The sequence below is a fragment of the Sander vitreus genome, chromosome 9, assembly GCF_031162955.1.
Source record: "Sander vitreus isolate 19-12246 chromosome 9, sanVit1, whole genome shotgun sequence".
Classification (NCBI taxonomy): Eukaryota; Metazoa; Chordata; class Actinopteri; order Perciformes; family Percidae; genus Sander; species Sander vitreus.
In genome coordinates, this window is record NC_135863.1 from 5823212 (window position 1) to 5956153 (window position 132942).

The following is a 132942-nucleotide window of genomic DNA, read 5'->3' on the forward strand; positions in this document are numbered from 1 at the left end:
CTTGTTTTATTAAGTTCAACCTTATTCTACTTTGATAACTAAAATAGAAGTCTGTTCTGTCAACAATGTTGCACTGGTAGTGGTGAATCTACAGAGCTTGGTTCAGATGATAAAACCCAACTCCTGTCCTGAAACCAACATCAGCTCTCTGTCCCAGCCCAAACTCTCACATTGAGCTCTTGCACACCTCCACTCTTTAGTCTGAGGCTTCTGATCAGTCTTTTCTTTATTCACAAACCTCTATTCTCTCACAGGTTTCTCCCCAAGTCCCAATGTCATCTTGTGACCTAGTCATACACTCAAACCACTCAGCAGGAACTCATACAGTCCTCACTGCTCACCATATGTTTTTATTTTCCTCTCTCTTTAGCCACAAAACAATCGAGGAGATGGTACAATAAGTGTGTTTTATTTGACCCTGGATTTGAAACTGAAGGGTTTTTTGTTCTTTGTTTTACAAAAGCTATGGTTATCCCCCTATTTTGCTTTGTCTGTACCAAGTTGCCTTTTTCCTCAAAATCTCAAGACCCTACAGAACAGAGATGGGACAACTGAAGGTGATTCAGGCTTCCTGGACATACAATTCTTTATACCTGATGGCAGGGGCGGACTGGGACAAAAAATCAGCCCCGGCAATTCCGTCCCTTACCGGCCCAATTTCGGCCCAAAGCAGCGTGAAACGCCAGTATTGCCTAATTTTTTTCTTTTTTCCAACAGCCCAAATCGGCCCAAGAGTGCATCGGCCCTTCTGGCATTCACCAGAACTGCCAGATTACCAGTCCGCCAGGCCCGTATTAAGACAATGTGGTGCTCCTGGGCACTATACCTGGGTTTGAAAAAATCTGTACTTTTAAGTCTTTATTTTCTCTCGCTCAAAAGAATGTATCCACTGATTTACATGCATGATGAAAATCGCCATGCAAGTCTATGGGAAAAAGCCTTTTTGGGCCCCATGGCATCACATAAAGGACACAGAAGTTGTAATTCCACTGTTTGACCGCTATGTCTTACTAGTTTAGCCAACTGTCCAGGTCCACAGGCAACATCCAAAACCTGAGCTACTTTTATTATTTAAATCATTTTAATTTATATTTCATTATTTTGTCAATGAGTCACTTTGGGCTCTGAGTAATTGTAATAGCATTTTCGACTACTTTCTATAGTTTTACTTACTTTTATACCATCACATATATTGCAGCACTCCCCTCAACATCACTTACAGGTACTTGCCAAAACAAAATCCACTATGGCTGCTATTAATGTTGACTGCTGGGATAATGGGAGGAAAACATGCAGGTAGTAAATAGATGTTTTAATCCTAGATATTCTAATTCTCTGTTTTTTAATTACACGTTTAATTCCATAAACTGTGTGGTATGTTACATGTAGCCACTAAAATGTCAATACTGGCAGTAATATAATCATATAAAACTATGTCAGATGTTGAAGAGAAATCTCATAACTGAACAACAACCCTGTCTCCCTCAAAAAAATGTGCAGAAAATTGTGCAATGCGGATGAAATTAAAACTGATTTGAGCAACCTCTACTCATGTAACAAGTGTGGTTAGTCCCACATATTAAACAGGAATTTTACTAATATTAAATTCACATTTGAGGCTGACCACTTTGTTGGTTAAACATTTGAGATTTCAATTTAACAGCAAGGTGGACCGTGGAGGGTACTTAGGAGATTAGGTGCTTTCCGACCAGATAGTACTTAGTACTTTTTAGAGGAAAAGTACACTTCTAAGCAGTTCTAAGAACTACTCTCCCCCAAAATCTTTTTTTCCGTTTTCATTCCCACTGGCCAAGTGGCCATAGGGACTGGTAGGAGGGGTAAGGGAGTGACGCAAGCACGGCAACGGTCTTTATAGACTCGTCACTAGACCTTAGCGCCACATACAACAACAAATGATGCTAATACTTGTGCACTTTTCCTATATTAAATGCACGTCCATTCTCGTAGTAATTCACGTAATGTTTTGCTCAACATAGACGGGGCTTTATTATACTCGGAACAGACCCCGTGTGTGTGTGTGTGTGTGTGTGTGTGTGTGTGTGTGTGTGTGTGTGTGTGTGTGTGTGGGTGTGTGTGTGGGTGTGTGACGGTCGGCGAGCCGCAGGACATGCTTGTGGAGTTTAACTCCGAAAAGACAGTTAACCACAGGTTCCCGTTAATCTTATGATGGACATGTGTTGTGATATTTAAACAAACGAACCGTCAACGGTGAAATAAAAGCCTCTTATTTACGAGAGCGGTCTGAGAGACCTCCAGCTTACAGCGAGGTGTCTGAGCATGACTGGCCGAGCGACGAGCTAGAAGCCAGGGCAGGCGCTTGCTGGCTGTCGCCTCACTTCATGGAGCTTCTGAACTCCGAAAACTTTGAAGCAAATTTTCAATTCGGCATACATTTTCGCAAGACTGCCTATATTCGAAATCTAAACAGTTAATTTCTCGCCTAAAACATTGTCAGAAGTGAATTTAATGATGAATAAGATGGTGAAAATTGTTAAAAATGTCCCGTTGTTGCTCTGTCTGTAAGTTCCGAGTTGGCAGTGGGCGTGACTTATAAGTTCAACCAATCAAGTACACCTAGGAAAAGGGAAAAGACCCTGCTCTGAAGCAGGAGCTAAAAAAGTACGCTACAGCGGCCAGAGGAACTTAAAAATCCCCAAATTTTTCCTGTTGGAACACGACAAAAAAAGTGTTCTAGGAACGTTTAGTTCTAAGAACTGCAAAAATCCCTCCGGTTGGAAAGCCCCTATTGTAAGTGATGGCTCTGCGTAAAGGTAGCATGGCAGAGGTTCTGCTCACAAATGAAATCTATGAATCTATGAAATAAGACAGAGGGTTAAACTAGACGCAAAGGAAAATGAATGCTTACACTGTACAGTCCTCATGCAAGACATTTTCGTAATCTTATCCTAAACCTGTCACAGGTATAAGATTCCCCAGTTGGATAAAGCAAAATGTTATATAAGCTTTATAAGCTATTGCTAGAAACATGTCCAAACATGTCGGAGGGCAAAAGTGTTTATAACTGTTCCGAACGACCACACGGGGTGAAAAGCCGTCGTAGAGAAGGTGGAGGAGGGATTATCATTTAAATATAGGTATAGTGGTGCACATTTTCAGCTAGTCACTAGTGGAAGGCATTCAGAGTGTTGCACTTTTGTGTACAGCATGAATTTAAGATTGTTGGTTTTTCGGATAAATGTTATATGAACTGTTCGACCATCCAACAAACACTTCTGATGGAGTATACTGGCCCCTTAAAGCAGTACTAAAGCACTTTTCCTGCTTCGGTCCCCCTACAGGTTGGAAGCGGAATTGTCCATTGTTGTAATGTCTCATTATGTCTCATTCAAACTACAGATCCGCTACCCGATCTGGCAAACTTGCATAATGTAATGTAATGGACAATTCCGCTTCCAACCTGTAGCGGGACCAAAGCGGGAAAAGTGCTTTAAGTGTTGCTTTAAAGCTACCTGATCCACTCCATTTGGGGGCAATTAGTTTAATTTACAAGAATGGTACCAAAGACTGGAAAGGATTTCACACAACTGCTGATTTCCAAAAGACTTGAAGCTCCGACAAAAAAATAAATAAAACTTAGCAGTGTCAGTATTCAAATTAGTGCAACCAAAACAATTAGAAAATATTACTATACAGCTGCCAATGACATGTCATCGTAGCAGCGCTGTATAGTGACTTAGAGGGAATCTGACTGTCATAGAAGAGAGAATATTACACATCAGGTGAAGTTAATGTCAGGTGCAATGAAGGACAATACTGGACAGCAACTTGCATTAAGACCCTGCATCTTTCGGAGTAAAACATTTTTTCAACTGAACTATACGTTTATAGAGAAATCATGAATCACTTCATTCAGTTTGGTTCAAAGACTTGTAGTCACTGACTATGTTATAGTTTATTTCTTAAGATAAGCAGTTGCATCACAGTTCAAATGTGCTTTGGTATGTACAACAGCACAGGACGATCCATTTCTCCTCCATACATCCAACCATTTTCTGTAAGAAGAGAAGTAATACAACAAATTATTTTTTAGTGCCCACCATATTTAAGTGCTCAGACATTGAACCATTCAAATTACAGTAGCGACATTGTCAGTTAAAACAAAACAATCATTCCACCTGGAGGGCATTATTGTAGGGGGTGTTATCACTATAGAAAGAATAACACAAATTAAATTCCCCTTTTTTTGGTAACTTTAACCAAATAAATCCAGTAGTCAAAACAAACACACAAACACTTATTTCTTTGCAAAAATTATATTTTAATTTAGTTTTTATTCTTCAGTGATTAGAATGTGTGTGCATGTGTGTGATAAATGGTCCCCAGGAATGAGTCTCCAGAGATTTAGCGACATACATATTTCTCTTACATCGCTGCTCTTTGCAAACCTTTAAGGATTTGACTACAGACTCAGCGTGGAGATTAAGGGGGAGGAATTATAATCCTGCAAAATGAAGTTTAAGTGAGCACTCAGAGGCAGAACACAACCTATGACCCTTCCATCCCTTGTGGGTTCCAAGAGGAAAAGGACCCGAGATGAGGAGACTAGTGAGCAGCAGTCAAGGTGAAAGAGACACTTTTCTCCATCATTCTTTCTACAGGCTGCCTTGAGGGCTTCCCTGATCTCCCTGAATACTTGATATTATAAGCTTCACAAAGATACACTGAGGTGCAAATTGATTTGGTGGTTTAAGATGTGTCTCATGGAGGCTTATGTCTTCTCACCTAAGCTGGTGAGAAACGTGTTATCTTAACAACAGGAATGAAAATTACGAGAAGAAAACCCAGTTTGTAAAAAGCTTTCCTTTAAGGGCCTACACTGTATACTTGACTTAGAAATCTAATGTGTTGGTTGAAGCATTGTCAGTGTTGCATAACGCAGGGATACTTTCTGACACAAGCTAATATTTGCATCTAATTTGGTGACATTATCAAAATATGTGAATAAGCAGGCTTTTCAATGTAACACTTTCTTTTTTCCCAGTAAGGTCATGTGAGCTGTCATTTGCATATCTTCTTTAATGTGTTATTTGATAATGTAAGTGATGTTAACACTTTTTGAGGCTGTAATTGTGACTCATAAATAAACAAATAATTGACAAATATTTGTTTATTCAAACTTTTTTCTTAAAAAGCTCATATTATGCTAATTTTCAGGTTCATAATTGTATTTAGAGGTTGCACCAGAATAGGTTTACATGGTTTAATGTTCAAAAAACACCATATTTTTGTTGTACTGCACATTGCTGCAGCTCCTCTTTTCACCCAAGTGTGTTGAGCTCTCCGTTTTAGCAACCGAGTGAGGCCTCTCACTTCTATTCTGTCTTTGTTCGGAGTCAAACGTGCACGGTACCTAGGTAAGGACTACAAGTCAGTCAGAAGTGGCAGTGGTGGCTTAAAGGTTAGAGATGCGAGCTTGTGACCAGGAGGGCGATGGTTCAATCCCTAGACCGACAGGATAAAATCTGGGTGGGGAACATGAAAGAGCAGTGCTTATCCCCTCCCTCGTTTCCACCACTGAGGTACCCTTGAGCAGGGCCCTTAACCTCCAGTGGTACCCTCTATTGACAAGCCGCCTTTGGTGATGCATATGAATTATGTTCGTTCAAACAACAATGGCGGATGTAATAGACATATGGTTCATCCAATCATCTGCGAGGGAATTTGTTTTTGAAAGTGCCTGCCCTTTTCAAACAGTTTCCATTGACAGCTTCTCAGATGGTTCTGTGCTAGTCTATATCCTTGACGTTACACTTCCGGTATTGCTCCATTGCCGCCAGAAAATTTGCCGGATTTCACTCATTTAGGTTGAATATCCGTTGCCTTGGGCTTCCTTTGTGTTGGCTTTTTAAACACCGGTTGATTTATGAGGACTATGGTTAACCTTTTCTCAGATCTCTGCAGGGTAAATCCAGACAGCTTGCTAGACTATCTGTCCAATCTGAGTTTTCTGTTGCATGACTAAAAAAACTTTTAAACATACACATGTTCCACCAAAAGTTCCTTCCGAGCTTATTTTCGAGGCTTTTCTCTGGTGCTTAGCACCGCTCAAGACGATTGTGATTGGTTTAAAGAAATGCCAATAAACCAGAACACGTTTTCCTCCCATCCCCGAATGCTATGTGGAGTAGCCAGACTCTCCTCCAGCTCGCTTTGGAGTTTGAAGAAGGGTCTGGCCAAAACCATTTGGCACGTCAGGTTACATTCAAGATAGCAATAGACCAAATGCAGATGTATGATTAAAGTATATACAGTACCTCGAAAGCCCTCAGGCTTATGCATCTCCTGACAATATACAAATTCCTATCCAGTTAGATTATACATTTAAGAAGGAAAGAAATACACTTAACTCAGGAAAGTTTGTCCTCCATCCTGTCTATTGAATTCACTAAAACTCATGGCCATGGAACATTCTAGAAACTCCAAAACCCTGTTCATCTGTTCCTACCAATCTCTCCATAGAGCTATAAAAGCCCTTAGGAGCACTGAACTGTGTCAACTCAGGTTAAAACCCTGGAGACTGCAGCTGCAAATGACAAATCTAAACTGTAGCAAGGCCACGAACCACAGAGGGAGATGTTGGAGGCGTGGGGTAACAAGCTCCTTGGTTTTGTATGTGAATTCAACTGAACCGTGGATGAACAAGAAGCCCAAAGCAAAAACAACTTTCCTTTCAAGTTCAAGGTGGATGCCAAGATGCACATCTTTTCAGGCAAAATGAGGTTTAACGGCTTAGTTGTGAGTGAAGAGGAACGCAAACAAGAATTAATCTGGATTTTGAGATGGAACAAGGCGGAATGATTAGGTGTTTAGTTGCAAATGAAAAGAAGTGCAAAGCAGAATCACTCATGTATGAATTTCATCAATGCCTTAAGCTCTCAATCAGCATAACAATGGCATTTGGATGAAAAGTGATAACTAGTTTTACAAATTTTCTTATCAGTAAGTTACACCTGTGAAAACACTAGTTTTAATTCATTTGAACGTAATCACATGGATCCTGAAAAAGTTACAAATCTGAAGTGGATATGTTGCCTCTCACACATACATTTGCCCTGCCTTTTTAACATTAGATATGCGATTTAGCCTTGTGTGGTTGACGAGGGTTCAGATCACGATACAACACTCAGAGAAACACTGAGGCCATCTTTTCACCCCGCTCCTCTCAAGTGTCAGGGAAAAGGAGTCTAAAAAAGGGGGGCTTTCTTGATTTGCTAAAAACGTGTCACTGTCTTAAAGAGTTCAAAGCCTTGGAGACTGTACATTTACACTTTCAGAAATAATTTGCAAATTTTTTAACCTTTAGGGGTCCAATGTCTCGTCACTGGGGCAGTGGTACACCTGTTGTACCCTTGGTGTACACATTTGTGACCTTACAGTTTGTAACTTATGGGGACAAATAGGTACCCCTGGGGACAATAATAGACCTTAACAGGGAAACTACCGTTTTTTTCAAATGTCCCCATGCATTTGTGTCTAAAAGACTGATGTGATAAAAAATCTTTGAAATTGGTCCAGTATTGAGCGAGATCGCAGTGACCAGCCGACGCAAACCGAGCTGCCATGTAACCTAATGGGGCAACTATGCAGCCTCGATTTTTGCTACTGACAGGCTCAGACTGTTACTAAAATGATCAATCTCACGAGGTGACGTCTTGTCCGAGGACAGCGGTGTGGAGAGGGTAATGGGAGTCAAATATAGGCGTTCTGGGAGTCTGTTGTTTCAGGGGATGCTACAGAAATGATAGGCTCCTATTATCTAAAAGATTGTCAGTGCCATGGCTCAATATTTAAATGATTTCGACAATATGGATGAAGTCGTTATACAGTAGCTCGATGACCACCTGTATTCATTTCAGCCAAAGTACAACGTTTAGGACGGAGAGAGAGAGAGAGAGAGAGAGAGAGAGAGAAAGAGAGAGAGAGAGAGAGAGAGAGAGAGAGGCAGCGGGCGGAGGAGGGTGAAGCAACGGCTGGGATATTGGTAGTGCTCCCGTGGGTGCTGTGCCCCTATATATGGAGGATATATTTACTCATAATTCAAATTGAAAGTCCAAAGAGAAAATGAAGCAAGATCAAATTAAAACTATTATTATTTTACTACGCCACTAGCAAAAATCATGCCATAATTGAATTTAAAAAAGAAAAAGGAAACTGAAAAAGCAAAGTTGAAATGTAAAATGATTTATCTTTTTGAATTTTCCAGTTAGATTTAACATTTGGCTTTTCGGTTTAACATTTGGCTTTTCAATTTAACATTGGCTTTTCCCATTTCGATTTAACATTTGGCTTTTCGGTTTAACATTTGGCTTTTCAATTTAACATTGGCTTTTCCCATTTCGATTTAACATTTGGCTTTTCCACTGACAGATGTCAAAAGGGTTGGTGGGAGGGTCTAAACGAAACGGGTGCAGACGAAAATTGTAAAACAAAAAAAACAATCTCGCTCAATACTGGACCAATTTCAAAGATTTTGGTCACATCAGTCTATTAGACACAGTCTAATAGTAACAGTAGTTACCCTTTAAAAGCTAAAATGTGACCTTGGAAATTGTACAAATCTGTACTTTGGAGGGTACTACCCCAGTAACAAGCACTACCTTATGATGGCAAATCTGAACTCAGTACAACATGAGAAACAGTCCAATTCTTATACTGCCAGCCTCTAGCAGCCTTCAGCCAAACATCACATAAAATTGTGCATGACTCAGACATAGTTGTCTGAAAATGGCTATAACGCAAATTTTCTTGACATTACCTTATCAGGCTAGAAAAAGTACATATAAGTACCTTATGGATCAACTACCACCCTTTGAAGATACATCACCAGCAGTTGTACCTTAGAGAACATGGACCTCAACCACACCCTTTATCACAGACCAGGCTCCCTGTCCCCTCTGCTTTGACCTTTGGCCATAAACAGCATTACCAATGTATTACAGGAGCAGAGACTGAATAATTACACGGAGGAGCTGAGGGAATTTGACGCATAGCACGAGAGGCTGGATATTCCAAGCATGGAGGCATATCAACACTGCATGTCATTTGAGTCAAGTTATGCCTACATATCTGATTTTGTATGGTGTAAAATCAAAGTGTGGGTGGTGATCATGATGAGTCTGTTGCAAAAAACTGGACAGTTTAGGATGCAGAGATATCACATTGCAGAGAAAAAAACTGTGTTGGTAAGCCTGGGCACATTATAACAGCGACTATCCAGCAACACTCCAGCTATTGTGTATGGCAGCCTATTGCTTCCATCAAAAAAGTTTACATTTCTTCTTATAATAACATACCAACTTATCATAATGCAAATGTTTCTTGTTTTTGAATAAATAATAGCCTAATAGTAAAGCACAGTCTATGTGCATGTTCATTCGTGCATAAAATTACCGATCCTTTCTGTCTAATGAACACAATGCTGTCTACTGCTGCCGTGGCCATCTGCGCGTAGGGGTGCACTTCAGACATTTTGTGTACCGTACCTTGTCTTTCGAGTGAGCATCTTCTGGCTAATTGCAACATTGAATAATATTTCTGTTGTCCCAGGCTATAATATTCTCTGAATTGAAATATATTGATAGTATATTTTTGCACCTACAGTATATGTAGTCATAAATGTGTAGGACGTCTTCTCAGTTCACTCTGTGATCCCCATTATAAGGTCTGCTGTTTGTACACAAAGGATGGACAGTTAATACACCATTAAATTAGCAAAATACCTTATACTTGGTTCACTCCTCAACATTTTCATCAGCAGCAAAGCAGGTAATTGTGCTGCTGTGCAAGGAAACATTCAATTGCAACATTTTTGCATACGTATTGGTGTGAGCTTCTTCCAGGGTGAAGGAACAGGAGTTGCAGCATCTATTGTAGCTAAGGTTTAATCTGCCTTAAGGGGGAAGTTAAACTGCATTCTTTAGCCCCACCTGGGCCAGCCTGCTTCTACAGCTGTGCCCCATGTCTGAACAAATGAACCAAAGAAACTCATATTGACTTATATATTTATTCATGGATTTATCTGTGCCTCCAGTTCTGCAGATATTTAAGTGTATAGTAATAATACAATATGGAGTTCAGAATTGTGCCACTAAATATCAGTAAAGCAGGTATGATATCAGTTATTTAAAAAAAGTAATGGTCAAGGTATTGCAAAAAACATTACCTTTTTTTAATATGGGTGATGCTATGGCAGATGAAAGTCAAACATTGTTAGTTAATCACCTTATGCCCATTTCTATCTATTTGCACCCAATTTGGGCAAAATTTGATTAACCTACACCTGAATCTGTAGCTCCCCTCTTTCTCCCCGCTTTATAGCCAATGTACTGTTTTAGTTCACGCTCACCCATCTCATAACGTTGTTTTTGGCTGTTTAAGGCAGCTGTTTTCAGCAAAGAAAAGCTCTAAAAACACTCTGTACACTCTCTGCTTAGCACTAAACAGCAGACAGACACAGCAAGAGACTAGCCGGTGAACATGGAGTTGGTAGAGACCAAAAACAGAGCTAAAATAGATGAGTAATGGACTTACTGTAGGTTTGTCAGGTGGACAGAAACACAACTCCAAATAAATGAAGGTTTTGCCCAGTAACTGTCGGAAGTGTAAATGAGCAACTGCTTGCCAAGAAGTTCGCAACATTAACTTAAAATGTGATATTATGTCAGTGTTATGTTCACAAATTATATCCGCTATCCCCAGGTTAGTTACTGCAGGTCTAAGATATAATTCACCATCCAGCCTCAAATTTCAGGTTGCACTTTTAAGACTTTAAGCTAAAACTTTATAGAAACCCTCCAACCTTCCCTCAAAAGTGCAATGATTGTTCACATCAAGCTGTCCTTAGAGCTATGGAAAACTTGAGAAGCACTGAACTGTGCCAACTCAGGTTGAAACCTTGGATGGAGCTGAAAACAACAAATCACACCACAGCAAGGCCACGACCCACAGTCGGGGAGGGTGGAGGCAGAGGTAACAAGGGCTTTTTATTTCGTACAAATTCAGCTATAGATTATGTGTGTATTCAGAATGTGGCTCAATATTTGATTCATTAGTTACAAATATGTATATTGACATGTACAGCAGGAGTACAGTGCCAGAGTACAGGTTCCTTTTACCTCTAACTTTTGTTTTGAAACAGATTCCAACGTAAGCCACCTTGACCTCTTGTATGTATAGTAAGCAAATAACCAAGCAGGTTCCAACATGTACTGTACATGTTACTGCAAAACATCCAGTTTCCATCATCTGTCAAGACACTTGGAGGTTGAACAGGTGATACTGAGGTCCTGCTGACATCCTGTGAGATGAACTGAAGCAGTGAACGATCTGAGGGATGAACGCCGACTGTTTGCGTGCATAATATCAATAAAACATGAGGTGTTTAGAGACTTTGTGTCCGCTAGATCACTTTTATTTATGGAGCTTCTTCTGCATAATGCTGCTGAAGATGTAATCAGCGGTGCCGCAAAGCCCAGTGATCTATGTCTATACTCTTATCTGATCACTGAAGGGTTGAATGCTGGCGGGGCAGGGACGAGATGTAGCAATGTTCTGAATTAATAGTCTATGTGTAGATGTTGTGGTGTCAAAAACCAACCACTGCTTCTAACCTCAGCCCTATACACCTTCTTCTTCACACATATTTGCCCTGGTGATAAGAGACAAAGACGATGTTGAAAAATGTTGAAGATAAATCAATTTATTATCAAACATTGAAGCCCCAAGGTGGCTTGGTAGTGATAATTGATATGTATCAGGAGAATTATTAAGTCTCCAGAGCAGAGACTGTAGAGGTGCTTAGGAAGGTGGGCAATCTTGAACCCCCCCCCCCAATCTCCAGAGTACCATCCACATGTTCCTGACCATTGATATGTCTCCAAATTACGACATTAAATTAGACAACAAAAAGTAGCAAAGCCAAAAACAAACTCTTGCATTGTTCTGGCCGAGCAATCTAATCACGATGACAACGCTTAATGCTGACACTTTTGGAACCATACATACACACTGTGCACAGTGAATGATGCCAATACAAAGTCTGTTTTGTTTTTAGACCTGCTTGCTCAATCTTATTTTTCAACTTGACACAATGTTTTGCCACAGTTAAAGCCACATTGGTATTCCACATACATTTTCCAGTACGGTTATTATAAATACAAACTGACAATAGATGTCCGCGATGTCGTTTATAATCAGGTGGGTGGCGATGCCGTTCCTGCTCGCAGTGCTGTTGTCTCATCAGATCACTAATCAGAGGGAAGGCCGCTGGTAATTATCCAGGCCACCTCTAGAATGCAGCAGGAAACAGCACCAGAGAGTCACCGCAGTCTCAGCCCGCCTCTTCTCTTACCACTGATTGCTGCTGTTTCATCCTCATGGAGAAGCATTAATCAACTCTCTTCATTCAGGTGAGAGCCCATTTATACATAACACTTGACACCAACCTTGAGTGGGCAGTGTGTTAAATTTAATTATCATTCCAGTGAGCCGTGGAATGTTTTTGCCCACACGTTACATTAGAGACAAGCAGAAATCCTAATGGTATTTAGGCAATTTTGAATCATGGACGCCTATAACGATAGTGATACAAAATGATTATTAAAAATTGACAGCAACAGACCAACTTTAATTAACAACACCATCGTGACACACTTTCAGCAAGCGGCTTGCTGCATACAGTAATTAAAACAAGTACAGCAACAAAGTATCTGTTAACATACTGATCTCAAATGAGCATCCAAACATGCATTTAATATGCTTGTAAAAGTGATGTGATGCAGCTGCTGGTGTAAGAGTCTTGACATGATGATATTCTTGTATGTCCTTCATGAGTGTGTTCTGTGTTCATGTACACTGCACTTTTACCGGCATCCTGTGTGCAACAAGATGTTAAGCTCCATAGACAATTCCATCTGCCAGCAAACAACAGAAAAATGCCTAACAGTTGCTATGTGGTAAAATTCACTACTAACAATGTAAAGAACTCATAACTTAATTTTTTGTAAGCTGCCGAACCGCAAAAACTGAGTTTTTCTGAATACAAAAGTGGATACAGACGTGAGGAATTAACAGAGAGAGTGGGGAGACTGTGGGATCCTGTTGGACATAACGTTAGCTTAGTGTCAGGATGGTTCATTGGTTATTTACCCTGTTGGTAGTGAATATCACAACACAGCAGCTTATATGCATTCTGTTGTTTGCTACCAGACAGAATTGACAAGGAGGCACCTTCATGCAATACAAGTCAATGGAGAGCGAAGAGTTGTTTTCCCCTCCGGTAGGCATGGCTTTCAGAGTATGACGCGATTTGGTCAGTGTAGTATATAGGTGGATATACAGGTTGCTACATACACTCAACAACAAAGAGGCACCTAATGAGACTTTTTTAAGTCACACTAAATGTCGTCGAGCCACCATTTTGGTATCTCAGACATACTAGAAGTAAATGAATAGAAAGCATCGAGATGCCCTCTGTTGATGGCTCTGTTGGAACGGACTCTTGAAAAACTGTTGTTGAACTATGCTCTTTGTTGTACGGCATCACTAACCACAACATCAAATATGTCTTAATTTCCAGTTTCTGAATCACTCTTTAACCTCCAACATTTGGAATTCGGAGAAAATTTTGTAGTCATACAAAAACACTGACATTTCCATCTTCTGGATGCTTTAGTCATTTAGTCAGCCGTCTTTATCTCCACTCCACAGACAGATGCATATAAAAACCCATCAATAATGTCATGTAGTGCATAAAGAAAACCCTCTGCTGAAAAGTTTAGGAGGAACAACAATCTGGGATGTAAATTTATGTTAATTTAATTTCGAGAGAGAGAGGGAAAGTGCTGCTGTGTTTCAGCTTCATTTAACAGGGAAACAAAAGACCTCAGCCGCCTCTTAACACCACATTTTCTGCTACTGTTATTAGCCTTTTTCCCCACAACAGGATTTGAATTTGCACGTAATCCATGAAAGTTTACTTTGAGGCCATCAGCGAGGATTATGGGTAAATCCAACATTAAGTCAAAATGTACAGTAACTTATGTTTAGTGGGTGGATATATTGGTACATTTTGAGTAAAACAACTGAACAGGTACACAAAGATGACTCAAAAAGCTCATCTGGCTTCTAAAGACATTCTTCATTAACATCGAGGGCAGCCTCGTCAGTCACAATGGGTGTCACCAGCATAGTAATGCAGATAAAAGGATGCACATCACTTCAATCTGATTAATGATTGAGAGATAGAGAGGGAGCAGGTTAAACCTGTCAGCCATTAACCTTATGCCAGTGAAAAGAAAGGTTTGCACATCTCATATTATCTCATTTCTTCAGTTGGACGAGGACATTTTTTACCCTTTACCCTTCAACTCAGATGTGAAGTATACTGCTAGACTGATGAGGAAAGTGGGAACAGGTGTGCAGGTGGGTGAGGCAGTCAGGTGATGGGGAATGACGGGAACAGGGGTTAGCCTATAGAAGGTGAAAACAAAACAAAGGGTTGATATTAATGATAATGCTTATTCTGTGAATGCTGATTCAGCAGCATTCACAGTATTGCATGTGTAACTTTTGGTCACCTACTACTATTGCATACTTACAGCTAAAAAAAATCATTCAAATATAAAAATGTTCAGCTCTTTAAGGACATTTGTGCTTGTATTCAACTTTTTTCTACCATTTATACTTTTTAAAATATTAAGCTTTTTTCTTTATAATTTAAAAGTTAATGGAGCAATCAATAAATCCTCTTGTTGACATACTATACTATGACTTTTTTGCGACATTCTATACTTGACTTTTTTTAATCACTTTTTTTGACATACTATAATATGACTTTTTTTTCGATATACTATACTATGACTTATCACTTTTTTCGAAATACTATACTATGACTATTTTTAACATACCATACTATGATTTTTTATGACTTTTTTGACATACTATAATATGACCTTTTATGACTTTTTTTGGTAATACTATACTATTACTTTTATATCACTGTCTTCGACTTACTATACTGACAATTTTGACATACTTTTTTGACATAACATAGAATTTTTGCTTTGTACAATTTTTTGTGGCGTTTTAGGTCTTTATTTGATAGGACAGCTGAGACATGAAAGGGAGGGGGGGGGGCTTTTTTCGACATGATATACTATGACTATTTTCGTCATACTATACTATGACTTTTTTGATGTACTATACTATGACTTTTCCATTACTTTTTTTTGACATACTGTAACTATTTTCGTGAACATTTTATGATGTTGTATTTGGTTTTATTGTAATCCTGGATCATCAAAACAAAGGGGTAGACATCACCTATTCTGTGTTACCTGTGTTACTATACTATGACTTTTTAAGAGGCTTTTTAAGGCTCAGCGGTCCAGCTGGCACCAGCAAATAGGCACTGCAGACTCTGACCCTTGGTCGATCCCCAGTCTGGGCTGGGCTCTTTTGTGTGGGGTTTGCATGTTCTTCCAGACTTTCTTTGACATACTATATTATCACTTCTTTCGACATACTATACTATGACTATTTTTGACGTACTATACTGTGACTTATCTATTACTTTTTCAACATACTTATACTATGACTTTTCAAGTTCAAGTTTAAAATTCAAGTTTATTGTCATGTGCATTTAAAAGTACAAAGTATAGAGAGAATCCAATAAAATGTGTTTGCACTGGCCCTCTCTTCTCATAAAAACCATAAATATAATTTGAATAAATATAATAAAATGACTTGAATACTTTTTTACTTTTTTATGACTTTTCTCAACATACTATAGTATGATTTTTTTATTTCCTTTTTTGACAGTCTTTTTTATGACTTTTTTCGGCATAATATACTATGACTTTTTTTTGTGATAACATTTTTTATTTTATTTTAAAGAGACAGTACGTACAGGTATGTATACGCCTCAAAAATAGAGCACAAAACATATATTCACATACCTACCTATACATATACACAGAAAAAAATAAAATAAAAAAAATGAAAATGAAATAATTAACTAAATAAAACCCCAGACATAACCCACCCACCCCCTGGATCCAGAACTCCAAATCTCGGTTACATATTAAACCTGAAGCCCGCGGAGGGTAGTTAAAAGTGAATGCCAAGCCTCTATTGGTGATTCTTTTGCTCCGTGGACTCTAGCTGTCAACAACTCCAAGTAAACAATATCCAAATATGTTAAAACCCAAGCTCGAAAAGAGAGCGAATGTGGAGGTTTCCAATGTGTGGCAACTAGTTTTTTTGCAGTGCAATGCTTTTCTCTTATTCAGTATCAAACCCTGCCTTGACAAATCATTCAAAATAAGTGTAGCAGGCGAGAAGGGCAATCTAATATTAAACAACCTAGAGAGGTTAAAGGCAACCATCTTCCAAAAGTCGGCCACTGGGGTACACTCCCAAAACGAGAAAATAACTGCCTATCACTTTGGAGGAACAGAAAGTGCACGTAGGATTGTCAATAACCTTCATCAAATGACGCTTCCTAGGAGTTAAATATATCCTGTGTATATAATTGTAAAGTAGTTGCTGATGATCAGGGTTTCTGGATGCTAAGCCCACACTGATCCACACTTTATCCCAATCAAATGTAGGTTCCAAATCTGGAACATCTCTCCTCCACACCGTGTCCTACGCCAGAGGTCTATAAGCATACCGCAGCAAGAACCAGTATAGTCTCGACACAAAACCCCTTGTACTCCCAGCAGAGTGGAACAATTTTCGAAATGGGTGTAGTGTAAGAGGGGCCTGTAAACGGGCACCATTGCTTTTTAAAGTCGATCTCAGCTGCAAATAAAAGAAAACTATTTTAATTATGGCTACCCTGCCACCAAGTGAATTTGGCAGGTTAATCCACCTGTCCAGATCCGCCACAACTTTGTTAAGTGTGTTACAAAAATAGTTTTTAATGATTGTCTGTAAGGAGGAAGAGATATCTATCCCCAGATAAGTGAAGCTTTTAGTGACTGGAATAGATGCAGGGATGGGAGCATTACACATCGCCTGATTTAAAGGTAGCAAAGCTGATTTCTGCCAGTTTATTTTAAAACCAGAAGGTTTGCCATAATGTTCAAAGGTTGACAAAACATGTGGGATACATTGCACTGGGTTATTTATATACAATAAAACATAATCAGCATAAAGTGAGATGTGATGGCGTGTTCCCCTAATGGAAATTGGAGAGATTGTGGGTGAGCCACGGATAGCTTGCGCCAGTGGTTCAAGAGAAAGGGCGAATAACAGAGGGCTAAGAGGGCAGCCTTGTCTTGAGCCTCTCGAGACAGCAAAGGGAGAAGAGCTAGTTTTGCCCGTAAGCACTACAGCTGTTGGGTTATTATATAGCACCTTAATCATATTAATGAACTGCAAGCCGACCCCCATGAACTCTAACACCAACCACAGAAATGGCCACTCCAGGCGGTCAAAGGCCTTCATTGCATCAAGTGAAAGGACAGCAGTAGGGGAACTTAAGCCTTGAGCACCATCTATAATGTGTAATAGTCTTCTGACATTATCTGTAGCAAGTCTAGACTTTATAAACCCTGTCTGGTCACTATGAACCAGTTCTGTCATATGGCCTTGAAGCCGCCGGGCCATTAATTTTGCATAAATCTTTAAATCTGCATTTAAAAGCGAAAGGGGCCTATAGCTGGAGCACTCAACTGGATCCTTTCCTTTTTTAAGAAGCAGTGAAATTAATGCTGAATTAACATCCCTAAAAAATGATCCCACTCTGATTGAATAAAGGATCATGTCCAATAATATAAGAATAAGAATTCCATCCGGCCCTGGTGATCTACCTTTACGCATGTCCCTGACAGCTGCCTCACACTCCTGCAATGTGACAGGGCCATCTAGCTTTATGGAGTCAACAGTACTAAGGCGGGGTAGTTTAACGTCATTCAAGAGAATATCGCAGACATGTTTGTCAAAGTTACTTTACGAATTATATAACTCCTGATAAAATGAGGCAAAAGAGGCATTTACTTTCTTTGGGTCACATTGTATAGTGCCGTCTTTAATGCAAAAAATATCAGCAAAGTGCTCATATGTCCGAAGTTTCATTGCTAGTAGACGACTGGGTTTTGAGGAGTTAAAATAGTAAGTTTGCCTTGTTTTGTGCATGAGGAATTCTGAACGGCGCCTCAGAAGAGAGTTAATCTCTTTTTTAATCAGTTCCTTCTGTAGGGCTGTGTAGTCGTTAAAATTATGTTGCAGGGAAGCATCAAGGGTCGCATATTTTAATTCCAAACCTTCCAATTTGGCTGCACGTTCCTTGTTTCGTGTTGAAGCGTATAAAGTGGTGTTACTCCTTATAAAGCCTTTCACTGCCTCCCAAAGTATTCTCGGATCGGAAACAGAGCCGACATTAAATTCCAAAAATCCGCTAAAAATTTGTTTCAAACTGAGTTTTGAATGTTTCATCTCGCAGTAATGAAGAACTGAAACGCCACCTGGGGGCTTTAGTGGAAGACGAGCGAACAGTGACCGAACAATATATTGGTTTATGATCAGACCAAGTAACCGGAATGAAATGCGCGTTTTGAATATTTTGAAGTAGATCTTTTGAGGCAAAGATAAAATCTAATCTCGAGATTCATGTCTCCCTGAGTAAAATGAGAAGTCTTTTAGGGAAGGGTTTAGCAGACCCCAGATGTTGACCATGCCTGTGTCGGATGTGCAGTGGCGCAACGCCTCAGAAGCAAGACGTTGCTCCCTAATCCCACTGCCACCTGTTCTGTCCATGCCGCTGTCCCACACCACATTGAAATCTGCTCCTAGAACTAAATGAATCCCTGTGAGATCAAGCAAGGATTTAGTTAGTAGTTCCAAAAAAGTGCCATCAAATGCATTAGGGGCATAAGCAGAATGTTTTTCCCATCCATGCAAATCTTGGCAATGGCTATCCGACCTGCATCATCCGCCCAGGAGTCAATCACATTAAATTTTAGTTTGCGTTTACACAATACCATTTCTCCTTTACATTTCGTAGCTGCAGATGAAGTTGCAATAGGGTGATACAACTTATTGGCTAATCGACCCACATCTCTGTGCAATAAATGTGATTCCTGAATCATAGCAAAATCTATATTTTTCTTACGGAGAAATTCTAGTACAGTGGTCCTTTTGTGTGGAATGTTAAGACTCCTGGCGTTGACTGAAATGAGATTGAGAGCTGTCATATGCTGGGAAAAATAGTGAAATAAAAAATGGAGTTGTCCCCACAACAGCAAGAGAGAAGTCTGGATCCATTAAAGAAAAACACCCCAAAACAGGAGAAGACAAAGAACATCAAAAACACCAAAAAAGAAAAAGGAAGGTGAGGAAGCAGAGTACTGTCAAACCTCCCTTATAAATCCACAACTGGAAAACTAACTCAAGGAACTAAGAGTTTATGGCCACTCAAATGTGGCAGCGGCACCACCAATTACCAAAAAGCGAAACAGCAGCAGTGTGAACATTTTCTTCAACATTAAAACATCTGCCTTATAACAGTGTGGTACACCTTTAACAGACCACGGCACCCCCGAAGACGCCCCCCCACCTGACAGACATACATGACCTGCAACCCAGGCAAAAATGAAAAATGCCAACCGCGCAGGGCGGGGGACAGTCAAAGGTTTTTGATGCATTTCAAGGCCTTCTTGGGATCTTCAAAATGATGCTTTATCCCACTTGGCGTTGTGAATGAGAGCACTGCAGGATAGCCGATGCCAAACGGGATCTTGGCTGAGTGAAGCAGACGTTTACACTCCAGAAAGGAGTGTCGTCGCTCTTGCGTGGCCTTGGAGAACTCTTGATAGAAGCTTATCTTATGGTTCTGCCAGCGGACGTCCCCGATCTCCCTAGCAAGTTGTCTCACCCGCTTCTTCTGTTGAAACCTCAGGAATCGCACGATGAATGGCCTTGGGGGGGCTCCGGGCTTAGCTGGTAGTAGCGACCGATGAGCACGCTCCAAATCTAAGCCCCCATGGAAGTCATCCTGAAGGATTTCGGGGAGAGTGACCCTCAAAAACGATCATTATTACGGCATCTTTATCCTCAACACGTTCTGGGAACCCGTAAATGTGTAGATTTACTCGCCTTTCCCGATCCTCGTACTCAGTTAGTTTAGCGTTCAGTTTTTCAACCTCAGAAGCCGAGGCGGGCGAGAGGCCGCGCTGCCTCTCCACCTCCTCCAGCATATCAAGACGAGCCTCTGCGCTAGTTATCCTGGTTAGCATGTCGGCTAGCTTACCCTCAATCGCCTCGACAGCTCTTCTCGTTTCTGAGACGTCCTTGCGGATGTCTGTGAAGTGTTTGCCTTGTTCGTCTGATAGTTTCTGCAGAAGCGCGTGTATTTTAGCAGTGGATATGGACTCATCCACGTCTTCACATGTCGGCGATACAGGAGAGGCCTGGGCAGCTTTTGAGCTAGCGGTAGCCCTGATGCTTTGCTGTTGTTGAGACGCATTTTCTTTTTTCCCAGGGATTTGGCATCTCGGTAGTGGGAGAGGCTTATAATGAGCAACTTATGAGGAAAAAGCAATGTGATAAATTGCGAATGCCTATATATTCACACGAAATGTAAACTAGTGGTGCCGCAGCCTCCAGCCTAAGCAGCCATCTTGCTCGGCGCCATCACATGACCCCCATACTATGACTTTTTTATTCCTTTTTTCGACATACTATACTATGACTTTTTGCGACATACTATACTATGACTTTTCAAGTTCAAGTAAATACAAAGTAGAGAGAGAATCCAATGAAATATGTTTTAACCTGGCACTCACTTCTCATAATAACTATGAATATATGAATATAATTTGAATAAGTATAACAAAATTACCTGAAAAACTTTACTTTTTTGACTTTTCTCAACATACTATACTATGACTTTTTTTATCATCTTTTTCGACATACTATACTATGACTTTTTTATTACTTTTTTCAACATACTATACTATGACTTTTTTCGACATATTATACTATGACTTTATTCAACATACTATACAATGACTTGTCAAGTTCAAGTTTCAAGTTCAAGTTTATTGTCATGTGCATTAAAAGTACAAAGAACAGAGAGAATGCAATGAAATATGTTTTGCCCTGGCCCTCTCTTCTCATAAAAACTATGAATATATAGATATAGTTTGAAAAAAATATAATGTAATGACCTGAATACTTTTTTAAACTTTTTTATCAACTTTTTTGACATAGTATACTATGACTTTTTTCGACATACTATACTATGACTTTTTTCTACTTATTTCAACATACTATACTATGACTTCATTACTTTTTTCGACGTACTATACTATGACTATACTATGATAGAACATTACTTAAATGTTTTCTTTAACTTGCTCTCACAACCACAATTCTTACTTCTTATATATTGTGCACAGCTGATTGAGATTTCTTAATTTGACCCACCAATTTCCTATTTTACCAACTCATTCATTACTCTTTCTGTTACTTCTTCACCCACATTAAAGCCGGCATTTCAGTTTTGCATCAGCTTTTACAAAAACTTTCTTACAATATTGGTATTATTCAGCTTTTTTAAGACATTGTTATTGATTAGAACCATTTCCACATTTCCACTTTCCACAAGTAAAATCAAACACATTTCAGCATTTGAAAACATTTTTATTATTATGCAGCAGTTTTCAGTTAACCAAACCATCCTAACAGAGAAAAAGCTAGAAGAAAATCATTAAAAGTCACTCAAATTACATTTATTCACAAAATATGTCACATTATTGTAGTTACGGCTGTTCACTTAAATTAGGCAGGCTCAGCACAAAGTAATTCACTTCCAACCAAGAACATTGGCTGTGATTACATGCACACTAGTTCTGGGATTCTGTGATTGAGGCATGTGTCTCGTGTAAACACCATGATTTGTTTGTTACTTTCGTAATGCTGTCAATAAGACATGTAGAGTCAGATACTAGTCATGTCATCAGAGGATCGTTTGAAAAATGTAAACACCATATTCTTGCAGAAATTCCCCAAAACACAGATTTTGTTTATTTTATTTAGCCAACTTCATGGTTTCTTAAAACATACTTTGAATAAGTTTTTACAGACGAGCAACAAATACTGTATACAAGAAACAACACTCCTAGTGCTGTTTAATACTATTTTTTTTTACACAGTAATTTTCAAAGGAAATGCTGCCAAACAGCAGGTGTTTAGAAGAGCAAATGCTTTCATGAACTGTGTATCATTATTGCGTGGGATTATTCTGTGCTGGAGTATCAAAAGAGACATTTGTTTATATGAAAAACCATTAAAAACATCTTGAAGACAAAGCTGGGTGAGAGAGACAACAATCAAATACTTAGCTATAATGAGGTCAAATCATTGGGCCTGAAGCTATACTAAGATGTTTTCTTAGTTAGTAAGATGTTTTTCTTACTAACATGTTTTCCTAAAAGTAAAGTCCCACCCATGATTCAAAGTATTGCAGAGACAGGGAAGTATAAATATCCAATATTAATATTTGGATGGCTGGTTTTCATTACATAATTTATATTTCATTGTCAGCATCTAATTTCTTTCTATTTCCGTTTCTGATGATTTTAGTCTACCTGTCAGGCAGACACAGTGCTTCAGCAAAAACACATTAAACATCTGCAGAGCGAAGAAAGTGACATCGTCAGTGTTTTAAAGTCCGTGCCCCTTTAAGCATCACTGTTGAAAGATGGCTGTTCACTGTTTGTGGTGCAGGCAATAAGTAAAAGTACAAAAGTCTTGTTGTAAAGTTTTTATTTTTTTCATGATATAAAGAAAATCTCAGCGAGTAACATAAAAGCTTTCTGACTAACTCAAAGACAAGACAGTGTGGACAATACCTTTTTAGAGTGACTTTCATTTTGTATTCCTATATACAGCAGGTGTTCCAATTATGTTCACTTATAACTTCTGAGACTGTGCTTTGGCAGAGCACTTATGAAACACGCATGTCAATCCTCCAGTCATTTCTTTCCTATTTTGACACATACTGTATGGCTCTAAAATCTCAAATTTCACAGAAGGCTCATCATCCTCGTAGAAAAAGTGCTTTTTATAAATTAACACCAAGTCCAAAAGTTTAATTTAACTGGAACAAAGTTGTGGTGTTTTGATCAACACATCACTTCTGCATGTTGTTTTAATAAATTGTTTTCAATATGGCAGAGAAATATTGTTAGAAGCACATAAATTCCCATTTACATTTTTAAATATTTACATTCTTAAAATGACAGCACAAAGGAACTAAAGAAAATCATAAATTGGACTGTTATTGACTTCACTGTTATTGATCCACTGGTAGCAGTGGCACAGGGGCTCTGTGTGTCTAGTTAAGCACTGAGCTCTTGGTGAATCATGCCGCTATGTCCTATCATATCAGTGGGATGTTGGGGCTCCTGCTAAATGAAGTACTCCTTTTGGTTTTCACTGGGAGTGCTCAGACAGTCCGCCTGGCTACTGAAGGGGAACTCGTGGCCGTCTTCAGGCTGTGCTGCTTTGACTTGCTGGTTTCGACACGTCTCTTTCCTGCTGCAGATGAATCTGGCCATTATCGCCAATGCAGACACGGTGACGAAGATCCCAACGGCGATCACCCCTAAAAACACAAAAAAAGACCTTTGATTTAAAATCATGCATGAACATAAGTAACCTGCTTTCAGCAGTAAACTGATTTCTTCAAGGAATAGTTCATCTGGACCAGTCGTTATCTTGCCAACAGCTACATAGATGAGAAGATCGATACCACTCTCATGTGCGTTAAAGGTATCCTGTTTTCATTGTCCAAGGCACACGCACAAAGGTGACGACGTGATACACAGTCAATGGTTTGACACTATTTTACCGATCTACAGGTAATTGGTAATGCCAAGAAACACAACCATGCACAAGCAAAGGAAGGGAAGAAGAAGAAGAAGAAGAAAAATGGCTAAACATGGATGTAAACCATGCAGGATTCAAAATCGTCTTTGCAAATGTTCTATGAGGAAGGACATTCAGCATGTTGGTTTGCATGCTGAATGTCATTTAGGATGCATACTGTGTTTTAGTAAACAATGTAAATATAACTTTTGTTTGTTTAAATGAAGCAAGAAGAAACAGTAAGCCTAGCTCCCCTACAACGTTAAAAAAATTAGCAACACCTCTAAAGCTCAATAATTAACACATTACAGTATATCCCACTTGTTTTATCCGTGTACAAACAAATGTCCAGGTGCCCACATGATCTTGATTTATTCGAGCGCAGTACCTTGTACACTTTCTACAGTATGTTGACATTGGCCCACGTGATGATTTTGATTGTACAACTACTTACACTAACAGACAGCACACAAAAACATTTAGCATGCCTGATAATAATCGGAAATGAGACCATGATTCACGATCACTTGGTTCCTTATAGGTATAGTTGTTTTTAGACATTTTAATGTAGAGATATTACAGATTACATATATTTAAGGCCACAGGAAGAGGCAGAGTTAGGCAATCTTTCAACTTGCTGGAGGGATTTTTTCCTACGAATGTAGTCATGCTGTCTGATCCGCATCCCTATCACAATGTGTTTTGCGTGCCTTGCATCAACGGGTTTTTCCTTGATGTCAGGTGTGTTTCTTGGCTAACAAAAACCCTATTTCCAAACTTTTTCCTGCATTATGTTAACAAGAAATCCAGTGTGCTAGATGTCTTGCTTGGTCATGTATTACCGACCAAACAATTGTATTACTGGGTTTCTGACAAGGTCTTTCACATGCTCACATTTGCATAAGATAGACATCAACGGGAAGTTTCAATGAGGCAGCAGTGCTAGAGGATGAAAACAAGATGGTTACTACTGAGATATCAACATATATATGTATTGTTTTAGGTATAAACAAACCCAAATATATATCACTCAAACTTCTGGTTTTATTTGTAAAGCAAACTTAACTTGAGGCACAAAATACAGCTTGACTGAGTTGAACGCTGCACCAAAAGAGTTTTAAAATGGAAACATATTGTAAATTGGAATTCAGACCCAAACTCTTCTCATTAAATAGCCAACCCATTACTTTTCTTCACTGCCTCTTTTTTCATCCCCAGCAAGATCAAAATTATTCTCCTGACTTGCATCCAGCTCAAAATCCGTCTTTACAACGTCACAGTTTTTAATCAACTGTTACGATATTTTAATGAATTGTTCTTACTCCTGCTGAGATGGATTGCATTACCTCCGATTAGAGCTGAGTCACTCTTGATGGCGTTGACTAAAGGTTGACCTGGATCCACAGGACCAGTTTGGTCTGTCAAGAGAAAGACAAGAGAAAAAATTTAAAATAAAATGATACAAAGATACAAAGAAAATATGTAGTGCAAAGATGAAAGGGGGAGAACAAAAAGTTAAAACACATGAAATAAAAAAGAAGAAAGATGAGGTAAAGGAGTGTATAGGGACAGATAGTCATTGTGAGATAGTCAGAACAGACGGTGCTTGTTGCTTCAGCACAGCCTCAAAGGACTTCACTACAGTTGTCTGACTAACCTCAGGTGTCATAGTGCCATCACTGGTTAATGAGCCCATAAAAAAGTCTAATGAACAGCCTGCAGAATACTATTAAAAAACATACCAGAAAGGGAGATGGTGGGGTGGTTAATGTTTTAAACACCAACTGAACGTGTTAGAACATATAAACGTCAATATAAACTCAACACACCCAAATACATATCTATATATATTTATACCTGTCTACTCACATGTATGAACACACACGTGGATGCATGACTCACAGACTGCAGCTAGTACAATTTACAATATCCAGATGTAATCCTCGATCCAGGGCTCTGTGTATCGATGTAGTCGTATCTGTCATAATACAACTGGATACTAATTTGTATTGGTGAATCTTTACACCCCTACTATATATATATATTGTATATATAGGCCTATTAGTCTGCATCTTGTACCTGATAAGGAGTGGGTGGTTTCTGCCGCGTAGGGATTGGCTGGAGAGGAGGTACCACAGCTCGACTGGACCAATGGACCGCTGACAATAACAGGGCTGTCAGGGTGCAGCAGAGCAGCTTTCAGAGGACTGATGGAGTTAAAGCAAACACCTGACAGACAGCCGGTGAACCCAAGAGAGGCCAAGCCGGCCAGCTCTGCATCTAACTCATCAGACTCTGAACACAGAGAGAGAAACACAGAGACAAGAGAGGCTGAGTGAGAAGACACATTTGTTATCCGCAAGTTCCAATTACACATTTGAAACGCAGGAGTGATAAACATTTATCTTGACGAGGTTTCGGTCGTGATGAATAATACACTCATACTGGATGAAAAACAACACATCATCATCATCATCATCATTGAAACAATTATTCCTATCATTTACATGCATGCTAACTTCAGTATGGTTATGGTATTGGAAGGCAACTAAAACGCTTTGTTAGGTTATATGGTTACATATAAAATATAAACTGTCTTTCAAACACGCTATGTTCTGTATTCGATCCGTTTGTCATGCAGCATTACATAAAGGTTTTGCATCTAGACTAGACATAAATCATGTCCTCCAGAAGAGAAAACTAATTCTGGGGAGACAGGTTGATCCTTCCATAGGCTTAATACTCCTTCCGCCACTGCGAAGGTTTGAGTATTAGGTTAAAATAAAGCAAGGTGCTGTGTTGGTGGGGGCTTGTTGCTTTGGGTACTCGTGGGACAATATACAATACAGAAAATTCAGTTTTCGTAACAGATCCATGAGTTTGAAGGCCTATAAGGTGCCAAAACACAGCACACAGACATTTCTAATATTATGAGGAATGATTGTACAACTCTGTCAAGTTATCACAGTGGCAACTGTTTTATCGCAATGACTATTGCGAGAGAAACAATGGAAATACAATGCCTTGCCAGATAATGTTTGCATTAAAAAAAAATAGAGGGAAGACTCCCATTCAAAATGATTGAGGAGGGATGTTTGTTTTTACTGTATTGTAAAAATATATATATATATATATATATATATATATATATATATATATATATATATATATATATATATATATATATATAAGTACCTGTTTTGTTGAAATACCACACTAGTGGAGACAAAAAATGTTAATTACATTGTTCATTATGAAAGTACCAGGTGAAACAAATTGCACAACAGATGCTTTTCTATTTTTAGAGTCTTACCACTTATGGTGGTGCTAGAGGTGAGGCAATTGGGTCATTAAAATCAAAAGGATTTATTCTGTTTTGTGCAGAAAGATTCATGGTAATCTGCCTTTTACATTATTACAAGTGACCTGGTGCAAGTGTTGTGGGAGGAAAAGGTCTAAGGGGTCACCAACACATTAGGACTCAATCCTCTGGGGACCATGACTATCTTCAAGCTCAATACATGTTTGGCCAAGAGTTTTCAAACCTTCACCTTCATGGACTTAAGAAACTGCCACCTAGTCTTACTTACTTCATGTGCTTAAGTCACTATTTATGACAGCAGGTGTTACATAACATCTTCAGTAGCTATAAATGTCAGTGTAAACTACAATTATTCCTGCAGTGCAATTTGATTGCACAGCACATCATTGCCAGTCATGTAAGTTATTATCAGAAAGGAAATACTTTTCACCACATACTGTAAATGGGACACTGCAGAGTGGCTTGGCTGGAGAGGGCTGTTTATCAGCTGTATATTTGATCAGGCTTGGATTACGTTTTAAATTGAATGTGATCCTCTGAGCAGCAGGGAATTATTTGACTTTGAATTATAAATCTCATGGTGTGTGTGCAAATGATTGAGATGGGAGAAAAAGTTAATAACACAACAGATTTATTTGCATATGTGACATTAGCTTTTCTAGCACTGCAATAGTGTACTATATGTCTATTTATAACAAATTAAAGCACATGCACACAGGGTATTCTACGAGGTATTTTAAGTTAAAAAAAGAAGCATCCAATGTTTAACTAGCTACATATTATTAAGAAGCCAAACATGTCATCTTTGTGATGAAGGAATATTAAAAAATATGGTCAAAACAAAAGTCAAAATTTGGAACTAAGTAACTAAAATTTAGCATGAATGGAAAAATACAGTATGTAAAAGAAAACAATATACTGTTGGATGATGTGGCAACATTTCTAATATACAAATGAATACTGGTAGTATTAGGTCTTAAAAGTGCTGAATAGAGTCTCTGCCTTGTTTGTGCGAGCAGTCCAATCCCACACTGACACAACTGGCCTTGTATCCACCAACTGACGATTACTGTCCACCTTCACCCAGCTGCTGCCCTTCACCTCCACCTCTCTTTGTATCAGTATCTCACCCTCCCTCTCTCTTCATCACCCCCCCTCCCTCCCTCTCTCGGTAAGCAGCTCAGTCTCTCCATTCTTTCCTGTCCATTAGTTAGGCTGATGGATGACAGTGCTGGCAGGGAATGACAATATATCAACTATCTTGCTGCCTCTCTGATACTGATATGACTGCCCGATTCCTCTGGCTCAGCATAGGGAAGGCTGAGTCACACATTAACATGGTCTGGGTCAACAACAACAAAACAATATAAGGAGCGGAATGTAACAATGGCCCCAGCATCAATTTGTACTAAGGTTAATTATTTGAAACTAAGGTTTCCAGATCCAAGAGACTCTCGACATGATAAAAGGGTTAGAAAATGGCTGAAATCATGCATAGATGGATGACAATATATTATGTGATTCTACAATGTCTCCATCATCTATCAACAAAAACAAATCCTACACATAACAAACTGTTTTAATGGCGTCTGTTTCAGTTAAACTTCTGTTAAAACAAACCTGCTGGATTGCCTTCCACATGCCAAAGATTGAATGACTTTTATTGTGAAGCAGTTACAGCTTCCTGTAGCTTTAGTCACCAACGTTAGTGCATGCTAAGTCCTTGGTGTTAGCTCAAGAATTGAATCTACCTAGCGTAATTTCAGGAGCAGGACCACAACTCAACCATGTCATTGCATATTCCCAAAAATACAGTATCTGCCTAAACTACTCCTCCTGTCCCACTCTCGGATTCTGCACCCCTCCCTCCCACTCCGTTCTTCTCTTTTCCTCTCCCCTGCGTAGGGTCCTGAGGGGGTTTGTCTTGCCCGGCTGCTACGGCGTATTGCCTGTCCAAGCTTCCCCACAATGCATTCGGCGTAGCGGAAGGGCTTCAAGCTGTTCAGGCCTTGCACATCAATGATGTTTTTCTTTAATACATCATTAAATACATTTTGTTGATGGTGTGGCTTTGATAGTGAAACAGCCATAATGAGCTGATCAGATGGAAGAGCTGAACTCCAGTTATATAAGTATGTACATAGCCAATTGTTGTAAAGGCAGTCATTGCAGTCAAGCACACTGGGCCTGATCACATATACATTCATGTAGTGCTGTGGTGGCGATATCAACAAAATCAAAACCTACACTGTACGTATCAAGGTTGAGATTGCTGTTAACCCCTATCATCACGTATAAAATCCAGCTTTAAGGTAACGGATAAATCCAGGGGTAAATCCAGAATAGAACCTCTTTCTATACCCAACACTGTTCTCAGCCCCACATTTGTAACAGCACGTGTGTGTCTCAGATGGTGCTATCCAATAGTAAATATTATATATATTAGGGATGCGCCGAATCCAGATTTTTGGGGTTCGGCCGAATACCGAATCCACTGGTTAAGATTCTGCCGAATCCGAAACTGAATACCGAATCCTACTCCCATCCTCTGTCCATTAACACAGTAAACACATTAATGAAGATAACAACGTCCACAGCCTTTAAAATAGTTAAATGTAACAACTTAATGCTGAATTCACACACTCTTTTCACATCGTAGGAAAGCACATCACTATCGCCAGAATTTTCGCTAACCAGTGTATGATGAAGGCATGTTGGGTGTGTGAAATTAGAAAGCTAACGTTAGCTAATGAGCAGCAGCCAGCCGTTTGGTCGCTCCGCTCCCACTGTAGGGAGCTGTCATTTGCCAAGAGAACGGCTGACAGCCCGGGGGAGAGGCACCGTCTGGTTAACACAAGCTTTTAGCTATGACTGTCCTTTCTTTGCCGTACCTGAAGTTGATGCATTTTGGCTGCTGTCTGTGGATTCCTTCATGCACAACTCGTATTGTTTTGGATGTTTCATATACAAATGTCTTAACAGCGGTGATGTTGTGTATTGTTTAGGGTCTTTGCCACCACGAGACAAATCGGCATTGCAAATTGAACACGTAGCTTGACTTGAATCACCTTCTTTTGACTGAAAGTACTGCCAAACAACACTTTTTCTGCTCACGAGTTCCATTTTCACTTTCTCACAGCCTACTGCATTGAGCGGTCCACATACGTAAATACCTTCCCATAATCAATGGCGGCGTCATTACGTCGACCAGCGTAGCGAGCGTATAGTGCAAGCGTAGGGTTCGGTGGAAAAAAATTATACGGTTCGGCAGAAACCGAACCCCATCAAAAAGCCAAATATTCGGTGCATCCCTAATATATATATATATATATGTATATGTATATATATATATCAGAGGAAAACTCAAAGACATCACAACTCTGGTACAAAGTCTTTCCTCTTTAAGAGAAGCTTGGGTCAGACGGATCAGTCCTGTAGAGGACAATAAGAGTGATGTGAAAGTAAAATGATCTGTCAGGCAGAGAGAGGCTGACTTCCTGGTTTAGTTTGACCCCTCCCACAGCAGCTGAGACTTATTGGTTGTTATGCTGTATCACAGGGCACTGACTCCAATCTTCCAAGTAATTTGTTCTTTTCAATCTCTCCTCATTACCATCCAAAGTGAAGGCCCTTTTCTAAAGTTATAACCATTACAGCTGTCTGAAGCCCCGCTCAGCGAGACAGACATAAAGATTGTATTACTCACTGCTTCGATAACAAAGACAAAGCGCACGTATACTGTATTTTCTGAACTTCAGCATTAGTGAAAAAACAATGCCATTTGCACAAATACTTTACGTACCTATTTGGCTCGTAAGCGCATCGAATGCCACAGAACAAGGACTTAAGTGTGTGGCTCCCCCATTTCTAAGGTTCTTGTTCTCCACAGTAAAGTGCTCTCTTTGTGACCATTTGAATATGGATGTCAACTTGTTTATAAAAGTGCCACGGCTGTTGCTCATGCATGCAGCTTTCCCTCTGGTCCACCCAACATGATGAATAGAAAACAGCAGAAAGCTCCAGGACAGTGTTTTGTTGCATATAGCCCAAACATCTCAGTGCTGTTATTCAAATAAGTCTGTCTAAGTGCTGGAGTCTGCTCTTAGAGAGCCTCACTTACCCTGCACTCTGCCCAGAATGAGTGATTTGATGCTGTTAAATTCCACATCAGATGTCAAGTTGAAGTCCTCTCTGGCATTCTGGTCGATCTGAAAGATAAATGTATATCACACCTGTAAAGGTAAAAGCTTAGCAGGTAGAAAGCAAAGACTGATAGCGACAACAAACTGTCAATGACAGCTTTCTATTGTTAAGTGTTTTAACAAAGGCTGCTCTGTGAAGAGACGACAAATGGCTGCAAAGAAGCAAGCAATTAAAGCTAGTCGGAGGTCTGACCCGCATATTTAAATGGGATTCAACCCCAAAAGCTGGAAACCAATAGACCCGTGAGACGCAGTGGTTCACAGTAGCTGAGCAGGGAAGTGGAGCAGGTTCTGAGGTGGTAAATGCCTCAGAGAGACAGACTCTTTTATAATAAAGAGAGTGTTCGGTGGATTACTTTAAATCAGATGTGGGCTTTGGCAAATCATTTTGGGGAATCATTTATCAAAGAGACATCTGCTAATTTTGATCAACCTGAAACTAAAGTAGAGCTACAGAAAACAGGGAAATAATAGCTTGAAAAAAGAGAGGAATTATAACATTTATGAATTCATATTCTATTAGGTTTTCAAAAGCTTTTGGTCAGAGGAATATCTGGAAATGTCGGTGCCCTAGGTAAGTTATCCACTGGCACGCCTCAGGGGACTGAGCTTTTAATATATTAAAATAATTTGAAGATTATTGCTCACTGATGTTCACTGTCATATATCATTATTTGAAAGTGCTGGCTGCTGTTTCAATATTTTGTGGCTGGTCACTCACTCACACGTGTTAAGTGTTTTAACAGAACACAGTGAGAGGTTTTTGACAGCTGTCATTCATGGAGCAAATATTTGGATTCATTAGCCAAAACCTATTAATCAAAATGCCGGGATTTGTACCGATTGTGTTCCTGTGGATCAGCTTAGGACATCCTTACTTTCATTTTAATTTCAGATTATTATAAATCATTTTTATCTAGAGTTTAGGACGCATCTGTGCACACAGTTTCCAGTTTATGAGTATTATCCCACTTTGAATCATATTATATGACAGCAAGGAACATCATAATTAAGGTGTGTGTGTGTGTGTGTGTGTGTGTGTGTGTGTGTGTGTGTACCTGAACAGAGACAGTGTCTGCCTGTCTCCTGATGATCACCGTGTGCAGACGTCCATCAGCCAAGTTTGTGACTCTGCTCCCCAGCACCTCCACGTCACCGCTGCTGTGCAACTTGTACCTCAATTCTAGCTCATCTTTGCAAACACAGAAGAACAATACAGTATTTGACTCGGTCACTAAATAATGAATGTTACTCATGAGATATAAAACAGAGCTAATACAAGCTGCTGCTATAAACTGAGTTACATATACAGTCATGTGAACATATTAGGACACCGATGCTAAAGTTGACTAAAAAGAGGAATAAAAAAATCATCTTTAGGAAATTGATCTTAATGCCTTAATTAGAAAAATGAGGAAAAATCCAATCTTTAAGGACACCAATTTTCTTTGTGAATGAATAATGTATCGTAAATAAATAAATGTTCTTCCTTAAAATACAGGGGGCATAAGTAAGTACACCCCTATGTTAAATTACCATAGAGGCAGGCAGATTATTATTTTTAAAGGCCAGTTATTTCATGGATCCAGGATACTATGCATCCTGATAAAGTTCCCTTGGCCTTTGGAATTAAAATAGCCCCACATCATCACATACCCTTCACCATACCTAGAGATTGGCATGGTTGTATTTCAGTTAGCCTAATAGCTGGTTTGATTTGCATTGAGAGATGATTTTATGGAAAGTACCCCATGCCAATCTCTAGGTATGGTGAAGGGTATGTGATGATGTGGGGCTATTTTAATTCCAAAGGCCAAGGGAACTTTATCAGGATGCATAGTATCCTGAATCCATGAAACAACTGGCCTTTAAAAATAATAATCTGCCTGCCTCTATGGGAATTTAACATAGGGGTGTACTTACTTATGCCCCCTGTATTTTAAGGAAAAACATTTATTTATTTACGATACATTATTCATTCACAAAGAAAATTGGTGTCCTTAAAGATTGGATTTTTCCTCATCTTTTTAATTAAGGCATTAAGATCAATTTCCAAAAGATGATTTTTTTATTCCTCTTTTTAGTCAACTTTAGCATCGGTGTCCTAATATGTTCACATGACTGTATATGTAACTCAGTTTATAGCAGCAGCTTGTATTAGCTCTGTCTAGATGATTTTTTTATTCCTCTTTTTAGTCAACTTTAGCATGGGTGTCCTAATTTTTTCACATGACTGTATACTATGCACCGTTATTGTTGATCACCAACAAGATAATCTGATGTAACCTTTACATTGTTGCTGATTGGTACACAACTTACTTTTAACAGTCTATGGTACAAACATGTCTCAAGTTAAAGACCCAAGACACTTAACTAGTCAGTCATAATTAATTAAGCACTTCAGCTGTTTTACTCATTTCCACATTTTTGGCAGTAAAAATCTAAGAAGACACTCCTTCAAAGAAAGAACATTTCATCCGTATATCTGAATATTCCAAGATACCAGCTGCTGAATTAAGAAGATACAAACCATTTAATACTTTGAGGATTAATATGTTATCTCTATGAACAACACTCCATGATATGAAATCAATTTCCCCCTTTTTTACAGTTACACTCAATAAATTAGACATCACTGAGATAATTTGGATGCTCCAAGATGTCTGCAGGCTTTACAGATACGCAGAAATAATAGGAAATAATCTCTTTTTAAAGAGCCAAACACTTCATATTTAATGCCCTTTTTTCTACCCACTATGTTATTTTTTTCAGAGATCATAAAAGCACATCTTGATAATAACAATCTTGCAGAGGGCAAAGAGTGTTTCAGACTCTCAGCGAATGACTAAGATAGTTAAGTTTCTCTGTGTGCAGCAGCTGAGGCTCCTGTTACTGCAGCAGTAGGAGAGAGGTAGATGAGAAAAGCCTCTGTAGTGCATCCAAAAGAAACCTCTTTCAGGGATTTAATTAGATACTTTGGCAAGAGTGCAGATACCTGATGACGACTTAATCAGCTCTTCAAAACCTGCAATCCCTCAGCTTTCTCTCATTCATTAAAAAGCTGAAAGCAGCTTACTAACAGCAGGGATTTGTCTGCCGTCATGACAAAGTGTTTAAAATTGAAACAAATCTTCAACACCGGAACTCGTGTATATATATATATATATATTTTTTTTTTTATTGTCCTGTCTATACACCACCTGTCTATACTTTGTATATCACGTTGCACTTTTCTGCTTTTTTTGCACTTCTGGTTAGACACAAACTGCATTTCATTGTCTTTGTACTTTGCACTACTCTGCACAATGACAATAAAGTTGAATCTAATCTAATCTAATCTAAAACTGCACGCTAGTAAAAAAACAAACAAACATGTAATTCAGCCATATTTACAAGTTGCAGACACCGGACAATGGCAAATCCTATTATGCTATGCAGGAATACTGGCATTGCTCTCTGCCAACTGGAGGGGAGCAAAGCTCTACAGTGAAATGAGTGAAGAAGATTTGAACAGAATAAATAATGACAATGGCGAGAACAAGGGAAGAAGGACCCCCTGCTGCTTATCATTTAATAGCAACTGCACCAAATGTTTTCTTTCAACCTGACACTGTGCATAGCAATTAACATGGCTGCGTGGAGGAGGAGGCAGCAGAGGATGACAGACTGAATGCAGAGGGATAACGAAAAGTAGAGGAGAGATGAACATTAGCAAATGCAAGAAGAATGAGACAGGGGGTTGTAGAATTGAATCTAGAGAACAAAACGAAAAGACAAAAAATGTCAGTGCCCTCACCATTTTTGTTGATGAGCAGGGCCAGATACTCCCTGTAGAAAGAGTTAACGTAGAGCAGCAGAGCAGGACACTGACTGGTCCTGAAGCTCAGGGAGATGTTTTCTCCTTTCAGTGTCACATCAGAGTAGATGGAGGAAGGCAAGGCGCTGCTGTTCCTGCTGAGTTCATAGGGCTCCTTGAGGTTGTAGGCGATGGATGTTGAAGACTTAAAGCTGGCTGAAACCTCTGAAAGTTAGAACGTTGACTAGTGAACTTCATATGCATCTCTTTTTGCATCTTTAATAAGAAACTGCTTGTCACTGACTGAAATTAAAGGTCAATTTGGAGTGAAAAACAAAAGAAAAAAGTCTGAGTAAAAATACTTTTCTTGTTTGTTTTATATGTTTACTGTTCCGGAAATATAATACAATTTATTTACAGCTGAAATAATATCAGCAGATAAAAGCCAAGTGAACCACATTTATTGGTATCTTTTTTCCTTAACATACATCAAACTACTGTAAAGCTTTCAGCACAAACCAATTTGTACTTTAAGATTTCATGTAACAAATCCCAAATGTTTTTGTTGAATGGCTCTTTTCATTTTGGCTGAAACTGGTAAATTCTGTCTGTAAATTTAAGTTTTTTTTTCGATGAAAATTGATAGCGCTTTTCATATCTGTTTAATATGAAGCATAGACTGGCAGCTGGTTAGCTTAGTTTAGCATAACGACTGGGAACGGGGGGGAAATAACAATCCTGGCTGATTTTGTTACATTTGGACAGAGCCAGGCTAGCTGTTTCCCTCTGTTTCCAGTCTTTATGCTAAGCTAAGTTAACCAGTTGCTAGCTGCAGAACAAAAAAACATGTGAGTGGTATATTCTCTCTATTTCTAGGCAAGAAAGCGAATAAGTGTATACTCCAAAATGTTGAACAACCTTTGACAACTTATTTCTCCAGTAGTGACTGAGTTTGATATTAAGGTACGTTGACTTTCAACACTGTCCAACGAGCCCTTGATGCATCACATGGCGGACATAATGGCATGGTGGCCTAGAAGAGTCCTTTAAGATAATCCTGATGCTTGACCTTCAGGACAGAACAGGCTCATTATGACCCACTCCAAACGAGTGTTGAGAGCCCAAGCTGTGAACGAGAGAGGCAGTCAGGGGCAGTCTAATGTCTGCTGACTGAAGGATCCTCTTCAGAAAGCTGTCTGATCTTTGCTCTCTCACCTCATTACAGCACCAGGGATAGGTCATAGCCTTATAATTGTGTTCCGTAAAGCTGTAAAATAAACCTCTTTGCCAGCTTACAAATTAATCAAAACTTGCTGCATTTCAAGTAACATGTTTATTATTGTTGTTTGCTGAAATTTAAATGTGTGTTGGTAGTAGTCTATATCCATGACGTTCCGCTTCCGGGATTGCTCTCATTCTGCCGGAAATTCTGCCGGATGAGACTCTTTTTGGATGTCCGTTTTCGGATGTCCCGTTACCTTGCGCTTTCTTTGTGTTGCAATTCTAAACTCCGGTGGATTTATGAGGACTATGGTTAGCTGCTCCTCAGATCTCTGCAGGGTAAATCCAGACAGCTAGCTAGACTATCTGTCCCATCTGAGTTTTCTGTTGCACGACTAATACAAGTTTTGAACGTACACATGTCCCACCAAAACAAGTTCCTTCCCGAGGCTATTTTGCAGCGGCACCATGGCTCCACTCGGCGCTTAGCATCGCCCAAGACGATTGTTTGGTTTAAAGAAATGCCAATAAACCAGAGCACGTTTTTCTCCCATCCCGGAATGCTGTGTAGACTAGCCAGACCCTACTCCGCAGCGCTGTGGAGGAAGGTCTGGCAATGCGAGACTAGGTTGGTAGCAATTGACGGTTTGCTAAACCCCTCCCCCGAACAGGGATCGTCCAATCATATAGCAACGGTAACTGGACGTGACAGACCAGACCAAGCTGCAAACGTTTGCATGTCCGGCTAATACGTACGCATATCTTAAGTAGTAACTCAGCATTACCTCCAAGGGCAGGGGCCTTTCATAGTACTGTACATTACTTTATGGGGTTACAGATTACGTGTAAAAAAAAAAAAAAAAATAGTCCTAGCCAAACTTGTTATCCAAGATGTCATTACATTTGCCAACCCCATACGTTAATTGTCATCCATAAAAGCCTTTTCCCGAACAAAGTTTGAAAATGCAAACAATAAAGCAAAATCTAACCTGCTTTTCAAAGTGTGTAAGCTAAGCAGCTAAACAGGGTTATTTCAGTACAAAATTACAGTCTAATCTTTCTTTTCTAATTATACTTATAATAGTAGAAATAACAATGCTGGTTCTTTATTTAAATATTTTCTACATAGATCACCAACAGTTAGGATGCAGATCTTTTCCCTGCCACATGCAGCTTTAGCCTGTAGTCTTTTAGCAGGATATCAGGTGTATATTTAAGGCCCTTTTAGAGGATAATTGTTTTAAAAAGTCAGCTTGAAACATTAAAAAGTCAGCTGAAAACAGTGTTGTTTGCTCGCGGAAATGTACAGAAACAAATGTAGCAAAAATACATTTTATGACTGGACCTTACTGGACCTTCATATACCATTGCAGTGGATGTGGCATTCCTGACATATGCATGTTATTCCTCTGAGTCTGACTAATGCATCACTGCCTGTGACTGCCATATCTAACAAAATGGCAAACAAATCTCTTCATCTTTATTTGGAGAGCCTCTGAATAGCACAGACTGAGCTGGCAAATAAAATGCAATAAAAAGCAGCAGAATAGGCTGCTGTTCAAATCAAGCAGTCAAGACTTTAATATTATACTGATACCATACGAGAGATATATAAACTCACTGTTGAGTAAAAGGTGCAATATGACATAAAAAACAAATTAAGGTACTAGGGTAACAATTCAATACTGGGAGAAAGAAAAACACCACAACATATTTTGAAATCTTTAAATATGTTGTATTACTATTATAGTCACAATCAATACATAATCAGTCCCTTAACATTTTAAGTTGAATGTGTGTGCTGAAAATTAATTTTATTTAAAATACAGTTTTAGCTAAACTTTTATCTTTAAAGTGCTCATATTATGCTCATTTTCAGGTTCATAATTGTATTTAGAGGTTGTACCAGAATAGGTTTATGTGGTTTAATTTTCAAAAAATACCATATTTTTGTTGTACTGCACATTGCCGCAGCTCCTCTTTTCACCCTGTGTGTTGAGCTCTCTGTTTTAGCTACAGGGTGAAGGCCGTATCTAAGAGTATAAATTATAATTTTTTAATAAAAAATACAAATATATCCTACAAATACCTGTATGGAGCTGTATAATCAACTTGGTATTTGGTTTTCGCAGCTCACAACAGTATACTACAGTTCTTCTCAGTTGCTTTGGTGCATTTCTCAGATCAGAGATGACAATAATGTGTAACTTTGTCACATAGGGAATAGTGCTCCCTTTCATGTGCATTGTTCATTAGACTATACTTACAGAGTGAACTGTTAAATATGGACAACAACACAAAGCAGTTTCACTATCTTGGTATAAACAATGGCATAAGGACTTTGGTCAGTTTGATTCATTGGTATAAATACTTGCTTTGGACACAAACAAAAGATTTCCAGCACGATACACGTTTTTTTCAGGTCAGTCACTATGCGGTGCAGTTTACATCATTTGTTTTAAGAAATGCACTCACTGTTGTGCAAATGCAATTATGATTTGACAAATGCACCAAAGTAACTGAGAAAAAATGTAACATAGGATTGTATTTCAGTGGAGACATATATGTTGCTACAATAATCTACACAGCTGGCATGCCTATTATGGTGAAATATGCTTCCACAGCATAGTTTTGTGTCCGAGGTCTCTGTACTACCTCAAACTTGTGTCGTAGTCTATACAGCTCTGGGAGATTGCTGACGGCCAAAATCAACCTCTCGTCCATGTTTCGTTTGTGGATCCACGTGTATTCTGTGTTTTTGTTGTTTTTTTCAGACACTTGAATGCACGTCACAGCGCACTGCGGCCGCTCTTCCGCGTGCCGTGGTCAAAGTTGAACCATGTTGAACTTTGACAGCGGCACGCGCAAGAGTGGCCAGCCGCAAAATGCAAGACCAGTTCTTCGCAAGCCATTGACAATAATGGGTTTCATAGCGCAGCGCTGCCGTTTGCGCGTACAATGTGAAACGGCCCTGAGGCATCTCACTTCTGTTCAATCTTTGTTGGGAGTCGCACATACGCAGCAGCTATGTAAGCACTGCTAGCTAGTCAGTTGCACAGTATGAGGGCGTGCCACGCTAGCAGCTAGGCGAGCATTATAACATGTTTTACAAAGTGACGAGTGTTCACCACGGAAGTAAAGGCTGGACTACAATAGAGCTGTTTGGAGCAGTTTGTGAACAGTGTTTTCTGTTGGAGATGGTAAGTCCCTTTGGGGTGGACTTTGGGCTTTTTCACTTTGTAAACCTATAACATGTTTAGAGCCGTTTGCTGACGTTATCATTATCAGTCCAGTTCAATGGTGGTTGAGTTTTTCAGTCAGCTACCAAACAGAAGTTTGTGTGTATGTGTGTGTGTGTGTGTGTGTGTGTGTGTGTGTGTGTGTGTGTGCGCATCTGTCTCACTCAGTGGGATACACGTCACGCATCACAGCAATATATGAGAGTGCTGCGCCACCTGAAGGAGAGCTTTTAAAACTTTGAGTTTTATACGTGGTTGAATATTTATACCTCTTAACGTTGATGCAGTTTAGAACAGAAACTTGAACAATTTGTTGCTTAATGTGCATCTGACATCACATTATTTTCCTCTGCTGATTTATGCTCTGTGGTTGACAAATCTGGCAGCTTCTTTTACATTTTCGTTTAGACCACTAGTGTGTTGTCTTTGCATATTAGGCTTAGACATGCTCATTTTATTTAATGTAGAAAAATTGAAACCATGGCAGTCTTAAATTACAAATCAAGCACTTTATTTCAATGGCTACTTTTCAGGTTTTCTTAAATTATTTAAATGTGTTGACAAAGGACATTTTGTGATGACCTGATTATATCTGTCTTATAATATGTCAGCAAGCAATGCATCATCAAGGCTGTGTTGTAGATGATGCTGATGTTGCCTTTTACCCTTGCACAGTTAACCATATGCAGTGCACCCATCCATATGATGCACATTGCACAGATAATTTGGGTGATATGAATGTAAGATGATTGCAGAAGTGACACTGATCTGTGTTTTTGTTTATTATTTTTAAAGAAATGGCAGAGCAGATTCCGAAAACAAATCCAGTGTGGCAGGGTTTACATTTTTATGATGTAAATTGAGAGAGCAAAAGCAGTCTCTGCTCCAAATATCGGCTCAAGAAAATCGGCAGCCCGTATCGGTCATCGGCTAAGGCTGATGGAAAAAAAATCGGTATCGGCACTAAAAAATCCATATCGGTCGATCCCTAATTCACAGATCTAAAATCATGTTATCTGTACCTATGATTAAAGGTCATATTAGCAGTAGCTTGAAAGAGAACTAAAATAACAAAAAAAAAACTGGAAACAGAAGCACAACTATCCTTTCTGTGCATTAAAATGTCATTAATTTGACACAGAACGTCAATGATATCAGGGCTCTAGTCTTTGGATCGGTGTATTTACTGGCAGGAAGTCTCCAGTGTGTATTTAAATGTATGTACCTTTATGACAGAAGGCTCCAGTGTAGGCTGACTGGTCACAGTTGCAGGAGAAACCATTGTCCCTCTCCACACAGCGACCCTGGTTCTGGCAGAGTGAGCCGTAGCTGCTGCAGTGGCCTGGGCATCCATGTCGGACCCCTGGGGTGATCTTCGCCCTCTCCTCCAGGTCCAGAGTGACGCCGTTCAGCTGCAGAGAGCGGATGCAGCCCAGAAAGCCTTTTTGTCTGGACGCAGTGCCTCCTGCCAACAAAAACAAGTACATATGATACACTATTACGAGCACATTCACTGTGAGTTGCCTCAGATTTGACTGACACAAAGTAGCCCAATCAGAGCTAAAAACCTGCCCATGTTCAAGAGCATCCCCCTAATTTGTCAGAAAACCGCCCAATCTGGCAACAATGGTCACACCTGTTTCATTCTGTCTCTGTATGATTGTAAATATGTAATTCTTTTGTTTTATCTGCAATAAAGAATATATGAATGATAGGCACATGTTGCGACCCCATGTCTGCTCTGCAGGGCACTGAGACACTGACACTGCCTGTATCACGGTGCTGGCTGTTGATTGGCTAATCGCGTGGCTGATGAGCCATCTGGTGTCTGAGATTCAAGAAGCATGAGGCAAGCAAAATAAACTTTTTTCCTCCTTTCACCTGATAATTAACATTCTAATATAGCAACCGCACACTGTTCACAGAGTTTAGACTTGGCAAAATTACATTTCTCCCGCAGTTTAAAGCTGCCGACGTCTTATTTTATATCCACGCATGAAAGTTGTTATTGTTCTTACAGACTGGAATTGGCAGGATATTACTCTCGCAGTGTGAGTCTGGAAAAGCTTCAAATGTTCAGCCAGAGCAGTTTTTCATACCACTAAATCTCTAACCTCTTTGAGGCTCTATGTCTACTTCTGCAGCAGTTATAAACACATTAAGAGCACACAGAGTGGTAAATGTAATTGTTGACGGCTCAATAAAGAAACATTTAATCACACTGAATGAAACACATGCACAGCAAATGTCTATTAAATGATGATTTAACCAGCAAACTACAATGTTTGTAGAAAATACTGGTTGTGACTGCAAAAAAAATATCACATTTTTGGTGCACTTTGAGTTAAAGACCAATGACAGACTTGTGAGGGCCAGAACCTCTGACAGAGGGATAGAAACAAAGGACAGGAAGTGCCTGCTAAATAAGTCCTGCAGGGGTGAAAAGAAAAACTATTTAACCTATTAATATGTACACTGAGTAAATGTTACTGCGTTACATTTTCAAAAAGGGGGGGTTACATGATGATGGTAATGTTATGGCGGAACTATTAAATTAAACAAAACCTACAAAATTGCACAAAAATGTCAACGTATGGAATAGCATCACACCGTTCCTGAATATGAACCACAGCACAGAGCCCTTATGTCCAAAACATAAATACATTCATTTTCTATTGATGGAACTTTGCAGCCTGAGCACACAATTGATTATCAATTACAAATATATTCACTAGAATTAACCAGAAAAGTGGACAAAACTTAAAACAATGGCCAACAATAAATATAAAAGATGCTTCCATCCCTCCAAATTTTATCTGACCATATGTTTTGTCATGTGACACAAAGAACTAAGCAGGAAGACAAAAACACAGATATCCGGTCACATCAGCCAACACAGACACTATAACAATACAATAATTTATTAATACGAGTATTATTTTAACTATGGCTCATACAAGGATGTGTGTTACAGTGTGTACACAAAATAAATTCCTTCCTATGGCAATAAATGAAGCTGAACCAGAAGAACTTTGTGTTATATAAATTCTGCCAAGGCAATATTACAGCTTATTAATTCAAACTATGGAATGCCCTGACTTATTAAGTTATACAAGGTAATTTTATATATTAGAAATAAGACACACTATTCATAGCAATATAGATGTATTTGCAGTGTTGTGAATTATGATTTCACAGAAGGGAAGCTGCTTACATTATGGATTAATAACAATTTCTGGAGCACATGGCCTTTCCAAAACAAGAGAGTACAGATACCCTAATGCATATTGCTTTTCTGTAAATCAAGTCTTTGTCAAACACAAAACACCCTTTCCCACAGCGGTCTATTTCATAATGCCATCAAATTTCCATTTAAAAAATCCCTCTGCATCGCCAGTATACCAGGACAAGTGCTGCCCATATAAGGAGAACGACTCATGGCCACTTCTGTCTGGCTGTTCAGGGAGGATTATTAGCTCATCATTGCCAGCCAATCAATGCTGTTGGTTGATTTTCTCTTCAGAATGCTTGTTTACGAATGAACGAATGTCCATAATATTTGCTGAAAGCCTCATAATACAAGGTGGCTTTAATCCCCTCAAACACAGACAGAAAAGAGTGCAAGGTTAAACAGAATTATGAATGTCTGTGGAAAAGATGAAATGAAGATAGGAGAGTTTAAATTGATGAAATTCAGAGGAACCGAGAAACATGGAATTGTTGAAAAGTTTATCCAAAATGTGTCCTTCTAGTATCAAATAATCAGCTTGAATTTATGATTTACGGTGTACTCCTGCTACAAGTTGTCACAGCTTAAATTAAAAATGTTTATATTAAGGGACATTAAATGTTTTTCTTATTGTCAACACATCCCATGAAACAAAACTAACAATGAATAGATCTTATGAACAAGTATTGCCTGTCCAGTCACAGCCTGATATGGCTTATCCTTTTGTGCCATAGAGCTCCATTGTTGTCCAAAAGACACATCAGTGAGCCACATTGTTGCACTGAGTGACATTTCCTTTACTACAATGGACATGGCCACTGTACTTTATTTTGAGTCAATCCCACATAGGCTGTCCTGCTGCTAGAAATACTCACTAAAGCACCAAACGTGTATTGGTCATCAAGTGAAAATAGTCCCCAACAAATGCATAATTTAACGTTTGCTAAAAACTTCAGTGCCCAGCTTTTTTAGGAAATTACTGAGACCTTTAAAAAAAGAGATAAACATTTTTCATTTGTTTTTTTAAAGATGTATATCTTCAGTAGGACACATGGACTTGGGGGTGAGTGTCACAAACAGAGAAGACGGAAAGTATTCAGATTCAAAGATAATGTGGCTCAATGGTGTTTTAAGCCCCCAACGTCTTCTTCCAGGCAGCACTGCGACCATTGACTTCAAGACACATAACCCTAACCATAACCCTAACCATAACCATAACCATAACCATAACCATAACCATTGCCTAATCCTAGTGCCTTTCAGCAGCGCTGCCTGGAAGGAGACGTTGGGGCTTAAAACACAGATAAACGTCAATGTGTCATCAGGTAAAATACTTGTACATTCTTAAGATACTTGTCAAAATGAGCTTGATTCGATGTTGCATGGAAAAGGACTTTCCAAGCCTTCTTTTCCATGATCTTTTTAATGAGTATGTATTTTGCATGTTTTTATGCAATTTTACAATCAGCAGGTCAATTGGGTCCCATACAGGTGTAGGTGCAGCTTTCTCCAGCTTTCTCTCTTTTTTTTTTTTCTAGCACAGAAATACTTTTTCCTCCTTGTACTTGTTAACACTACTCTCCACTTTCAAAGCACCACAGGCGAGTTGGGTAATGAAGGACTCAGAGGATGTGGTTTTCCTGTTATTGGATGCATGCAGCTGCCTGGTTTCCTCAACTCCAACAGCTGCCCAGCCTGGTACTTCTGTGGTGCAGAGTACAACTTTTATCCCATAATGCTGTCTAATATGAACGAAATGGCAAAGTTCTGAATTGCAGAATTTACTTTGGAAAATAAAGTCCACCAATTTCTCTGAGTGGCTTCCTACTTTAGGATGAGTTGAGACAAAAAGACTAATCTCCCTCCACTCATAAAATGCAAATGCAATGTGCATGTGTTGCTAGAGTCACAGTCTGAGATAAGAAAGGATAAGATGCAACAGCAATTATTACCAGCACTCAGCTGCTGATGAGTTTAAAAACACCATAAATAACTCTCTCTACCTCACGCCTAATCTTAATCCTCACTTTGACTTTAATCTAAACCTAACTCATTTTAACCCAAACCCAAAACATAACATTACTAAGCCTTTTAAATTAAAAACTTTGAATTGTACTCATATGTATCACATTTGGAAAGCATTTGAAAACACACACAATTCACACGCCTGCTTCTCACCTATGAATAACTGGCTGTTAAGCTGCAGATGAATGTGTCCGTCAACAGGAGCCTCCTGCGTGGCGGCAGGGAACTCGTCGACATGCAGTGATGCTTCCTTCACATTTCGCTCGGCTCGCACGCTGTGCCACCTGTTGTCGTTCAGCGGGATGTTCGTCTCCACTCGCACTTCCAGCTGCCCGTTTCCCACGTCAAAAGAGAAGACAACCTCCGAGGCAGCTGGAAAGGAGGATAATGATCAGAACAGCAGCAGATAAAGTCAGAATATAAAAATACGTTAAAGAGTGAAATTGTTGTACACACAGACTGTGGTACAGAAGAAGATGCATTCGGATGCTTGGGCGACTGCCACAGCAGCAGAGTGAGTTTGACTTGTTCCGGCCGAATTCTAATGAGCTGATTAACAAATCACCCCTGACACTTTGCGATAATTGTGTCCTCTGATGAGTGACACTTTGCAAATCCCTTATGTCGCTTCCAAACACGTTGCAGTGCTTTCTTTGACAGAAACATACTTTAAACAATCCATCATGGCACTGTGTGTAATGATGTTGACACTCTTAAAGCTGTGGCATGATGAGAAGTAGAAGAATTATTTATTCACAATTTTTTACTCTCTTAGTACAGTTGCACACACATTAAACACAGGCCTGAATTACACACATGCTTAGGACCTATACATGCTCTACACACTAATGGAGAGATGGGAGATGGTTGCTCCTTGGAGGAGCGCCCCGAGCAGTTGGGGGTTAAGTGCCCAGGGGGTGAACTGGCACCTCTCCGGCTACCTTATTTATGAATGATTTAAAAATAATTTGTTTACCAAAGACGAGTAAGAAACTAAAAGGTAACTTGGAGAGCGCAGACCTCTGCCAAGGCATGTCCTATCTCACAATGTTAATGCAGTCTGAATTTTCCCAGTTGAGAATTCCGTTTTACAATTACTCTGACATCATATGAATGCAGCACAAAAGTGAAAAATGATTTGTGTATCCGCCCCCTGCTTCGGATCCGCTCCAAAATGTAATGGGTTCTTCTTTTGCCCACGCAACACCGGGCTGACAGACAATCAAACAGAACCAAAAACCAACCTTCTTAGCTGAGGTAAATATGTAAGTTCCAGATCCAGTTGTTATCTCATATTTCTGATGTTCTAAATGAAATGTGTGAAATCCATTGAACCAGACTGTGCCATCTTTCAGTGAACCCATTAGTCAGTCTTGTTCCTCCATCATCATCTGTTGGCAGAAGTGTGAAGTGACTTCCTCCCACCTGTTTATCTGCTAGCACGATGGACTGACAGCTGGACACAGATCTGAGGTGATTCAGAGACGTGCCCAAGGCAGGGATTTCTCTACTGCTGCAGCTACAGACTCACATCTGTTAGTTTCTCTGTGTGTATTTGTGTGTGTGTAAAGTTTTTAAATAAATGTAGTGCAGTAAAAAGTATGATGAATGCCTCTAAAACGTAGTGGAGTAGAAGTAGTAGCATACAATGGAAATACTTAAGTAAAGAACCTCAAAATGCAGCCTACTTAGTTACTTTCCAACACACAGAAAGACGACATTCAACATTTTTAGCAGCAAGCAATTTAAAGACATGAGAATGTACCATGTGTCATCTGGTGGACACAATGGCGTTTCTTGTTTGGATATGTGTCCTCCAAGTGTGTGCCATCCCAGTAGGACTGAAACTCTAAAGCTAATCCAGGTTAGCATGCTGTAGTCATTAATCTTCACAGCATTGTCACAGCTCTATTAGGTTAAAAACGTAACCTATAATAAAGAGAGGTGAGCTGAAGGCCACATGGAGTCCTTTCATCCATCATAACACTGCCAGCATGCCTACATTTAGGGGTGAAGTTAGCCGACTGGTCATCATCCCTCATGGATGATGCTGACAGTGGAGGGAAAACTGTACCGCTGTGGGATTGTAGAACCATTTGATAGAAAAACCCGGAGGCATAAATTCATTTAGAGGCTGCTCTCTGGCCCAGCTCCAGTCATGTTAACAGCGGTAATAATGATACAGAGTCATCTCAACACCAGCTACTGTCATAATAATAGCAGAAATAATGTTGCCGTGAGATAAGAGACACGCTGCGCTGTAACAATGATGGGTAGGATTTGTCCTACGTGAGTGTGTGTGTGTGTGTGTGTGTGTGTTTATTTGTGTGAGTGTGTGTTCATACTGTATGTGTGAGTGTGTGTGTGAGATAGAGAGAAAGCAAGAAAAGGATGTTTTAAAGAGAGATTATGCTTTAGTTCCTACAGATCGCCTAACGCACAATTTGGCCAGTACTGTACCTGGCTCCTTGGACTTCACGCTACAGACTTCTTGTTCTTGTTCTTCTACTTTCTTACCTTTCTGTGCAGCAGAATCATTTATGATTGTGCTAATACAGAACAACACATATAAGCATTTTCAGATCTGATGCACTTATCAGCAGGATATCATTAAGTAGTGCCAAGAAGCAAACAGCACTCTCAAAATAGACATTGATCCATCCTTTCATCCACACCAACACTATTTCCTCCTTTGCTTCAGACGGGCAAGAGCGATGATTCCTTCAGGTGCTAGAGGGCTTTGTCACTTGAACATTAAAGATCTTCTCCAGACACATAGTAGCTTGTGTCTGATTTGGTTAATCCACAAAAACAGTTTAGTAAATTAAAAAATATTATTTACATTGATTCCTTTTCCCTAATTGAAGAATCCAGAATCTATGAATATGGACTTTTTCTTATTTCAAAGGTTTAACTGCCACAACTGCAACAAGTTGTTTTCTGTTTCTACTGAAAGTCCATCTTCAGTGTATGTGCACTGGTGGTTTCAAGTTTCCACATTGCACTTGTGTAAGTGGCACATTGGCTTCTACACAAGTTGTGATGTGCCAAAAACATGCTAATTTGTAGACTTCTTCAACTCAGATTTAAGGTGAGCACAGAGACACTTTCCCCCTTCAGCAGATGGATTTGAAAACAGCCCTCTATGGTTAAACTCTGCAAGTAAAGTAACAACCGGGGGACTTTAACATCATCATATCAGTTTTGATTGATCTGTCCTTTTTTTTGGGAGGACAGTCTCCCACTACCAGGTTTTTAGAACCAGGAAACATTTATATGATAATAAGGCAGAACATTGTTGAGTTCTAACTTACAGCTGAGTTCGATCCGGATGAAGTCCTTGATGCCCAGATTTTCCAGGAAGACCCCAGAGGACGACGTTGTTTTAAACAGGAAGGAGATGTCTGCATTTAGCTCTCCGTGGAAGGTGGGAAAATGAAGGTAAGATGTCTCCTTGTCGAAAAACGCAGCGTTCCAGAAGTTCTCTGAAAGACAAAGTTCTTAAATAATTCATATGCTTCCTTAATTATTTTTTTTAATACAAAGGGATGAAAAATCCTTTTTTCCAAAAAGTGGATATATCACTCTGGAACAAAGCTAATTAAAAGAAATGTCATTATGATGGCTGTATAATGAAAATCGTGTAGTAAACAAATGCACCAACTGTTCAGCTAATTAGCTGAGAACAAAGGCACAACTCCAGCTACGCTATCTCATTTATGTTGATTTATCTTACATGGCATTTAAACTGAAGGCTGAAATTAGAAGCAATTAAAACAAGGTAACATATGTCACTTAGATTAGTTCAGTATATAGCTTTTCATTAGAAGTTGTTAGTAAAGAGCATAAAAAGAGTCATATTTTATCGGCTGGTCTGCTAATTAGCTTGTTTAATTGCCCAAAGGCTATTTTTATGTTAAGAAATAATATGGCAGGGAGAAGATTGGATACAGGGGATCCTTTAGTTCAGTTCACTGTATAGTTGAATAAAACCAATTTATTGCATAATATGAAACACCATCAGAACACTGTTATAAGAATACAGAACAATATGTGTGGAAAAAAAACTGAAGTATCAACATTGATGCCAGCATCATGCAAAGCAATAACCAGCAACTGAAATGTACTTACTGTCTCCATGACAACGGATGGGTCCCACCCTGTAGGCAGCCTCTGACCCCGGCCGCTGGATGTCCCCCAGCACCAGAGACCTGACTGGGAGGGTCTCCTTATGGGTGAGCAAACCTGAGTCATTAGCCCTATAGTAGGTGGAGGAAGAGGAAGAAGGGAAGAAAAAGGGGATGAAGATGGGATTAAAAAAGAGGAAAATGAGGAGGAAAAAGAGAAGCAAAAGAAGGAAGTAGAAAAAGGGTGGGGGAAAAAGAATATGACAGAAGAGAAGGTGGAAGGGAGGATGTGGAGAAGGAAATGATGGAAAGGAAAAAGGAGTGGATAAGAAGAAGGAGGAAGTGGAGGTGGATAAGGAGAAGAAGGATGAGAGGAAGAAGAAAGTAGCACAGAAGTAAATAAAGGCAAAAAAGGAGAAGAAAGAGAGGAAAGAAGAGAAAGAAGAAATGGAACATCAAAGAGGATAATAAGGGGAGGAGGTGGGTTAGAAGATAAAGAGTGGAGGAGGATGAGAAGGAAAAGGACAAGAGGAAAAAAGAAAGTGGTGGTGGGGAAGGAGAAAGACAGGAAGAGGAAGGAGGAGGATGACAAAGAGGCAAAGGTGAAGAAGAAGAGCAGGAGGAAGGAAGAAGATGGCGACAGAGAAGACGAAAGAGGAGGAGATGTAGGAAGGAGCATAAAAGAGGATATAGGAAGGAGTAAAAGATGAAAACGAAGGAGGGGAGAGGGATTATGGATTGGAAGAAGAAGGGGGAGGAAAAGGAAAGCCACAGAGGAGAAGAAGAAGAAGAAGAAGAAGAAGGAGGATGAGAAGATGATGAAGAAGAAGACAAAGAGATTGATTAGAAAAGGAAGAAAGGAGAGCAGGACGTGTGAAAGAAGATAAAGAAAAAGAAGAGAAGGAGGTGGAGAAGATATCAACATAAGAAAGTTGAATGATCATACAGGCAGCAAACTTGTGCCAACCTGAACTCAAACTCAACTGTGTTTCATAAAGGGGGACATACTGTAACACTCAATGTCTTGACTGTGTTCATTTGTTCTCGGATGTTCAAATGAAGACAAGCATTTCAGCTGACACAAGGCTGAGTGATTCGTCTGCACATTCAGCACCACCATTCACTCTCTCTGCTCCATGGTGTTTCAGCAGTCAACGTTGTTTCTATGAATTTTTGTTAAAAAATAAATCTAGGACAGTAGGCACGCACAGCAGTGAATGTGATAAGATACTGACAGCATGAATAAAGTCTATAAGAATAAAGTAGGAGTCGCACAGATTTAGGCAGGGAGATAATAGAAAGAAGGACCCTTTGGCTATGCAGACAGTAGCAGGATTGGTTACAATATGGGGAAAATGGGTCTTACTGCAGAATTGGTCACAGGATTGGGAAAGGTGACCTAAATACAGAATTACTTACAGCATGGATAAAAGGATTTAAATACAGGATTGGATAAAACAAGGAGAGAGATGTTGCCTGTTGTGATGAGAAACATGGAATTCTATCAATGACTTAATTAGATCAGTGAGACAAATTTCACTGAATCACTTAATTGAAGAGTCTCAGAAGCAATAGATGTCTGCAATGTTTTATATCTATACTGAAAAAGAACATTAAAACATTTCTATTCATAGCTGGTCCAACCAAATTATTTACATATGTATTGTTTTTATAGACATTAAAGTTGAGTTATAATGACATTTTTAATCATTTACTAAGGTACAAATGCAGTTTCACCAGTTTGATGGTTAATGCATGCAACATACTGTACAATGTCTACCATGTTCACCATCTTCATTGACCATATTAGCATGCTAAGATTTGCTAAGTAACAACTGCTAAGTATTTGGTAATTAAAGGTATCGGACATATTGGAATTTTGACCCGATGATGGTGCTAGAGGAAAAGTCAGCGTATCACCACCAAGTCAGTAGGATTCGTTCCCTGGGGACCATAAATGTCTCCACCAAATTTGAATGGCAATCGATCAAATAATAATTTCAGTCTGGGCCAAAGTGGTGGACTGACTGACTGACCAACATCGCCATCTCTAGAGCCATGCGCCATACATTGCTGGTCAATGTATATTAAAGTGCAGCTAACCAAACAACACTCTTTATTACCAGTTAACTCTCTGGTAATGCTAACATACTCATCCTAAACTGACAAACACTGCCTCCATTATTTTCCTTTGGTGCAATAGTGCACTCCAAGGTGTCCCAATATGGATATAGGAAAGAACTCGGTGGACCGCACATTGCCTCTTGTGGTGTTATGGTGTTCTTTGCCCCCATCTTAATCTTTTTTCATATTAGGTCACTCAGTTGTAATTATATGAATGAATTAAATGTTTTCTGCATTTCTGTACCGTATGGCAAGACACCTAATCATGCACTATTGCATATTTAATATTAAGAATCAAAAGGTCAGATTCTAAAGACCCATACATTGTGATGAAGAAATACATGAATAGTTTACTGGGTTCATTAATATTTCTGGAGAACTTCCAAACTCTTTCTTGTAAACACTTATATAATGGATTTTAGGACATAGAACCATATTAAAAGGTACAATACCATTGGTCGTGGTCAGCATCACAGTTGCAGTAGTGATTTGAGTCCAGACAGTTGTCCTGCAGGCCACAAGCACACTGCCGGCTGCCCGGCAGAGCCCCGCCCCAGTACGTCTGGACCTGACCTGGACCGGGACCTCCAACCCACCAGCTGAAAGGAGTACCCTCTGAAACACACACACACACACACACACACACACACACACACACACACACACACACACACACACACACACACACTTACATTAATCAATAAAGAGGTAAGATGGTAATGCATCCTACAGTAGCTGAGAGAGAATTGTCATTTATCTATGCTTTCATCACAACACATTTTGAAGATGTATCTGTCTAAGTCGGCACTTGCATATCAAATTGAACATAGAAAGGTCTTCCTGTCTTTTCCCTTCCCCTCTTCTATTTGTGTCTTCCATCTGCCCGTCTAACAGGATTTCAATACAAACCACCACCCTTCTGTCCCTGCTCTTTATTGAACTCTTACAGCCTTGCTGCCCAGCCTTGACCGTGCATCACTGCTGTTCTCTCTGCTAAAATTGGACATAAAATGGGGAGCTATTTTTATGAAGAAAACTTCATGATGATAAGTAGGCTTTGTAGTCATGACCCATGTTAAAACAAGATAGGCTTCTTTCTTCAGTGCAGTTTGAAACTCAAGTATTCTATTTTCCTTTTTATATCAGTAAACATACATTTAGATTATTTTAGCAAGAAGACAAGCATTCATTTTGTGGTAAATGCAGCTTGCATGTTCTTACTTTGAGCCCGTCCACTGTAAACACAATCCATTGAGGCATTTTTTAAATGAAAAAACAACAACAACACTGAAACAAAGCAGCTATTGATTGACTTGAGAAATCAAGTCGTGGTGCAAATAAACCTTTAGCTGCTGCAGTGGAGTGAGGAGGAGAAAATGCACATTTTAAATTTAATTGATGTTTGAATTTGTTTCTAAATGAACTAAATCAGCAATTCACACCTCCCCTCTCTGGCTCCAAATAAAGATCCCTCAGATAAGCTTGCTTTGCATAGAACTTTGTGTCTAGTGCCATTCCCCTTTAAATAACACCGCTCCACCACACCATTCTCCACCATCTCAAACACACACACAACAAAATAACACATACAATAAAACTTACATATCTAACTGTCCTCCAAAATGTTCCATCTCAGTAACTTGGATACAACAGAAAACATCACCGAGCTTACAGTAAGTCTTACCTGGTGTGTTAAGGAGGCGGGACTTCCTGCAGTGGTAGGACAGTTCCTGCTCACAGTGCTCCGATTGGCTGATGATGGATGCTAATTGCTCCTCATCAGAAGCGTAGTCAAAGTGGGTTAAATGTTGGTTTCTCTCAGGGAACGAACGCACTCCGGTCAGTTCTGTGTTATTGTGCTGGATCACCATCCATGACATGTCCTCTGGTGGAGAGACAAAAAGAGGAGAGAGACAGACAGAAAGAGAGAAATAAATACATATGTACTGATATACTGTGTGATCATGTGTAAAGATGTGTGTCTTTGTGTGTTACCTGTCATGTTACAGTAGATGAGCTGGGGTTTGATTGGTCCACTGCCGTCCACATCTATGTGATAATGTCCTGATGTGTTGCCTTTGTGTTTGTACGCCTCACATGACTGTTCATATCTCGCTGTGAAAGAAAATGCAATAAAAGGATATCAACAATAATATGATCTTCTTACTATGTCATTTGTGATGAAGCATTGCCCCTATCAATTCCTAAAAGCAATGTTCAGGACTACTACAATTTCGTCTAAAATGCTGGCTCCATTTCAGTCAGAGACAGTTATGACAAAGAAATTGACAATTTATTGTGTGTAAACTTGAGTTGGCCCTGATCCAGTCTGCCCTTAAGGGGTCACTCTCCTTTTCTGACATGCTCTTTTGCTGTACACCTTCCTCTTGCTCCTATCCTCCCTCTTTCTTTATCTTTCTCTCTGTATGACGTCTTCCAGTCCTCGTTTCTTTTTTTGGTTTCATTTTTCTATCGCTCTACCCTTCTCTGCTTTTCATTTCTATCATTTTTTCTGATAACGCGGATGGAGTTAAATGATTTTACGGTTTGCTCTGAGTATTTCATTCTAGTTCAAATGTTCTGACCTATATAGCAATAATTAGAACTGGTTATATAAAAAAATACATACATTTATTGTATACAAATATTCATACTTTATAGTATAGTTGCTTTCGAGACTAATATAAAAAGGTGTGAGGGAAGTGTTTTAACCCACCCTTTTAAAAACTCTCTCATAGAAATGTTCAATAAGGAACCCCAGGGTTCTTTCCCCAGAATTAAATAACTTTTTGCAAAAAGGTTCATTATTAGATTTGTACAGAAAAACTGTCTTTCATGTTTAAGTTGAGGAAAGGTACAACGCTGTGCAAAGGTTGTCTGCGGTAAACACAATTGTGGCGTTCCCAGTAGTAGCCATTTAATTTAGACATTTCTCTTGCACTTTGACCCTCTCTGTTTCCAAAGAATGAACATATCTACAAACGATAATACATGCATTAAATTATGCCCTAACATGTCAGTAAATGACAGTTAAGGCTATAGCTATTACTGTAGCTAGCCAATTGGTTAACCTTCTAACTACAATAACAGTCAACTAAAAATCAAGCGCTCTGCAACACAATGGCATCTCATAATGGCAACTTAAGTTAATAGTTCTCAAAATAGTTGAACATGTTTTCATGTATTTGCATTTAATTAATCAATAGATTAACTTTATTTATTCATGTGCCTGTATCTACGAGCATGTGTGTGACATTACTGTTGTTTACCAATACTGTGCTTGACGTGATTTGGTGCATTTTATGATAACCTCTTCTAATAACCTGCCTGTAAACTTCGAACCTCTAAACAGCCTTTAAGACTTTAAAATTAAATGGAAAGCTAAATTACTCAGTATAATAAAGTACTAACAATCTGTTTAGTCTATTCCCGATTGAACAGGGCTAATTAAAGTTCTGAAACACAAAAGGAAACTATGTGTTAGGGGACATAGGCAATGAAAACATGTTTAGAATAATGTTTTAATCCTGTTCTCTATTAATCTATGGTTCATTTACAATTTGTTAGATGTTCCTTCATCATTCGGTATTCGATATTTCATTCAAATATCAAATGTTGCACTAAGAGAGACTAAGGAGACTCTTTCTGTGTACATATTAAAAGTTTTGAGAAGTAATTCATTAAGTGTGTCTAACTTTTCATGTCTTTTATTGTAACTACTTTGAAAGCTACTCTAATGATTTTTTTTTATATATATATTAACAATTGGTGAAATAACAATGTGTTTGTGAAAGGTGTTGTGCTTAATGATGAACCCATAGAGAATTTTCAACCAGTTCCTCCTCTTCCTGTTTTGTTTTTAATGCCCACAAAATCTGTACTGTTTTGGTTCACTCTTTCGTCTCACATTGCCAGACCTTCCTCCACAGCGCTGCGGAGGAGGGTCTGGCTAGTCCACACAGCAATCCGTGATGGGAGAAAAACGTGCTCTGGTTTATTGGCATTTCTTTAAACCAATCACAATCGTCTTGGGCGGTGCTAGGCGCCGAGCGAAGCTATCACGGATAGTCTAGCTAGCTGTCTGGATTTACCATGCAGAGATAAACATAGTCCTCATAAATCCACCAGAGTTTAAAATTACAACACAAAGAAAGCAGAAGATAACGGGACATCCGAGAACGAACATCTGAAAAGAGTGACATCGGAATTTCTGGCAGAACGAGAGCAATCGCAACAGTGGAACGTCGGGGATATAGACTAGTTCACTCTTAATGTTACAAACAGAAAAAGCCACTGTACGCTATGCGCCCAGCACCAAACAACAAACAGACAATGTTACTGTAACTACTAATGGGTGAACATAGTTGAGCATTTAGCAACTAAAGAGCCAGATATAGATCTCTCAGGAGTCTCAAAAACAGAGTTATAGAAGAGTGAATATCGTGCAATTTCTGTTCACTTGATGTGTCCAAAAACACGACTTAAAATGAACATTAACATGAATTTAAAGTCTCTTTATCTACTGAAGAGGTAAATAGGCAACTGTTTGGCAACACATTCATCATAACAACTTTATAAGGTGATACTTTGTCTTTAATTTGACTGAAACTGGTCCTTCTTGCTGACAATGACACAAAAAGAAAAAAACACTTTAATAACTAATATTTACATCATTATATTTTAGGCTTCAAGCATTTTAAAGACCTGCAAATGCCCTGTTGCTGGTTGCTTACAGCTGTGGCAGGTGGCTCCTCTGTAGCCGCTGTTGGAGCAGTTACAATGGAAGGTGCTCCATGACTGAGTACATCTACCTCCATGTTTACAGTGACTGGGGGAGCACCTGGGAGAAAGACAGAGACAGTGATAGAGAAAGGGAGAGAGAACCTTAGTTTCTGTCAAAAAGTTGTCAAAAACAAAGTTTCTCAAGGATGTTGGTATGAAAAGGAACAACAGGCCTTCAGCACACCTGCCTGTTCTGGTGCGTAGGAGGGACCTGAATAAAAGCAGTCCTAAAACAAAAAAAAAGTTTCAGTCTTTTAAACAAAAACTTCATAAGTCTTCATTTTCATGTCAAGTGGTGCACATTCTGAGAGGAAGCTGAAGTTGAAACATGACTTTTTTTCGAGGCACGGAATAACATTATTTTCCTTAGTCTCCCGTCTGCTGATATGCTCATAAGATGCACACAGGACATTTTCCTTTTTGTCTTTTTAACAGCTTATAATCAAACTTTTCTTTTTATTTTGCGACCCGACCCCGGATAAGCGGATGAAGATGGATGGATGGAAATCCATGAGATACTGTTTTTAAAATTAATTTCTGCCTTTTTATTCTTTTGCTTAGGCATCAACTTTTTGGCCAATCACTCTCTGCTGTATTGTTTATGACTGTGAATGTTTACACTGAGTCATGTATTTAAACCTTGACATTGGAGTCTCCACAAGATCTGTGATTGTTTGGCTGCACAATGAGTTTGTATAGTGTCCAATCTAAAAGGGTAATCCCATGCTTTTCTGTGGTAGAGATTTCAAAATTCCCCCCAACAAAAGTTACTAATAAACTATCCATCCAGTGAATGATGTCCATAGTGTTTCCCACATTATGTATTTGAGGTTGAAGTGGTGCTTTCAGAGGTGAGGGGATGTAATTTGCTGTTAAGGGCCTATAACATTAAACATGTATTGTATATTTAGCCAGGACCAAGTGCAATTTAATCAACTCTAGTTGAGTGCTAATAAGCCAATTTGTAATTTGCAGTCACATGGTAAGAATCTACAACACACAATAGCACTGCATTACAGTGATTCTAACATCCAATATGAAGAATGTGGTTTTCCAATGTATACAATCTCACATCAATGTACAATTCCAGCAGTGTTTGACTGTTATAAAATAAATACAAAATAAACAAATAAATAAAATATATACAAAATATAATTGGGTGAGCCAACAATACAGTCAATTCCACACCAGTGGAAAAATACTGGTCCATACACTCATAAAGAAATAGAGCATAACTTTTGTTGCTCAGCAAACAGCTTGGGCTCAGATTTATTTCCTGTAACCTTCCATATTAGCAAACACTAATTTTAACACTAATGTGCTGTCACCACACACAATCACATACATGCTGTACAGCACTTCTACACCTGTGAGTATCCTTATTGACTTGTCCTAAATTACCACCATAACTCTATTCCTATCCCCAATCATTACCTTAACCTCACCCAAAATGTACCCACTCTCAAGTTCTATAAATCCCTTCAGTTCTCACAAAGATACAAGTACAAGAGAGCCATATAGATACTCCTCCTGGAGCAAAGCCAAATATCCAAAATGATGAAAGAAAGTAGGTAGTCAGAGGATTTAGGAAATAGGCAGCATGGACGGTGCAGGATGGAAGGGGAGAAAAGGTAAGGAGGAAGAGGTGAGACACAGGGCTGAGGGTGATGGAGTGAAAGAAAGATGAAGTGAGCAGCAGCGAGATGGAGGCAGTGACTGGATATTTGGACAGTGAACCTGAGGAAATGAGGTCAGGGGACTATAGCCAGAGAGAGACTGGACCAAAAAGGCGTAAAAGGCCAAACAATATTAAACCTAATTTCCTCTGTAAATTAATTGGAGGCCAACCACATACACAATTTACCACCAGGCCACTCCTTCTCAGGCTCCAGAATCAACACCCAGAGAAAAGACTTTATCTTCATTGTAAGAGTAGACAAAAAGAGACAAATACTGTATCTGTGCATGCACTTATTTTGCTGGATTTTTCATCATCCACTTTGTCCCTACTCCCACTGCACTCGCCAAAAGTTGGGAAAATGCAACTTGGCTTGGCAAGAACCATCTGCGGTCACAGGAGGCCACTCTTTCCTGCAGCATTGGTGGAGTTTTTTGTCATTGTCTCAACATCCAGTTTGCTGTTGGCAGAGTAGCGGAGCATGCATCCTCAAACAGGAACACAGAGAGAGAAAATTACAGAGGTTCAGAAACACAAGCCTGGGTCAAACGGTGAACTGCATTGTAGCCCGTATTACCAAATCTATTATAAGTCTTTTCAGGGCTAGAAAGTTTCGAGTTTTACAAACACTTTGTCCTCTATAAATCTCTGGAGGGCTCCTAGCTTGACTAACAATTTGCAATGCAATGTGACAGCATACTGCACCACAGCTCAGATCACAGGACTCCTGGATTAACTGGAGTGAAAAGACTTTGTAGTTGACAGTGTCCTAGAACTTAGCTTGGATCACAGGGCTTGCATCCAATCTCCCCTGGTTTCTATTACTGCCTCTGGCTAAACCACAACAGCTCAGCCCCCCATCTACACACTATTACTGGACAGGTAGACTGGGATGTCCTACAAAGACTTCAAATAACTGCTGTCTGCTGAACAGTGTGAGAAGAGAGAGAGAGAGAGAGAGAGAGAGAGAGAGAGAGAGAGAGAGAGAGAGAAAGCGGAAAGATATGTATTTTAATGCTTTCAGTCCGCTCTGCACCTGGTCCTGGGAAAGCTGCCACATCACACACACACACACACACACACACACACACACACACACACACACACACACACACACAGGTGAGTTTGGGGATGACACAGGAGTGTGAAGTGTAATATGTGGGTATGTGTGATTCTCTGGTCACAGGGAGCAACAAACGTCTTGAAGTCGCTGACAGTCAGACAGATACACAGACAGTCAAACAAAACAAGAAGACTGGACCTCTTGGTGACCTGTGTTTCTTTTTATTTATGAATGTGTGTGTGTGTGTGTGTGTGTGTGTGTGTGTGTGTGTGTGTGTGTGTGTTTTGACAAGGTATATTATTAAGTTGTCAGGAACCTGACAGAAGCAAAGAGGTCAGAATTACTGCGTTCAGACAGTTTCATCTATCTCGTTTCATCTATCACACACACACGCACACACACACGCGCGCGCGCGCACACACACACACACACACACACACACACACACACACACACACACACACACACAGTGAGGAGAGAGGTCGGCAGGAGGGAGTAGTAAGTTCAGAGACTTCATAGCCTTGGAAAGCAAGTGTTTCCTAAAGGTGTCAGTATGCTTCAAACAAAGTGCTTGTTCAAACAAAGTCTGAAACCGCCATGTCAGATTTTGGAGCTGTCCAACAATTTTTGTAATTATCCAAAACTGAGAATCTGACAAGCCACTTCTCTCGTTTTTTTATTCTTTACACAACTGCTTCCGCCACTTTTTGTACGTACAGCCAAATGCACACAATTAATGCCATAAGGAAGAGAATATCCAAAGATGTACACCATTATACCCATTCATATGATTTATTGTTTTGTACCCATCTCTAAGGTGGCAAACTTTTAGCCCTGTCTTCAAGCGTGGCAATTTGTAAAACCCATGCCAATGCATGGACGAAAGAAACTAGTTTGTTTAATGCATACTCCGACCTGCGTCACGGTAGGCAGCCACTGCGCCCAGCCCAAGAAATGTAGCTCAGCGTAAATTCTGTCAGGGAGACTTCAATTACGTTATCTCTCTTCTCTTTAACTGATCAGCTGGGTGGTGGGTGTTACGTTTCTGTAAACCAATCAGAATTGGGAACGTATGTTCAAGCCAATCACAGCATGACTACCAGTGTCTAGACTCCATTGGGGGATATGTTTGGTTTTCCTAAACCTTAGAAATGTATAGCTACCCCTTTTACAATGGAGTCTAATCTCCAAAGTTTATGTATGTACTTAATTTGTACTTATAACTTACTAATAAATGTTTGCATATCTGCAACGAAGTCTCGCCTGATTGAAATACTCTGGCACAGAATACCCTGGAAAACCACAATTTGTCATTTTTACACCTCAGTTTCTAAGCTTTAAAGGTGCTGTTTTCCCCTTTTCCAGTCTTTATGCTAAGCTAGGCAAATCCTAGCTTCATATTCAATTGACAGATGATGATGAGAGTGGTATCACTCTTTGTTTATTTATGTACACATTTACATTAATTTAACTAAGATAGAAACTTAAGAAACTTGTGTCCTCCTCCATAATGTTTTTTTTTTTTTTTTACACAATACTCGTGACATCATGACGTATGATTCTTGTTCCTGGAAGCCAGTTCCTAGAACTTCAGTTAGTCACAGCTAGAATTTATGACTTTATAATCTTCTAATCTGACACATTGACCATCGTAACAGAGAACCCAGCATTAATCAGTAGCAGGACCTGAAGCTCGCTGCCAATCCCTAATTGTATAGCTATGCTCTGTTAGGGTATACTTAACCTCTATTCACTCCATGATAACTTAGGAAGAACCTTCTTCCCATTTTGTCTTTGATAATTACTTTAAGTGAACGAGGAGATGAAATACATTTGCCTCTCAGTACTAATTAATCCACTTAGCAGCACTTACAGTAAGTCTTTCCATCTCTCTTCAGGAAGGCAGTTAGGTGTAGCCGGTGTGCTAAGTGGCCAAGAATGTAAGTTTTGGATTAATAAATGGCTACTGATTAATCTTGGGCCTCAGGGAGGGATTTTTTCAACATGATCTTTTTCATTCCGTGTTATAAACAAGTCATTTAGCCACCCCAGAGAGATTGTTCAGATTTGGAAACTAACAAGTGTGTGTGTAGAAGGAGGAGTGTGGAATTACATTTTAAAGTTTTTTTTGCCAGACTTTCCTTCACGGGTGATTTATTTGATTATATCCTCCCCCAGATGTTTTACTTGATTAAAAAGCCCCAGTCAGCAGGCTACCAGATGGTATATTTTGAAATCACGAATGTTCTTTGCATCCCCTTAATTATAATGTAAGGGGACACCTATTAAAAGCAATACTTAATAGTGAATGTGTATTTTATTTCTATCTGAGTACACACTGATAATTGTTAAGAACTTGTATGCTGTACAGAAAAATGCACCCATTATAAAGCACATGTAAATACATCTCTGTTATATGAATGGGTTTACAAGGATACAAATATGTCTGAAAATGCAGTAAACTCTGAAATGAGAGTCTGGATGCTGCTACAGCACTGTCCAAGGTCCTGAATCTGCAGTTAGTCAGCAGCAAGAGAGCTGTCCAAAGCACTACCTTCTGTCCTCACTGACAGCCACTAGGATGCTCCAGCCAATTATTTCATCATTTGGTAGCTTGAATATACTCTGTGCTCATTTTGTTCTGGTTGCTGAGTCTTGAGTATGCCTCCCCAGTTTACTCCCTTGTCTCTCTGTATCTCTCAAACAGCTCAGTTAAAGAAGAAACCTAGCAATATTCTATCATTTTGTTATTATCAACACAGCCTATAAAAAGGCCAAAACCAACAGGGTATTTGTCTATCTGGTTCTCAGCCCATTTGTTACTATTGAAAGTGTATGCAAACGAATGCATCACTAATATATACTTTCATTTTTTTTTTTTTAAGTAAAAGGCATATTTGTTGGGTTCTATTTTCAGCTGCAGGTTTGGTATAATAGTTAGTATTTATGGCAGCAGCACAGTGTATGTGAGACTGACTGAAGATACACCACAATGGCCAAGTTTATAGTATAGGAGTTCAATGGAGTTCAACATAAGCTAAATTAAGCTACGTCAGACTTTTGGATGACACTTGTTAGTAGGATCATAAGATCTGCAGACAATAAGTGCTTCTTTCTGCACGTGGGCTCTCAACTTCCTTTAAAGAGGTCCAAACCAGAAGCAAAATGCAAATAAATTAGTACTTACTGACTTACTATCACTGTTTTAACATATCCCAAATCGACTGTGGAAACCACTTTGAACCAAATCAACACACAAAGCAGAGGGACATCAGCAGAGAAGTTAATGAGAGCAATCGGCCCAACACACAGTATGCATGTAAACTGCAATGTCAATGTCAATTTTATTTGTATGGCACCTTTCATTACACATAACCCCAAAGTACTTTACATTAAAAACAGCCTACACAGTAAGCAGTGAAACAAATCAATTCAGATGGTACTCTACTGGAGACTAACCTGTCAATGATGCCGCACATATCAATCTGCAAGTGGCTGTAGTTTCCCAGCAGCCTTTGTTGCACCTTAATCAGGTCAACAGTTTGGCCATCCAGAGTCAAGAGACGCATACAGCCCTGAAACACTTTGAAGGGGTTCCTACACTCCTGTCTGCTCTCCTGAACATGGCAGCCTGAGGAAAGAAACACATGATGCTCAATCAATGGTTGGGCTACAGCTGTGTACTTGTTTATATGCTGTTTACTTGGTAGGACTACCCATAAACATGGAATTAAATTTATTTATAGTGAGTGCTACAATTACAATACAGAGACATCTATTGTACTTTTTACTCCACTACTTTTATTTGATACGTTTAGTTACTGTACTACTTTGCACATTCAGATTAACAATACAAAATATAATCAACAAATAAAATGTTATCTATTATCGTAGGCTGCAACATTAATGTGATGTACACATTAATGTATAAATCATTATAATCCAATATTACAATATGCATTATATTATGGGCCATTCTGCATAATGAGTCATTATACTTTGTGTACTTATATTTGATGCTAAAATTGTTAAAAAAAATTTTTAATGCATGCCTTTTACTTGTAGAAAAGTATTTCTACTTCTTCCACCGTTGTATCTAGCTGCTGTTGGGTTTCTCTCCAGAGGAAAATATCTGATGAGACTTATTTTTGATTCTCTGTTTACCTTCATCTAAGCCGTTAGCATAGGCAGACCTGAGGTGGCTGTCATATAAAACCCACTCTTCGCCAAAGCATGTAAATGAGCTCCATTTCTTATCCATCAAAGATTCATGCTTGAGGTTGATCCTGGATGGTGGCAATCTGTGGCCAAATACAGAATTACTACTCCGGGCTCTGCGTAGCTCTAATTAAAGTCAGGGAGGGGAGGAAAGATGAGTCACTGTTTACTGTCGCTTTAAATATTAGGAGCTCAAAAGAAGATTTAATTGGAGCAGTTTTCCTCATGGAAGTGACATTGACTCAAGGGGGATGCTTTTGAAATTCTATGTTTCACTTTGAGGATTAAAATCACTTAAAAACTGATCCTTAATCTTAAAGGTGAACTACCATGTGACTTGTGTTGTGTTTGGAAAAGCGGCTGTTAAAGGCCACAATCTTATTAAGAGACAATGAGATGTGTGTAGTGGGTTAATGTTTGCATCTACAGCATACATAGCCCTTTATTTGTGTGAGCTAGAGTATGTGTGGACTAACTGGAGGGAGAGTAAGCACTGCAGAGACAGGAGAGGGGGGATTGAAAGAGAGCTTGAGATAAATTAAAAGGGAAGGAATAAGGAATGCATCGAGGAAGGAAAGAAGAGAAAAAAGGAAACCGGGAAAGAGGTAACTTGAAAAAAGAAGAGAAGAAAGATAATGTGAAGAAAAGGAAACTTCAAAGAAAGAGAAAGGAAAGAGGAGGAGGGAGTGGAGAGGGAGAGACTAAGCAGCTTTATGGCTTTATCCCCTCTCTGGGTGGCACTAAACCTTCAAAGTAGATCTGGAGATGATAATTATTACCCGAGTACCTCCGTGAATTTAGAATTTCATCCTAAATGTCCATGTCAGCAGTTTTCCCATCTTCAGGTCTACTTGAGGTACAATTTAAAATGTAGCAGATAGCTACAATGACAGTGAATCAAGGTTTTTTTTTTTTTTTAACAGCTAACAAAAAACAGATAGAAACAGTACACATAACACTTTTTTTTTATGTCTTCTTACCACCGAAGAAGAGTTGACTATCTGTGGTTAGAGGAAGCGGGATGCTGGTGTGGACGGTGGATCCTTCGTCTTTGTCCACTGTGATGCTCAGATGATCTTGCCTGGAGGTCAGCTCCACAGAATGCCACTGACCATCATTCAGTCCTGAGCCTTTATGGACACACACTTTTTATTTATTTTTTTTACTTACTATTTGACTATATGAGCTATGATTTTATTTTGTTTGCTGTCTGGGTTTGGCTGCAAATCTGAATCATGACTCCTTTTTTTAGTTCATATATCAGTTATGATGAAGGTGATGTAGAGCAGTATAGAGTTGTGATTTAAGTATGGGATAAGTTTCAGTGTTACACTTGAATTACTGCGAGTAGCCTGGAGGAATATGACATTTCGAGACTTTAATGAGCCAGACGCAACATTTTGATTATATCAAAACATCTTAAATCAAGGTCCACTTCTTAACTTTTACTGGAGCTTTTTACTTCCAACCACATCTCACAGTCTTCCACTGCAGGCAGAGTTTGGCTTTCCACCATATATGACCACCTCTTATCATGTGACCGAAGCTCCGTACTTAGGTAACATGATGACAACTGAGCAAACTGTCCACTGAGGAAGACTCTGACATGCGGTTTAAGGTAAGTAAAGTAAAGCTAGTAAGTGGACCTTGATAATACTGTTTAAAAGCCCAATAAACAACTTTCACACTAAAAAATTTTGATTGAAATGTAGTGTTAATTTTTTTTACTGCGGTTTCATACGCCTCACAAGAGCGAATAATTTGCAAAATGTAGAGCGCAAAATAAGGTGCATACAAAACGGCTAACTAGGATGCTATGGAATACATCTGGTTCTAATTTTTTTTTTGTGCTTAGATAGAACAAATTTGGGGAGGCTCTTTAAAATACTGTCAGAAACTTAAAGCCTAATTCTTCCCAATTTAGAATATGTTGTTGTTTCAGTAGGTTATACTGTAACCCAGATTAATAGAATAGGTACACATTAAATAAAACACCTATAGCATAAATTTAAAATGTTTCCAGATGTTTCCCTCAATACTGTATTGGTACACCGTAAGTGCAAGTAATTAATTCATTAAATAACATCGTAAATTAGGAAGAATTATGCTGCACGTTGTGGGCCATAATTTGCTGGCATTTTATGTTTATGTTTAAATCTGAGCTATGAGAACATGTTATGACATCTCTGTTACACAACGGAAAAACGCCGTCAACAGATTCAGACCTGCTAAATCACGATTGGACCAACCTGCGCTGAGCTCCAGCTGGGCCCTGCCAGCTTTAGTGATCTGCAGGCGGAGTCTGGCCTCACTCAGGTACAGCCAAACTGAACCATCTTCCTGAGGGAGGTCAAAGGTCAAGAGGAGCCCCGCCTTGTTCCACGTGCGAAACTGCAGCGCCACTGAAACAACCCCTGATGACCACGATGTCAGTCCTGGCAACCGCAGGAAGCTCTTGGAGTCGGTGAACGTCACAGCGACTGAAACTTGCTCAGCACAAGAAAAGGTCACATTGCCCTGAAAAAGAGAGGAAGGAAGGGAGAGAGAGAGACAGAGAGAGAGAGTGACAGAGAGAGAGAGAGAGAGAGAGAGAGAGAGAGAGACAGAGAGACAGAGAGAGAGAAATGATTATGAAAGAGATAATAAAACATGAATATTCATTGGTTGCAGAGGCTGACTCGGTTTGACTCGATGTCACAGAGGTCTCATCAGCAGCTCTCTGAAAAAGGACATCTGTATTACCATATTGATATTAGCTGAGCAGCTAAAATAAGCTACAAAAAAAAAAAAAAAACGTGGAAGCATCGGGGTCACACAGCGCTTGCACTAGCTTTCAGTGTATTTGTCTAACACATCCTTATCCCACCATGGCATCAGGGAAATAAAAATGATTCAATGGAGGAACTGTTTTCAGAAAAGTCCGATCCAATGTTCTGAAGCATGATTTTAATCTTCATTACAAATTACAAAAACTAAATTACCTATGGAGACAAATAAAGATACTCAGCACAATGGATATATGATATAGTTAGTATAATGTATTCAGGGAAATCTCCTATACCAAACGTAAACTGAACATTTATTAAATAAACTTTTGTTGTGACTACTATACATCAGAAAGTGCCAGTTTCTCTCTTTCCCTGCTCACTGTCTCCTCATTTTCATTCTCCACATCCTTCCCTCTGCGATTTCTTCTCAACTTTTCTTCTCTAGGTTTTGTTTTGCTTTAGGCTTTGCTTTAGGCACACTGGTGATGATAACAGGTGTAAAAATGAAGAGGATAATGATGCAGATGATAAAAATGACGGTGACAATAATAATCGTGACAGTGACCATTAGCATAATAATGACATGGATGCAGAAAAGGGGAGAGGAGAAAACAGTGGGAGGAGGATCACAGAAAGTCTGAATCGAACTAAACTTTAGTTCAATTGAGTTTCTCGTCATGGCAGTATTTGATTATAATGCCATTAAAGGATATAAATAACTGAGAAACTACAGGACGAAAACAAGGCTTTATCTTACCTTTACCATCATGAAATGGTGAACACTGGATGGCAGATTTCCATTATGATAATCCAAAGATGCAGAAACACAATAACTTACCACCACAGAGACCTGGGGATTCTTCTCTTTAGCCAGGTGTATCAGGTTGAGGTCATTGTAGAGCAGGTTTTCCAGGCAGCCATGGAAGTTTTTGTTGGACAGGATGGGTTTCTGAAGTCCATGGCCCTGGACAGCTCCAAGACTTAGCTGCACAAGAAAACAACACACGTAAGTAACCATCACCCCCTTCAGGATTCAAAGGTTACTTAAGTTTTAGTCCAAATCCACGACGTTCCACTTCCGGGATTGGTCCGTTGCCGCCGGAAATATCGCCGGATTTTCGACTGGATGTCTGTTACGTTCCGCTTTCTTTGTGTTGGAATTGTAAACTCTGGTCGATTTATGAGGACTGTGGTTAACAACTTCCTTCCCGAGGCAATTTTGCAGTGGCACCGTGGCTCCGTCTGGCACCAAGCGCTACCCAAGACCAATAAACCAGACCACGTTTTTCTCCCATCCCAGAATGCTGTGTGGACTAGACAGACATTTCTCCGCGGCGCTGTGGAGGAAGGTCTGGCAAAGCGAGACTACTTAAAGGGATACTTCACCGATTTAGCATTAAGCTTTGTATCAGCAGAAACACAGTAGTATTTTTGAATGACCGTGCTTCCCTCCCTCATGTCCCCCTGAGAGGGGAGATCTCTGTATTGTGGGTCTGGAAAAGTTTATACCGATGACGCAACAATCGTTTTTCCAGAGGCAAAGGACTACAGCCGGTACTTCCGCATAGCCCATAGGGCGTCAAAAAACGAGCGTTAGCCATCTTGAATCATCGCTTAGCTTCTCAGCAGAAACAGATTTATTCATCCTGAAGGAAATTTTAGAACAACAATTATGTGCATTCAAACTACCGCACACATGTACCACCGGGATACATTGCTAGCCGGTAAGGGGATATCCTCAGTGGTGTGGAAAGTGGGACGAGGGTAGGAGTTGGAGCTAGGTGGAAAGCTAACGCTAGCCAGCCACCTGTGCCAGGCTTCACCTGCTACGGAGACCAGCACCTCAGCCTGCGGTGCCGCCAGCCGCAATACTTGACAGGCTTCGCCTGCTACGGAGACAAGCACATCAGCCTGCGGTGTTGCTCGATGACGCTAACCGGTAAGGGGGTATCCTCAGTGGTGAAATGCGGAGGATGTCCCTAGCTCATACTCCGAGCTAGGTGGAAAGCTAACGCTAGCCGGCCACCTGTCCCATCAATCCTGCTTGCAAGTGTCTCTTTGGACAACAAACTGGACTACATCCAACTTCAACGAAACTCCCAACGCGAGTTCAGAGACTGCTGTGTTTTTGTTGTTGTGGAAATATGGCTGAACAACAGTGCTGCTCTGTCATCGGGTAAGACTAGCTAGTGGAGGTGGGCTTTTTTAACACGGACTGTTGCAGAAATGGGGTGCTTGCATCCAACTAACTGTTAACCTCTGGTGGAGTTTGTGACTGTTGATGATGAGACCATTCTACATTCCACGCAAATTTACGGCTGTGTTTATACTCTGTTTACAGCCTACCAAGCGCTAGTGCTAGTATGTGTTAGCTGTGTTAGTTAACTTTACGGAGCATATAATGTGTTTCATAAGTCGTTTTTATATAATGTCGTTTTTACATATTTGAATTGTGTAACCACTTGAGCTACGGTGAAACGTTGTTTCGTGTATATGGTTGAAATGACAATAAAACACAGTTGAATTGAGTTGACCGTTTCACTGTCTGTCTGTCTGTAAATGGTAGGCGTGGCTTGGGAGTGGACTCAGAGCAGCGAAGCAAGTGCATTCTGGGATTTGGTGTCTTTCATCCACATGAGCCAAAAACACATTTCCTGGCTTTTCTCGGCCTAGAAGGAACCAATTTAAAAAAAAATTCACATTTATACTACATAAGTGACCCAATTTAAAGATATATTCAGCTTTCCAGCGGTGAAATATCCCTTTAAGTTTTGACATGGATAAAAAACATCCATTCATATCCATATCCAAGTTGTGTTCTTTTATTTAGTGCAATCCTTAACTACGTGTATTTTATTTTATAATACGGCATGTGCAATACCCTCTCAAGTGGACGATCTCTTGTATTTTTCCTTGTCTATTGGATTTTTCCTGTCCTAAAGTACATTGTTGACTTGTTGTATAAATACTGTCATGTATTGTACTGTCTGTTTTGTACTGAATGATTGACAAGTAATGAATCTGTTTGTATGTAGCTATTGTTAGCACCTTTGCACAAGACAAATTTCTTTCGGGACTTATAAAGTGTATCTTATCTTAGATACATTCTCTTTACTCATAGACTCAGTTTGCTCCAGTTTGCTCAGTATTGCAACCAACATAAACTCAAGCTGTCCATAGCTGCCATATTCCATAACTGGACAACACTGGAGTGCCACTTTAAACCATGTGTGTTTGTGTGCTGAAATGTTTCTCTCACCTGGTGAATGTCCCAGTGGCTGAGCTCAGCTGGTATGTGAACCTGATGAGTGTTTTTATCCACGGTGAGGTTGAGGTGAGTGCTGAGGCTCTCCAGCTTTACATGGTGCCAGTGCTGGTCATCCAGCAGACTGCCTACAGAAACAAGAAGCTGCCCGCCAGAGGTCGAACTCACACCTGCAAGAGAGTTGGGGATGTGAAAAATAATAACTTTTGTTGTTGTTGATGGTGGCTGAGCAATGACTCCAGCTAATGCAGAAATCCTCATATGTGCATTTCCTCAAGGAACTTTTTTCCTGATGTGTAGGCTACTTCCTCGAAGAACAGGTCAGGGTCAGCAAGGACAAATACGCTTTTTAAAAATACTTGGCAGTAGGAAACCCTAAAGGAAGGTTCATCTTTGATTTATCACAACAAAAAGTCGTGCAAACGTTGCCGCTTCAGTGGAATATTTTCATCTTTGCTTCAAACAGGTAGCGGGTCACTGGTGTCAGCCTCTCTAATTAGAGAGCGCAGATATCTGCATGCTGGCTGGGAGGAGGACCGAGCATGGTAAATGATGAGGCTGCAACATGACAGCAGGAAATAATTAATGAAAGATCCAACACCAGCAGGTCCAAATTGTTGGATCCATCTTTACATTCCCCTAATGAGTTGTAAGAGAAAAAAGTTTCTGCTGACAGAAGGAGCGAAATACACAAAGTCATTAATTATGGAGGGCATTTTCTTCATAGATACAAAGATACATAGATGGATAGATAGATTAAAATACCTCGTGTCCAGGGTTGCATTTAAAGGAGTAGTTTGACATTTTGGAAAATACTTTACGTTAAAGCCCCCATGTTCCCAACCAGCGTCTTGATGGAGTCCTAGATAGGGTGACCAGACGTCCCCGGTTTCCGGGAACAGTCCCCGGTTTCGCTGACCTGTCCCCGGCTGGAGCTGTCCCCGGAAATGTCCCCAGTTTTCACTGTGACTGACAGACCCGAAATTGGAATGAAAGAAAGAAAACATTGACCAAACGTATAGTCGCGCACCCTACACGCGCAAGTTCAAGACAGCCAGAGCAAGCGCTGCTCAGAGCTGTTCTAGAATGCCCATATTTTACGATGCTAAAAGTTTATTTACATGGAGTCTGGTGGGTTTAGCGAACGCAATTTCGGCGACTTTTTTAACACTTCTTTAACAGAAAGGTCGACCTCCTTAGAAATCCTTTCCATAATGTCAGACATCTGAGCCTGTCAGTGGCAAAACGAGCACTTTTATGAACGTAAATACAAGCTGGACAATTGTCCTATTAACTTACATTGTAGCTTGTTTCGCCATTGCAGACTGCAGCGATCTCGTTTAATACTGGACCAATGTAAAAGAAAAATATTTCCTCTAGTTTTAATTGTATCCAATACTCAATGAGCTGTTGCATAAACAAGCCCAGGGTGAAGCAATAAAGCAAAAGCTGTCAGATAAATGTAGTGCAGTAAACATTACAACATTTCCCTTTGAGGTGTAGTGGAGTACAAGTATGAAATAGCAGCAGGGGCGATTCTAGGATCAGACCTTTAGGGGGGCTCAGCCCCTAATGAGAATGTGACACGGATATAGTGCATGCAAAAGTGTTAATCTGTGCCATGAAATTACCAACTTCTTCACAACCGCACTCCTGCTCTCCCTCTGACAGATAGAGACTCAGCCAAAGGCGTGAGTTTGGCACAACCACCTCAACCAGAATCTAACTTTCCAATGATATTAGCACCAATTGCTGTGACAAATGGTTTGCGAGAAAATTAACATTGAATTTACATGAAATGTTATCATATTTGCATTCTGCATAAATCTCTGCACACCCATTACTCTCTGTGAAATATCTCACAAACTATTCATTCAACACATGCATCGGTACAGCAAGCGGTTCCCGGGTAATCCGGTTTTGAAATTGCAACAAAATTTCTACATGGTCTTCAACTTTGGGCCAAAATTCTACTGTATTATCATGTAAACTATTTATGTCAGCACAGACATTTTTGTAAATTGCTTAGCCCGTGTATCCCACCATAATGGTTATTATATTGCCAGATTCCAGACAATCCCATTTACTTATATATATCCCACTTACAAATATGAATATGATATATAATGATAATATATGAATACTGTATATATTTCTAGTGGTATGCTAGTGACATTAATGCAAAAATATGAAGAATTTATGCTGCAAGCACCGTTGGACGGGCCCTCGCGCCTTAGCGCGCGTCAGGGTTACTGGCGGACGCCGCTCCTTGTGACTGTGCATTTGCGCTGCACTCAGACACTGCAAATCGTCACCAATGAAAAGGGAACTCCGTGCTGAGTTCAATGATACGTCACACAAGACTCTACGTCATACAGTTCATTAGCTGTGACAGAGGGCGTGGCTAAAGCATTGAGGGTGGGCCAAACCATGACCAATGAAAACGGAACTCTCTGTTGAGTTCAATGATACCTCACACAATAGTATACAAGAAACGGGTCATTAGTTATTAAAGGAGGCGTCCCTTAAGCATATTGGGCGGGGAAAACCATCATTAATGAAAAGGGAACTCTATGCTGAGTTCAACCTCACACAAGACTCTACCTTAAACGGGTCATTAGTTATGAAAATTGGGCGTGGCTAATGCATAGGGGGCAGGTCAAACCATCACCAATCAAAAAGGAACTCTCTGCTGAGTTCAATGATACCTCACACAAGACTCTACCTTAAACGGTTCAAAAGCCATAAAAGGGGGCATGGCCTGAGTACATGGGCATGGTTAAAGTGTAGGGGCCGGCTCAGTATCACAAGTAGACCACACATTTTAAGTTGCATGTAAATCGGATGATGTTTGTCATATAAGGCTGACTTCCTGTTGCCAGCGGGGGGGCGCTATGACCAAAAGTCAATATTGGCCTGTATATGTCCTCAGGCCTGGACTCTTGTTGATTGTGGGAAATTTCAAGCAGATATGACAATGTACACTGTAGTTACAGCCACTTTCTCGTTCATCGCTAAACACTCAAAATGGCTGCCACGCCACGCCCACACCGTCTGACGAAAAGTTTTTCTTTTAATACATTTTCATCTTTAAGGTGTTGAGATGGTACATACCAAATTTGAAGTCCATCGGATGAAATCTCTAGGAGTTTGTTAAAGTCTAGCACCTTGACTTTTAGGCCTACTTCCTGTTGCCACTAGGGGGCGCTATGACTTTGAGCCAATATTGGCATGTATATGTCATCAGGTTTGGACTCATATGAATCATGAAACGTTTCGAGCCAATTGGACAATGTAAACTGAAGTTACACCCACTTCCTGTTTCGATGGCGAAACGCACAAAATGGCCGCCCCGCCACGGCCATGCCCTATGACGAAAAGTTTTTCTTTTAATAATTTTTCATCTTTAACGTCTTAAGATGGCACAGACCAAATTTGAAGTTGATCGGATGAAATCTGTAGGAGGAGTTAAGTAGTAAACAAACATAAAGGAGTAAAGTACGACACATGGAAATGGCCAAAATCACACTAATTTGGAACTTTCAATTCAAAATGGCGGACTTCCTGTTGGGTTTAGGGTAAGGCTCCAATGTAATGTAATGTCTTTTTTGTACGTCTTGACATGCTACATATGTGTACCAAGTTTTGTGAGTCTACGTTAAACGTACTGCAGGGGCTCAATTTCTTTAATTTTGAAGGGGGTGCTAGCGAGCCATTTTTGTGCGCCTATTCCCAAAACCCTTAAAATATGTAACTTTTCACCAGAATTGATACGACTACCAATTTTGGTGAGGTTTTGAGTATGTTAAGCCCCTCAAAAAGGTGATTCATTTGCCGGACGAAGGAAGAATAATAATTCCTTCAGTTTTAATAGGGCCTTCGCCGCCTAAAAAACTATTCCACCTGTGTGTGCATGGTTATAATTCTGAAGTGTAAAATAGTTCAGGCTACAGCACAAATATTTCCATCCATAGATAAGAATAATCAAGTCTAACCTCTGAATTTCTTTTCAAAGTGCACCAGATTGATGCATTTAAACGTTAACATTTTCTTACAGGGGGCTTGTGCCCCAGTGCAGCTTTAGGTCTAGTGACGCCACGGGGCAGTGTCCCCGCTTTAAGTTTTACAAAGATAAAAACATTACCTGTTTTGGAGGTATTTATGCTTCTGAGCTTAAAATGTCCCTGTATTTTGTCTCAGAAATCTGGTCACCTTAGTCCTAGATGAACATTTTTCTGCCAAAGTTTTGATTATTCCTGTATTTTGTATTTTGTTTGTGCATATCTTACTTGTTTGAAGCGGGTCTAGCTACCTTGTTTGAAAGTTGGTAGCAATTTCAAAGCTCATCATGGCCACTTCATTTTATATTCGTCTATATAAAAGCAACCAACTTGACTTTTTTGTGTTTGTCTGCTTTGTTCTCAGTCTAGCAGTTTCAGGTGTCGTTGCCATCTCAACAGCTTAGTTTTGAATCAAACTGTGATTACAGGGTTGATGTTGGCATAAGTGCAGCCTAGTTGTTGAGTGTTACACTTTCAACTAATTAAATTAATTAAAGGAAGACTTTTTTCCCAAACCTGGTTGTTGCTCATCTAATCATGATAATATGGTAGAGAAATACTTAATATTTAAAACAGAGGGTATAGAGCTACAACACATTGTCATGACCAGGTTCGTATGATATTGTATAAAAAAGTTATGCACTAACAATTTGTATAATATCAATATCGACAGCGACCGCCGCAAAGAGACTGAAAAGGGGGAAAAACAGCTGGTCTGGTTCTCTCAAAAGTTAAAAAATATTTATATCTCTTCCCTTTGTTTAAAAATAAATCTCATTTGTTCATTCCGCACACAAACAGAAATGTAAAAACAACAATTTGTGGTTTTCGATGGAGCTGCTGTTCACCAAGAAACAGCACGTTACTTAAAAAACACACACAAATTGTTGTGTTTTAGATTTCTGTACATAGATTTAAAAAAAAAAAAGTGATACAATGTGTTCTTTTGTGAGCTTTAGAGGTGTTGGTATGCTGTAACATGAATCAACTTTTATCTTGTATTTAAGGTAAATATACTGTATATGTTATTGATCATAATTCAGCTAGTTTTACATGTTCACAACTCATGAGCCCACTTTGAAATGACTCAAGTTTAGTTAACTCATATTATTTGGGCAGCTGGGAACCTTTTTGTTTTACGATGTGTATATTTGTGAACTTCAGATGGAGCCACGCTTCTGGTTTCCCACCTGCTTCCAGTTTTTATGCTAAGCTAAGCTAATCGCCTCCTGGCTCCAGCTCCACACTTATACCCACACAGATACGAGAGTTGATAACATTTTCAAAAATGTCTAACTATTCTGTTAATGTCATTTGATAAGGTGACCTATTTGGTTCCAACTTGAATAAGTAGAAATAGAGAGGTGGCGATCGATACAAGAAGTCTGAGGGCAAACAATAATAGAAACACTTAACATTCATTCCTGAAACTTCCTCGCTATTTATTACTCTCTTTCAGTCTTAATTCCCGTCACTCCTCCTCTCATCGCCTGTGAGGACGTTGTGAGGATGAAGGTTCAGTCTGAGAGCACCCAAACTTGCCGTTGTCTTTATAGTCTAACTTGAAGGAGCGCAGCTGTGTTACATTGCAATCATTGCTGGAGTTATCCATTCCGAGTAGACTAATATTGGATATTCTTGTCTTTAAGCTTAACAGTCTGCGCTTAACTCTATTTTCCACTTTCCAGGAGTCTACCTTTCCAGACATATCCCTGAGGCAATATCACCTTATCATATTCTGTCGGCTGTTCCATTATGGTTCTTTGCTCGAGCTCTAAATCTGTTTATGAAGGACGACAATGACAGGTCTTATCGGGAGACAGACTGTCATAATTGTTTCAGCATTTCAGCGTCACATGGTGCTTTTTGAAATACAGCCTGACTGTAAGTACTTTCTCTAAACCAATTCTTAGCTTTAGACACTGTTGGGAGATGAGTGTATTACCATAAAACAAGGGAAAAAAGGAAACAGCACAGTGCTATTCATGGGGGAACTGATGTGTCAGGTCTCTCTCTGTCTCTTCAATTCAATTCATTGGGGCTTTATTGGTATGATGTTTTGATCAAAAAAACATGTATCCAAAGCATTTTTTTTATAAACAGAACAAAGTAAATAATATTTAAGTAAGTAAACTTTATTTATATAGAACTTTTCAAACAGCAATTGCAAAGTGCTTTACAATTAATAATAAAAAAATCATGATAGTGCACAGCATTAAAACACACAGAATTTATAAAACAGGAACTCAACAATACAAAAATGTTAACAAACAAAACAGAATTAAAATACAAATAAATCCAAAACGAATTGCAAGCAACACATATTCATATTCAAAGGTCAGCCTATAGAGGTGGCTTTTTTTAAACTGATTTATATAACTGACTATATTTGTCGACGTACATCTTGGTGACCAAGGGTTTAAAGCGTGATTTATGGTTCTGTGGAGGCTCAATGCAAAGCTTTTGCCATAGTGGCCTGAAGTTTATTCTTGTGCGTTGGTGTGTGCATCGATCTCTTAAGAGAATAGCAGGGCTGGCACGTGTGTGTGGGGAGTGTGTGGTAGAGCGAGTGAGAGTGTGACGGTGATTCGCTTCGGTGCGAGTGCCGACTCTAGAGGCATAGTGAGAGAAACAAAGTGTATCCCCTGTACTGTGCTTTCTGACCACGGTCGGAAATCAGTAGCAGGAAAAGTTAACCCTCTCCTTGATTTCATGTCGTTTATGGAGAAGGAGAATCCAGAAATGAGTAGGGGGAAATGTAACGCTACTAAGCCACGCCGAGCAACATGCGCCGCCGCAACGTGCCTCGCCGCAACGTGCGCCGCTGCAACATGTAGTTCCATTTTTCGAGAGGTGCACATCAGGATACGGCGTTGGGTCCGGCGTTGGGTCCAGCGTTGGGTCCGGCGTTCGTCCCGGCGTTGGTCCGGCGTTGGGTCCGGCATAGGGTCCGGCGTTGGGTCCGGCGTAGGGTCCGGCGTAGGGTCCGGCGTAGTGTCCGGCGTAGGGTCCGGCGTAGGGTCCGGCGTAGGGTCCGGCGTAGGGTCCAGCATAGGGTCCGGCTTTGGGTCCGGCGTTGGGTCTGGCGTACGTAGCCATGGCGTTGATTTAACGCAGAAGCATAAATCGGCCTTAAGACACTGGCCATGTAATCACAATGTCACTGGTTTGAGTCAGACCTTGGGCCTTTGTTGCATGACATCCATCTCTCTACCCTTATTTTCTGTCACTTCTCTACTATCCACTATAAAAAATCTTTTTATCCTCCCACTGTCTTCAGAATGACCAATTTTTTTCATTATTATTATTATTATTATTAATTAGATTTTATGGCACATGCTACCATGTTTGTTATGTTCTGATTTGAGAAATATGTATTGTAGCTATGTGTGTAGCTTATCATCTTTTTCTTATTTTGAGATTCAAACTGTATTGATGCTGCACACAGAAGAAATCAGCACTCAGCAACTTATTATACAGCAGTGGAGTGTGTTACAGTAAGAGTCCCTAAATCTTAGCAATTTCAGGCTCTTCCAAAAATACAGAGGCTGCCCACAAACTCCTAGAGGCTTACTTACCGTAGAAAAAGTGGAATAGATTAAGAAAGTGCAACAGTAATCACCATGATTCATTGTCTATTTTCTCTGCCAACTGGCACACTTTGCCTAAAGAGAATCATCTCATTTTAACAGGACTCTGGAGATGCCTCAGGGAAGATCTGATTGTAGCTTTTGTTGCTCTGTGCAATTAGTGTAAATAATTTGTGATTATGATTATGTTTCATTACTGTAAAATTTGAAATATGTATTCACACTTTAACACCCAACCAGCAACCAAAAACCAACCACAGCATGTCGCTATACAGAGAAAAGACAGGATTCCACTTAACATGCAGCTTGCCCTGCACGCCTCTCTGATGCCATCCTAATTTAGTCAGCAATACTTAACACCACTCGTCCAGAACGCACTGGAGCAGGACACACCAGCCCTCAGTGTATTTACTGCTGTGTATCACAGCTTCACTGACAGTTCAGAATTGAACTGAACTATGAGGCAGTGGGCTACATTAGAGCAAACTGACATTTTGATTAATGTAAAGCAGAGAGGAAATGAGATGGTTTTGAATAGGGGACATAAATCTTAATGAGCCAGCCAATTTATTCCAACTGCTTGGACAGCCCCAGGCAGATATAGAGGGCCTAACTGTCTCACTGTTGTATGTATTTGTTTGTTAAACTGCATACATGCCTGTCTTTCTGTTTTCATTCATCATTAATTTATGCTAATGGAAGTTACACCGTGTCCAACAAAAACACATCGGCTCCAGCCAAGCTCTTTATGTATGTGTGTTTATAAGCTACACATATCCCTGATGCTCAATGTTAGCTATCATTAGCCATCTTTAGCTCTTCTGTCTCTCAGCCAGCTTGTTTATCTCATGATGCGACATGCATCACTGTTAAAAAGAGGCCTGGGACCGACAGGATCAGGTTGCCAAATGGGAGAGATAAAGTATGAAGAGCCCCAGAGAGTAGCTCAAACTCTGGAGCTATGAATATAATGCATCTAAAACTTCAGGTTTTATCTTTGCTTTCTCGAGTTTCAGCTTCTCTTCTCTTAAGCCAACAGCTGACTGTGGAGGAGCATGCTGTGACATAGGGTGGATGCTCCAAGCTATTGATCTAAATTACACTGTCGGCAAACTCCTGGGAGACTGTGAGTGTTGGAAGGTGGGGGGGGGGGGGGTGAAAGAGAGAGGGAGAAAGACAAAGAGCATGCAATTGAAAAAGGCAAATAATCGCCTCTGAAAAAAATCGAGCAGGGGCAGAATTGAGGTGACGGATGAGAAAGGCTGTGATAAATAACAACAGAGAGAGAGGAAAATAGAAAAGGGAGAAAAATAAAGGAAAAGGGGGCAGCCAGGCTGGGAGGCAGGGAGACCACAAGAGCCAGAGAGAGAAGCATGCAGTGACAATGCTGTGATTGAGTTTTTTTTCTTTTTCTTTCATTATTGGCTGTATCACTGGATTATCATAGTTCAATCTAATCTCAGCAACGTTACAAAAAACCAGCAGTGTTTATTTTGTTCCCAGCTACCTGGAGTTCTTTGAGCAGTTTGTTGACTATCAGCGCGGGTCTAGCAGGGAGATGTGACAGGAGTCACTCAGGGAGCTGATGTCAGACGGATGGCTTTTGCAGATAACGCCTCTCTTCTGGCAACAGATAGACAATACCACCAGGGAATTTATACTCTTTCACTCCTTCCCAACTTAAGGGAATAGATGTTTTTTATTCTAGGGATGTAGAGAAGGAGGGGGAGGTTAAGACCAGTGTGTAAGACCAGGCAACCTTGAAATGCCATTACCACTGTAACTTTTCCACTGCAGCAATTTCTTCCAACTACATTTGATGTTAAAATGAATCGTCTAATATTTGGGAATACGTATAACACCCTCCTTTGACCAATTGTATAAAGCAAATTTCCCACACATATTTGAGCATATAAGGTTGGACCTTGAGAGATGGAACACTCTCCCAATTTCCTGGCTAGGCCGTGTTGCATTGCTGAAAATGAACATCCTCCCCAGGCTATTTTACCCAATATGAATGATCCCAGATATGTTCGTTTATATGGTCTAAGAAGAAACCACGCCTCAAAATAGCTACGTTATGTCTGTCTTCCACAGAAGGGGGTGTTGATCTCCCAGACATTAGGAAATTCCAGCTGAGTGTTCATCTACGTACTATAGCTGACTGGCTGGGTAATGAGGCCACATCTCTCTGGTTGGATGTAGAGAGTTCAATGTCCAGATACCCTTTAAGTAATCTTTTGTTTATTAAGAAAAATACATCTTTGAAGTCTGCTTGTACCAACCCAATTACAATTTCTACAGTTAAGGCATGGCATGCCATTAGAAAATTAGAGGGCAGATCTCGATTCACCTCTGTCTTTACTCCAATATGCGATAACCCTGATTTCCCTCCTGGAGTGATGGACAATAACTTCTGGATTTGGGGAAATAAAGGAATATCTACTTTACACAAACTGCTGGAAGGTTCTACCATGATGTCCTTTAATCAGTTGAAAAGGGGATATGACATTCAGCAACAGGACTTCTTTCGATATTTGCAAATAAGAAACTTCATTACAAAGGATACTACAATCCCTCAGTGTCAAAATGTTAAACATGTAGAGAGACAGCTCTTTCTACAGAAAACCGGTAAATCTATCAGTTTATTACAATATCCTTAAGGGATATAACACCACAAACACCTATTTTCTATAACAGATGATGATTGGAGTGATGCTTGGAGGAGTGCAAAAACGCTGAGTGTTTGTAACCGAGTGAGAGCCATGCAACTGAAGCTCCTACACAGGGCCCATATATTTCCCTCTCAATAAGATTCTATCTACTAATAGAAATAATAATCCCTTATGTTTGTTACTTGGCATATCTGATTTGTCCATTAATGATAAATTTAGAAGAAAACTTCATCAAACACTTGCTTTCTGTGCCAGGAAGTGTATTCTCTTAAATTGGATAACGGATAAAGTTCCATCCAAGGTTCAATGGCAAAGGGTGACTCTTGAATATGTTGCTCTGGACTATCTGACGTGTAAGCTACACAGCAAAGATGATGTGTTTCGTAAAACATGGGAACCCTTTTTGTCATATGTTGGTTTAAATATTTCTACTATTCTTGCAAGAGGGTTTGTATCATAGCTGAGCACGCTCTGCCTCGTAAATGACATCCCAGCATTTAATTAACATGTTTTTGTCTCTGTGTACCTTTCTTTAACTATATGAACGTATTATGCACGGCAATGTACACTTGGTTTATTTTACTTGATTATTTTATTTGTATAGGATGACTCCTGAATCTCTCGCCTGTATAAATTGTATAAAATGTATGTGTGAGCCAAATGTATGTTTATGTTCATGTTGTATGTAGGTTATGTTTGTTTCTGTCATATATATACTAGGGCTGTCAATCGATTAAAAAATTTAATCTAATTAATTACATACTCTGTGATTAATTAATCGAAATTAATCGCATACATAATTAACGGTGCCTGAACAGATACTTTTTAAGAAAGTAAAAAAAGAAAAGAAAAAAAAGGGTACTAAACAACAGTTGGTGACATCAAAGAATGGCTTGTTTATTGCTAAGGCCATATGGTCAAAATTAAATGATTTAATAATAATGTATAACAATAACAATAACTTATTTCACTAGTAAATTGCTGTTGAACGACAAAAACAACAACCAGATAGGAAAAGGACATTTACAATAACTTCAAATGCACCACGAGACTGTAGTTTACCAGTTTCATTGAACGCACCGTCTGTGTTGTTTCTCTGACGGCAGCTGCAGATTGTTACATACAATGTGTTGAATCCTCTACAGTAAAACACAGTCAAACTTTACACCGTTTAGCATTAGCTGTCAGCATTTTAACCGTTTTTAATCCAGCTACTAGCTAGCGGTAGGCTAACGTTAGCTGCTGTCGAGTATAGTGTTAACTAGCTAGCGGTAGGCTAACGTTAGCTGCTGTCGAGTATAGTGTTAACTAGCTAGCGGTAGGCTAACGTTAGCTGCTGTCGAGTAGTGTGTTAACCAGCGTCACATGCAGCGGGGTTTGTGTTTCCTGTAACGTCTGTTTCAGAGCATCAGAGAGAAGCGCAGACATATCAGTGGCACCAGATTTTCGTCTGTATGCAAACGTCAATATGGAATCGATTAATCTGCGTTAATTTTTTTAACGCGTTATTTTGACAGCCCTAATATATACTTGTTTTACCTTTGAAAATTTAATAAACATATATATATATATATAAATTTAAAAAAAAACACACACACACTTTAAACATTCCAAACTTGCATTTGATTACATTGAATTCAGCCCATATACTATCATCTTTCCACATTTCCACATGGTGAAATGTGCCAGAATTTGGGTGAACATTCCAAAGCCCAGTATAAATGTTATTAATGATGTTTGGCTCTGCAGTGGTTATCAGGCTGTGCCGTCATACATCTACTGGGCCTTCTGACAGGTTACACAATTCTCTAAACCAGACCTAACATACCAAGCTGCCTTTGAATCCTGTTCTCTTTATGTTCCCCATCAGGAATCTGAGGGTAAGAACAATTACAGCTCCCTAAAGCTGTTTCAATGTACATATACAGTATGGGCATCTGAATATTGTTGAAGTCATACTTTGAAAGACTTCTTAGTTTGAAATCAAACTTAATTTAGGGCAAGAAATCCTGTTTTCTCCTGGAAATATTGTTAACTATTCCCGGGATGTAATAATTTGAAAATTATAGTAAGACCTTCAACCTTAAATGCAGAAAGGAAAGGAATGGTTGGTGGGCAGAGACGTAGAGTACTCCAGCAGCCAGATGGCATGGTTGAGAGGTTTGCCATATGGTGATAACACGGCGGCCTGGCAGTCCGACAACACCTTACTGTAGGTTTAATCTCATTTACACCAACACAACCACACGCACACACACACATTACCTCTCATAGCCTCCATGGTGCTCCTTATGTGCAGTTAGAGGCCATAGATCATGTTATGCTGTGCTAGCCCACTGTGCTCCACAGAGTTCACCCATAATGCATGTTGCTAACATCCATCATAGATTAAAAGAGAGAAAATATAACAGCGGATGTCAAGCCGAGAGAGAAACAGAGCAAGAAAGAGAGAGGCTCAGTTCATCGAGGGAAAGTGAGGAAAAGGTCTGGGAAAAACTAACAGTAAACATGTTTTCCCCCAACAAATTATGCTGTCCTCTTCCACAGTCATTGACCTGTAACTGCAAGCCTGCAATGGTGAACTGCACCAATTCCCCAAGTTTATTCAATCTGATTAGTTTTGTCTGAGATATTGCTTGCGACATATGGATGAACAAGTAAACACTGTACTGAGCTAATCAGCACAAGCAGAAAGAAGCATAATTCCCCTGACTTTCCTCAAAATTGGATCAGTGGTATCTTAGGAACCACATCTGACAAGCACGCAAGCAATCCAGCAGATGGACGGAGACAGACTTGAAGCTCCCTCCATTTCATTGTGGGTACAAAAATGTGCAAGATATTAAATTCTTTATATAGAGATGGGGTGGATGCTCTGGAGCCTGAGCGAGTGAATACAGTAATTACACTGTACGGTTTAGGCGTTTAGCTTACATTTACTCAGCAATGACTGAACAGATAGATAAAGCTGCAGAGTTTGCCGGAAAAGTTGTCCAACTTCGAAAAAACTAAATTGAAATATCCAAAGTTTCAGCCACCTTACACCAAAGGCTTTTTATGCTGTTGGTTTTTAAGATACAATCTTTTTCAAGGATATTGCAGTAAGTATGTATGTATATCAATCAATCAATTTGCCAAATGAAATCATATAAAATAAAATTCCAGTGAAATGTAATCCTGTCAGATTTTTTACATTTATACATTAAACACGGTAATAATAATAATAATAATAATAATAATAATAATAAATATATGTTTATGTATGTATGATGGCCGAAAAGAAGGAAGTCTTAGGCAGTGTCCTTATTTAGGATCCTAGTAGCCTGACGGTAGAAGCTCCTCCCGAGCCTCTCCGTAGTGGCTTGGTGTATCCGGTACCTTCTACCCGACCTCAACAGGGAGAAAAGGCTGTTACTCGGGTGGTTTGGATCTTTAATGATTCTCTTGGCCTTTTTCTTGCAGCGCCTGGTGTAAATATCCTTTAGGCAGCGTAGGGCACTTGACTGAACATACAAAAGGCGATGCCCTACCCTGCCTAAATACTTTAATAATTCATATTATTATGTGTACTGAGTGTATTATGCATACTTATACTTATATTATAGTACACACATCATGACTGCATGACTTTATTTTTGGATTTATTTAGCAAAATCTTTTGCACAATGCATATATATATATATATTAGGGCTGTCAAACGGTTACATTTTCTTAATCGCGGTTAATCGTTGAATTTCTATAGTTAATTGCGATTAATCGCATGTTTTATCACATGATTAAAATTCCATTATTTTGCATTTCAGAACTGTTTTTAAGTACATAGTAACAATGGAAAGCAATTCTTACCAGTGTGTCTTGATTGGGAATCAAATGAATGCAAAGAAAATGACTTTATGAACTTGATTTTAAGATTTGTATTTGTTTATTACATATTTAATCTAGTCACACATTTGAATCTAGAGTCAATATTAGGGTTGGGTATTGTTTGGTTTGGATACCGGTGCTAAAGCGGTACTTTTAAAACGGTACCGGTGCCTTAACGGTGCCTGAAGTAAAAAAAAAAGAAGGGTACTAAACAGTTGGCCACATTAAAGAATGGCTTGTTTATTGCTAAGGCCATATCGTCAAAATTAAATGCATTGCGATTAACGCGTTAATGCTGACAGCCCTAATATATATAACTTTTGTAATGCAAACTCTTTAATTTTCTTTGTCCCTGTAACTGTTTTCTTGCCTCTTAGCCCATCTCTGTGCTGCTGTAAAATGTAGTAGATACCTTGTTGGTGGTAAAGCAGCAGCCGTCCCTTCTCCAACACCAGAGTGAGGCTGTGATCTCTCTGTCCCTCTGCATGGAGCAGCGTCCCAGAATTCTTCAGGGTTTTAAACTTCAGAGAGACGACCTCCATCACCGTCAAGGCCGGCCTCACACTCCACCTGTAGACCAGGCTGCTGTTGCCGTCGAAGTTGGCCACGTCAGAAGCTACAAAATTAAAAAGAGGAGGTGGAAGAGCTTCATATATATAAACAACAGAGATACACTTCTTCAATAACAGTAATAATTGAGCTTTCACCACAATATTCATTTAAAATTTCATAGCTGGAGCTTTCACCTCTTAACACACAGTTTTCCCCTTTTTCCCATTAGAGCTCAATTGTGTAATTTGTTTATAGTAATGAATGTCCGTAACATTAAAGCCATTGCCAAATGAGTTAATACAAAGCTAATTAAGACTATCAGCTCCACAAAACTATCTCTGTATTTCTTACTATGGCTATGTTCAGAAAATTGTGTTGTCTGCTGACATAATTACCTCCTCTGAAAAGTCCATAATGTTTTTTTAATCCTCCTTGGCTACTAGCAATTGGTGGAGGATGAGTGGGATGTGGGGGTGGGGGGATGCACGATCACAGAAGGCTTGTATCATGTGGATGCGCCGACAGTTGCCATTACTTAGAATTCCTCATGGGGGCAACAGAAACTACGCACTATAGCTTTAAATAGCTTTAGGATATGACAAATGTATTTCAACACTATCTGAAAGTATCACATCTATTATGTGTTAGCATGTCTAACTGTTCATTGAAGCATGTTTAAATATTCAAACACAAATTTTTGGGGAAAACTCGCCTGACATTTCGGTGAGAGATGAGAATTTAAAATAAAGTTCTGTGAGTTTGAACAATGTTTGGCTGAAGAGTATGACATTGTATTGACCAAGATGTGGGGTTTTAGAGGTTACTGTGAAAATGTCAAGTCCTGTACCTTGAAGACAAGCACACCTATAGAATATGTATTTGTTCACTCACAAACAACAGCCTATATTTTTGAGTGCATGGCTGTATATTTATTGTTTGAAGGTATTGATTTTCTAAAGACCAGTGAGATTAATTAAATGTTACTCTTGTGAAAGCAGAATGTGTGTGACTCTGGTAGATAAAAATAAATGTGTTACCAGTGTCAGCGTTTCCTCAGAGCTCCAATTAAAAACCGATGTTATGTTTAAAATGTAAAAAGTAACCCCTGCAGCATTGTGTGTCGTCTAATGTGACTAAAGAATCATGCACACTGTCAACCAATTTCAGCTAACTCAGACTGTCATCTGGTGAAATTCAATTTTGTTACATTTTACTTGATTAAGATTTGCGGTCTGATTCTTTGGTTTCTTTACAGTCAAAGCTTTTTGGGTCCTAAGCATCTCCCGATAAGACTATATTTCCAACAAACCGTCAGCAAAGACTGTTTGCTGTTCTTTTCTGTACCCAAAATCTGTTTCTGATAACTACAGCCCATGCACATTCTCATAATAAGATGTGACAACTCAAAACAGTTAAGTATGAATAGAAGAACTTGAGCCTGTTTGAACCATAAAGCAATCAATCCTTTGTGCTATAAACCAATCAACTAAATTTCCTGCCAAAACCAACCCATACTTAAAGGGGACATATTGTGAAAAACAGACTGGGCTTTTCGGCTGGAGACAGGCGCTAAAACGGAACGTTTCAGACAGAGGGTACGGTATATTCAGACAGACAGTATGAGAAAAAGATTGTGTTTTTTTAAACTAAAGCTTGTAAACATGTTCTAGTAGATCTAGGAGAATCCTAGTAAATCAAATAAACCCAAGTAGTACAAAATTACAATTTAAAAAAAAACAAGATACATAACTTAGTAAAGGATTACCAAGAGCTTCAACTGACAAAGAAGTCAAATACAGAGATCAAACTTACTATATCGACATCCATACGTCTCCAGTCTGAGTCCAATCCTCCCAGTGGGGTTCCAGTCCAGAGGAATCAGGCGGAGGAAGCGAGCTATCACCGGCTGCTCAAGTTTGTACTGCACCACAGTGTCTGCATTACTGTTACCAGGAAAAGCCTGAAACAACAGAACAACATGTTTGTTTGCCTGGTTTTTACATCCAACCATCCATGTTTTACTGGTTGATGCAGCAGAGATGATCTGTGGTTTAACCATTTGTAGTAATTAGTTACTCAAGTACCTTAGTAGACAGGAACAGAGGATCTTTTTGTACTTTGATGTTCATAATCAAGCTTCTAACTAGGGGAATGTACTCTCTTTTGAAGTTTTGCGGCCATCCTAGATGCTTAAAGCTACAATCTTCCAAATTTCTTTTGACAAAAACTACAATATGTAGATACGTTTGTGATGAATCTTTAAATGAAAAATTCACTAGTTCTTGTGTAGAAAAACTCTCCCCAACCTGTGTAGAAAAACTCTCCCCCAACCTTTCTGCATTTTCAAGTCGCACTAAGTCTCCATACCAAGCATCTCTTAAAAATTTCCCAATCAGCTGCCTGTAGGAATCCAATGGGATTCACTGCTTGACAGGCGAACAGCACACACAGAGCGACACATGCAGTAACATTGGTAAAGGGAAAAGAAACAAGCTGCATTTGTGGTTATGTGTGTATGTGCTCTGCTAGTGTCTGACCTCCCTACTTCACAGTGAGTGTCCGCTGAATTTGTACTGATGTGTATACGTGACTGAAATTGGCTTCCCTGGCGCTGCATAATTGTGATCTCAGCGCTGTCTTCAGTGCTTTGAAGGGCTGAGCCGGCTGGGCAGCGGTGCGCTAAGCCCAACAAATGGCTCCATTTCCTTCTGAGGAGGCTGAGGAGAGCGGCATCTCATATACTTTCCCAAGCATGTTTTGAAATACGAGTAGCTTCTGACAAGACCTCAGTCAAGGAGAGAGAGAAGTGTAGAGCATGAGACGAAGAGGAGGAGGGAGGGCAGGAGAAAGATTCAAAGAACAGGTGCAGAAGAAGTACTCAGGTTCTTTACTTCAGTGAAAGCAGCATTACTGCAACGTAAAGTACTCCAATACAAATATAAGTCCTGCAACAAAAATGTTCCTCAAGTAAAAGTAAATTCAGTCAGACAACTCATGTTTGAAATGTATAGTATAACAGCAGAACATTGTGTTTGGCGGCCAGACTCCGACCTCATCACTCCCCGCAGTTTGGGTTTACATGAGATATTGGGGAGTGATGATAAAGTAGCTTTCCCCTGGCAGGTAGTGATACAGGTGCAGGGCAGCAGCAGCAGCATTGACAAGGCAGAGATGGGGAAATTGTGCAGCTTATATAGACCGCCAAATTGACGGGGGTGTGTTTGGTAAATGATACAGGGAGTGAGGCATGTCACATGTGTGTACAGCAGTGCAGCTTGAGTTGACTGGCTAAACTAGCTCGCAGGCGTCGCCTCATTACTTGAGTAAATGTACGTTACTTTCCACCACTGGAAACATGTGACAAGGGGCCCCAACAAACATAAGCCATATGTATAATCTCCATCTCAAAAGTAACTACTGACTGGCAAATAAAGTAATACAAATTTGTCTTGTAGTGGATTAGTATAAAGCAGCAATTTGTTATTACTTAGTACAAATACCTTGAAATTGCACTTAAGTACAGTACTTGTAAATGTACTCATTTCTTTTTCACCCCTGGAGAGCAAAGGGGGAAAGACTGAGCATCAAAGCTGATGTCAGGGAGAAACTGCAACTGAAACAGCTGTTTTTGCAGTCAAATCTCCTCCTTAACCGACACACTAAGCTGGCCTGACTAATACATGGAGCTTTAAAAACACTCCGGGAGCTGATCTGGGTTTATCACCTTTCATGCTGAGTGTCAAACTAACAGGTTTTTAAGCTGCAAGAAGTCATACCGTGTTCTCTCTCTTTTTAGTGATGACTCCCAGGCTTCAGAGAGTTTTTATCCTTCACTGTGAGATAATCCTATCCTGTCAAATCGGAATCCACAGTTGTTCTCTGGGCTGCTACTGTAACAAGAAGGGTGTACTGTCTTCCATAAAGGAGAGAGGAGATGCTTGACTGCCTCTGAATCATATCTAATGCTGTTCAATCAACGGTGGCCTGCATGGCTTCCTGTCATTCTGACTGTTTGCTTGGTGGAGATCAGTCATTTTGCAGTCTAGTATTCTCTCTTCTGACTAAGACATGGAAAGGGCACTAGGTTAAAGAATGCTATAAAACGCTAGAAAATAAGGATTTTGAGTGTGAAAACATATGTGGGGAACATATACAGATGGGAAAGCAGAGGAAAGTGCCATGGCTGTGATTTCTCCCCAATCTGCAGGGAGGATTTCATACATGAGCTCGAGTATCAGCTGCATTACAGAATATTTAAGTCACCACATGTATGTCTCAGTCCTCCAGTCACATTTACATTTTAGACACTGAGCTGACACACTTATCAAAACTGGCTCACAATGAACTGGCAAGTGTTCCATCAGCGTTTTGCTTGGAGATGATAATGGACACCTTCACCTCTGCAGGAATCAAAGCTGTGACTGTTGTACGCCAGGCAATCTTTCTAACAACAGCACCAGCCTCCCTCCTCGTCAGCAGAGGTTCAACTGTTTGACAGCAGCTCCATGCAGTCAACAGAGCCCTGCTCAGGTTCCTTTCATTGTTCCATCCATTATTAATCAAGAGTGAAAGACTCCTGGTGAGAAGGCTTGCTGCTGCATGTAAATTATGTGTATGATAGTGAGGCCAAATATATTTTAACTTCAATGAACCTGAGTTTTGAGCTGCACTACCTCCAAAGCTGTCTTCATAGCTGTTCAAATACATCTGCTGTCCAAAGCAATATCATTATTTTTACAAGCTGATGTGTTTAGCCCTACTGACCTACAGTATAAACTTTAATAACCCACATTCTTTCAGCTGACCAACATGTGCCTTTATTTGCATTTCTACCTGGATTATGTTCACTGCCAATGTTTTTTCTAGTATAGTAAAATAGAGCAATCTTTGCAAATACAGCATGCCCTCCTCATTATGGTAATAACAAAAGTAATCCGAGTGACATTACGTTTCTTTCAAAACATATTTTCTGGTGATTATTGCAGAAGAGTTACCCCTAAGCTGTCTTCCTGCCGGTGTTGTCTCCAGTTGTGTCCTGTGTCACTGAACATCAAGAGGTAAGCCGTCAGCCAATCAGAGCTGCCGTAGCGTCCCTGCGTAGCAACAGCAGTGATCTGGGTCCGCCTCCCCAGATCCACCTCCAACCACTGATATCTGTCTGATACGAGAGGGGACCAACCTCCAGCTCCTGCACATGGGACAATTACAAAGAGTTTGTGTTAATGATGAGAGAAAATGTGTGTGTGTGTGTGTGTGTGTGTGTGTGTGTGTGTGTGTGTGTGTGTGTGTGTGTGTGTGTGTGTGTGTGTGTGATGGAGAAAAGGGTAGCAGAGGTGACAGATGAGAGAGCAAAGATCGAGAGTAGAAGAAGTAGGAGTGAAATGTGATTCATTACTTTTTAATCTACTTGAAATTAATCTTTAAAAGTGCGAATTTATAGTCTAGAGCAGACGCTCTGTGCTACGATTTTGAAGCTGACCAATAATAAATCTCACAGTTTGGCTATAATTACAAACTGTTTACATGTTTGCGTAATGTCCATTAGTGCTGAAGAGTTTACAGGAACGCTAAAGAGAAGGGTTAATGTACTGGGAAGGGATATTGGTTAATGCGCCGTTTCTAAAGTTATTAGTAGTCAGCACGTTCAGAGAAAACCCTGATTTTAAGTTGAAATGTTGCAAAAAAAGGTTTATCCCATTTCTGGCTTGGATTTAAGTCCACTTACACTCTGACAGACCTGCAATATATCAAACGCTTCCTCTGGTTTCATGATGATGAATAATAAATCCTCCTAATCAAAGACATTAGGTGTTATATATTTGAGTCACAAACATTTAGAAGCAAATGGATTAGACTGAGCAGCACCAGGATGGTATTTAAAGCAATTTGATGACTCTCCACAACTGAAATGTCAACATGTGTCCTGCCATTTAATGCATTTTCTCTGGTCTTATGGGACTACCAAAGGATAGTGGAATAAGCTGAGAAATCATTCATTCACATGTCCACGCTGATATGACCTAAATCACTAAAGCATTTGTCTTTTCAACAGTGATTTGCAGTGCTGACGTCCCTTCTTTGTTTTTCAGGGTTCCCTTTTTTGTCCTGGCAACAGCTGCTGCAGCAGCTGGAGAGGACATCCAGGGATGTATGCATTAACTCACACTGTTTTCATATTTTAGTCTAAAAAAAGTTAGTCCCATCAGAACTGTAGAACCCTGTAGGATGCCTGTCACCGCATTAGCAAACTCTTATGGAAAATAAGCCACTCAAATTATAAAAATAATTACATTTTGACATTTTGACTGCAGTGTAACATTTATTTTCAGTTTATTATGATCATTATAAACACACTGTTCAATGTGATTTAACACTAATCGTAGGCAAAGCAGGAAACTGAAATGAGTTCAATTATACCAAAAGACAGTAAATCCTCATTGGAATGCAGGACATTATACAGTGGCTACATCAATACTGTGTAATGTTTCAACACATTTTCTTTTAAAGGGAGTGGTTTGTGTCATGAAATAAGGGAGAAGGTACATTTGTGTTTATGCAGTGAAAAGTATTTTAAAATCTGATTTCCAACCCTAATATTTGATCTTTTCACTCACCTTTAGACACAAACTAAACAATGACAAATTCCTGGATAAAAAAACACACAATAAGCTCCAGTTTGATATTATCTTTCTTGTGTCCGGTTAATGTCCTAAGCTCAAATTTCAAATTTAATATTTTGGCACAGTCATTCTTTAAGTGAAATGAATGTGGACGGCATTTAAAAACAGATGGCTCAGCAAGAAACATTGCAAATAAAGAAATGGCTTGATTTGAAAAAAGAAAGGTCTCGTTTCTGAATGAACTTCACTAAGTAATCCAGTTCCAATTGGTTCCAAATAGGAAACAAACAACCCTCGTGATCCTGTGGATGTGTTGTTATTCAGAAAAGTTGAACCTGTTGTAGAAAGTCAGAGGGTGAGCAAAAGTGAAAGAAAAGAAAGCTGTGTGATTTGTGGCATTTTTAGAGAAAGAGAGAGAGCAGAGGAAGGTAGGGAGACAATTAAGGAGACAATGCCAGAATCCATCCAGCTGCAATTTCATTTCTACTTTGGATGCTGCTGGCATCCCTTATTCAAAGTGTGTGTGTGCGTGTGTGTGTGTGTGTGTGTGTGTGTGTGTGTGTGTGTGTGTGTGTGTGTGTGTGTGTGTGTGTGTGTGTGTGTGTACATGTGTGTTAGTGAGTGATAGAGAGGGAGGGAAGGAGGGAGAGACAGAAGCAAGAGCTATGGGAACCTGATTATGAAGAAACATGGAGGTGATGGAAAAGGCTGCTACAAGATAACAACACTTTGAATACTGACAAATGTGTGTGTGTGTGTGTGTGTGTGTGTGTGTGTGTGTGTGTGTGTGTGTGTGTGTGTGTGTGTGTGTGTGCGCACACATATTTAAAAAGAAAAAGTGCTGAGTCAGGGCGAAGCATATATCCATGGCGCCCAAACAGCAGATGGAGGGATTTTTCCCCTACAGAGGGCACACACACACACACACACACACACACACAACAAAAAAGCCAGCCTAAAGAACGCTTGAGATTGCCAAGCTAATGTCATGCTGACAGGAGACCGACACAAATCAATATACAACAACACTTCAGACACACAGCCTGAAGTGGATACATTCCCTCATCTCATCACTGGACACATTCCCTCATCTCATCACATCTATTATAAAGCTACTTTATTCTGAAATAGCAAATTATCATAACACAACCCACCGTGAACCCCATTAGGATGGTTCCACATAATATTCTATGAAAGTGGTGTAGGGACAGTTGGTAATGGCAGTCAGTTTGAAATAGAGTGAAATATCTCAATGACTTTTCACGGCAGACATTTTTATTTATTATAGTATTGTAGTTGTAGCAAGGCTCTGTACCATTTTTCTCACTTGCTCACTGGACTTTTTACAGGGACGCCCCTGTAAAAAAAAGTCCAGTGAGCAAGTGCCCACAATACCAACACCCAGGAACTGTACAACCTAAATAGAACATAGAGCTGCAACAATTAATAGTTGGGAATCAAGCAGTGTGTTAAAACTAGGGCTGTCAATCGATTAAAAAATTTAATCTAATTAATTACATACTCTGTGATTAATTAATCGAAAATTAATCGCATACATAATTAACAGTGCCTGAACAGATACTTTTTAAGAAAGTAAAAAAAGAAAAGAAAAAAAAGGGTACTAAACAACAGTTGGTGACATTAAAGAACAGCATGTTTATTGCTAAGGCCATATGGTCAAAATTAAATGATTTAATAATAATGTATAACAATAACAATAACTTATTTCACTAGTAAATTGCTGTTGAACGACAAAAACAACAACCAGATAGGAAAAGGACATTTACAATAACTTCAAATGCACCACAAGGCTGTAGTTTACCAGCTTCATTGAACGCACCGTCTGTGTTGTTTCTCTGACGGCAGCTGCAGATTGTTACATACCGGTGTTGAATCCTCTACAGTAAAACACAGTCAAACTTTACACCGTTTAGCGTTAGCTGTCAGCATTTTAACCGTTTTTAATCCAGCTACTAGCTAGCGGTAGGCTAACGTTAGCTGCTGTCGAGTATAGTGTTAACCAGCGTCACATGCAGCGGGGTTTGTGTTGTCTGTATCGTCTGTTTCAGAGCATCAGAGAGAAGCGCAGACATATCAGTGGCTCCGGGTCAAACGTCAATATGGAATGGATTAATCTGCGTTATTTTTTTTAACGCGTTATTTTTTCTCAGATTAATTAATCGAAATGAATGCGTTATTTTGACAGCCCTAGTTAAAACACTATCTTTTAAACAAAGATCTCAGAGCATGTGACCTCTGAGACAAAGGAAACCACATGTCCCACATGCGGCCTGTGAGCGCCCTTTTCAAACAAAGAGAATGAGGCCTCCAGGCCAACTCTAAAGTCACACCTCCATGAGAAAAGATGGCCAGATGTCTAAAAAACAACATAGCTGTAGTTCACACCTACATGTCACCTTCAAGAACTCTGATTCCATTTTGGCCGGGGTCTCTGAACGCAGCAGGGGTCCGTGCCCAGGTGACCGGGGATATAAATACTAAGTTCACCCACTTCTCATTGTCACCCACTGCACACGAAAGCTGCTAAAGGGTGCTCTCCTAAGTACTTTCCAATTGCAACCCCGTTGCGGAATGAAGGCACGTTGTCAAACGTTTGTACGAGAATAAATAGTATCATTTCGCTGGTCAAGTGGTATCTTTGATCACTATACTTGATGAAGATTTTTGTGTTGAAACGTTGATTGTTACACTGCTACCTCCCGCCGCGGACGAGTTAGTTACTGTACAAGCAGGGTAATAAACCTTCCGTTCGTCACTCAAACCACGGCACTGCGACACGAGATCGTTACGTCGTAGCCCTGTGTTAGACGAAAGGTTTGGTTATTATCGCCGCAAGAAGTCAGCTGTTAGCTCACCAGAGGCAGAGAAATAAACACTCCCCTTGTTCGACAAATTCTTAGACTCCTGCCGTAACTTCACTTTAGGTCAGAGCCCTGAGTGAACGAGGAGAGTGGTTATTATCACTTCCACGAGGATCAAGATTTCAAGTGTTTGTTCTTCTTCTCAATCGTGTTTCCCTCCTGTTTCTTTCTCTCCCTTTTCTAACCTACACACACACACATACAGACACGCACACCTTTTTGAACAGCTGGCCTTGCCAGTTGCCTTAGTCATGTGAGAGTGTAACAGAGCTTCACAACCGCCGTTCCCCGCCATTTCAGCGCTAGGAGTAGCCATTTTGTGCCTTTGTACTAAAACGGCAAATAGCCTCGAATCACGCGGTCCCCTCGACCACCATCTTGGATCTTGCGTGGTTAGCCCGACCACGTGACCCCGCTACTCTTTTCCCTCCTCCTGTCCTACATACATACACACACACACACACACACACACACACACACACACACACACACACACCCAAGATTGCTTGCTGCTTTGTTTTGCTAGAATTGTAACAAGTCGATAGAGTTTGATGATTGAAGAATTATTGATTGGCGATCAGTATTTTTGAAGTTAAATAAATCCTATTAGACTTTAACAAGAAGTTGTTGTGTGGTTATTTGTGTACATGTTGTAATAACAGCTGGTTATACAGCTCAGTGCTCGATTTTCACCCTTCTTTGTTCCTTATAAAGATATGAGATAAATTAATCAAAATCTGTGGCAGTTTTACAGAATCGCAAAAAAATCCGTGATGGGCCCACGGAAGAATTCCGTGAAATGAACACGGCCCCTTAAGTTAAGGAAAAGGTTGTGGGTGGGCTTACGTTTCCAACAACGGGATGGTTGGGTTTAGGAAACGTGACATGCAGGACACGATCCCCGGCCTCCTGGGTGAAAGTCCTGTGTTGTTTGATCTTTTTAGTTCTAAACCTTTAAAGTGCTCATATTATGCTTTTTGGCTTCTTCCCTTTCCGTTATTGTGTTATATACATCTCCATCTCCAACAGAAAACACTGTTCACAACCTGCTCCAAACAGCTCTATTGTAGTCCAGCCTTTACTTCCGTGACGGAACGTGCGTCACTTTGTAAAACACGTTATAATGCTCGCCTAGCTGCTAGCGTGGCACTCCCTCATACTCTGCAACTGACTGGGTAGTACCCTTACCTAGGTACTGCGCATGTCACTCGGTAGCTAAAACAAAGAGCTCAACACACAGGGTGAAAAGAGGAGCTGCAGCAATGTGCAGACAAAAATATAGTATTTTTTGAAAATTAAACCATGTAAACCTATTCTGGTACAACCTCTAAATACAATTATGAACCTGAAAATGAGCATAATATGAGCATTTTAAAATAAAACCCAAATAATGGATAGGAAATAGATGTGGGATGAATTAGCTGTGTCTGAGGTCGTATTGTGTTTTTTTTCCTCCAGCAAGTGTTGCTGCCTGCTTATTAGGGCAGCAGCTAAAGGCCAAAGCTAATAAGTGCTGCAGTAACAGACATGAACACTGACAGCACAACAGGAGAGAGCAGACACACTGACCTTTACTCATTACAGCTGGATTGGAGAGGAAAGAAGTGAAGAACACAGACAAGAGAAAGAGTGATGGGGAGAGAGATAGATAGAGAGACAGAGAGAGAGAGAGAGAGAGAGAGAGAGAGAGAGAGAGAATTTGACATCTACATGATTGGAGAGGAGGAAATAAAAAGAGAGGGAGAGAGAAAAAAAAAAGAGAGATAGGTACATACCTCATCAGGGACTGGAGAAGAAAATAGAAAGAGCCAAAAATGAGTGCTGTGTGGAGAAAATTATTCATCTATCATGTTAGTCACGCATCACTTGTTTGATCACCAAAACAATAGTGTCTGTCATGCATGCCTGTCAGTTCTGATCCAGTAAATCTGCTGGTTTTCTCTACATCACTGTCTGTACTGTAATGACACCAATGATTTTTTCCTCCATTCGGGAAGGTAATTGAGGTTAATAACAGGTCAGGACCATTGCATTGCCACTCTGCTGGACAGTAAAATTAGCATCTTAACCCATGGAATTAACCAGTCAAGAGGCCTTGACTTTTAGGGACAACCACATCAGAAGACCAAGCGACCAAACAACCTCTAGAGCAGCAGTGGTTGGAGGTTCGAGAAGTGGGCGCCGGAAGGTCATCAATCGAGAGGAAAAGTGTGTGTGAATAATTCTCCTTTGCACACTTAGGATTAAACATTTAAGTTTCCATGAACAAGACACTCAATCACAAACCATGAAGAACTGTTCACTGTCAAACAGTACACAGCAGTGCTACAAGCAGGTAGATCACTTTAGCTCCATGCAAACACTTTAGCATGTCTGGTAAAAACAGGCATCCCCGTCCCCCAGAAAGACCAACTTACTACTAGATTGTTTGGTCAAATACATTTTGTAGGAAACATAATTGCTGCCCGGATATTATAAAGGCAACCAGCCACGTAGCCAATCCTTAAAAACAATAATAGGAGATAATTGTATTTAAACGATATTGTTGGAATTAAGGGATCGATTGATGAATTAGTTTATTTAACTTTTGTAAGAGGCTGCTGCACCTTCTTATGCAAGATGCAAGAATGTGATATTCTTGAGAAACCAATTTACAGTATGCATGCAATGCATTTGTGAGTTAGACTGTAATACCACAGCACTACAGTTATATTCAGTTACATGTTTGTGCAAAAGACTTTCATTGTACCTTGTAACATTTATTCTACAAGCCCTGTTTTCTTGTTTTACAAAAGGAACCCAAAAACATTCCCTCATTTTAAATGCTGTGCAAAAATAAGCTTTTATTGTCTCTAAATAAAAAAAGTCTGAAACTGAAAAGGAAAGTGTAAACAAGTGAGCCCTATCGATCAAAAAGATAAAGCATTTTTCTGATTTGAATAATTGGCCTATTGTCGAAGCAAAAGGTCTTTCTAACCATGAGTGTGACCTTATTTTCCGAGGATGTGTATGCGCTGGTCGATGGGAGACAGCTTAAAGGTCCCATATTGTAAAAAGTGATTTCTATGTCTTTTTTTATTTTAAAGCAGATTGAGCTGCTATATAAATACTGTAAGTATCAAAAAACTCAGTCCACGGAGAAATGCACACAGACCATATTTGGAAAGTGTGCCTTTAAACGAGCCGTCAGGACTTCCGTATGGTTGTGATGTTACAACTATACTATGTATAGGTTGAACGTTTGGCTACAGTGCCATTACAGTCATTCCCCAGCTGCAATGAGGGTGCAGAGACTCTGAGAGCGCAGACGCAAAAGACTCAGAAATGCTGACCAATCAGACCAGACTGGGCTTTTTCGTTAGGGGGGCTTAAAGAGACAGGCGCTAAAACAGAGCATTTCAGACAGAGAGTACGAGAAAAAGAAAGCAAACATGTTCTAGTAGAAATCCAAAATACAATATGAAACTGAAAATGAACATAATATGGGACCTAAAAATCAATACAAGTTTGATTAGTCAATGGCTGCTCAAGAGAAACTAAACCTAAATAAACCTAGCTAAATTGCAGGCCAATGAAAACAAACAGTTTTTCTACTAAAAAGGTCAATCCTGCACTAATCTACTGATGATACCTGGATGGTTTTGATGTCCATGTTTTCATTAACTTAAGTGATCCAACAAGTTCAAAACAGGTCGCACAAAAAGAGTGCTTTCCTCCAAATAAGTAAATATGTGTCATTGCTGCAAATCAAACATGGACTTATTTGGGCTAGAATGAAAGCATCAAAGGGAATGTTATTTTGGATGCTTCCTCCTGGCACGGTGTTAGGATATAAGCCAAGGATGTGTGGTGTCAAGGCTGGATTATGACTTTTTTATTGGCGGCAAGGGTGGGAGATGGAACAGAAATTCAGAGATAACAAGTTCAGATCCCACAGCAACCAGTTTGTGCCCATCAGAGACCACATGTGTTACAAGTGTCCTTGATGTACTCTGGATCAGAGCAACATCTCAGTGCCTAACACCATTTTAAATCAAAATAAGAATCTGCATTCGTGGAACCAACTGGCAAACCTCCATGTGCCACTGGGATTATCTTAAATGTGGAGCAGATCTTAGTCAAGAACTTTAGATCGATCCACATTTCACTCTACAATCTATGTTAAAGACAACAACGAAAAATCTGTGAAACTGTACAAATATTTTACCTTAAGCCCTTCAGCCCTTTTAACCCATGTATATATAACACATGTATGATACTACTTACATGTCAAATGATGGCATTTCTGGGTGGCCTAACCTCTCCTGATATGGTATACCTGGCTGAAATATAAAGTGAGAACAATCATCCAAGACAAAAGAGTGTAAAGTACGAGCAAAAACACAGAGACCCATCAAGCTATCAGCCAGTTCCTGTAACACCACACCTTCAGCTAGTCCCTCCTGGTGTTAGACAGAGCTATCTCCACAAGGATAATTAACTTCAGCCCTCATCTCTCTTAAAAAGACAGTAAAAGAACACCCGGCACATTATTTCTATTCATTCTATTCTAATTGCAGTCTCCTCCGTATTAGTGTCGACTGGAAAATAGAGACTGACACAATGTTTGTCAGGGCAATGGCTTCACAAGTCGCAGCGGATGTGTGCGCCAAATAAAAGCAGTGTTTGGTTAGAACTGATATACTGTTATTCCACCCAGTAATGGGTGAAGGAAAGGGGAAAACACTTTGGACGACAGGAAGACAAAGAAAGGTGGCGCGAAAAAAGTCATTGCAGGAGGAAAAAAAATCCCCCAAAGTAAGTACGTTTTAAAGGGAGGCGGTAAGACACAGACAGCCAAGCAGAGAGACAGACCAGGTCAAGATTAGTAAATGCATCTGTGTGGGCTTGGGGGGATTTAAGAAGGTTTTAAGCTGATTTGAGTTGGAGAGTCATAGTTGAGCTTAAGGTGTTTTTCTGACAACATGGGAGATAATATGCTTTTATTTATTAAAAAAAAATGACTGCACCAGAGCAAACAGCCATATTAACATTCTCAGAGACAGGAAGGAACAACATAGGAAATAAGTCAGAAAAGGAGCTTGTTTAACATTGCAGGCCACTGGAACATGTATGTGAGGTAATTAAAAAACCTTCAAAACAGGTACAGCAATGAAACTAGTTTTAGGGGTCCAGCAACAGAATAAAATTAGGACCGGGGAGATACTGGCTTTGGGGAATTTAAACAAAATGTGCTAGGCACGTGGAAAATTAAGTAGGGTACAGGATTACTAAGTAATGGGACTTAGACTAACAGGAATTTCATAAAGGAGAACACATCAATAAAGTTTGCAGGTTGCGGCGGCATCAAGAGTGTTTACGTGGCAAAGCTGATGGCAGTGTCATACAGAAACATCAACTCTATTATTATAGCTAAACAAAAAAAGTGGAAAATAGAGAACTTGCGTCTTCCAAAAGAACCATATGAATCTTATAAAAAATGATTCATGCTTACTCAGAAAACAATATGAAAATGTAAAGCTAAAGTACAGTAGGTATGGTGCCTTATTACATCTGCTTTTCTAGCAGTAAAATGGACAGTTATTGATCTGGAAATCTGCCTGAAATTGGCTCAAAGAATATATGACATAAATTCAGTGAGGGATGTAGAAGCAATATAAAAAGCTGAGAGGCTTTTAGCTGCATTTTGTCTAGGAATCAGGCCATATTTACACATATAATTAGATTTATGGAGAGAGTGACTACCTCAGATTAAGAGGATTTGAGTGGAGGAGCTGTGTTATTTAACCAGATAAGGTGTTTAAGAGGAGCATTAAATGGGCACCTGGAGAGGCAGAGGTGGCGCATAAACATCACACTAAAATCAATACCTCATGCTATGGTTCCCTCCACATAGTTAATTTCAACCTACAGCCCCCTGCTGGTGTTTAAATCCCTTTTTAAAATCTAAATTAGCTCCCAGAAAATAATTACTGGGGATTGATGAAGTGTTCCAAGCCTATTTTAGCGTAATTGCAGTGGTTCTAATATGCAATTATCAGTATGGCCCCCTGAAAAACCGAGCACACTTAGATGTTAAATACTGCCATTAACATTTGCCTATAAATGTTAAATGCTGTCATTAACATTTGGCTATAAAATGGAATGACGTTAAGTCAATGTTTTCTTGCCAGCCCACATGGCGCTGAGTTAAAATGACAATTACAGCAGACCACACCTCACAAGGAGTATAACAAGAAGGTGAATCCTGAAAATACAGGAAACAGTTATAAGAAAGAAAGAGTGAAGGTAATAGTGGAAGGAGGGGAAAGGTTAGAGAAGGAAAGCAAAATGACAAAGTAAAAGTTTTGGAGAGATGGGAACAGTTGAACAGCAAAATGGGGGGGGAAACTAGTTAAACATCCAACAACCTGTGTCTTTTAAATGACAAATTCACATCCAGTCAATAGACTATAAGGTCCCTACTTGATGTCAGATTCATTGTTCAGCTACTTATCTCTGCATGCTAAACTTTGCACATAGGCATACAGCCAATTAGGACATGCCTTATCAACCCTGTGGGGAATGCCCTTCAACGCTTATTTTTCAACACAACAACACAGCCAAAGATTAGATTGCTGACTGACTCAGTTGGATTATTGCACATCAGGTGCATCACCGAGACTTCAAGTGTCTTGGCACAGAGCTAGCTGCCACTGAGACACATGACAAGGCAGAGTGTAAGGACTGATGGGCTTTGCAAAACAACTGCAGCACTATGAATATTTTCATTGCTACCTTTATTTGGAGCTTCATTTTGCTTATTTTACATTGGTGTTACTGAAGACCAAAACTGAGGGCTTGCAAAAGCACTGATCAGCTTGTATAAAGAGCACTTGTTGCTAATCTATTAACCTTTTTGTGAGGAAAATCAGGTTGCCACTGTGAAGGACATTTTAGCAAGACTGGCCTCATTATTTTGTATTTTAAGGAATGACATGGCACAGTTAAGGCCCATTAATAGTGGAGGTGTGTGGTACCAAATCCTACTGTAAATGCTTTTTTCTGCTCTTTTTGATGTGATATAGAAGCAAGCTCACTTAATGTGAATTTGCTATGTCTTGATTAAATAAACAATATCCTCGAAACTATGCTCAGATGATGTTCTGCCCCATGAATTTTGGTGAAATCTGAGCATGATCATTTATCTGCTTATATTGGCTTGGTGGCTTAGAGTGCAGACTGTACTCATGGGCCAACGTTGGCATTATTCAACTAAAAAGCTGCTTTTTATTGAAAGTGAGGTTTTACTGAAGTAAACGGTTGCTCAACATGGGCTGGTCTTACTCCTCTTTAGCAGTGTAGTTTACATCAACAATATTTTACCCTTGTTGGTGACAAAAACATAATACGTAATTAAGTTTGTTGCTGAGACCATCGGCTTTGAGCCTATGCCTCCTTGTCCTCTAAACCATAGCCGTGTGTTAGAGAAACCCTGAGGAGCTCCGTGTCAAAGCTCTCCCCAACTTCATGACATGCTAATTGTCCACTTTGCACATTGTTATGCACCTGGAAGTAATGTGATTAAATATTGCTTCCTCCCATTGCTGTTGGACCCATTCAGTGTCCAGCCATAGTAGGTCACAACACTGGAAATGGAGCCAGCGCCGGAATGGGATTAAATGGTCATAATGTGTGAACATTCCTGTCAATGCCAGGCCCCATGACCAGCCAAGATGGGACTAACTGGCAGCCCCGAGGGCCACGTAGGAATAAGGGAGTTTTGTGACCTCTACACCCCAGTGGGTCATTTGGCCTCTGATAGAGATTTGATTATCACTAATAATCTGTTATAAGTACTTTGTGATGGACGAGACATTTTGACGGGCTATGTTCTTCCTTTTTGCTTTCCTCTATCCTTGTTCAGCAGCGTAGGGAGTCAGTGAATTCTTCTCCTGGTGAATACCAGGTGAATGTATGTCGTCTGGGTCAACATACATATTTTGACATATATTGCTGATATTTTCTGGTTTTGCATTGCACAAAGACACGCCATATGCTGATACTGTATACTAAAGGCCAGTGATTCCTAAGCCTTTTTAGACCACAGCACCCCTTCATGTCATGGCTCCCCAAGCCACCCAAAACCCCAATATCACATATGTACACAGATGCTTAACAATTTTATATTATAAATTAAAAGTACGGCCCATTCTCAATCTCTCAGAATTAAAACCAATAGGTGCTCTCCAGATTTACATATAAATATTGAATTTAAATAAACGATGAAGAACATGGCAATCCACAGGTCTGACTCCACTGACAGGGAACATGCAACACCAGAGTGAATGTGCTTTTGGAGAATGATGGATATCCGTCTTCCACAAGCAGGCAAAACCTGTCCGTTCAGCCATTAGTCAAGTAGTGTTCAGTCGGATTTTAGTTTTGTTGTTGGTAGTTTTGATAGTTCTTGCTTTTTTCTTCAGTTTTGATATGTTTGAAGACCTAATATAAAGCAAAATTAATGTAAATGTCACTGATTTTTTAATGTGGTGAATTGCTATTAAAAATGCACAATAAATGAGCAATGATATAATAAATCCTGCGGCACCCTTGGTCCGTCCTTAAGGCACCCCACTTTGTGAACCATTGCTGCAGGCTGCTGGAATGGGTCCAGCTGTATGATTGGCTTTATGTTTCAGCGGTGCCTACAGAACCAAGAAATGAGCACAACAGTTTTGTTTTGATATAAATGTGTTGGAATGTCTTTACAGGGGGTAAAAAACTGTGCAGCCGTCACAATTAAACTTTGTACAAGTAATAGAAATCCTCGACTCCCGGGTGACTCTGGCACCACAATCAGCCAATGGGCTAAATGAAGAAACCTGCAACCGTTCCCTCCCAAAAGCTCCAAAACCAGCCCCCCCCCCCTCCAGTATAGCGGCCCCTCTTGAATTTTCATTGTGTTGGGTGAATGATAACTCTGGTTTATACCACTATTATATAGGGGAGGTGGCCCTGTGGAGAGTTTTTGATGTACTACTCTAATAAAATGTCAATGCATTTCTATATACAATACAGATGGTTGGCAGTAATAGCTGTCCTTTTAATCTATCTATCTATCTATCTATCTATCTATCTATCTATCTTTGTATTTATCTCTGCCTCCCTCTCTCTATCCCTTGCCTCCACAGAAGTACTGTATCTCTCAGACTGTGTGAATCCAGCTGAGGTTTGCCTTTGATGTTTGGTGCTCTGTGTCCTGTAGAGAGGCAAAGACTCCCTCCTGCACTGAGGGGGAAATGCACCACTGAACAGAAAAGAACGCATTTCAGTAAAAAGAGGGAGATTCAGTTGAGGGACTTTGCTTTTTCTTCCGTCTGCTCCCAACATTTCACTGGCATGAAGGTGCTTCTTGACAGTTGATGTCAACAACTAACCGAGTGCATAAGGTTTAGAGCTGTGCAAGACTAAACTAAACACTGTTTATGCTTTGAAACACAACAGTGAAAAAATGGAAATGGTTGCAGCTGTAACAGGAAAAGGGTAGAGAGTGTTAACCATGGACTTTGAGCTAAGAGGAACCTCTTATATGTATCCAGGAACTATGGAATCAGAGGAACTAAACTTAAAAATAATTTTACAAATTGCCATTTGTGTTTTCATCACATCTGAACAACTGTGAAGATTAGGCAAATTAGAACAATGAAGGGTTTTGAAAAACACGCTAGCATTTGCAATGCAATATTCACACACAAGGAAACAACACAGTCACATTGATGTCCGTTTACTGTCGTGTGACTCTGATGTTTTAGTGACAAAGGAGAGATACAAAGATGAAAAATGAGACTAAAAACTCCAGAACGTTTGTCTCTAAAGTAAACAATCTACTGAGTGGTCTATGGTATCTGTGATTTAGTATGTATGTGCCATTTAAGCTTTCAGCATATAACGTTGTGTTTCTCTTGTTCACTCGCTAGCTCTCTTAACCGCTGCATGCTTTCGCACTCTCTGTCTCTCTAATGCTTTCATCTCATTACACAGCTGATTTAAAACACAAATCAATAAATCAAAAAATGACCCCAATGCGTCATCAGATATTAAGGAAACATGCTAAGTTGAAAGACTATGTTTTCTGACAACAATGCTAATGCCAGTATTTTCTCCTTTTGAAATTTCCGTTCCGTGACGGAATTTCTGTTTGTGTTTTGGCCTGTGTGTTGTTATCAACTGCCCAGTTTGACAGCCAGGCCGTGTTGCCAGATATACCTGTAAACACGTAAACCCAGCGCGCTACAGCTGTAACGTTAGTACAGCCATGAAAGCAGCAAACAAACAGGATCAACGGAGATAGATTCTATCCGACATAAAAAAACACCATGTTTGTAACAGTTGTGTGACCAGAGACGTAACAAACCCTGGGTAAATATTGGAGATGTATTTGAAAGATGTAGACAGCTTAGAGCCCAAAAGGACGTCGAGTTGGCTAATTTCCTCCTGAACAGGTAGCTAAGAATTAGCTTCAGGCTAATTTATCACAGCTACAAGGGATGGGCATTTTATGTCATTTTAACATTCCCCAAGTTGGTTACTTGCAAAAACAATTGAGACACAGCCAGTAAAGTGATCCCAACTGGCCCTGGCTAACACCGCCATGCTAACCCTGCTAACTGCTAACGTTAGCAGAGGACCAGGCAAACGGGCCACAGCTGTTTACAACGTGTAGCCTGTTCAATGGCCGTAGTCAACAACAGTGAGTTATTTTAAGTCAAGAGAGAAAAGCTGTAATTCGGGAAGAGAGGACCTTGAGTTTGCAGTGTGTTTAGCGATTGCTGCCGTAATTCTAAGCCAATAAATTGTGTTCAGTCGGGTGGAGAGGACGGCAAGGTAGTGTTATTTTTAGCGGTTGCTACCGTAATTCTAAGCTGAGGAAGTGTGTGTGTGTCTGTCGAGTGGAGAGGACGGCGAGGTTGTTGTGTTGTTAGCGGTTGCTACTGTAATTCTAAGATGAAAAGTGTGTCTTTCAGTTAGGTACAGAGCTCTGCGTGAGCACGGGCTTTTATGACTGTCAATATAGCCAGTATCTAACGTTAGCTACTCCGCTGTGCTGTGAAGTCATGTCTGGCTATGTGATTCAAGCGTCTAGCAACATTGTTGTGGATGCTGCGGTCTCAGCCTGGCAACCTCTGTGAACTTAAAAACTGGGGTGGAGGGGGCGACGACTCTCTCCAGTATTTTGAATTTGAACTGCTGTAACTATTTTAAACACTAGCTGTCAGTATTACATATTGCACCTTTAAAGTTAAAGTGCATGATATGATAAAGAGGTGTGTCTCTTACTAGTCAAGATGCTTCAATTCAAGTAAGACAGAAACTAGTCTAATAAACTGCAGTGAGTGAACTCCTTTCCAGGGGAAAATCTGGATCTGGACTTGTTTTTTATAATATTAGACAACATTTATGTCAAAGCTAGATTAACTCTGAGTAATGAATTCTGGGTAATAAAGTCCCTCAAACCTTTAAAACTTAAAACACTCGGGTTTGCCAAGGCGAAAAGCTTTCTAGTGCACCAAGTAAAGTATCTACCATGTTCAATGTCTGGATCAGCTCAGACATTATTTATGACAATAAATCTGCCTTGAAATGTGCCACCACTACAAGTGGTAAAATATTTAAGCTGGACAATAGACACAGCAAAGAATGATTCCTCACCTTCTCTCCTGTTGACCTTAGCAAAGACCGGCCCATGACTGCTGGTTAGCTGGGAGGAGCTTCTGAATGATGACAGCGGCAGATTGGCCACCAGTGGGCTGTCACATACCTCTGTTAACCAATCACAAAGAAGAAAAGACAGTTTAGAATCAGTGATCGTGTCATTGAACCTATGGATCAATATGTTACAGTGTCACTTTAACGTCGGTGGTAAGCAGACTGAAGGAAGCGAGTAAGATTTCTTCTAATAGTTTAACCTTTGATAATGGGCCACACAGAGCAGGAAAATGAATAAGACAACTTGGTTTCAGAGTGAGATGAAAGTCAGCGGAGACCTTTTCATGCCTCATACACTTTGAAAAATGATGTTCTATTCGTAAACACTTTTCCTTGATCTTGATGGAAAACGTCATGAGATCTAGGAAAGATGTGAAGGAAAATGCATGCAAGGACTCAGGAAAAGACAACTGCGCTGCTAAGAGAATCCAACTGCACTTACACTAAGCTACCTTATTATGTGAACGACGGATGTTATAGATGTGAAACTAAAATGTTCCAAAGATGAACTACTAAAAGTGCGTCTTAGATACTTTGCACTGTGCCTTCTTACCGTGTTGTTTCATGCAGGCTATTACTAACGTGGATAACCCACTAAAAAAATATTACTTCATCACTAAGTTTGGAATTAAAATAATCATACTTTCATCATATTTTACTATAATCATATGAAATAATTGGAAAATATATGCAAGATATTGTTTGTGTGCGTTAATAGCTGAATGGTGCGTCGCTTGTGGGGCAGCATTTTCTCCTTTTCTTTCGTAAAGGATGGTCCAGTGTAACACCTATGCTAAAGGCGATAAGAAAGGAAGCATTAAAGCACCTTTCCATAGATACAGAGAATTCGACCAGCTCTTATCATGGCTACCACTTAGATACTTCCGGGTCATTTCACTCTGTTAGGAAAATTCCTAAGCAAAAAAAACCGACTATTCGACAGCAGCCAGTAAGTATAATGCATGTACACGTTACGGTGATGCACCAACAAACAACGCCATGGCAACAGTCTGTCTACTGGGACCTATAGAAGCTACCCTGGAAATCCAGAGTTCTCGCGAGAGCACAATTTGAATTTGCTCAGCAAGTCACTCTGGCATTCAGTAATAATGCTCATTAACTATGCCCTTGTAGCCGAGCTGCACCAATCACATCGGTGTATCTGATATAGGCGGGCCAGAAGCGAGCTAAACAGATGACGACAGCGCTGTGACGTCAAAGTCATTAGTAAACATTGCAAGATGGCTACGGATGAACACCAGTTTTTTTGAAACGGCTTTGGCCTCTACAATGAACGAGTTAGACTTGGCTTTTTATCTAAAAGAGGAACAGAAGACGGCGCTCAAATTGTTCCTTTGCAAGAAGGACGTTTTTGCTGTTTTGCCAACCGGATACAGCAAGAGTATAATCTACCAGTTAGCTCCGCTGGTAGCTAGCTGCATACGTCACCCCGTGTATTGTTGTGATTGGTCGTAGTGTTATCCAATTGCGTGCAGTGAGATTTTCAAATGCATGCTTGGTGCCGACCCTCGAGTTGGGCCGTTTTCATTACTCAATGCCAGACCCTTAATCTTTCGGATTTGGGTCTGGATTTCCAGGCTATATAGAAGCAGAAAGTTACGGTAAATTGCAAACCCTGAAGTATCAAAATGAAGGGTATAAGTGTGACAATGTTAAGCATTATCAAACAGAATGTCTGTTCAGTATTCAGTATGCTCCTGTGTTATAGTTACAGGAAGGTAATGGTGTTAAATATATCAACATATTGCTTGATATGGTTTTACAAGGAGTATTTTTCTGTGTAGCCACAGTCTGATCCTTTATTATGATGCAGATAAACAACGTCAGTATATCTACTAACAGTGCAATACACTGTTGGTAGTAATCGTGGTATAATGTTAAAATGCACACTTTACTTGTATTGTTTATTTTGTACATTTGTGGTGACCTTTTCATTGTTTTCATTGACTTATTTCCATCATCATCTGAAGATTGTCAGTTAGCAGTACAAACTGATTTTTCAATTGATTTGTCCAAGACTTGACTCTGACTTGTGCTTGCGTTGATCGACTTTTGGGTATCTGCATTTGATGTTACCGCATTGATATTAAAAACACATTTATATTGAGTCTCTTTTGCTATCCTTTAAATACGTTCTTCTTTTGATGAAACACACAGACAATACAGAAAAGCACAAAGACTTGTGATTATCAACTGATACGCCCTTTGCTACTGTGTTGCTATACTTTAATGCTGTAAGGGCCACTTCAATACAGTATACAATAGTTTACATGGAAAGTAGGAAGCCACCTGTCCAGTAGAAAATCTATATCAGCCAGATCTACCCTGCTAAAGAGTCCTTTAAACAGGAGCGGTGACTTGATTTGCCATGTATCCATGGGCGAGCAGTTTCCCCAGAATACCTGATTATTAACTAATTATCAAATGTCCACTTGTTTCCATAATTACTGCATAAGTGTCTGAAATTTCTTTTTTAAACGAGTGTTGTTTTCCACCACTGAGAAGAGAGCTACTGTAGTTCCAATTATTTACAACCCATTCAGAAGTGCCATGTCCTGTCTCCCTCCTCCAACAACAAGGCTTCAGCTGAGATTACTTTGTCAACATTATTGTACTTCATTTCAATCACAGAGGGATTTGCATTGCCTGAGACTATAAACCACAGGCTGTTGACAGTTTTGAATAGCCTGTCATATTCTAGTCTACTCGGTCTATTTCCTCTTGTCTCTGCAGACACTTCAAAGCTTGTTTGTGCATTTCCATTCAAGTTCAGGCCATTTGCTGCATCTTCAGACTCACGGCTTTGTGTGGTAGTGCACAATAATATATTGGAAAATCTTTGAACCATCATCTCTCGCTATTACCTCCTCTGCTCACCCCTGATGTGTTTGTTAATTGGTATTCATGTGTCAATTCTCAATTTTCAAACCTTTGGTTAATGTTTCCATTTGATTTCAGATGGAAAAAAAAAAGATTAAATGCAACACTCAAGTTTGGCTTTTAGTTTTAGAATACTGATGTATGTGAGCTGAAAAGAATGTCTATTGACCATTCGCTATTAGGATCTATCAGACATCATTATTTTGATTCATCAAAAATGTATCAAAGTTTTTAAAAAATCCCTCCTGATTCTGATATCTAATTAAAGAAAACAACCTGTATAGTGTAGATATTGGTGGATCCTAACACCTTTCATAATGCTGCTGTTTCTTTATCCCCATCCAGCCAGGTCTGAAGCTGACAAAGACACAGAGCAAGCTGTGGATTATAGCGGAGCACCGATACAGTTGAATTAGTGTCAAGAGGTGAAATAAGACCGTAGGGGGATAATGTGTCGTGAGAGCACTGCATTGGCAAGAATAGCTGGTTTGAAGAAACAGTGTTTAAACAGGCGAGGCTGAGGAAAATGAAGGTAAAAGGCTACTGAACTGTCAGCCACTGACCAGGGTTTTGTCAGACACGGATACGTGGATCTACAAAGCATTTCTAAAACAGAGCTACAAAGAATGCACAGTTTATTTACTCAATTCTTGACAGAAGGATGTAGACTGACACCAGAAGGGGATTCGATTGCAATACAGATCACATTTACAGAAACCTGAAATGTCACAAAGGGTTGTAAGGACATGTAAGTACTGCATTCTGCAGGTTAATTACCAAATATTTAATTTGTTTAATTTGGTAGACTTCTAGACTACTATCACAATCACTTCTTCTGTTTGTATGATTTATGCAAGTCAAATGACAACACTGAGATGTGGCTGGTGTCTTTTGCGCTTGAGGCACAGGGTTAAAGGTGAGAGAGAGAGAGAGAGATATATATATAGAGAGAGAGAGAGAGATAGAGAGAGAGAGACCATCCATCTGCAGTATACCATCCAGTTTACCATTTTTAGTGAAATAACAGAGTGCCCAGAGAGACATCAGATCCAGAGATGCTCAATACTGATGAGTAACATCCATCACTTCAACAAACTAAAAGGTAAGAGTTCAGTGTTGATCTCTCTCTCTCTCTCTCTCTCTCTCTCTCTCTCTCTATATCTCTCTCTCTCTCTCTCTCCCCCCACCCACACACACACACACACACAGTAATAGAATCTAACAACATTGTCAAGTGGAAAACAGCTGTGCTTGTGTGTCTGTCTTTACAAACCTCTCATCCAAAGAGGTGCCAGAGACAAAGGTTTATTATACACTGTTGGAAACACTGCTGAAAACTAAAATGTGCACAAGAGCACAAACTTCCACTACAACACTAAGCAACATTTCTAACTTTAGGAGGTAAAATAAATAATTTCAAACCATAATTTTGCAGGTATTTGATCATAAACCAAAGTATTGCACAAATTGAAATGTTGACCTGATGATGGCACTAGATGAAAGGTCAGGAGAAAAAAGGGTTTTACAATTCATCCTCTGGGGACCATGGAGGTGTGTACCAAATTACAGAGGAATCCATTGTAAAGTATACCAACATTTTAACCTCATGGTACTAGAGGAAAAGTCAGAGGATTGCCAAAGTCGATAGGATTCTACCTCTGGGGAACATTAATCTTTGTACAAAATTTCATGGCAATCTATCAAAAATGTGTTGAGTCTGGACCAAAGTGGTGGAAAGATCGACCCTATAGACCAACATCTCCATCCAAAGAAAAGGACCTAACTCTCCAACACTTTGGTTTCTATACAATGAACATTATAGTTTTACTAAGCCTCGAGCGTGGCTGTAACTCTAATCGTGTTTCTAAGACTCAAAGTTTAGTTTCCTCTAAAACAGACCAAATTACGCCCACTTTGTACTACAAGTCAGCTGTGATTGATAGCAGGTTTCCAAAAGCCTTTATAAGTAAATTAACCTAACTTATTAACTCAGTTCGTGACTTTCTATCTGAGTTTTGAGGTGTCAACTAAAAGTATTTTGATGAGTCATCCAGAATTGCAGTCAAGCAGTTTGGCTGAGACTGATGTAAATGCTGCAGACTGGAGCCTGACAGCTTAAATGAGACGCTCTGCTGTCGGTCTGACTGCTGACAATGAGAGAAATAGTTGTTCCTCATTTCCAGCCCTTCATCTGTCTGTTGATGACACACCAGGCAGGCCCCGTAATTCTGCTGACTCTCACCATCTAAGACCTCCCCTGTTAGAAAACCACATAATACACTTGTAGGTGCTGTTCTCTGCAACATAATGAACTACTTTTTGTCTGTGAAATGGTATAAAAACAATGCTGTAATTTTCTTCCGTGCTAACTGCATTAATATGTGGCTCCATGGGAGGCAGACCTAATGAGCAGAATTAGAATGATCAAAAGAAAACTGCACTGTAACAAAGCAGCAATTAAAACATTTATCTGGAGTGTGCGAGGTTTAACCCTTATCACATTAGCACACATGCCGAGTGCTGAGACAAGCAACAAAATAAATGACTGCTAAAAACATCAGTAATGAGAAGGGAGATTCAAAAATCATTCACAATGAAATATGTCAGTCTTATGCAGATTTGGGAGAATTGCTGCAGGTTACATCACTTCTACTAATGGACCCAACGGGAGATACTACATGGAATATGTGATGAGCATTTCATTAATGGATGATATTTGCATTTCAAAATAGGGACAAGAAATTGAATGGCACTTTTTTCTCATTGAGAGGATATTAAGTCACTTTGCTAAAAACATTTTTTTTTAAACACTACAAATTATCATGCTCTTCCTTCTTTTTTGCCTCGAGCTTTCCCTATTATTTTCTAAAACAATGTTTTTAATGATACAGCAAAGCATTGCATTCTTTTCTGAAAGACAACAGTTGAGACAAGAATATGTGCTTGACTTAACCCTTAAGCTACATAGATTATGTAGGACACTGTGGGTAAATTGCAACAAGTCTTCCTAATTAAACTACAAAATATGTTGTAATTGACCTGCAATGACAAATGACACATAACACATGGTTTGGGTTAAAATAACTACTTTGTTTAGAGAAGGAGACCTTTGCCATCATGGTTAAAATAGGAATTTCTTGGTTAAAGTTAGGGAACAACTGCAGTCTTTAAAGGAAACCAATGTTGACTGTTGGTGGGTAACAGGAGATGAACAGCAGTGTTTTTCTTGTTTTGTTGACCCACCCACCCATCCACCCCGACCTCCTCCCTCTATACTTTGTGGCTCAATAACAAAGTCACACTACCTTTACAATCAGCTGAAACCCCTTAACTACACACTGGTGATCTCTGTTTTACTAATTATGTCACTTCTAAAACCAACTGGCTGCACCAGTGAGGATTCAAGCATGTCCTTTTATGGAATTAATAATTTGGCAAACATGTAGTTTGTATTTTTCTGTCAATCAGTGAAAAAAAATTAAATACTTTGATTCAATGTTCTAAAACAATAACATGAAAAGGTTCTCTATGTTCAAAGTCACACAAAAATACTACATAAATTGAAATACTAAAGTACATGCTCCTGACTCCTATTTTGTTGTATTTGCTTATTTGTGAGCAAGGACAGAGTTTCCTTGGGTGAGATCCAGCAACTGAAAAACCATTCCGTTCCCCAAGGCCTCTTCACCAACTCTCACATCTTAAATAATAGCCTTCGATAAATGCTTGTTGTAAAAAAATAAAATTCAAGGTTTATTTTACATCCTGGGTTATCTTTTTTGTAGTTTTGGTCATCATTCTGGTTGGTCATATTTAACATAACTGGACTATAAACCTGTCTGATGTCAAATTTTACCATAAGGAAAATGGGGTGATGACCTACAGAAATAGTATTAATTTGATGGTGTCTTGTTTAGGGTGAGCAGAAGTTTAGTGTCATTACATAAGGCTCTTTTCCCAACAAGGGGGAGATCAGACCAGAATGTGTTGGGGAGTAACGGAATACATGTACCGGCGTTACGTATTCAGAATACAAATTATGAGTAACTGTATTCCGTTACAGTTAAAATTTAAATACTTGGTATTTAGAATACAGTTACATTGTTGAAATCAATGGATTACATGACGATACTTCTCTGTTTCACAAGTTTATTCACTCTTGCATTTCCCAGAAGCCCCAATATGAAAACGAAAAAATTAGCTATTTGCGTGATCACTGATAGAGGTAGAGATGGCGCCGGAACCGGCACAACAGAGCCAGGGCAGGAATGCGTTTCTATCGGAATGAATTAATGGAAATTCAAACAGCATTTCACATTAAAGAAAGAGAAGGGAGAACGAAATATAACTGTGCAGTGCAACCTCTGCTTGCCAGCAACCAACCTACTTTCACCGTCCAAATTCCTCCACCTCCAACCTGAAGAAGCATCTTAAAGTAAGTTTTTTTTTTTTAATTAGCCAAGGGTAGTCGTCTGCTGTAGTTTTACTGGTCACCTTGCTATTTTATAGTTGACGTGCGACTTTACATTCTCCTACGTGCTGATTTACTAGCCCCAGAGCCGTTGAAAGACTGACTAGCCTCGCTTGACATGCTAGCTAACGTCAGCTAAAATTAGCTCATGGTAGCTTAAGACTGCGGTTAGATTTTTGTAGTATGCAGTTCGGGACTACAAATACAAAAATCTATCTGCTTGTTTAGGTACACATTCAGCCAGTTGGAACAGAAGAACACACCAGAATAGGCCTGTTTAGTAATCTGTATGTGATGGACGCATTTCTACACTTATAAAATGCAATTCAATGTGGAAGTAATCCAAGTATTCAGAATACGTTACTCAGACTGAGTAACGTAACGGAATACGTTACAAATTAAATTTTTGGGCATGTATTCTGTATTCTGTAACGGAATACGTTTTGAAAGTATCCTTCCCAACACTGGTTATAATTACTATTTTCAAGAGGCACTTACATGGCCTGCTCCCACTGCACCACTCCACTCCTCAAGCCAACAAATATAAAGGCTGTCATTTAATCGGAAAGGAGGAAGGTCAAAGCAGCAAGTTAAGTAATTATTAATTATAGCTAATCTGATGTTAATTTGCTGTTTAATTGATTGAGACATGAGTAATGATGGAGGATCAGTAGTACAAGGCTTGCAGTAACACATTACTACATTGTATAACTTTTTTTTATAAAAGTTATATTTGCCCAATAAAACGCTGATAAATAAACTACATTTTAAAGCTATTCACCTTTTTTTACGATAAGGCGCCATGCTTGTAGTTTCAGTACTAGATAATCTGTTAGAAAGGAAAACAGCAAAAGATCTGGCGGAAAAAATGTGACTGCAGTTTTCAGGATGAATAAAAAAATGTCTGTTACAGGCACATGACATCTATTAAAATGTTCTCTAATGTACTACTTTGCTTTGTTATTGGTTTACTCTAACAGTTAAAGCTAAGAAATTAGATCAACATAATGGAACCTCACCGAATATTAGATGTTTCCATCGTGATAGGCCATTTAACATTAAAAACACCTAAAAGAATTGAGTTGCTGATACATCTTACATCCTTCTGTATGAATTTAGTTCTGGTCACAGATCATCATCATTGCCATGGAGAAAGTGACAATGTCTTCAAATAAAGCACTTCACCTATTTCACAACAGCAGGGGGTTTTATCAAAGAAAAAAGGCAATTGCGTAAAAAACAACCCAAAAAACGTGTTACAGTAATGTCACCCCGCTGGCAGGAAAGTACCATGATACAGAATAACAGGACTTTATTGCTGAAACTTGTGTTGCTGTGCGCCACAGAGCTGTGTGAAGGTGAGATGAGGGGTGTCAGACGAATTAATCCGACATCTCTCACACACACACACACACACACACACACACACACACACACACACACACACAGAAAAAAGAAAAACCTAGTGATGGGTGAAATGAGGAGTTTGGAGTGTCACTGCATGGCAAGACAGAGGGCACTGAACCAAACTCCACTTCTTTATTGTGTGCATTCCCTCTTCTACAAACTCCAGCTGTACTGTAGTCCTTTAAATCATACATCTCTTGTTTCACTTCCAATGTTTGGCTTGAGCTCAGCGTTGTCCACTGTTACCACCTGTTTACTTAATAATGAACGTAATTTTGGCCATATCATTACATTTGGTGGAAGGATCACATTGGACCCCCACCAAACAAAAAAGTCCTAAAACTTTTTGGTATATGAGACATTCAAAACCAGTTGGAAAACCTCTACAATGCACAATAATCAAGGTAGATTTTTTTTTTTTTGTTCTTGGAAAAGGGGATAGGGAGAAATTTGCCAGGCTTAAGAACTTGTGATTCAAGTCAATAATTTCATTGGCTGGTGATTACTAATGTGGGACTCTTTCCCTGACATGGCCTATAATTGAAATATTTAAGTAGATATTATAATTATGACTAGTTTAAAGCTGCTATGATCAATATTTCTATAAATTATGTATTATCATATTAAATTGACAAATGTTTGCCGTTCAGTCAATGTTGTGTTTACGACCTGTTGTACTGCCCCCAAGTGGCCAAAGAAGCAATTAGAAAATGAATGTGGGTTTGAAATCATACTCTTTTAAGCAAAGCAAAAAATATAACTTTGGTGCTAAGCACACTTGTCAATCAAACATCATGCACTGTAAGTTATTTTTCCTGAAGGTTTCTATAAATAAAAATGTAGGTTTTACTGTGGTCTTTGTCTTTCCTCCTAGATGTAATGCACACAGATGTAAGGAGATCAAATTAGTTTGGAATCAAATAGTTGTTAAGATGAGTTCTTCTGACTTCCAGTTTGAGTCTGGTCTTCAGGAAATTGTAGCATTTAGCAGGAAATGTATACATTTTTGATTGTAAAGTTAAACCTGGACTTTGAGCAGTTGAAAGAACAATCATACAAGGTCCATTTAGTATCTTTAACTTTTCCTCATATCACATGATCTTCATCAGCAGATTTAATTTGCCAAGTTGACATGAACATTTGAACTTTTGGAACTTCATTGAGCCAACGTGGAAAAGAAGTCCTTAAAGTGCTCATCTACAACTACATAACAACGGGGAAAACTCCATCTGCTGATGAAGCGTATGTAATATGATTGGAAGCTCCACAACACCAACTAAGTGAACTTTGTGGTGAGATTCATTTCTCAATTTTTCATTATATTTTGTAAAGGTTTATGACAAAAGTTATGTAACATGCAGTACATCTTAAAAATGTGCACATGTCCACATCAATATATCTTTTAGCATATTACCCTTGGGAGCTTTACTTTTGTATTTCAGTTCTATGCTACTTTATACTTCTACAGCTCAGAGAAAGATATTGTACTTTTTACTATACAATCTCACAGCTATTGTTACTACTGCAGTTACATTACAGATTATGATTTTACACATAAAACACAGAAAACACATACAACTATAAAGTGTTAATGCATCAGGGATCATAATACATAACATGATATAAATATAAATAAGTCTAAAAGTAAAGAAAACATTTTTTTTCCTCAGAGAAATTTCTTACTCACCATCTTTGCTTTTTCAAAAAAAACAGACATGCGATACAGTTTTTATGAGTTGGATATCAACTGCCACTGTGTTTTTGTGTCATGCAAAGCCCTGACAGGCTGTCAGAAAAAAGGTGAAAAGCCCTGACAGGCTGTCAGAAAAAAAAGTGATACATTCACAGTATATCAACGTGTCACATCATTAACACACAGTGGGGTTTTAATAGCTGATGCCCACAGTCTCTACTTTGCTCCTACTTTGGAGAATGACAGTGAATAGTGACCTCAGCAGAATGTGGCTGATTCTCAGACCGATAACAAGTCATCTGAGATAATGACAAGGCCATTTGATGAATGGGTCTGTTTTTAGGGAGGCAGACATCAACTGGGGAGTCGGCCTTGGGCAAACACAAAATCCCTCAGGTCACAAAGGCAGATGGATGGACTGCAGTTCTCTGTCACTTTTATCGCTTAACTACTTGTCCGTGGATTAATCAATCTAGATTCATGACTGGCAGCTCCAGGCTCACACCACCAGTCGCTGCCACCTTTATGTAACCTTGACTTAATCAAAACCTCTTCATGGCTCCACTTTTACTAAACACATTTTCATAAATGACACTCTAGAAGAAAAGTACGGGGCCATTTATCCCCAACTGCTTTACTCTTTCCTCACGGTGGTTCTCCAAGACTCCGTCGTCTCATGAAGCATAAAGGACAGCGGGGTTCTGCAGAGAAAATGTATCACGCATTCACACCAAATTGATTTTATTCAGAGGTTTATGTTCTCTCAGTGCACATCACCACCTCATTGAAAAGTAATACATTCTGATAAGACAGGGCTGTTCGCATATGAAGCAGGGAGCTAGGCCCAAATTCAAATCAACTCGTCTCCCAGCATTTTTTTTTTACCAACTTATTCTCTGTCTGGCGTTGGACAGAAGGAGATGAATTTCCAGCAGTCTGAGAAAATAACAGCACCCTAATGCTCCCCTCCTCAGCCTCAGCTAGCTAGTTAAATAATCAAGAGCGTCTACCCAACCTACAGTCTCAGCCATCTGAGAGTGGAAACACCCCTGAAGACACCATGCTGCCTCCACCAGTGCAATACATCAAAATGAACACAAAAGTTGGGTTTTCTGTAATGTTTTAGAAAAATGCTAAATCAATTTTTTCTACCTGTACACTGCCTGTGGTGAAGTGGTACCGATGGGAACTGCAAAATGAAAAAACTAAGGAGGAGAGTATGCAAGACCCATTTCCCCCCTTAACGTTAATAAAGTTGAAGTTGAAGGGAGGAAGAAGGTAAGGATTGTTTTCCAGAGAAAGTGTTAGTAATGGTGATGATGATAAGATGATGATTAGTTGACAATAGCCCCCATAAAAATGACAGCATAAGTTATTTGTCCAACCTGTGATGAACGATCCTGGCAGCTTTAGTATAAATGGGTGTGTAAGAGAGACAGGGCAACATACACAGAAAAAGACAGACGATGATGAATGAATGACAGAAACCTGCTGTCCTTCATGTACAAAACAGGATGAATGATGAGCTGAAACCTTTTCATTGCTTAGGAGGCATAATCTTGACAGAAGACAGGTCATTAAGTGGATGATAAACGCTCTGACTGATATGACAGTATGCTGCAGAACAAAATATATGAAGCACAGTGGAGTGATACAGTAAAGTCTCAGGTTTTGTGATTTGTCTCTTGGAAATTGTTGTGTCTTAGCCAACACAGACAATGTACCCATTTCATCTAAGATTTGGGATCATTTCATTCCTATCCACTCATGCGTTTGTTCCTTTTTACGACTGCGTCTTCCCAAAGAATCGATGCAGCTTAAGAACCACAATGCCTATTAATGCATACATCCCTCCTACGTACCATCCATGCCCAGCACCACCAATCTGTGGAGAAAAGGCTCATTAGTGAGGTTTTTGTCGATCTGCCTACAGGGATTTAATGTTACAAGATGACCTTATTTACAGCATCATTCCAAGAGAGTACAGTATAATTACAGTGGGGAGGAAGATTGACTACTTCAAGAGTGTAGCTACTGGAACTATTCATTAAAACCTCCCAAGACAGCATATATATAAATGCACTCAGGGACTTAACAACGGTGGTGAATAGGAGATATATATTTCTCACACTTGTTGCAGGGTAAATTCTCTCATTCCTTAAAAGTCGGTCTTCTAACATAGCCATTGAACTAGCAATTTTTTGAGCGACTTCACTTCTGAAATATTTCATTTACTCAAGAACACACTTTTTAGGATATTTTATGAAACCTGTTTACGGTAGCCTACAAAACCGGTGCTGAAGCAGCAGCAGCATCCTCCTGTGCAACTCTCCCACATCTCCACAGAAAGACCACAGTCTCTCCGCCGCTCTCTTTCGCTCATGAGGAAAAATCAAATGCAGGGAAAAAGCTAATTCAATTTTATTTATAGTATCAAATCATAACAAGAGTTATGTCAGGACACTTTACAGAGAGTAGACCACACTCTATAATTTACAAAGACCCAACAATTGCAGTAATTCCCCCGAAAGCAAGCAAACACAACTTCTTTCAAAATCAAATCCCCAGAGGATGTGAGCTCCCTTTCAACAAGCCTCCGCGGTGGTCCGATCACACCCAGCTAACTGTTTAATTTGCTAAATTCACAGAAAAAACTGCATGAGCTACAGTAGGACTTCTTCCCAAAGTGTAGAAATGGGTCGCAGCACAGATCATTATCGACTTGCAGGCAGCTGCTGCCTTAACTTCCCTCTTTTAGAATGCTGCATGCATTTATTTAGAAAGAATAAAAAGTGAGAGCTCAAAATGAAGAGTCGTACAATTTCAAGCATATAGGCTAGAGCTGGAAACAATTAGTTTTAAAGCAAAATTACCAAAACTGCAGTTTCTCCAATGTGAGGATTCACAGCTTTTCTCTGATCGACATAAGAACTGAAGACCTTTGGGTGTTTTTGGACTGCTGGTCAGACAAAGCAGGACATTTGAAGGTGTCATTGTGGACATTGGAAAATGTACATTTGACATGATTACTGGAGAATATTTGCAAATAACCCTGTCATTACAGCCCTAGAATATTTGAGTTTGGATTCTCTTGATTAATCAATAGAGATATTGACAAATATTTCAGTTATTTGGATTCATTCTAGCTTTATGGAAAGTAGCCCTTATCATGTTTGACCAATTCCATTTTGCTATTAGCTATTATATCAAGACAAATAATACAAAAAAACACTTTCATCTTTTCTTTTCTTTCTGAAAGAGCTGATTTATCAGACAGTTTTTAAGTCTCAACAGCCACATGGCATCAACCAGCCAAATACAGTATGCCCCCTCATTGTTAGCCAGTACCCCTACAGTCTAGTTCCAAGAATAAACCGTGGTGGTCCCTTTCAACAAAACTACGCACTCAACATCCCGCTCTTCTTACTGAGGAAGCGCACAGAGCCGCTCACCTTCTCCACCTGTCCCACAGGAGCCAAGCAGCAGCGAACCGATCAGCGCAGTAATCCCGGCGAGGCTTTTACTCCCCACAGGCATGTTGAAGCGACGGGATGCTGCAGAGTTTAATCCCATCAGTCGGAGGGGAGACAGTCTGTTCGTCCTCCTCCTCCTCCTCCTCTCCTCTCCGGTTCTCTCCTCTGGCTCCGCTCCGGTGCGCTGCGCTGCAGTAGCCCTGCTGCCTGCCACGAGGGGCCGGCCGGTACCCAGTGTGGAGGAGGAGGATGCTCTCACACCGCCTGCCCTCCGCCAAGTGATGTGAGTGAAAAGAAGGAACGAGGAAAAGATAAGGGAGTGTTTTTACGAAACTGCTGCGGGTCCGAGTCCAGCGCACCGCGTCCCACACTGAGATCCTGAAGAAGCTCAGATATAGTTCCTGAGTCCCAGGGCTGGTTTCACTACAGCGCAGGGAGAGCATGTGGCTTTAGGTTGCTGTTTAACTCAACTGTTTGAATCCTCCCCTCGGGGAAGAGATACAGGTCCATCAGAGCACGGACCACAAGACTGATGAACAGTTATTACCCTAAAGCCATCACCACACTGAACTCTGCACTGAAATCCAAGTCCTTCTTGGAGTTACCTTTTATTTAATATTACAAATGGTGCAATAAACGTTTTTACTCTTAAACTTTTAACATGCACGTGTTGACATGTGTATGTGAGTTGCATGTGTGTGAATGTGAGATGTTTTGGATAGGCATATTTAATGTATGTTTAAAGGATATTTTTGAGCACCGTCTCAGGTAGTGCACCTGAATCTCATTGTATGTGAAAGCAATGACAATAAAGGAATCATATCTTATTTTAACTCTTAATGTAGTTGTGAGCTATCAAAAAGCAAGACTCACTCTTTCTTTGCATGAGACCGGGTTTCCGATTATGAGACAATGGGCGCCTGGCACAGACATGTAAAAGTCCCCCGCGCCTATCCAGAAGCAAGACACCCAACCTAGTTAAAGTAGTGGTCGTTTTGCGTCTGAAACATGCAGGTTAAGCCCAGGGCCCCCCGACCCCATGGGCCTCTGGGACTTCTGCCCGGTAGGCCCAGCTTTTCAAACTAACATGATTGAGAAATCAAATAAAAATAAGCGAGCAGAGGATCACATTAATTTCTTGTAGTCCACCTTTAAAATATCCCCTGCAGTCATGTTTTAAGACATCTGCTTGGAATAATAATTTAGGTTCTAGTATTTCTCCACACACACACGTTAACATGACATCTACTTCACTGTAAAGTCCATTTTCAGTGTTTTCACATCATACTTGTCTAAGTTGCATATTGGACCACAATTTGCATCTGAATTAGTCGTGATTCACAAAAACACTCATACTTTGTACTCATACTACACTTACATGACAAGTGTTAAACACATTTAATGTGAGCACAGAGAAGCTTCAGCATATGAATGTGAAAACTCAGCACAAACATTCTGTCTTGTTTAAAGTAACGTTAGCATTTCCAGTGTTAGCCAACTACAGTTTTAGTGTTTTACTTCATACACTGCGTTCTGCACCTCAACTAAAACAAACTCAACATCAAATACTGTTACTAAACCTCTATAACTCCACGATTGATTGAATAATTCTAACGTTACGGCATCCACACAATCTCACGAGTAGCTAACCAAATGTGGAAAGCAAATTAGGCTAACGTTACTTAACGTTAGCTAGCATCGGGCTGTCACCTTAATTACCTTCAGAAATATATCCACCAACAAACTATTGAAAAGCTCTCAAGTGTACACTTTTTCCTATTAGCTGCCATTACGTTTCAGAATAATAACGTTAAGTTAATATAGGCTAAGTAACTTACCTTCAATGAATCCCAGAGAATAGTGCTGTGCGGTGTCCTGTCCAGCATGTGCAAATAACGGGTGGCCAGGTGGGGAGGAAGACCAGTGAGAGGATTTCATTTCAAATTTTATTATTTCAATGAGTTCTGTTAAATAAATAAGACAAGCCCTTGCCTTAAATGTTTATGATTTAATAAAGAATATTGATTTGGATTTAGCTGAAGTCTGTTTAATTATTGGGAAAGTAAAAAAAATGTTTTAATAAATGATAACAAATTCATATATCCAAACTAAGAGACCAAAGCATGGGTTTGTACAGTGCAGTGAAGGTCAAACATTCAAGTGAAGCAACAATAGGCAATACACGCTTGAGGGACTTTACATTTATTACTGGTTGGGGACACAACAAAGTGGTGCTATGAGGGCCTTTTCTTTCATAGCTTTGTTTAGCAGGATAATGTATGTCTGTGTCTTAATGTTACATATCACCACTATAATATAGTTTCACAAAAAAGAGGGGCACTTGAGCAGCCCAGGTGCCCCTACGGAGATCAGTCATCACTTTTCTTTGATATGTTTGGACAATGTGGGCACTTTCTTTGCATGCAAATGTCAATCTAAATCTAAATTAACAGATCCTCACCTCAAAATCTAATTAATACAGGTATGCAAACCTGAATAGGTGGAATAGCTCTCACATAAATATTTTTGGAGAACAAGTGTGACATTTAAAACCTGTTTTCTCATCCATCTGGGGAGGTTACACAGTACTTTGCAGCAAATAAAAGCCCCAAGCAGAACAAACAGACCTCTCATTCACAGTCATTTTTAGTGAATATAACTCTAGGTTTTGTGTGGACCAAGTGAAATGATCAAGAAATAGCAGTACTACATTGAAACACATTCATTTTAGAAAATATCTTTATAAGCCCAAAATCTCTATTGAAAAGTAGACATATTCATCCTAATAAGAGGTCAGTAGCGCAAGAACATTTCCTCCGTTGGAAGACCATGGTCACTTAGAAAAGTAGATTTTCATCCCAAATATTTAGGGAGCATGTTGTTAACCAGCTAATCTAGGTAAGTACTCTCTTAACTACAGTATTATTCCTCCAATTTGTCTGCCTTCAAAATTCAGAGGAAAAAGAGATAAGAAAGTGTAATCAAAGACACAGAGTGAAGACACCTTTTGACAACCAAAGAAAGTGTCACCTCTTGAGCTCCTCACACTCAGTCCACACATTTAATGAATATTTTAGTCTGACACACCACATTTTGATTTCACTCAGGATGTTTGGCAGAAAGTACCAAAACATGACTTTTATAATGATGCACTTATGCACCAGTTTGACATATTCAGTGCGTGAGCACTTGAATTTTAAAATAAGATGACCATCAATCAAATTTAAATTTAGACCACACAGGCCAGCACAAGAACATTGCAAACTTTAAATTAACACCCACAAATGTCAGTCATCCACAAATACCTCTGCACTGACCTTCTAACCAGGAACAAACAGCAGTGGGGCTTCTGTGTTTCCCTGTGAAGGGCAGCAGTGGGAGCGTCATAGCTTTGTTTGCTAGTGTTCACCCACACAACCCTTAAACCTTGCTCTCCACTGCATGCCATTTCCTGTCAAGGTCATGTGCTGCAGGTTGCCAGCACAGTCCCTCTCTGAGGGTCTTGTTACAGGAGGGTACAATGCGAAAGAAATTGATTTCCCACCTCAAGGGCAAAATCTTCATTCAGTCATTGGGGGGAACTAAGCGGGTTGGGGCGGTGACAGTGAAACAAAAAAATCATCCTGCAGCCTGTTACATGTGTTCATTAACAGCAGTGACACTTTATATTAAACATGTGCCATGTTTTAAAAGTGAATGAGGGGTGAAAATAAGGTAGCAGATCTCTTCAGTTAAGTTAGAATCACTAAAGCTGAGCCACCATAGATGGTGTAGTTGTGTTTTAAAGTACTGTAGAATTAAACTCTGTAGAAAACCAAAAAACCTTGACCTGATGCATGTAATCCACAATGTGATGCTTTGATTGCTCCAAGTGTAAAATGTATCTGAATTGTTACATAAGGTGAAAAAAAGGTGGCCAAAATCCATAGGTGGAGAAAGGACACATAAGACAGGAACAATCTTTATGGTTAATGCACTTTAAATAAAACTGTTCAGTACAGTTTTAGGCTGGTCGTAGGTGTGGCTTGTGGGAAAAATACTAAGACACACAGGAAACTCAAACTTGTGGCTATTGGGCAACTAGCACATGCTGCCTAAGGGAGCTTCTGCTAGTGAAGTTATGCTCAAAGCAAAAACTACGACACATTATCAACCTTTGTTGTGACGAGGCCTCGTTTGGGATGGTCACATGATTTTTTTGGTGCGGTGAAGCGGAGCATCAAAACATCTCTCCACATTCAGATTGGAGTTAGTCTGGTTTTATATACGTGATGTTCTCAATCTGCCATATTTAAAGCCTTTATTGAACAAAAGACTAAAAGCAGCAAGACCACCAAACCACCAATTTAACATTATTGCTTTAATTACAACACAGCAGAGACAAACCAGAGGTTAATCAATTAAGAAATACAAAAAGTATAAAAACAATAGTCTCGTTCGAGATGAGCCAGGTCTGCGCAGAATCGATCACCGCCTGATCACCCAATGCAGGCCGGTTAGATTTGTGTCCGACGTGATCCCGACTTGCTCTGACGTCATGCACACGCGGGTAACGATAACCTCACGAGATCAAGGCGGCCACAGGTTTGAGACACAGGCAGCGCAGTTGCTTTACACCAACTGCAAGACCCATGCTGGGAAACGCCTGCCTCTCAGCTGATCTAACATGTGATTGGTTCAGAATCAACTCAACATGGTGACGTTTTATATAAACATTTTATTGATTTTGAATTGGAGGGATTTTAACTGCTATTTGTCTGATTTAAATACTATTCTGTATAAACCACGTGTGGCTCATAGCTACGTTAAGAAGTCAGAGAGACTAAATCTGTTCAGATTACAGATCATCTACAGTGTGTTAATTAACATCAGCAACAGATCACATGTAGAGCATTTTGACAGCTACTCTGTCATAATAAAATCAACTGGAGACTGTGTACAAGCTGATATATGGGTCTGATAACATTTTATTAACATCGGACCTAACAGGATGTGAGTGTGTCTGTGACTTCCTGTTCAGCCTGAAGGCTGCTGGAAACAGCTGGAAACTGTCCGACTTCACAGCTGACTGTCACCACCCCCGGCTGCTGCTGTAGGGCTCTCAAGTTTTGAAGACAGGCAACAGTGACAGTCTATCGGCATGGGACATTTTGAGTATTAAACACTTTATTTCCTGCATTCTGGTGAATTTGTATGCACTTATTTCTACCCTTTCCTGAATCAATTTATGCTGGAAATATCTTTATGTAAACATTACAATCCAAATATAAAAACATAATGGAATATATTGCAATAAGGCTCTCAGGCATTCTGTATTGCTTTCATCTATTTATTCTCCTGTAGATCGATTTTTTTTTTTTATTATATCTGAGTCACCACACACGTCGCCTAGGCATAATTTACTCTTCCCTTCTCTTTTGCATCTTCTGTTGAGGAAGTAACCTCCTTAAATGTGCATATGACAATTATTCACCTCACTGATACATTAATTCATTTTAATTTATTAATAAACCCCTGGACTGCAATATTGTTAAGTTTGAGCAAGATTTCTGCTCATGTTCAAAACTTTGTGCACATTCAAAATATATCTGTTCTCTCTGAGATTTGGAGTCGTCGTGATATTTTGAGAAAAATAGTTATAATAGTCACTATATTTCAGAAAATAATCTACCTGCACCATAGCCTGCTGTGCATTACGTGATTTCTCTGCTGATGCGGTAGATCTCAGACCGTCTGACAGTCACAGAGTCTCCCGTTTGGGTCTCTGAATAGAGCGAACATTTAGGGAAGTGTCTGTACGCTGCTCTATGCTTTTTTTTGTTCATTGGTTGTTGCGTTAAATCTTACCCTCTCTTTTTTTTGATTGGCTGATAAGTGGCAGGCTCAACTAAGAACTCCAGGGGAGACGCGGTTGATTCCTGCCGGTTCCATAGTGAGAGCGCCGCGCCAGAGAAATTTTGGGCACCGCGGCATATTAAATATATTATAAATAGTTTTTCCGCGTGAGAAATACAATGTGTGGCGGGAGTGCGTGACAAAAGACCGAATTGAGTGACTGTCACGCTCAATGCGTGAGACTTGAGAGCCCTGCTGCTGCCTGCTCTCGTCCACTTTACAGGCGAGGCGCAGTTCATCTCGAACGAGCCTAATGTCTAAATTTAAAAAAAAAAATTTAAAAGTCATATGGTCTGAAAACAACCAAAACTCCCTACTCTACCCAACATGGTACAGTCTGGGTTCCCCCTACTATAAAGTTCATTAGATGCTCTCACTTCCTGTTTGGCAGTCTGGACCTTTGACCTGAAATAACAATGATTGGAGCACATGGAACAAACATTTGAGTAACTGAAGTTGAAATCAAACCAATACAATTAATTTTAGGTATTTAAATTTAACATGTAGATGCTGTCAGTTTGCATATTGAAGAAACCAAGAAGTGATTCTATTAGCAGGTTACCTGCTATACTTAACATGTGCTCTATTGTTCACTATGCAAACAGAAGTTAGCCACAGAGCAACACAGTGCAATAGAAGAGTGGTTGGTGGTAATTTAACTACTGTAGTCAAGGCAGACACAAAGAGTTCAGTGATTTATTCAATCAATCAACAAAATTGTATTTAAACGTGGTACTCAACATGTGCTCTATTGTTCACTATGCAAACATAAGTTAGCCACAGAGCAACACAGTGCAATTGAATGGTGGTTGGTGGTAATTTAACTACTGTAGTCAGGGCGGACAGGAAGAGTTCAGTGATTGATTGACAAAATGAAAATACAAAAGCTTACTGGCATGGGTAGCTAGTCCAAACAGAAGTAACTGAGAATCCACAGGTGAACAGGGATAGTGATGACAGGTACAGCTGGCTGGAAAGCAAGGCACAGAGCGACATTGAAGTTCTGACCTGGAGCGAGTGGAAATTGGCCTGTTAAATACTACACGGCTGATGAGGGAAAGATAGAAACAGGTCAAGTTCAGCCCCCACAAAACGTAGCAACATATTTTTTTGAACTGAAACAGGGTTGCGTTTAACACCCTGTTCTGTGCGCAAGAGCTCTGCCTTTTTATTACCACGGATTTACAGACACGTCTCTGCTGATTGAGTATCACTTGTGACACAACCAATAAACGAGAGACACACCCTCCAAACGAAAGAAAACATACCTCAAAGTCGCTGCACACCGTTTCACACCGTTCCGAGGGAACGTGTCGTTCAACCAGGAAACCGTAGCAAAACGGTGCACACCGTTTTGAGATTGAACGTGCCCCAGGTGAGCAGGTAGAAGTGAGAGTCAGGTGACTGGGACAGGTAAGAGATTCTGAGGGCATCTGGTGGATGGATGGAGAATGACAGTGCAGGGTCCTGTGGAAGTAGCTGGAGACAGCTGAGGGGCAGACTGAAACAACTGAGAGAGACATGTTGAGAGACAGCTGAATCAAATTTGAGGCTTCAGCAGTCAGAGTTCGCCAAATCTACTGGGTGTCTTTTAAAGTTACAGGGTTTGTGTTTCCACAGACAGTGTCCCGTTGTGGGATATGCCCTTTTAGTTGCATTGCTAGGAGAAAATACCAAAAATAACTACCAGGACAAAGATATATTTGGCTTGAACCGCATAAACTTAGGTTCAACTTAACAATGCATTCATGCACAGAATTGTCATTTAGACAGACTTAAAAACTCCAGATCTTTAAAAACAAAACAATTCATTTGAAGTATTTTTTAAATACTTTGTAGAGTAAAGGTTGGGTAAATTTACTTTTTTGAGGTTCTGGAAAGATTGATGTTGAATGAAGGACATCAACGATGACTGTTGATGTAAACTGTAGTCTTCGGTGTTCAAGTTAGACACTCTATCCTCCTTTTCCTCATGGTTTGTAGGTGGTACACATGTGTCACACTACTTCTGCCTTTGCTTCTGAGAGAGGACAGTCATTAACAAGCCCACAAGAGGTCGCTTGTCAGGAAAACCTAAACTTTGGTTATTTTACTGTAAGAATTTGAAAAATCAACTCATGTCTTTTTTTCTCTTTTAAATGGCGTTGCAGAAATGTGGGGGAGTTTACATTTCAAAGCATTAGGGAATCCATCACAGTCACGCCTTACCTAGAAAATAAGCCTAATGTGGAGAAAATAAAGAGATTTACATATGATTTGCATACGCATGGACATACAGGTGCAAAGAGGCTTATTTAGGTATAAATCCACTCTGCATGGCTCCATTTTCCTGCTCTACTGTACCCCACAAATGAGCACTAACAAGACCTTAGTGGTGAGCCAGAATGAGCAGCACAGCGCCCGGTTCATTTCCCCACTGATACAGCGTACTGCCAACACTAATGAAGCTGCTGCATCATGATCATATTCAACAAAGCATGCACAGTAAGGAAAGATAGAAGGCAGCAGAATTGAGAGGAGGCACCTGTTCATATGCAGTAAAGGAGGGACAGTGAGGAGCATTAGGTGCATTTCCATCCACCTATTTTCATGCATATTTTCAATTTGTGCATAAAAACAGGTGGATGGAAACACAGAGAAAAAACAAAAATCGTCCATCCATCCATCCATCCATCCATCTTCATCCGCTTATCCGGGGTCGGGTCGCGGGGGTAGCAGCTCAAGCAGGGGACCCCAAACTTCCCTTTCCCGGGCCACATTAACCAGCTCCGACTGGGGGATCCCGAGGCGTTCCCAGGCCAGGTTGGAGATATAATCCCTCCACCTAGTCCTGGGTCTCCCCCGAGGCCTCCTCCCAGCTGGACGTGCCTGGAACACCTCCCTAGAGAGGCGCCCAGGGGACATCCTTACCAGATGTCTGAACCACCTCAACTTCACCTCAACTTCTCCGGGAACCATCACCTTATCGTGGTGGAGAGGTTTGTGTGTCCCTATGAACCTGAGGGCTGTGTTGTCTGGAGCCAGGCCCAGATGGAGGGCTCGTCAGCGAGCGTCTGGTGGCCGGGTTTGCCACGGAGCCCGGCCGGGCACAGCCCGAAAAAGCTACGTGGCGGACATCTCTCCATCCCATGGGCCCACCACCTGTGGGAGGAACCGCTGGGGTCGGGTGCGCTGCCACATGGGTGGCAGTGAAGGTCAGGGGCCTCGACGGACCAGACCCGGGCAGCAGACGCTGGCTCTGGGGACATGGAAAAAAATCGTATTATTACAAAATCGTATTATTACAAAAAGGTTTTAGTGCTTGGCTGAGGTGGAAAAATTGACGTATCGATGAAATGCAAAATGTGCCAAACTGCAATGGAAGCATACTTATAGCAAATGTCATGTTGTACACAAATCATGTGATTCAAATGTCCAAGCTTCTGCTTCACTGAAGAGACGAAAACATCAGATCTGTGTGGACTGGAGCGATGTGGAGACTGTAACATCCATCAAATTACTGACGAAAACACTATGATTTAAAGGCAATTAAAAGCTTACAACATCCCTTTTCCACCTAAATTAGTAGTTAATGACTTTTCTCTCTCAAACTCTATACCTAACTGAAAGAACGGAAAGACAATTTAATACTACTCCTGTACTTTTTCCACATATTTAGCCTCTTATTTAAGATCTTATCGGCTTCCTATCCAAAATCTCTGCTGTGAAATTTAGATCATACAGGATCAAAAGGCTCAATCATTTGGACAATGATTGAAGTTGGATATTTTAAACAGTCTCTGATTATTTTTTAAATATGTGTATCCTTCAAACCATAAATCCTTGACAGAGAAAAACATTACTAGAGATTCAAAAAAGTAGTCGTTTATGTTCTTTCCTTCTCTTTCTGTGTCGGTCCATCTTTATCCCTCTTTTCTTACCAGCTTTGGTCGGTCAAGTACTTTGCCCTTTCTCTCCCTACAAAACGCTTGTGAGGGAGAGGAAACGCTTCTGAAAATACAAAGAAAAACTCCCTCTCTCAATAGGACATTGTGTCATTGATGGGAACATAATTCCACCAGCACTGCCTTCTCCTCCTGTGAAAAGCGAAATTGAAAATTGGATTCATGCTATTTGTCCTCTTGATCATTTATTGCCCTATCTGAAAGATCTGGTGATATTGGCTTACGATCACACAGAATGTGAAACCATTCCGCAGCGGAGGTGTGAAAAAACGTAATTTCTCACACATTGTGAAAATGTCTTATCTCAGCCAGCTGACTTGTTTGCTCTCAGCGACGTCTTTAAAATATTACAATGAAAATATCCCACATTCTGCTCTGAATACAAACACGTTTTATTATTCGTCCTGTTACTTCTGAGCTTTATTATCATAATGGATATATTCTTCATGAATTTCATTTCAAAAACATCTTTTAGTAAAATGGGAACTCAAATTAAACTGGAAAACACCAGAGGAATGAAAACACAACCTATATCGCTATATGGTTTGGAGGACTTGTTGAAGAAAAGTGAAAAGCAGTGATTTGAAAGTTTCAAAACCATCCACTGTCTGTATGCTCAACTGGTTTCCTTTCCCTGTGGGCTGAGCGCAGAGCTTAAGTGAGGAAGCAGGCTACAGCTTGATCTGAAGGTGCAGAGACAGTAAGTAGTGCTTGGTTCATATCGGAGCTGTCAAATTAACTCATTTGTAAAGGTTTCTGTACTGCAGATTGGAGTTTTAGGCAGGCTAACACACTGAGAGGCAGAGCTGCTCCGGAGGGAGAGTCAAACCTCAGTAAGCAAAGAAGTGCAAAGAAAGCTTCCTGGCTTAGTAATAAGCCACAGTAAGAAATACAAGAAGGAAGAGAGGTAGCAGCTGATATTATGAAACCTATAGCATGCTGCTGATGGAAAAAATATTTTCTTTACCTACAGTAATTGTTAAATGCTAAATGGATTCATGTGTTTAACAGAGAGATGATGTCTGTTGCCTGCTTATTGTGTAGAAATATGTATCTCAATTAATGAAAGGGGCTGATTCAAGAGGCTGATCATTTATTGACCTTCATTACAGGAACTTGTTTTACATCTGCAAAGAGGTCAGAGGTCAGGGACCACTGGCAAGGATTCAGGGAACTAGAGTTCTGTCAGAGCTATATAAATAATGAAAACAACTTTTCCTCACAAAGTTACAAAGTGCTCTACGGGGAAGCAAGCAAACATAAGAGCAAGCAAAAAGCAAGCAAGCAAAAAATAAATACAACACAGGGAAATAATGTAAAAGAAAAAGATAACATAAAATGGCAAGATCGGAATCATAAATCCAGAATAGACAAATAGAAAAGCTATCTTATAAAACAATATTTTAAAAAGAGATCCAAAATAAGTTAAAGATTTTGGGAATCTTTATCTTCAATCATAATCATTTACTATGACTTAAACCTGCATTAACTGATTCTTTTGGCCACTTGAGGGCAGCAAGCAGAAACACAACAACTCAAATTGTTGTGGTTAACGGTTGTTATAGTAAAGTAAACATATAGGAATGACATTTCCTCCTATGGAGTCCGTTCATTCGCATTCGGAGATCGCCTATTTTTGACTGGGAAAATGGCGGATAGCGTAAACAACAACTGCTAACGTGAGTTGCTCAAAACGTTTCTTTTTAGTAAACTATGTTGTCAATGCTTTCGTTAAGATGTAGAGCCCCTGGCGATACTTCAAGTAAAGTTTCATGTTGTGTCGAGCCTTCTTAGTGTTTAAAAATAGCTATTTTGAGGCTAGCATAAAAGTGCCCCTAGCACTCCCATTCAAAAGGCCATTTGACCGAAAAACGAGAATACGGTAAATCCTAAAAGTGGCGATTCCATCCTAAATATGCTTTTAAACAAAAGTTTGACTCAGGTACATTCACAAAAAGACCCTAGGTTACATTTTGGCAAGAGTTACGCTTTCATTTGGAGTAGTATTTTTGTCAATTTTTTCTTCTTTAGTTTCCACAAACTCCTGAGCGAAATATCTGTCTCTTTACCCAATAAATGATCCAGTATGTTCAATAGCTAATTGCTAACTTTGCATGTTTGCCGCCGGGTGCTGGAAAGGGAGTGTACAGTGGGGTTTTAGAGGTTTTTTGCCTGCTGCAGCGAAAAAATGACACTAGTGAGAGTGATGAGATTGAGCCAAAACAATAAAGTTCCTGGCAATAAAACCAAAACAATGAGCTGAAAGATGCTAAAAATGCTCCATAAATCTTAGGGGAACTGCAAACTCTCTGAGTGACCTTTTTCTAGCCATTTGATTCATTGTTGACAATAAAATACTGATCAGTGCAGTCTTAAGTTGCAACTATTTGGTCCTAACCATTTATTGTGTTTAACCTCTTGTATAAACCTGTTTATCCCCAATTTAATAGCTACGCTTTATATTTGGGGTTTCTTGACAACGTTTACATATAGTCTTCCTTCCCACATCTATCTTGGGGCCAGAATTAGGCTGCTGTGTCAGATAGCATCAACTGTTGGTATTCATTACTTTCTACCTGCTGTTAGCCCTAGTTAGCATATAGTGCAAATAAGTCTCAGTAGAGTCAGTGAAAGTAATTGCCTCATTTATCCAGACATCCGCTTCACTTTGATATTGAAATCTTTGTGCGCATGAATATGTAAATAGATAAGAAGAGTAGAGAGATAGATGTACCTTTTAATGGCTCTGAAGCATTTCAGCATGCTATTTGAGGGATTCCCAACCAGAGGTACTTGTACACCAGGGGGTACTGATACAGTTGCCAGTTTACACGTGGAGAGAATGTGGAGTAGCTCAACTGATTTGAAAATTGCGTGAAAACTAGTAAGCAAGCGAGCAGAGACGTCAAAACAGTTAGCTACAGGATTGGACTATGGGTCAGGTTCAGGTTTTGCTGGCTTGACAACAAAGGCACAAAGCAACATGGCAAATCTTTAAGACCTGGCAGGGAACGAGTGGAAATGGGCTTGTTAGTCTGTAATTGCACACATATTCACTATAGTTTATACTGGGAACTTTTGCTCATTCCTTGAACAATGTTTTGCACATTCATGCACAAAACTGTACAGCTCTTCATTTTAAATTGTACATTTTATATTTATGTTTCTTATCTTTGCAGTAGGCTACTTGCATCAGCCCTTATTTCTGTTCCGAGGACCGATGAGCGAGCATCACTGAGGAGCTATAGACGAGGATACATGAGAGCAGCCTTCCTAGAAGCCGTGCAGCTGAAGGAGCTGCTAACTCCGCCCATACAGCTGTCAAATTCATGTGACACTTCAGAGGAAAGGACGTCTCATCCCTCTAAAACACATTTGCTCTTTGCCTCTCTCCTCCCATGATTTCCTCACGTCTTTCCCGTGCCTCCTCGGTGGGAGGGACTATGACACGAGGAAGAGAGGCGAGTGGAGGACTCGAGGTGGGTTTGGAGAAGAGGCAGTGTGACATTCTGTCACTCCGAATGGTAGTAATATGGGTGCCTGGGTAGCTCACCTGGTAAAGCGTGTGCCCATGTACAGAGGCTCAGTCCTCGCCGCAGCTGCAGCCGCCAGTTCGGTTCTGTCTTGTGGCCCTTTGCTGCATGTCACTCCCCCTCTCTCTCCCCTTTTATGTCTAAGCTGTCCTATCAAACAAATAAAGGCCTAAAATGCAAAAAAAAAGATGGTAGTAATATAGGATTGCAAACATGACCAAACCAACATAAATATTGACATTCAATTGTATGAAAATTATATTGTAACAATAACCACTTTTATATAGTCAATTGTGTTACAGTTGAAAATCTACCACCAATGATACCAATGACACCAATATCCACCAATGGGTGCATTGCATCACATAGAAAAGGTTGGGAACCACTGCTATACACCATGAAGGTAAAAAAGACAAAGAGATGAGTGGAGTTTGGGATTGGTGATAGTTTCATGCATCCAGGTTTGGGTCTGAGAATCCAGATACACCAAGGACTTTTTGCTGATGCACAGTTTGCATCAATTGTCGCTCTTATCTCCAGTTTGAGTATAGTTATATATGGCTCATTTACATTTCAAACAGGTTTTACACTCATTGAATTTTTTAACATATTTTGATATGGAATTAGCGAGAATGGAATATCCATGGCTGAACAT

At 39.8% G+C, this 132942-nt stretch overlaps 1 protein-coding gene across 1 annotated transcript; it reads right to left on the bottom strand.

Moving 5' to 3' along the window:
• Positions 1-23414: 23414 nt before the first annotated feature.
• LOC144523935 (contactin-associated protein-like 4) lies at positions 23415-119358 on the bottom strand. Its single transcript, XM_078259905.1, has 25 exons — positions 118967-119358; positions 117305-117369; positions 104914-105024; positions 88715-88908; positions 85533-85680; positions 83581-83784; positions 68973-69148; positions 66552-66698; positions 65195-65462; positions 63926-64075; positions 62187-62358; positions 55938-56044; positions 53200-53319; positions 52889-53089; positions 51657-51819; positions 49085-49212; positions 48268-48438; positions 45107-45325; positions 40925-41164; positions 35240-35464; positions 32502-32635; positions 31362-31449; positions 25999-26214; positions 25266-25337; positions 23415-23656 (listed from the first exon to the last, which is right to left on the bottom strand). Exons 1-25 carry the CDS (start codon positions 119356-119358, stop codon positions 23460-23462), a joined length of 4308 nt encoding a protein of 1435 aa, XP_078116031.1. The 3' UTR covers positions 23415-23459.
• Between the last annotated feature and the right edge of the window lie 13584 nt (positions 119359-132942).

Bases quoted from the DNA above. Each gene is read 5' to 3' on its own strand.
- LOC144523935 (XM_078259905.1), bottom strand. From the start codon at position 119,358: ATGCTCTCCCTGCGCTGTAGTGAAACCAGCCCTGGGACTCAGGAACTA. The intron at 51,820-52,888 runs GTAAGACTTACT...TGTGTGTTTCAG, and splicing joins CCGCCTCCTTAACACACCAG to AGGGTACTCCTTTCAGCTGG. The intron at 45,326-48,267 runs GTAAGTTAGAAC...CCTCCTTTCCAG, and splicing joins CATCCGGATCGAACTCAGCT to CTGCCTCGGAGGTTGTCTTC.